The 144,179-nt window shown below is 45.3% G+C and overlaps 1 protein-coding gene and 1 long non-coding RNA gene across 4 annotated transcripts; one reads left to right on the top strand and one right to left on the bottom strand.

The window, feature by feature from the left end:
- Positions 1-23,999: 23,999 nt before the first annotated feature.
- On the top strand, positions 24,000-137,852 carry ipo11 (importin 11). Of its 3 annotated transcripts, none has more exons than XM_060931026.1 (30): positions 24,000-24,070; positions 30,268-30,399; positions 37,058-37,158; positions 37,310-37,382; positions 37,611-37,814; positions 40,955-41,087; positions 41,320-41,378; positions 41,482-41,530; positions 49,281-49,351; positions 49,937-50,129; positions 50,304-50,456; positions 50,761-50,804; positions 78,657-78,747; positions 78,881-78,928; positions 81,526-81,631; positions 81,830-81,956; positions 87,599-87,632; positions 92,666-92,706; positions 92,874-92,990; positions 93,355-93,468; positions 93,912-94,027; positions 94,202-94,278; positions 94,736-94,815; positions 97,479-97,559; positions 107,590-107,685; positions 107,866-107,979; positions 108,076-108,197; positions 117,794-117,889; positions 118,112-118,196; positions 136,569-137,852. In XM_060931026.1, the coding sequence occupies exons 1-30, from the start codon at positions 24,008-24,010 to the stop codon at positions 136,731-136,733; spliced, it is 2,985 nt and encodes a 994-aa protein (XP_060787009.1). In that variant the 5' UTR covers positions 24,000-24,007; the 3' UTR covers positions 136,734-137,852. The 3 variants fall into 3 exon arrangements, with proteins under 3 accessions (XP_060787009.1, XP_060787011.1, XP_060787012.1); XM_060931028.1 differs by having other exon boundaries at positions 24,058-24,120; XM_060931029.1 differs by lacking the exon at positions 24,000-24,070 and adding an exon at positions 24,166-24,213.
- LOC132892706 (uncharacterized) lies at positions 90,318-90,827 on the bottom strand. Its single transcript, XR_009655477.1, has 2 exons — positions 90,764-90,827; positions 90,318-90,409 (listed from the first exon to the last, which is right to left on the bottom strand). It is a non-coding gene; the product is annotated as an uncharacterized LOC132892706 (long non-coding RNA).
- Positions 137,853-144,179: the final 6,327 nt, after the last annotated feature.

The following is a 144,179-nucleotide window of genomic DNA, read 5'->3' as shown; positions in this document are numbered from 1 at the left end:
GAATTTCACTGTGCTTGAAGTGTGCATGTGACAAATAAGTGCGCCTGTGAACGCATGGACTCATATATTGGGGAAACAAAACAACCGCTTCACAGGCACATGGCTCAACACAGGAGAGCCAGTTCCTCAGGCCAGAACTCTGCTGTCTATCTTCATCTTAACAACAAAGGACACTCATGTCAGGATTGCAACGTACGCATTTTAGCCAGAGAGGATCTTTAGTATGAGCGAGGAGTTAAAGAAGCCATTTTTGTCAACCTAGAACGGCCATCACTGAACAGAGGTGGGGGTCTAAGACATCATTTACTGCTTCTAGTAAACAAGATTGCAAGATGGCGCCAGTGTGTCTGCCGGCCTGCCGTCTGCTCCATGAGCTCTTACCTGTCCGATCGTTGTTTTGTCTGTACCTGCTCCTCTCCCTGCTGCACTGGAAATATTTCACTGCTTTTCAGATTTACGATCGCCAGACACTGCTACATATTAAAGGCTCCCTAGAACTTTTCACCAGTGGTAGTCCTGCCGCTCACAGTTGGCATCATCATACGTTTGCTCACCTTCCCACAGAGTGCATTCGCTGGCTTCCCTGTTGCACCATCCACCACAAGAGGTGTCGCAAGCGCCGGGGCAAACGCGGAGGTTTTTGGGTGAAGATCAGGAGCCGGGCAAGTTCCGCCCTCTCACAACCAGGGCACATGGGGTAGGATTAGATTAGATTAGATTAGATTAGATTAGATTAGATTAGATTAGATTAGATTAGATTAGATTAGATTAGATTAGATTAGATTAGATAAAACTTTATTGATCCCTTTGGGGGGGTTCCCTCAGGGAAATTAAGATTCCAGCAGCATCATTACAGATAAACAGAGAAAATAATTAGAGAAAACTTCTAGATAAATTAAAATTAATTATTTACATATACAAATATAGAAAAAAAAGATCTCTTCCTGACCTGGTGTTCGTGGGACCGGAATTACTCTTGCCATGTCTCCATTGCTCCACTGACTACCTCGACGCCTGACAGCTCTGCTCGACCGAGGCCACGCATCCGCAGTGGTGGGGTAAATCCCTGGAACATTCATAAGTTGGAATACTCTCGTTGTCTTCAGGACGTGGCTCATTCTGTGGCTAGGATCGCGCTAGTCAACAGCAGGTCGGTGGTGAACAAAACTTTTATACTGAATGACTTTTTCTCCTGTCAAGATCTGGACTTATTGTTCCTAACTGAGACCTGGATCGCTGCTGGAGTTGGTGAGTCTTCTGCCTTTGGTGAACTGTGCCCTACAAACTGTTCCTTCATTAGCACTCCAAGGCGCATTGGAAGAGGAGGCGGAGTAGCTCTTGTTTACGAAAATGTCTTCAAAATACAGTCGCTTCCTGTAGAGACATTTTCTACTTTTGAACTTCAGTGCATAACAGTGGAATCTAAAACCAACCCATTGGTGTGTGTATTGATATACAGACCCCCAAAGCCAGATAAAGATTTTATTGCTGAATTCTCAGGCTTTCTTTCTTATTATGTGTCAGTGCATGACCGGTTATTAATCTCATCTCATATCATTATCTGTAGCCACTTTATCTTGTTCTACAGGGTCACAGGCAAGCTGGAGCCTATCCCAGCTGACTACGGGCGAAAGGCAGGGTACACCCTGGACAAGTCGCCAGGTCATCACAGGGCTGACACATAGACACAGACAACCATTCACACTCACATTCACACCTACGGTCAATTTAGAGTCACCAGTTAACCTAACCTGCATGTCTTTGGACTGTGGGGGAAACCGGAGCACCCGGAGGAAACCCACGCGGACATGGGGAGAACATGCAAACTCCTCACAGAAAGGCCCTCGCTGGCCACGGGGCTCGAACCCGGACCTTCTTGCTGTGAGGCGACAGCACTAACCACTACACCACCGTGCTGCCCCGGTTATTAAAATTGGGTGATTTTAATATTCATGTTTGCTGCCCAGACAAACCATTAGTAAGGGAATTCTGTGATGTATTGGACTCTTTTGGCTGCACTTAACACATAGATCAACCCACCCATACACTGGGTCACACCCTTGACCTCATTTTGTCATATGGTTTCACTGTAGATAACATCATTACTGAGGAGGCTACTTTCTCTGACCACATACCTATCCTATTCAACACAATCCTTCCCAATCCTGTGCAGACCGTCAGAGCTCTTGGTCACTACTCTAGACGCATAAACTCACTCACTACAGCTCAGTTCTCAGACTGTTTTCTCAGTAAGGCTGTTGCTACTACTTTGTCTACAGCTGCATCTGCCTCATCTTGCCCAGATGAACTGATTGCTTTATTCCATTCCTCCTGCACATCTATTCTTGATTTAGTGGCTCCTCTCAGTTACAGACTACCACATTTCAAATCTCAGGTCAGATTAGATAAAGCTACCTGGTCTCTTAGGCAGGCCTGCCGGAGAGCTGAAAGAAAATGGAGGAAAGATGGTCTCACTATTTCCTTTGAAATCTTTAAATCTTCACTAAAATCCTTTCAGGCAGCTGCCAAAGCTGCCAGAGCTAAGTATTTCTCTGATATTATTAATCAGCACTCCAACAGACCTAAAATTCTGTTTAACACTATAAACTCAATCATAAACCCAGCACAGGCAGCATGGTGGTGTAGTGGTTAGCGCTGTCGCCTCACAGCAAGAAGGTCCGGGTTCGAGCCCCGTGGCCGGCGAGGGCCTTTCTGTGCAGAGTTTGCATGTTCTCCCCGTGTCCGCGTGGGTTTCCTCCGGGTGCTCCGGTTTCCCCCACAGTCCAAAGACATGCAGGTTAGGTTAACTGGTGACTCTAAATTGACTGTAGGTGTGAATGTGAGTGTGAATGGTTGTCTGTGTCTATGTGTCAGCCCTGTGATGACCTAGCGACTTGTCCAGGGTGTACCCCGCCTTTCGCCCGTAGTCAGCTGGGATAGGCTCCAGCTTGCCTGCGACCCTGTAGAAGGATAAAGCGGCTACAGATAATGAGATGAGATAAACCCAGAACTCTCACCAGTTTCTATCACCAATACTGATGCTTGTGAGAAATTCTTGGAATTTTTCATTGACAAGATTGAGAATATCAGAGCTCAGTTCCCCCTCACACCGCCAACCCCCCTTTATGTCTCCCCTGGCCCTATACCTAGTTTCAGTCAATTTCATAATATTCCCCCTGCAGATTTAAAGGACCTAGTCCTATGCATGAAACCAACCTCCTCTCCTGGTGATGCTGTCCCCTCTCATATTATTAAAGAAGCTTTTGATGTAGTTGGTCCCTCCATACAGGTAATTATTAATTCATGTCTGTCATCTGGTGTTGTTCCTGCATGTTTTAAGCATGCGGTTGTCCAACCCCTGCTTAAAAAGCATAACCTGGATGGTAAATGCTTGAGTAATTACCGCCCTATCTCTAAGCTCCCTTTCATTTCCAAGGTGCTGGAGAAAGTCGTGTTGTCCCAGCCGCTTCCCTTCCTGTCTGAGCACAACATTCTAGAGCCGTTCCAGTCAGGTTTTAGAGCACTCCACAGTACTGAAACGGCTCTGCTCAAAGTGACTAATGATCTACTGCTCACTCTAGACTCAGGCAAGAATGCAATCTTGGTCCTATTGGACCTTAGTGCGGCCTTTGATACTGTGGACCATGACATCCTCCTCTCTCGTCTTGAGGAGTGGGTAGGCATTAATGGGACAGCACTGCATTGGTTCAGATCCTATTTAAAACACAGAACCTTTTCTGTATCTCTTGGTCATTTCTCCTCTTCCTCAGCCCCAGTCTCCTATGGGGTCCCGCAGGGCTCTATTTTGGGTCCAGTACTGTTCTGTTTGCATATGCTCCCCCTAAGTAACATTATTAGAAAGTACCATATCTCCTTTCACTTCTATGCAGACGATACACAACTGTACCTCCCCTTCATATCTAGGGATTCCATACAGCCACTACTGGATTGTCTTGAGGACATTAAGTGCTGGATGACCAACAACTTCCTCCAGCTAAATAACGACAAAACTGAGGTTATCATTTTTGGTCCTCCCAAATCTAGATCCTCAGCGGCTGACAAGCTTGCTCATCTCTCTCCATATGTTAAGTCATATGCTAAAAACCTAGGCGTCACTCTTGATTCAGAACTCTGCTTTAAAAAGCAGATTAGTACTTTTATTAAGAATAGCTTCTTCCACCTGAGAATGATCTCCCATCTCAAACCTTCTTTATCCTTTGAAGACCTAGAAAAAGTCATCCATGCCTTCATTACATCCTGGCTAGATGACTGCAATTCCCTCTATCTTGGTCTCCCCCAGTCTCAATTAATGTGTTTACAGTTGGTGCAAAATGCAGCTGCTAGACTGCTGACAGGTACCAAGAAGAGAGAGCACATTACCCCTGTCCTGGCTTCTTTACACTGGCTCCCCATGAGTTTTAGGATCCAATTTAAAGTCCTACTAATAGTCTACAAGGCGCTGCATGATCAAGCCCCCACTCACATCTCAGATCTTCTGAAACCACCCCCTGCACCTAGGTCCCTCAGATCTGCTGATAAAGGTCTCCTCCATGTGGCCTGGACTCACCTCAAACAAAAAGGTGATAGGGCATTTGCAGTAGCAGCTCCAAGTCTGTGGAACTGTTTGCCCCCAGACATTAGATTCGCCCCCTCTATCTCCTCTTTTAAATCCAGGCTCAAAACTCACCTCTACTCACTGGCTTTTGCAACCTCTTAGCTGCCCATTCCCTAGTTCTTTTTGTAGTGGGTGTTTGTAGTATGAGAGCGGGTGGGTGGAGCACAGAAGTACGGCAGGCCAGAACTGAGTTCCAAAAACTCTTTATTTTCCACTTTTCAGTGTAAACTTATTCTCCCAGGCACACACACACACACACACACACACACACACACACACACACACACACACACACACGTCACCTGGTTGGGGAGACAGCTCCCTTCCTCTGCTCTCTCTCTCCTTATATATGGTGCGGTCACTGGGGAAGACACACAAATACAGATTAACAGACATCAGGTGCAGTGATTCTGCCACTTACCTTCCCTGACTCCGCCCTCCGGTCACAGACTGACACTTGACCATGCCCCCACTGCCACATACCCCCACCGCCTGACTCAGGCCGGGCAGCCATCCGGCCTGCAGCCGACTCCCCCCCCCGACGGGAGAGGAAGTCCGCCATGACCATCTGCGCCCCCAGCCTGTGGATCACCTTGAAATTAAAGGGCTGGAGTACCAGATACCAACAGGTGATCTGCGCATTGGCATCCTTCATGTGGTGGAGCCACTGGAGGGGTGCGTGGTCCGAACAGAGGGTGAAAGGGCGCCCCAGGAGGTAGTAGCGGAGGGCGAGGACCGCCCACTTGATTGCCAGGCACTTCTTCTCTATGGTGCTGTAGCGCCCTCATGCACTGACAGCTTCCTGCTGATGTAGAGCACGGGGCGGTCCTCCTCCTGGGACAGAACAGCCCCCAGCCCTCTGTCTGAGGCATCCCTCTGCAACATAAAGGGGAGAGAAAAGTCAGGGGAGTGTAACAGTGGCCCCCCGCACAGTGCAGCCTTCACCTCAGAGAAAGCCCGCTGGCATTGCTCCATCCACTGGACCGGATCTGGTGCCCCCTTTTTAGTGAGATTAGTCAGTGGGCTGGTGACATCCGAATAATTAGGTATAAACCTACAATAGTAGCCAGCCAGCCCCAGGAACTGTCTCACCCCCTTTTTGGTCTTGGGCCTCGGGCAGGCCGCAATCGCTGCTGTCTTATTAATTTGGGGACACACCTGCCCATTGCCCAAGTGGAAGGCCAGATACCATATGTGGCAGTGGGGGTGTGGTCAAGCGTCAGTCTGTGACTGGAGGGCGGAGTCTGGGAAGGTAAGTGGCAGAATCACTGCACCTGATGTTAATTAATGTGTTTGTGTGTCTTCCCCAGTGAGCGCGCCCTATTTAAGGAGAGAGAGCGAGAGCAGAGGGAGCTCTCTCCCCAACCAGACGACTTGAGTGTGTGTGTGCGTGTGTGGCTGAGAGAGTAAAATTTGCACTGAAAAGTGAAAATAAAAGAGTTTTGTGAACTCAGTTCTGGCCTGCCATCCTTCTGTGCTCCACCCACCCATACAAACTGCTACAGTGGTGCCAAAACCCGGGACTTGGAGCACAGAAGCAGAACAGCCCCATGGAGTCCTCCCCTTTCGCTGACCTGGTCCATGCCCTCGCCACGGCCCAGCAAAGCCAGCAGCAGGTGCTAGTCGCCCTCCAGAAGGAGCAGGAACAGCGGTTCGAGGCCCTGGTGTTGGCTCAGCAGGAAGATCGACAGGCATTCAGGTACCTCCTCGCATCGGTGGGGTCCACCAACTCCACCGCCGTGGGCCCTTCCCCCCTCACTCTAACGAAGATGGGCCTGCAGGACAACCCCAAGGCCTTCCTCACGCTCTTTGAGCAGGTAGCAGAGACCTCGGGGTGGCCAGTGGAACAGCACGTGGCGCGCCTCCTCCCCCTGCTAACGGGGCGCAGCTGGCTGCGCTACAGCTCCCCGCCGACCGCCGGCTGGCCTACGCAGACCTTCGCCGGGCCGTCCTCCAGTGTGTGGGGCGCACCCCCGAGCAACAATGGCAGCGCTTCCGCGCTTTGCGCTTGGAGGAAGTCAGCCGGCCATTCGCGTTTGGCCAGCAACTCCCGGACGCCTACCGGCGGTGGTTGAGGGCCGACAACCACGACGCCGAGGGAATCATCGACCAGGTGGTACTGGAGCAGTTCATCGCGCGCTTACCAGCCGGAACTGCAGAGTGGGTCCAGTGCCACCACCCAGCATCGCTGGATCAGGCAATCGAGCTAGCGGATGACCATTTGGCAGCTGTCCCGACGGCAGGACAGCAGACAACCTCTTCTCTCCTCTCCTCTCTCTCTCTCTCTCTCTCTCCCTCTCCTCCTGTGTCTCATCCTTGCCCCGTTCCCCCACCGTGGAGGCAGGGGCCGGCGCCACCCCAGCCGGCCTGCCACACCCACGGTGCCCTCCCGTTTCTCCCTTCTGTGTCTGTCTCTCCCCCCCCTCAGGTGAGTGAGCCCCAGAGCACCAGTGTGGAGAGGAAGCCCGGGCCGGTTTGCTGGCGCTGCGGGTAGCCAGGGCACCTCCAACAGCAGTGCTCGGTAATGGAGGTGGGCGCGGTGGTTCGGATCCCCGACGCGCCAGGAGCCGCCCTCAATCGGGCCGGAGCGTATCGCATACCGGTGAGTATCCAAGGGGATACATATCAGGCATTGGTGGATTCTGGTTGTAATCAGACCTCAATCCACCAAAACCTGGTGCAAGACAAGGCATTGCAGGGAGCAAAATTGGTGAAGGTGTTGTGTGTGCACAGGGATGTTCACAACTACCTTTTAGTGTCGGTCCACATTTTTTTTCGAGGGGAAAAATTGATAGTGAAGGCAGCGGTTAATCCTCGCCTTACCCACTCAATAATTTTGGGGACGGATTGGCTGGGATTTGGGGAATTAATGAGTCATCTAGTGAAGAGTGGGTCCTGCCGTAGTTTAATAAGGAGAGGTCCCGGTGTTGCTTTGGCGGGAGCAGCTGTCAGAGCTGTCTACGTCATCTCCGTGTCAGAATGAGGAGCCGCCGGCTCCTCCTCTCTCTATTGGGAATCCCTCGCGGATTTTCCATTAGAGCAGTCGCGAGATGAGACTCTGCGGCATGCATTTGACCAAGTGAGAGTAATCGATGGTCAAATGATCCAGCCAAACACCACCCTGTCCTTCCCCTACTTCGCAATTATGAAGGATAGATTATACCGAGTGATGCAGGACACTCAGACTAAAGAGCAAGTCACGCAGCTTTTGATTCCGAAGAGCCGCCGGGAATTGGTATTCCAGGCGGCTCACTTTAATCCCATGGCTGGACACTTAGGGCAGGATAAAATACTAGCCCGAATAATGGCCCGGTTCTATTGGCCAGGGATTCGTGGCGATGTCCTTAGGTGGTGTACGGTGTGCCGCCAATGCCAGTTAGTAAATCCAGCGGCCATTCCAAAAGCGCCTTTGCACCCTCTCCCATTAATCGAGACCCCGTTCGAAAGAATTGGGATGGATCTCGTCGGGCCATTAGATCGATCAACATGAGGGTACCACTTTATATTAGTTCTGGTGGACTATGCAACGCGATACCCGGAAGCGGTGCCTCTTCTCAATATCTCAGCACGCAGTATTGCGGAAGCACTCTTCCGCGTTATCTCCCGAGTTGGAATCCCGAAAGAGATTCTGAAAGACCAAGGCACCTCTTTTATGTCACGTACACTGAATGAACTGTATGGGTTGTTGGGTATTAAGCCGATCTGCACCAGCGTGTATCACCCACAAATGGACAGTTTAGTTGAACAGTTCAATCGCACCCTTAAGAATATAATTAAAAAATTCATAAGTGAGGACGCACGTAATTGGGATAAGTAGCTCGAACCCTTGTTGTTTGCAGTGCGAGAGGTCCCCCAAGCCTCCACGGGGTTCTCCCCATTTGCATTGTTATATGGGCGTAAGCCGTGCGGCATTCTAGATGTGCTGCAGGAAAATTGGGAGGAGGGACCTTCACCAAGTAAAAATGAAATCCAATACATTATTGACCTGCGCACAAAACTCCACACACTCACCCACCTAACCCAGGAGAATTTGCGGCAGGCCCAAGAATGATAAACCCGTCTGTATGACAAGGGTTCGCACCGGGAGATAAAGTACTCATACTGTTGCCCACATCGAGCTCCAAATTAGTTGCCAAGTGGCAAGGACCCTTTGAGGTCACACGGCGAGTCAGGGACGTTGACTATGAGGTGAGGCAAACGGATGGGGGGGCGCTACAGATTTACCACCTCAATCTGCTCAAACTCTGGAACGAGGAGGTCCCCGTGGTGTTGGTGTCGGTCATTCCGTACAAGGCGGAGCTGGGGCCGGAGGTTCAAAAGGAAACATTGGCACGTACCTCTCCGGTCCCCTGTGGAGACCACCTCTCCCTGACCCAACTCGCGGAGGTTGCCCAGTTGCAGACCGAGTTTTCGGATGTGTTCTCGCCCCTGCCCGGCCGCACCAACCTCATAGAGCACCACATTGAGACACCCCCGGGGGTGGTAGTGCGTAGCCGCCCTTACAGGCTACCCGAACACAAGAAAAAAGTGGTTCAGGAAGAACTCGAGGCCATGCTCGAAATGGGCATCATCAAGGAGTCCCACAGTGACTGGAGCAGCCCGGTGGTCTTGGTACCCAAGGCTGACGGGTCGGTCCAGTTCTGTGTGGACTATAGAAAAGTCAACGCGGTGTCTAAATTCGACGTGTACCCAATGCCTTGTATTGATGAATTGCTCGATCGACTAGGCACGGCTCGCTTTTACTTGACACTGGATTTAACAAAGGGTTATTGGCAGATCCCCTTGACTCCATTATCCTGAGAAAAAACAGCCTTTTCCACACCGTTCAGCTTACAACAGTTCGTCACACTTCCTTTTGGGCTGTTTGGGGCACCCACTACGTTTCAGCGGCTGATGGATAGGGTCCTCCACCCCCACGCCACCTATGCGGCCGCCTACCTGGACGACATCATTATCTATAGTAATGACTGGCCGAGGCACCTCCAACATCTGAGGGCCGTCCTTAGGTCGCTGAGGCGAGCTGGTCTCACAGCCAACCCAAAGAAGTGTGCGATTGGGAGGGTGGAAGTATGGTATCTGGGCTTACACTTGGGCAATGGGCAGGTGCGTCCCCAAATTAACAAGACAGCAGCAATTGCGGCCTGCCCGAGGCCCAAGACCAAAAAGGGGGTGAGACAGTTCCTGGGGCTGGCTGGTTATTATTGTAGGTTTATACCTAATTATTCAGACGTCACCAGCCTGCTGACTGATCTGACTAAAAAGGGGGCACCAGATCCAGTCCAGTGGACGGAGCAATCCAGCGGGCTTTTTCTGAGATAAAGGCTGCGCTGTGTGGGGGGCCACTTTTACACTCCCCTGACTTTTCTCTCCCCTTTATGTTACAGACGGATGCATCGGACAGAGGGCTGGGGGCTGTTTTGTCCCAGGAGGTGGAGGGGGAGGACCGCCCAGTGTTGTATATCAGTAGGAAGCTGTCGGTGCGTGAGGGGCGCTACAGCACCATTGAAAAGGAGTGCCTAGCAATCAAGTGGGCGGTCCTCGCCCTCTGTTACTACCTGCTGGGACGCCCTTTCACCTTCTGTTCGGACCATGCGCCCCTCCAGTGGCTCCACCACATGAAGGATGCCAACGCGCGGATCACCCGTTGGTATCTGGCACTCCAACCCTTTAACTTCAAGATGATCCACAGGCCGGGGGCGCAGATGGTCATGGCGGACTTCCTCTCCCGTCAAGGGGGGGGTCGGCTGCAGGCCGGACAGCCGCCCGGCCTGAGTCAGGCGGTGGGGGTATGTGGCAGTTGGGGCGTGGTCAAGCGTCGGTCTGTGACTGGAGGGCGGAGTCAGGGAAGGTAAGTGGCAGAATCACTGCACCTGATGTTAATTAATGTGTTTATGTGTCTTCCCCAGTGAGCACGCCCTGTTTAAGGAGAGAGAGCGAGAGCAGAGGGAGCTCTCTCCCCAACCAGATGACTTGAGTGTGTGTGCATGCATGTGTGGCTGAGAAAGTAAAATTTGCACTGAAAAGTGAAAATAAAAGAGTTTTGTGAACTCAGTTCTGGCCTGCCGTCCTTCTGTGCTCCACCCACCCATACGAACTGCTACACCATACTTCCACCCACCCAATCGCACACTTCTTGGGGTTGGCTGTGAGACCTGCTCGCCTCAGCAACCCAAGGACGGCCCTCAGGTGTTGCAGGTGCCGCGGCCAGTCGTTACTATAGATTATGATGTCGTCTAAGTACGCTGTCGCATAGGTGGCGTGGGGCAGAGGACCCTGTCCATAAGCCACTGTAACATAGCGGGCGCCCCAAACAACCCAAAAGGAAGTGTGACAAATTGGTGTAAGCCAAACGGTGTGGAAAAGGCCATTTTTTCTCAGGATAGTGGAGTCAAGGGGATCTGCCAATAACCCTTTGTCAAATCCAGTGTTGAATAAAAGCGAGCCATGCCTAGTCGATCCAGCAACTCATCAATATGAGGCATTGGGTACACATCGAATTTAGACACCAGGTTGACTTTTCTATAGTCCACACAGAACTGGACCGACCCGTCGGCCTTGAGAACCAAGACCACTAGGCTGCTCCAGTCACTGTGGGACTCCTCGACGATGCCCATTTCGAGCATGGCCTTGAGTTCTTCCCGAACCACCTTTTTCTTGTGTTCGGGCAGCCTGTAAGGGCAGCTATGCACTACCACCCCCAGGGGCATCTCAATGTGGTGTTCTATGAGGTGGGTGTGGCTGGGCAGGGGCGAGAACACATCCGAAAACTCGGTCTGCAACTGGGCAACCTCCGTGAGTTGGGTCGGGGACAGGTGGTCTCCACAGGGGACCGGAGAGGTACATGATGTCAATGTTCCCTTTTGAACCTCCGGCCCCAGCTCCGCCTTCTCCGGAACCAACGACACCAATGCCACGGGGACCTCCTTGTTCCAGAGTTTGAGCAGATTGAGGTGGTAAATCTGTAGCGCCCCACCCCTGTCCGTCCGCCTTACCTCATAGTCAACGTCCATGACTCGCCGTGTGACCTCAAAGGGTCCTTGCCACTTGGCGATCAATTTGGAGCTCGACGTAGGCAACAGTATGAGTACTTTATCTCCCGGTGCGAACTCCCTAAGGTGCGTACCCTTGTCATACAGGCAGATTTGACGTTCTTGGGCCTGCCGCAAATTTTCCTGGTTTAGGTGTGTGAGCGTGTGGAGTTTTGCGCACAGGTCAATAATGTATTGGGTTTCATTTTTGCTCGATGAAGATCCCTCCTCCCAATTTTCCCACAGTACATCTAAGATGCCACATGGCTTACGCCCATATAACAATTAGAACGGGGATAACCCCGTGGAGGCTTGTGAGACCTCTCGCACTGCGAATAACAGGAGTTCGAACCACTTATCCCAATTACATGCGTCCTCACGTACAAACTTTTTAATTATGTTCTTGAGGGTGCGATTGAACCGTTTGACTAAACTGTCCATTTGTGGGTGATAAACGCTGGTGCGGATCGGCTTAATTCCCAATAGCCCATACAGTTCGCGCAGGGTGCGTGACATAAATGAAGTGCCTTGATCAGTCAGAATCTCTTTGGGGATTCCGACTTGGGAGATGACATGGAAGAGCACTTCCGCAATACTGCATGCTGAGATATTGCAAAGAGGCACTGCTTCCGGGTATCGCATTGCATAGTCCACCAGAACTAAAATAAAGCGGTACCCTCGTGTTGACCAATCTAATGGCCCGACGAGATCCATCCCAATTCTTTCGAACGGGGTCTCAATTAATAGCAGAGGGCACAAAGGCGCTTTTGGAATGGCCGCTAGATTTACTAACTGGCATTCGCGGCACACCGTACACTACCTACGGACATCACCGCGAATCCCTGGCCAATAGAACTGGGCCATTATTCGGGCTAGTGTCTTATCCTATATAAGTGTCCAGCCATGGGATTAAAGTGAGCCACCTGAAATACCAATTCCCGGCGGCTCTTTGGGATTAAAAGTTGCGTAATCGGCTCCTTAGTCTGAGTGTCCTGCGTCACTCGGTATAACCTATCCTTCATAATGGAGAAATAGGGGAAGGACGGGGTGGTGTTTGGCTGGAGCGTTTGACCATCGATTACTCTCACTTGGTCAAACGCATGCTGCAGAGTCTCGTCTTGCGACTGCTCTAACGGGAAATCCATGAGGGATTCCCTGAGAGAGGGAGGAGGACCCAGCGGCTCCTCACTCTGATGCGGAGATGACGTAGATGGCTCTGTGACAGCTGCTCCCACCAATGCCACACTGGGACCTCCCCCTGTTAAACTACAGCAGGACCCACTCTTCACTAAATGAGTCATTAATTCCCGAAATCCTGGCCAATCAGTCCTTAAAATTATCGAGTGGGTAAGGCGAGGATTAACCGCCACCTTTACACTAGATTTCTCCCCTCGAAATAGAATGTGGACCAACACTAAAGGGTAGTTGTGAACATCCCCATGCACACACAACACTTTCACCAATTGTGCTCCCCCCAATGCCTCGTCTTGCACCAGGTTTTGGTGGATTGAGGTCTGATTACAGCCGGAGTCCACTAAAGCCTGATACGTATCCCCTTGGACACCCACCGGTATGCAATACACTCCGGCCTGATCAAGGGCGGTTCCTGGCGCGTCGGGGATCCGGACCACCGCACCCACCTCCATTGCCAAGCACTGATGCTAGAGGTGCCTCGGCTCCCCGCAGCGCCAGCAAACCGGCCCGGGCTCTCTCTCTGCACCGGTGCTCTGGGGCTCGCTCACCTGAGGGGGGGAGAGACAGACATGGAAGCGGGAAACGATAGGGCACCGCGGGTGCAGCGGGCCGGCTGGGGTGGAGCCAGCCCCCGCCTCCGCGGTAGGGGCATGGGGCAAGGATGAGGAACAGAAGGGGAGGGGGAGAGAGAGGGAGAGAGGAGAGAGGAGAAGAGGAAACATGCTGTCCTGCCGTTGGAACAGCCGCCAAATGGTCCTCCGCCAGCTCGATGGCCTGATCCAGCAATGCCGGGCGATGGCACTGGACCCACTCCACAGTCCCCTCGGGCAGCCGGGCGATGAACTGCTCCAGTACCACCAGATCGCCGATTCCCTCGGCGTCGCGGTTGTCAGCCCTCAGCCACCGCCAGCAGGCGTCCCGGAGTTGCTGGCCAAACACGAATGGCTGGCCGACCTCCTCTAGGCGGAGAGTGCGGACGCGCTGGCGTTGTTGTTCAGGGGTGCACCCCACACACTGGAGGACGGCCCGGCGCAGGTCTGTGTAGACCAGCCGGCTGTCAGCGGGGAGCTGTAGCGCAGCCAGCTGCGCCTCGCCCGTTAGCAGGGGGAGGAGGTGTGCCGCGTGCTGTTCCACCGGCCAGCCCCAGGCCTCTGCTGCTTGCTCAAAGAGCGCTAGGAAGGCCTCGGGGTCGTCATGCAGGCCCATCTTCTTTAGGGTGAGGTGGGGAGGCCCCGTGGCGGTGGAGGTGGTGGACCCCGCTGATGCGAGGAGGTGCCGGAACGCCTGATGATCTTCCTGTTGTGCTAGCACCAGGGCCTCGAACCTTTGCTCTTGCTCCTTTCGGAGGGCGATCAGCGCCTGGTGCTGGCTCTGTTGGGCTGTGGCGAGGGCGTGGATCAGGTCCACGAAGGGGGAGGACTCCATGGGGCTGTTCTCCTCTGTGCTCCAAGTCCCGTGTTTCAGCACCACTGTAGTATGAGAGCGGGTGGGTGGAGCACAGAAGTACGGCAGGCCAGAACTGAGTTCCAAAAACTCTTTATTTTCCACTTTTCAGTGTAAACTTATTCTCCCAGGCACACACACACACAAGTCACCTGGTTGGGGAGAGAGCTCCCTTTCTCTGCTCTCTCTCTCTCCTTATATAGGGCACGGTCACTGGGGAAGACACACAAACACAGATTAACAGACATCAGGTGCAGTGATTCTGCCACTTACCTTCCCTGACTCCGCCCTCCGGTTACAGATCGATGCTTGACCACGCCCCCGCTGCCACAGTGTTATTCATTGTTGTTGTTCATTTGTTGTTTGTGTAATTCTGGCCTCTTTGTCTATCTGTCAATCTCTGTGTTTGTAATGTGTACTTTTGTTGCAGCTATTAATGCATCTTTTCTTTTGTGTTGTGTTTACAACCCCGATTCCAAAAAAGTTGGGACAAAGTACAAATTGTAAATAAAAACAGAATGCAATGATGTGGAAGTTTCAAAATTCCATATTTTATTCAGAATAGAACATAGATGACATATCAAATGTTTAAACTGAGAAAATGTATCATTTAAAGAGAAAAATTAGGTGATTTTAAATTTCATGACAACAACACATCTCAAAAAAGTTGGGACAAGGCCATGTTTCCCACTGTGAGACATCCCCTTTTCTCTTTACAACAGTCTGTAAATGTCTGGGGACTGAGGAGACAAATTGCTCAAGTTTAGGGATAGGAATGTTAACCCGTTCTTGTCTAATGTAGGATTCTAGTTGCTCAACTGTCTTAGGTCTTTTTTGTCGTATCTTCCATTTTATGATGTGCCAAATGTTTTCTATGGGTGAAAGATCTGGGCTGCAGGCTGGCCAGTTCAGTACCCGGACCCTTCTTCCATGCAGCCATGATGCTGTAATTGATGCAGTATGTGGTTTGGCATTGTCATGTTGGAAAATGCAAGGTCTTCCCTGAAAGAGACGTCGTCTGGATGGGAGCATATGTTGCTCTAGAACCTGGATATACCTTTCAGCATTGATGGTGTCTTTCCAGATGTGTAAGCTGCCCATGCCACACGCACTAATGCAACCCCATACCATCAGAGATGCAGGCTTCTGACCTGAGCGCTGATAACAACTTGGTTCGTCCTTCTCCTCTTTAGTCCAAATGACACGGCGTCCCTGATTTCCATAAAGAACTTCAAATTTTGATTCGTCTGACCACAGAACAGTTTTCCACTTTGCCACAGTCCATTTTAAATGAGCCTTGGCCCAGAGAAGACGTCTGCGCTTCTGGATCATGTTTAGATACGGCTTCTTCTTTGAACTATAGAGTTTTAGCTGGCAATGGCGGATGGGACGGTGAATTGTGTTCACAGATAATGTTCTCTGGAAATATTCCTGAGCCCATTTTGTGATTTCCAATACAGAAGCGTGCCTGTATGTGATGCAGTGCCGTCTAAGGGCCCAAAGATCACGGGCATCCAGTATGGTTATCCGGCCTTGACCCTTACGCACAGAGATTCTTCCAGATTCTCTGAATCTTTTGATGATATTATGCACTGTTGATAATGATATGTTCAAACTCTTTGCAGTTTTTTTTTTAAAGATATTTTTTGGGCTTTTTTCACCTTTATTGGATAGGACAGTGTAAAGACAGGAAATGAGCGGGAGAGAGAGACGGGGAGGGATCGGGAAATGACCTCAGGTCGGAATCGAACCCAGGTCCCCGGATTTATGGTATGGCGCCTTATCCACCTGAGCCACGACGCCCCCTACTCTTTGCAGTTTTACACTGTTGAACTCCTTTCTGATATTGCTCCACTATTTGTCGGCGCAGAATTAGGGGGATTGGTGATCCTCTTCCCATCTTTACTTCTGAGAGCCGCTGCCACTCCAAGATGCTCTTTTTATACCCAGTCATGTTAATGACCTATTGCCAATTGACCTAATGAGTTGCAATTTGGTCCTCCAGCTGTTCCTTTTTTGTACCTTTAACTTTTCCAGCCTCTTATTGCCCCTGTCCCAACTTTTTTGAGATGTGTTGCTGTCATGAAATTTCAAAATGTTTCACTTTTGACATTTGATATGTTGTCTATGTTCTATTGTGAATACAATATCAGTTTTTGAGATTTGTAAATTATTGCATTCCGTTTTTATTTATAATTTGTACTTTGTCCCAACTTTTTTGGAATCGGGGTTGTATGTTTGTGTATTTTACCTCTGATTTCTTAGCTACCCTATGTACAGCACTTTGGTCAGTGAAAACTATTGTAAATGTACTTTATAAATTAAACTTACTTACTTACTTTACTTACTATTTATCAGCCACCTACAATGCAGTCCTTGGCATACTTCCCAGACAACTGAATGCACACCAAAACCCAGCTGTTTTCAATTACTCACAGGAGGACAGAGAGAATCAGCAATCCATTGATCACCCTAACGACTCTCGAGGCCGTTCACACCCAGCCCCCAGTGACCCACACCAACAGGATGTCTCAACGACACCTTAGGATTTCTTTTCATTCATGAGAGGATAAATACCTGATACTCCCTATTAGCCCATGTTTACATTAGACCGTATCAGCGGATCATCAGATTAACGTTTTTAAAACGATTAGTGTGCACACAGCAACACCAATACACGATTTGCGTGCACACAGCAATACCAATACACGGATATGCTCAGCTCCGCAGGCATCCTGTGCTCCAAATCACTCTGCCCTGAACAGCGAGTGCCCTCTGGAGGGTGCGCACTCCGGCCCTGCGCAGCTCCCAGAGCACGCGAGTGAAGTGAACAAGCTGTGATTCGGGACTGAGCCGCTGTGTGTGTGATCCCAGTGCATATCACTTACCACTTGCAAGTGGAAGGATGGCAAGCCTAAAGACAATCATAACTACACAATGGGCAGTATTTGCATCAGTATTTGCAGTATTTTCATACTTTTATACTCTTTAATGAAAGGTGATACAAGGCAGAAGTCCGTGACGTTTTTCAGCAGTCGCGTCACATGACCAACGCCAGCGAATCAGGAAGGTGGATGTCACAGTGACGTTGTCCAATGAGATGCCAGCTAGAGCTCAGCACAGCGTATTCGCGTATTCTGAATGTTTACACAGCACCGGAGCTGACACAATCTGGATTGAATACGTGGACGCTGGCGGATTCCCGTTTCCCGGCGTTTCCAGGAGGTTTAATGTAAACGGACAGTGCATCCGCGAAGAAAACGAGACAGATACGGTCTAATGTAAACGTAGCCTCAGTCAGACAGAACTGAAAAAGCCTTTCAGATGAGAGGTGAAACATCTTCAAGAATCTTCAAGCAAGTCCAGTTGCTCTCTTTTACCACCCACAGTTTATTATTATACGTGAAACGCTGTGTGAGGGAAGCTAAGGACAGCTACAGGAGAAAGGTGGAGCAGAAGCTGAAGGAGAACAGCCTTGTTCCCTACAACCCTTTTCATGTGATGGGCGGTTGCCATAGTCACTGTGGACTTGTCTTCGGTCCTTCCTGGCCTTACCTTGCCGATTTCTCAGCTCATGCTGGTGATGACTCGGCAAGAGGCGGTTCGGACCAGGATTTCTCCAGGGAGGTCCCCCTTTTGGAGCTTCGCCTCCTTCTAAAGCTAGCGGGGGTTCGTCTGTATCCTGGAGCCTAAGGACTCTGGGTTCATCATCATTTCCGTTTGCAGTTTTGACAATGGTCTCCCAGGTCATTTGGGCTAGTTGCCTAATTTCCCTCATCGAGTGGAAACCCTGTCGACACGTCAGTGCGACTTGAGTCCGCATGCTTGGGTGGAGGTTATGTAAGAAGAGGGATTTGAAGCCTCTATCTTCTTCCAAGCCTGGTGCGCTACTACCCTGGAAATAGGCAGTACGTAGCCGTCTATAATATTCACGAGGCGCCTCAGACCGTTTTTGTTTGATTTGTATAGCACACAATGTCGCGGAGGTTTCGTCCGTGTACGACGCATATTCTTCCCTCATGTAGTTGCGAAGTTTCGAATAACTATCGCGAATGTTTGGGGGTAGTGTCTCTAAAAAGGCACGAACGCTGCTACCGGAGGTCTTCCAGATTAGTTTAAGTTTCTCTCGCATTGTGGCTTTCGGTAGGTCCATCAGGCATTGGTCAATTTCTCGCAAATAATCATTCACATTGGTTCTTTTATTGTCGGGATTGAATCGCTCGACATCATTGGCAAGTAGGTCAATTTGCCGTAAGCGAAGAGTTTGGTGCACGTCCTTGTGCAACCTTCTTGGCTCTCCTGAGTACTTATTATCTAAGCTACTCTGGTGTTGTTCCCATTTCGCACTAGATTCATAGCCTGATTCATCCAAAGATTGATCAGGGGTACTGTAGCACACTGACCTGGGTGTGCTAGGGTTCTGGGCTCGGGATGAGCACAGTTCGGCTCCACCCTGGCTAAACGACGAAGTCGTGTCATGAGTCGATGGAGTTTGGTGGGGTGTCTGGTCCTCGACCAGGTAATCTACGGTGTCCGGTTCGGACGCCTCTTCCCGCTCTGAACTTTGGCGCATTGTTGGGGGTCTTTCACGCCCCTCGCACCCTTCTTGGGGGTCTGCTCCTCGGCAGCCCTCTTGGCAGCCTTATCGGCTTTCTCTAGCCTTTTGGTGCAATCAAGGGAGTTCTTCAAGAGCTCACACTCCCTCTGTAAATCATTATTATCGGCTGCCAGCTCGGCGTTGCTGGTGGTCAGCCTTTCAACCTCTCCGCGGAGGCGTCTGATTTCTGAATCAGTATCTCGGAAATATGATAGGAATAGCTTACCCAGTGCCTCTTGGACACCAATGGTTCTTTTTGGATCTCTCATATGTTTTATTGAGTTGTCTATGTTGTTTTGGCATTCACTCTTACTCATGTACTTAATGTTTGCCTTTTCGGAGGCAGAGCAGTGAATGAGGTCTGCGATGACCTCAAGGAGAGACACATCTTGAGCATTGTCTTCAATTTCTGAGACACGAGGGGATGCCATTTTACTTAGTTTGGATATTAGGTAATTAATTAATCAATGAGTTAATTTATTAATTAATCGTTATTAATTAACATTAACTATGTAATTAATTAATCAATAAAAGTTTGTTTTGGTTTGGAGATGCTATCTCTTATCCTAAGTTATGGATAGGTTATTAGTATTTGTGATATGGTTATCACGCTACTGTTAACTGTTTAACACACCTGGGGATATACCTTAGCAATTGCTTAAACAAACTGATGGTTTATCTGTTGTTGCAACAATATTCAAGAAGTCAACAAACCAATCCCCTCACACGAGGCACCAATTTAAATGTAGGTGCATTTAGGAATTATTAAGTGATCAATCTCATTAAATCAGTCTCATTAAATTTGAAGGTTAATAATTAAATTAAATCAGTCTCATTTGAATCGTTTTCAGTGAATCATTTTCATTGAATCAGTCTCATGTTATCATTAAATCACTCATGGAATCAGTCTCATTAATCAGTCTCATTAATTAATACCATTAATTTTGGTGCTTAATAATAAATTACCAAACAGCTAAATTATGGTATATTCCAAATTATTATGATCACTTACCATATTACATAACTTATATGCACCTTTCTGAATTCTTTGGGAGATTGTGTGACTTCAGAAATATTGGAACACAAATAAATACAGACAGTTTCAATAATAATGGAATTGATTATAACAAAGATAAAAATTGATAATGGCAGTTGAAATATATACAAACAGTGAGATATACTTGATGAGCATGTGTGTGTGTGTGAGTGTGGGTGTGAGTGTGTTGTGGTGAAAACAAAAGATTAGCTTTGTGTGCTAATTAAGATGTGTTTGTGTGTGTAGTTTCTTAAAGAGACAGACTGAATGTACTGTACCTACACGAGTGGACCCCTGCCTGGTCACTTGGATCTCCAGCTACCTCACCGACAGGCCGCAGTACGTCAGGCTGAAGGACATCACGTCTGACACTGTGATTAGCAGCATCAGAGCACCCCAGGGCATGGTGCTGGCCCCTCTTCTCTTCACCCTGTACACCACGGACTTCTGCTACAACTCAGAGCTGTGTCACATTCAGAAGTTTGCCGATGACACAGCCATCGTGGGGTGTATCAGGGACGACAGAGAGGAGGAGTATAGGAGCCTGGTGAGGGACTTTGCCATTTGGTGCAACAGGAACCATCTGCAGCTCAACACCTTGAAGATCAAGGAGCTGGTCATTGACTTTGGGAGGTCCAGACCAAGGTCACGACCAGTTCTGATCGAGGGAGTAGAGGTGGAGGCTGTGGATTCCTACAAGTACCTCAGGCTGTGGCTGGACAGCAAGCTGGACTGGACTTGCAACACCAATCACTTGTACAGGAAGGGACAGAGAAGGCTGTACTTCCTGAGGAGGCTGCAGTCCTTTAACATCTGCAGGAAACTCCTGTGGATGTTCTATCAGTCTGTGGTCACCAGTGTCCTGTTTTACACTGTGGTGTGCTGGGGGGCAGCACATCCAAGAAGGACACATCTGGGCTGGACAAACTGATCAGGCGGGCTGGCTCTGTGGTTGGCATGAAGCTGGACTCTCTGGTGACGGTGGCAGAGAAGAGGACTATGGACAGACTATTGAACATCATAGACGACGCCAGTCACCCTCTGCACACCGTCATCAGCAACCAGAGGAGCCTGTTCAGTGACAGAATGCTCCTTCCCAAGTGCAGGACTAACAGACTCAAAAACTCCTTTGTCCCTCACACCATCAGACTGTACAACTCCTCTCTGGGGGGGAGGGGTAACAGGAGGACAGAGGACGGGAAGGAGCAGTAGCTGAGCCTGACAATAAGCAATACCGGACAATGTGCAATATAAAGTGCAATACATCTCCTGCTGGACTTTTTCCCCCCCTCTTCCCCATATCTTATTCTTTTTTAAATTTGTATATGTAAATATTTAACTTAATTTATCTACAACCCCGATTCCAAAAAAGTTGGGACAAAGTACAAATTGTAAATAAAAACAGAATGCAATAATTTACAAATCTCAAAAACTGATATTGTATTCACAATAGAACATAGACAACATATCAAATGTCAAAAGTGAGACATTTTGAAATTTCATGCCAAATATTGGCTCATTTGAAATTTCATGACAGCAACACATCTCAAAAAAGTTGGGACAGGGGCAATAAGAGGCTGGAAAAGTTAAAGGTACAAAAAAGGAACAGCTGGAGGACCAAATTGCAACTCATTAGGTCAATTGGCAATAGGTCATTAACATGACTGGGGATAAAAAGAGCATCTTGGAGTGGCGGGAAGAGGATCACCAATCCCCCTAATTCTGCGCCAACAAATAGTAGAGCAATAACATAAAGGAGTTTGACAGTGTAAAATTGCAAAGAGTTTGAACATAACATCATCTACAGTGCATAATATCATCAAAAGATTCAGAGAATCTGGAAGAATCTCTGTGCGTAAGGGTCAAGGCTGGAAAACCATACCGGGTGCCCGTGATCTTCGGGCCCTTAGACGGCACTGCATCACATACAGGCATGCTTCTGTATTGGAAATCACAAAATGGGCTCAGGAATATTTCCAGAGAACATTATCTGTGAACACAATTCACCGTTCCATCTGCCATTGCCAGCTAAAACTCTATAGTTCAAAGAAGAAGCCGTATCTAAACATGATCCAGAAGCGCAGACGTCTTCTCTGGGCCAAGGCTCATTTAAAATGGACTGTGGCAAAGTGGAAAACTGTTCTGTGGTCAGACGAATCAAAATTTGAAGCTCTTTATGGAAATCAGGGACGCCGTGTCATTCGGACTAAAGAGGAGAAGGACGACCCGAGTTGTTATCAGCGCTCAGTTCAGAAGCCTGCATCTCTGATGGTATGGGGTTGCATTAGTGTGTGTGGCATGGGCAGCTTACACATCTGGAAAGACACCATCAATGCTGAAAGGTATATCCAGGTTCTAGAGCAACATATGCTCCCATCCAGACGACGTCTCTTTCAGGGAAGACCTTGCATTTTCCAACATGACAATGCCAAACCACATACTGCATCAATTACAGCATCATGGCTGCATAGAAGAAGGGTCCAGGTACTGAACTGGCCAGCCTGCAGTCCAGATCTTTCACCCATAGAAAACATTTGGTGCATCATAAAACGGAAGATACGACAAAAAAGACCTAAGACAGTTGAGCAACTCGAATCCTACATTAGACAAGAATGGGTTAACATTCCTATCCCTAAACTTGAGCAACTTGTCTCCTCAGTCCCCAGACGTTTGCAGACTGTTGTAAAGAGAAAAGGGGATGTCTCACAGTGGGAAACATGGCCTTGTCCCAACTTTTTTGAGATGTGTTGTTGTCATGAAATTTAAAATCACCTAATTTTTCTCTTTAAATGATACATTTTCTCAGTTTAAACATTTGATATGTCATCTATGTTCTATTCTGAATAAAATATGGAATTTTGAAACTTCCACATCATTGCATTCCGTTTTTATTTACAATTTGTACTTTGTCCCAACTTTTATGGAATCGGGGTTGTAGAAGTTTTTCTCTATTTCTATTCTCTGTTTATCTGTAATGATGCTGCTGGAATTTTAATTTCCCTGAGGGAACCCTCCCAAAGAGATCAATAAAGTTCTAATCTAATCTAATCTAATCTAATCTAATCTAATCTAATCTAATCTAATCTAATCTAATCTAATCTAATCTAATCTAATCTAATCTAATCTAATCTCTTATTATTATCTAAAGTAATACAGTATGTGAGGTAAGAGCACACTAGAGCTACGTGCTATCCAGTAGAGAGACAGACGGACAGGGAGACAGACAGGTAGTAAACATTAAGCACATGTTTAGCCCCTTTTCCACCAAAGCAGTTCCAGGGCTGGTTCGGGGCCAGTGCTTAGTTTGGAACCGGGTTTTCTGTTTCCACTGACAAAGAACTGGCTCTGGGGCCAGAAAAACCGGTTCCAGGCTCGCACCAACTCTTTGCTGGGCCAGAGGAAAGAACCGCTTACGTCAGCAGGGCGGAGTTGTTAAGACCAACAACAATAGCAAGACCGCGAAAGGTCGCCATTTTTAAGCGACGAGAAGCAGCAGCTGTACAAACGTGAAGTCATCCATTATTGTTGTTGTTGCTGCTTCTTCTTCTCCGTGTTGTTGTTGCTTCAATGTTCGCGCCAAGGTTTATGCAAACGCAGTGACGTAACTGACGTATACAGCGACGTAATGACGTGGCTCCCCTTAGCACCCCGAGTTATGGAAAAGCAAACTGGTTCTCAGCTGGCTCGCAAGTTGAACGAGTTGTGAACCAGCACCAGCACTGGAACTGATTTGGTGGAAAAGGGGTACTACTTATTTCTTGAGAATATTTCCTGTGTTTATTAATGTTCAGTTTCTAAAAGCATTTTTGTTTATGATAAAAGCTCCACAGTCTCTCTGTAACACCCATCATGTAGCTGTTGAATGAAAATGTAAAAGTGATGTTTATGAAAACAATAAATCTGAATTAAATTTATAATAAAATAAAACTGAGAACTGAGTGATTTGTGACTGAATCTCTGATAAACCCTGAGGTTTCACTGTGCTGCGTTTGATATTCATTATTTATTAAAATGGGACAAAAATCACCTGAAGATTAAAAAAAATCAAAGAAAATGTTAAATTAAATAATCGCGGTTTGTTTTCAGCGTTAACGATGACGCTATCAACAGGAGCGGGTGACGTCATCTTTGAGCGACGGGCTGCTGTAGCGTGTGCGGTGAGTGTTTACAGAGGGACAGGATTGAGCTGCGAGTGTCGTTAAGAGAGGTAGGGTTTTCTCTCTCTCTCTCTGTTTATTGTTGACTCTGTACAGTGGAGCCTGGAGCGCCCACTGGGTTTCAGAATGGACTCTATTGCCAGGTTTGTTTGTGGCACATTTTAAACCAACAGATAATTATTCTGTAAGGTGAGTGAGTGAGTGAGTGAGAGAGAGAGAGATGTTAGCGTTTAGATTTAACAGAATTAAGGTAGAAATTGTTTCATGTTTTAGTTTAATATTTATTTTGAATTATATTTAGTTTGTCTGTTATTTCATCCTTTAATTTATTCATGGTTTGTGTTTTTATGCTTACTGTCACTGCACTTTTATCTCTCTCAGTAAAGTTGTGTAAATATTTTTGTAAACAAAACCAAACTCTGTGGCAGAAGTTCTTCCTTTGAATCACACTAATAAAATATTATTTATCAGAGTCACAGGAGTGAGAACAAAACAAATTACAGAAAAGAGGAACAGGGCTGAAAGGTTTACACTACACACAGGAGCACAGAGCCAGAGATCACTCAGGAAAACTCGCTCATCCTCACTAACGGCTTTATCCCAGTCCTGCTGCTGGGGCGCACTCACCGTCACACCAACAGCCTCCCCGCTGAGCCTCCTCCCCGCTGAGCCTCCTCCCCGCAGAGCCTCCTCCCCGCAGAGCCTCCTCCCCGCTGAGCCTCCTCCCTGCAGAACCTCCCCGCTGAGCCTCCTCCCTGCTGAGCCTCCCCGCTGAGCCTCCTCCCTGCAGAACCTCCCCGCAGAGCCTCCTCCCTGCAGAACCTCCCCGCAGAGCCTCCTCCCTGCAGAACCTCCCCGCTGAGCCTCCTCCCTGCAGAACCTCCCCGCTGAGCCTCCTCCCTGCAGAACCTCCCCGCTGAGCCTCCTCCCTGCAGAACCTCCCCGCTGAGCCTCCTCCCTGCAGAACCTCCCCGCAGAGCCTCCTCCCTGCAGAACCTCCCCGCTGAGCCTCCTCCCTGCAGAACCTCCCCGCTGAGCCTCCTCCCTGCAGACCCTCCCCGCTGAGCCTCCTCCCTGCAGAACCTCCTCACTGAACATCTCAGACTTGCTTCATACGTTCTGTAGATACAGTGAGCATGGTGTTGGGCCTGTACAAAAAGGGATGTGGCCATAATTTTACTGTAAAAATGAGTTCTACACAATTTTTAAAAAACTTTTGCCCAGTTCATGCCAAATGCAGGGTCCAGTACAGTTCAGCAGGGTCCATCATGGTTCACCTTGGTCCAGTAGGGAATATGGCTACATCTTTAACACTGAGCTCTTTTGGAGAAAAGCTCAGTTGTACCAGTCGTCTGCCATCAACACGAGACACTCACTGAGTCACTCAGTCATGCCAAACATTCTGCAGCGTGTTAGCTGGTCCTCATGCTTCAGCAGTGCTCCCTCCCTGAAGCTGGGAAGGCAGGAGGGAGTGTGGTGAGGAAATCTCATGTGTTTGGGATGAAGCCCGATGGTGACACGTGGCACATTAGTTCAAGTTCAAGTCAACCTTGTCAATAATGCCATATGTGCAGGACATACAGAGAACTGAAATTGCGTTTCCCTCTTATCCGCGGTGCAAACAGTAATAGACATGAAATATAAAGTATGGTTACAAGATATAAACTTTTTAAAAAACTTTAGAAAAACAAACAACAAAAAAAGGGGGGTATATTTACACACACAAGCTAAAGCTATCTAAGAAAAGACAGTGGCAATCCAGAAAGTATAAATATGGCAAATGTGGCAGTGTGAACAGAATTAATGGTATAAATTTAAATGTGACAAATGACAATATAAACAGAATGAACAATGTAAACGGGAACAGCAGTCTGACAGTATAGTAGGGCAAAATAGCACGATATAAACAGAATTATCAGCATAAATATAAATAAATATGGCAGTATGAGCAGAATTTAGTGTAAGTATAAATATGGCAGATATGACAGTATAAACAGTGTAGCAATGAAGTCTATCAAAGAAAAGATGTATAAAGTGTAAACAGTGTTGTAAACAGTTTTTATATAGTGGAATTAACTTAAAAAAACCCATGTAGACAGTATTGTGAACAGTTTTTCATAGTGCAATTGAATTTCATTACAGTTCGTTAAAGTGGCTGGTGACATTTGGTTTGTGTATTAAGGGAAGGGGGTACTGGCCTGGGAGGGAGTTCAGCATCCTGACGGCTTGGTGGATGAAGCTGTCTCTCAGTCTGCTGGTTCTCGCCCGGAGGCTTCTCATTCTCCTCCCAGAAGGCAGGAGGCTGAAGAAGTGGTGGTTGGGATGGGTGGAGTCTCCCGCAATACTGAGTGCTCTGCGGGCCAGGCGTGTGTTGTAAATATCCTGAAGGGAGGGTAGGGGGACACCGATGATCTTCTCAGCTGCTCTCACTATGCACTGTAGGGTCTTCCGGCAGGATGCAGTACAACCGCCGTACCACACAGTGATGCAGCTGGTCAGGATGCTCTCGATGGTTCCACGGTAGAAGGTCTGCATGATAGGGACTGGTGCTCTAGCTCTTTTCAGTCTGCGGAGGAAGTAGAGGCGCTGCTGAGCTTTCCTGGCCAGCGATGTGGTGTTGTTGCTCCAGGAGAGATCCTCGGTGAGGTACACACCCAGGAACTTGGTGCTGCTCACTCTCTCCACAGCGGCACCGTTGATGGTCAGTGGAGGATGCTGGGTGGAGGCTCTCCGGAAGTCGACAACCATCTCCTTCATCTTCTCCACATTAAGAGAGAGATTGTTGTCTCTGCACCATGCGGCCAGTTGGCTCACCTCGTCCCTGTAGTATGACTCATTGTTGTTAATGAGTCCCACCACAGTCGTGTCATCTGCAAACTTGAAGAGGTTGCTGTTGTGTGTTGGTGTGCAGTCGTGGGTCAGCAGGGTGAAGAGAAGGGGGCTGAGCACACATCCTTGGGGGGCCCCTGTGTTCCGTATGATGGTGCTGGATGTGTTGCTGCTGACCCGGACTGCCTCTGGTCTTCTGGTCAGGAAGTCCAGCAACCAGTTGCAGAGGGAGGTGTTTAGTCCTAGACAGTCCAGTTTCTGTATCAGCTGCTGGGGGATGATTGTGTTAAATGCTGAACTAAAGTCTAAGAACAGCATCCGCATGTAAGAGTCTTTAGTGTCCAGGTGAGTGAGAGCTTAGTGGAGAGCGGTGGAGATTGCATCATCAGTGTACCGATTGGCCCGATATGCAAATTCGTACGGGTCCATGGAGGGAGGGAGGATGGATTTGATGTGCTGCATGACTAACTGCTCAAAGCACTTCATAATGATGGGGGTCAGTGCCACAGGGCGGTAGTCATTGAAGCAGGATGGAGAGGCCTTCTTTGGAACAGGGATGATGGTGGTGCTCTTGAAGCAGGTGGGGACAACAGCTTGGCTCAGGGAGGTATTTGAAGATGTCTGTGAGCACTTCTGTGAGCTCCTCTGCACAGTCCTTTAGCACACGACCTGGAATGTTGTCAGGTGCTACAGCTTTGCAGGTGTTGATCCTGGAGAGGGCTCTCCTCACACTGGCTGGAGACAGGGACAGCACCTGGTCATCTGGAAGGGGTGGTGTCTTCTGTACAGGCATGCTGTTGTCGGCTTCAAACCGTCCAAAGAAGTTGTTTAGACTGTTCAGCGGAGTGATTTCCTTGTCACAGGTCTGTGGTTGAGGTTTATAGTCTGTGATGGTCTGTATCCCCTGCCACAGGCTCCTTGTGTCTCTGCTGTCCGTGAAATGATGGGCTATCCTGCTGCTGTACTGCTTCTTTGCTAGTCTGATGCCACGGGACAAGTTGGCTCTTGCTGATCTCAGACCAGCCTCATCACCTGCTCTGAAAGCAGCGTTCTGGGCTTTGAGTAACCGATAGACGCCCAACCCCCCCGTCAGCCATGGTTTCTGGTTGGCCCGTACTGTGATGGTCTTAATGTCCGTGACATCATTAGTGCATTTACTAATGTAGGCTGTAACAGTGTCTGAATACTCCTGGATATTGATCTGGTGGTTGTAAGTGGTTGTCTGCTTAAACATGTCCCAGTCTGTGATGTTAAAGCAGTCCTGAAGTGCTGAGGAAGCACCCTCTGGCCACACCCGTACCTGCTTCTGGACTGATCTGGTGACTTTGACCTTCGGCCTGTGTGCTGGCGTTAGCATAACAGTGATGTGGTCTGAAGCACCAAGATGGGGGAGGGGTGAGGCCTTGTATGCTCTTCAGTGTAGTGTAAATCTGGTCTAGTGTGTTGTTTCCCCGTGTTGCAAAGTCAATGTGTTGATGTAACTGAGGAAACACTGTTTTGAGATTTGCGTGGTTGAAATCTCCAGCTACGATGAGAAGTCCCTCTGGATTGGCTGTCTGTTGGTCGCTGATGGCGCAGTACAGTTCACTCAGTGCCTTGTCCCTATCGTTGTTGTTGCCGCTGGGAGGAATGTAAACTGCAACAAGCAGGATGGCAGAAAACTCCCTCGGTAGATAGAAGGGCTGGCACTTGATGATCATAAACTCCACGAGGGGTGAACAGTGTCTGCAAACTACCACAGCGTCCTGACACCAAGCATCCCTGATGTAAACACAGACCCCGCCGTGGGTCTTACCTCCTTCAATGAGGGCTCTGTCTGCTCGATAGCATGTTAGCCGGTCGAGCTGGATGGCAGAGTCCGGTATGCTGTCTTTGAGCCATGTTTCCGTGAACACAAAAACACAGCACTCTCTCACACCCTGCTGGGTCGTTCTCAGAAGGTGAATATAGTCCAGTTTGTTATCCAAGGAGCGTACATTGGTGAATACGATGGACGGTATAGCCGGCTTGTGTGGATTAGCCATTAGCCTGGCCCGGATACCCCTGCGCTTTCCCTGCTTCTGCCTCCTCTCGCACCGCCTACGGTGCTTCCTCTGCGGGTGTGCAGCAGTAGTGGGGGTCAATGTCAAAGCGGGCCGCCGGAGTAGGCCGAGGTCCTGTAACTCCTTAGCGTGTGCCGGGTTTAACTTACAGAAAAGAGTGTTGTCAATGTCAAAAAGAGTCCCACGGCTGTATGTGTGCCTCGGGACGGACAAACGCGACGAAAACATACAATCACTCGAGCACACTGACGAAGACAAACATGTAAACACCATATTATCGGGACAGAGAGGGGCCGCTGCGTCCGCACGCGCTGCCATCTTAACTAAATAACTAAATTACACACTCTGTCCCAGCGCTAACATGGTTCCCATTGTTAAAAGATGCTGATGACAAACAGAACCCCTGAGACACCTCCTGACCCACTGCAGCGTGACCCTAATCTTATACAGCAGCTTTTAGTTTCTAATAATAGTATCATCTAATTTGTCTAAATTATGGATTTGTGTTGGCTCTTTCTTTAATTTAATTAAAATAGATTTTTTCCAAATGTAATGTCCCTTTCATGAATGTCATTTAATATGAAGTGACTGAGTTTCACAAAATGATCATTAAATTGGTGTGTAACTGAAATGAGAGATTTAAACTTGAAAGCGTAATCCATAGATAAAACCACTCGATCAGTGGAGGTTCACGTGAGCGAGTCTCTTTACAGGCATTAACACAAACTCGGGAGTGAAACACAGGATGTCAGAAATTTCCCAACGAAGCAGATTTTCATCAACACAGTTCTTGAGTAAAAGCTCCTGTGAATGATTTGTTCGTATCCACAGTGAGAATTAAGGCACAACAACAGGGAGTAAAGACGGTCAGTGTAGTTCAGAGGTTTATATATTTATCTACTGCAGGTTTATAAACACAGTGTAATAAAATCCGTCTCGTTAAAGGGCATCACATGTTGAATTAGGCCCAGATTCAGGTTTCTTTTTTTTTGTATTTTTTTTTTTTTCCTGGTGCTCCTTACTAGCTGGTGGTGCTCTCATTGTTTAATAAAATACTTATGAATTCCACTAATTACGTCATCACTACAGAGAGAGATAGAATTCTGGGTAATCAGTGCTCCTGATGCTGAACTCATTCCATGTGTAAACTTCCCTCGAGCTGAGAAGTGTAATAGCCCTTTAAATATTCTAGTGGACTTCATCAAGGGGAAGTGTTTAACTCAGGAAAGGAGCACAGCCCATTTGCACTTCACCGCTAGGGGGCAGAATTACACTGAAAACCCTCTGTGTGTGTGTGTGTGTGTGTGTGTGTGTGTGTGTGTGTAGATGGATCTGCAGGTGTCTGTGGTTCTGCAGGTTCTGTCTCAAGCAAGCAGTCAGGATTCGGCTCTACTCAAACCTGCAGAGGAACAACTGAGACACTGGGAAAACCAACCAGGGTTCTACTCTATATTACAGGTACACACTCACCGAGACTGATGCGGGGAGGCCGCGGCCTCAGTGGTAAGCAGTGAGTGAAGGAGTTAATTGGAATGTAATTTAAAGGCCATTACACATAGAACAGTTCCACTTACTCATTTTGTGTGTGAGATATACGAATGATTACACTAAGGGTACTTCATAATATCCCCCTTATCCAGTGAATGATACACAGCCCACCTGCACTACTTCATAACCCACTTCCATCAAGAGCCGAGGACGGTCCTGTTTAATAACAAAACTGGCTCTAATCGCCTCGGCCATCTGGAACACACACACATCCATGTGAAGTGTATTTTAAAAACTTTCTTTTCTGCTCGTAAACAGTGTTAACCTTCACACAGTGTTAAGGCAGTTAAATAGCAGGAGAACCACAAGAACCAAAACTTATTTTAGCAAGTGTTGCCAGGCAAAATGAGCCTCACCCGGTAGCACTTATGATGAATATGAAGGAAGATGTTGCCAAAAAAATAGGCACCCTATGGGTCCATGTGGCTACTGCTTATAAATTAAATTGAATTGTTTATTAAATTTCTTATCTCATCTTCATCCGCTTATCCGGAGCCAGGTCGCAGAGGCAGCAGTCTGAGCATGGAAGCCCAAACTTCCCTCTCCCCAGACACCTCGGCCAGCTCCTCGGGAAGAACACCGAGGCGTTCCCAGGCCAGCCGAGAGACATAGTCCCTCCAGCGTGTCCTGGGTCTTCCCCGGGGCCTCCTCCCAGGGGGACATGCCTGGAACACCTCCCCAGGGAGGCGTCCAGGAAGCATCCGAAAGAGATGTTCGAGCCACCTCAGCTGATTCCTCTCGATGTGGAGGAGCAGCGGCTCTACTCTGAGCTCCTCCCGAGTGATTGTGCTTCTCACCCTATCTCTAAGGGAGCGTCCAGCCACCCTGCGAAGGAAACTCATTTCGGCTGCTTGTATCCGCGATCTTGTTCTTTCGGTCATGACCATAGGTGAGAGTCGGAATGTAGATTGACCGGTAAATCGAGAGCTTCGCCTTTTGGCTCAGCTCCTTCTTCACGACGATGGACCGATAAAGCAACCGCATCACTACGGAGGCTGCACCGATCCGCCTGTCGATCTCACGCTCCATCCTTCCCTCACTCGTGAACAAGATCCCAAGATACTTAAACTCCTCCACTTGAGGCAGGACTTCTCCAACAACCTGGAGAGGGCAAGCCACCCTTTTCCGGTCGAGAACCATGACCTCGGACTTGGAGGTGCTGATTCTCATCCCAGCCGCTTCACACTCGACTGCAAACCGCCCCAGTGCATGCTGAAGGTCCTGGTTTGAAGAAGCCAGCAGGACAATATCATCCGCAAAAAGCAGAGATGAAATCCTGTGGTTCCCAAACAAGACTCCCTCTGGCTGCGCCTAGAAATTCTGTCCATAAAAATTATGAACAGAACCGGTGACAAAGGGCAGCCCTGCCGGAGTCCAACATGCACTGGGAACAGGTCTGACTTACTGCCGGCAATGCGAACCAGACTCCTGCTCCGTTCGTACAGGGACTGGACAGCCCTTAGCAAAGAGCCCCGAACCCCATACTCCCGAAGCACCCCCCACAGAATACCACGAGGGACACGGTCGAATGCCTTCTCCAGATCCACAAAGCACATGTGGACTGGTTGGGCAAACTCCCATGAACCCTCGAGCACCCTATGAAGGGTGTAGAGCTGGTCCAGTGTTCCGCGACCAGGACGAAAACCGCGTTGTTCCTCCTGGATCCGAGGTTCGACTATCGGCCGAATTCTCCTCTTTAGTACCCTGGAGTAAACCTTCCCGGGGAGGCTGAGAAGTGTGATTTTCCCCTATAATTAGTGCACACTCTCCAGTAGGGCTGCACAATATATCGAAAAAGTATCGATATCGCGATATCATAGTTTGCGATACACATACCATAAAAATTACTTAAATTTCGATAAAAGGCACATTTTTCTGTGCCGTCCAATCACATTTGAATGTCAACAAGCGCCGCGGGATAACTCCGCCCCCTATTGCAAAACAAGTAAAAGCCTCGTGGTGATGGCGGAAGGCGGGAGCAAGTGTGGTGAGACAAACTTGTGTGAGGAGGGACTGGTTTCCAAAAAAAAAATAATGCACGTCTGCTATTTGGAAGTACTTTGGATTCAGGAGGGGTGACGTACTGCAAACTCAGGTACTTTGCAAGACATGTACCTGTAAAACAGTGGTGGGGCGGCTCACTGGGACAAACACTGCTGTACAGAAGCATAAAAACATAAAACCGCGCTCTCTCTCTCTCACACACACACACACACTACCTCTCACTCTCACACACTCGCACACACTACCGCTCTCACACTCTCTCTCTCACTCTCACACACACACACACTACCTCTCACACTCTCTCTCACACACACACACACACACACACACACACACTACCTCTCCCTCTCTCTCTCTCTCTCACACACACACACACGCTACCGCTCTCTCTCTCTCACACACACACGACTGCTCTCTCACCCGCATGTGTTATTAACAGATTGTGTTTGAGTTTATGGTGAATCTGTGTCGCTCACCTTCATCTCCCGGGAGCCGCTGAAATTGCCATTTTGAATGCTTTATGTTAATGTAATGTAGTTTTCAGTTTTTTGTTTACTTCAACTTAAGACATTTTCTGCTGCACTCACAAAAATTAAGAGATTTAAAGATGATTGATGGACACCATTGCAGGTGTAGCCATGTTTTTCCAATAAAAAATAATGTTGGAATGGAAGCGATGCATTGCATTGGGTGTTTTTTTTTTTTTTTAAATGCTAGATACAGGGCAGAACGGCGAGTAGAGGTAAGAAAAACATATATTTAATTATCATGATACATATCGATATCGAGAGATTCAGTCATGTTATCGAATATCGCATATTTTTCTGATATCGTGCAGCCCTACTCTCCAGTCCCCTTTCTTGAAAAGAGGGACCACCACCCCGGTCTGCCACTCCAGAGGCACTGTCCCCAACCGCCACACGATGTTGCAGAGGCGTGTCAGCCAAGACAGCCCCACAACATCCAGAGACTTGAGATACTCAGGGTGGATCTCATCCACCCCCGGTGCCTTGCCACCGAGGAGCTTGCAAACCACCTCAGTGACTTCGGCTTGGGTAATGGACGAGTCCACCTCTGAGTCATCAGCTTCTGCTTCCTCAGTGGAAAATGTGACGGTGGGATTGAGGAGATCCTCGAAGTATTCCTTCCACCGCCCTACAATATCTCCAGTCAAGGTCAACAGCTCCCCACCCGCACTGTAAACAGTGTTGGCAGAGTACTGCTTCCCCCTCCTGAGGCGCTGGGCAGTTTGCCAGAATTTCTTTGAGGCCGACCGATAGTTCTCGTCCATGGCCTCACCGAACTTCTCCCAGTTCCGAGTTTTTGCCTCTGCAACTGCCCGATCTGCGGCACGCCTGGCCTGCCGATACCCGTCAGCTGCCTCAGGAGTCCTGGAGGCCAACATGGCCCGATAGGACTCCTCCTTCAGCTTGACAGCATCCCTTACTTCCGGTGTCCACCATGAGAACATGGTCCACTCAGACTCAGTGTCCCCCGCCTCCCTCGGGAGCTGGGAGAAGCTCTCCCGGAGGTGGGAGTTAAAGACCTCCCCGACAGAGTGCTCGGCCAGACGTTCCCAGCAGATCCTCACCATACGTTTGGGCCTGCCAGGCCTGTCCAGCTTCCTCCTCCGCCAGCGGATCCAACTCACCACCAGGTGGTGATCAGTTGACAGCTCAGCTCCTCTCTTCACCTGAGTGTCCAAGACATAGGGTCAGAGATCCGATGAAACGACAACAAAGTCGATCATCGACCTCCGACCTAGGGTGTCCTGGTGCCACGTACACTTATTGACACCCCTATGCTCGAACATGGTGTTTGTTATGGACAAACCGTGACTAGCACAGAAGTCCAGTAACAAAACACCACTCGGGTTCAGATTGGGGAAGCCGTTCCTCCCAATCACGCCCCTCCACGTGTCACTGTCGTCGCCCACGTGAGCGTTGAAGTCCCCCAGTAGAACAATGGAGTCCCCAGTCTGAGCACCTCTCCCAGGGACTCCAAGGAGGCTGAATACTCTATACTGCTATTCGGCCTGTAGGCACAAACAACAGCAAGAGCCCTCTCCCCGACCCGAAGGCGCAGAGAGGCGACCCTCTCGTTCACTGGGGTAAACTCCAACACATGGCAGCTGAGCTGTGGAGCTATAAGCAAGCCCACACCAGCCTGCCGCCACTCATCGTGGGCAACTCCAGAGAAGTGGAGAGTCCAGCCCCTCTTGAGGAGCTGGGTTCCGGAGCCCAAGCTGTGCGTGGAGGTGGGCCTGACTATCTCTAGCTGGTACCTCTCAATCTCCTGCACAAGCTCAGCCCCCCCAAGCAAAGTGACATTCCATGTCCCAATAGCTAGCCGCTGTGTTCCGGGATCAGGTTGTCGAGGCTCCTGCCTTCGACTGCCACCCAATCCACACTGCACCGGCCCCGTACTACTACCTCTGTGGGTGGTGAATCCACAGGAGGTCGGACCCACGTCACTGCTTCGGGCTCGCATACGAGCCCCAACCCCGGGCCTGGCTCCAGGGTGGTGCCCCGGCTGCGCCATACCGGACGACGTCACGGTCCTTGTTTTGTTAATTTCCATAAGGGGTTTGGTGAACTGCTCTTGGTCTGGCCTGTCACCTTGGACCTGTTTGCCTTGGGAGACCCTAATAGGGGCGTAATGCCCCGACAACATAGCTCCTAGGATCATTCAAGCACACAAACCCCTCCACCACAATAAGGTGGCAGTTCTAGGAGGGGTTTATTTATTAAACGCAACTTAATTAAAAGTTAAGGTAAATTTTCTTAAAATAAACACCACTTACTTGATATCCAATCAGTAGCCTTGGCGAACCACAAGGTGAATTTTTAGTTTATCTTTTTATCTGCTGATTATCTTCCGATACTATGAAGTTGTAACGAGGTTTCTGTTATTTCATTTCTGGTTCTGATTAGTTCCGAAGTTTATCAAGAAATAGAACGGGTAATTGAACTTGATCAGGATAAGTGCTGATTGGTTACAAACGCTATGTCCTAAATCAGTCACTTGTTCACTACGCCCTACTCACTATATAGGGAATTACTATATAGAAGACTTGTATAGTGAGCTCATTGATTAAATGATAAAATTACTTCTTTGCCGCGGCCTTTTTTTTCTTCTTTGCCGTGGCACTACTTTTCGTGATGCATTGTGAGATACTTTGAGTGCACTATATAGGGTGTAATAATGCTCACACTACATTTGGACAGCACTACAAAATGGTGACCTGACTGTATAGTCCACTATGTAGTGAGTAGGGAGTGATTTGGGATGCAGGGGAACTTTTGCTATTATTACACTCTTATATTCTTCTACTCATTCTTGTGTATTATTGTAATACTTGGGCGGCACGGTGGTGTAGTGGTTAGCACGGTCGCCTCACAGCAAGAAGGTCCGGGTTCGAGCCCCGTGGCCGGCGAGGGCCTTTCTGTGTGGAGTTTGCATGTGCTCCCCGTGTCTGCGTGGGTTTCCTCTGGGTGCTCCCGTTTCCCCCACAGTCCAAAGACATGCAGGTTAGGTTGATATGGGATGGCTTTGGGCTGAGGTGCCCTTGAGCGAGGCACCTAACTCCCAACTGCTCCCCGGGCACTGTTAGCATGGCTGCCCACTGCTCTGGGTGTGTGTGTGTGTTCACTGCTTTAGATGGGTTAAATGCAGAGAGGAATTTCACAAGTGTGTGATGAATGAATAAAGTTGTGCTTTCTTTATGTAATAATTGTAATTCTTATGTGCAGTGTGCTATTTTTACACTCATTCTTACATTTTTACAACACGATGATAACATGGGATCAGCTGTTCATATCTCAAGATCACGATTCACCATTGTGGTGATGTGCATGTGCAATGCGTGATTGTTACACTCTCACATTCTTACAGCACGATGACACTGTATATGAAGCAGTAGCCATAAAAACCTTGACCGGATGACCCTCAAAATGTTGGCGGTTCTATTTGAGACCGTTTCCCATCTATCCTGAAAATTTCATGAAGATTGGTCCAGCCGTTTTCCCATAACATCATTTACAAAAAAAACAAAGAAACCTGACCGAAAACAATACTTCGGCCCTTGCTGGACTCCGTCCCGGGGCGAGGTAATAAAACAGGACCCAGAACTTATTTTAATAAAACAGGAACCAGAACTTATTCAAATAACACTGTTACACACAGCATACTCAGAAATTACCACATATCAGCCAATACAAACTTTGTGGGCGGGGCTTAATAGTGGCCTGGTTAATCAAAGCTTTCTGTTAAAATCCAGTAAAATCTCTAAGAATCTGCTCGAACAGTTTGTAGATGGTTTCCATGGTAACTGCCTTAAATGTTATTACAGCGAGTTAAAGCGCAGTAGCACGTCTGCCTGTATGTCTAACTCCACCCTCTGTATGACTCTTCCCTCTCATTGTGTGTCCTCTCACTGTGTATGACTCCTCTCTCTCATTATGTGGCTCCTCCCACTCTGTATATGACTCCTCCATCTCATTGTGTAGCTCCTCCCACTCTGTGTATGACTCCTCCCTCTCATTATGTGGCTCCTCCCCTGCAGAGTATCTTTAATAATCATGTGTTGGATGTGAATGTACGCTGGCTCGCTGTGCTCTACTTCAAAAATGGCATCGACCGCTACTGGAGGAGGGGCGCCCCAAAGTAAGACACCTGTCTAACTTTCTCACCTGTCTCACTCTACACTGTACACACTCCATCTCTTTATTGATATTGTCCTTTCTCTTATTCTCTCTCTCTCTCTCTCTCTCTCTCTCTCTCTCTTCCCCATCTCTCTCTCTCGCTCTCTCTTCAGTGCTATCTCGGAGGAGGAGAAATCATCTCTGCGTGCAGGACTCATCACCAACTTCAATGAGCCTGTCCATCAGGTCTCTCTCTCTCTCACACACACACACACACACACACACACACACACACACACACACACACAGAGTCTTTCTTAATCAGCCATGTTGTGTGTGTGACTTCAGTGTAAATCGATATGCAAGTGTGTGTGTGTGAGAGAGAGATCAGTACATCAGCTACCAGTGTTCTTGAGGAAGATGATGTGAAGTTCAGCCTGTAAGACTGCGTCGTGTGTGTGTGGGGGTGTGTAGATCGCGACTCAGATCGCAGTGCTGATAGCGAAGGTGGCGAGGTTGGACTGTCCCCGTCAGTGGCCTGAACTCATCCCTGTGCTGCTGGAGGCCATTAAACACCCAGACGAGCTCCATCAGCACCGAGCGCTGCTCACACTCTCACACGTCATCAAAACACTCTCCTCCAAATGCCTCAGCGCCGACCGAGCACTGTTCCAACACGTGAGTGTATCTCTCTCTCGCTCGCTCGCTCACACACACACACACACACACACTTCTCTCTCTGAGGTTCTTTATTGTAGTGTGTAGAATTCAGTCATTGTGAACGAAAGTGTTGGTGCTAAAGCAGGTGGGATAACCAATCAGCTTCATCCTTCATTCTGACTGTACTGAGTGGGTGGGGCATTTGAGGGGCGGGGCCTTAGAGCTTTTAATAGAGAAAGTAATTAAGGTTCTTTAGTGGAAATGAACAGGAAGTGGCCCTCTGTAGCGACCCTCTGTGTAGTGACTGGGAAGGGGCTCCCTGTACTGGCCCTCTGTAGTGACTGGGAAGTGGCCCTCTGTAGTGGCCCTCTGTAGTGGCCCTCTGCAGTGACCCTCTGTGTAGTGACTGGGAAGGGGCCCTCTGCAGTGGCCCTCGGTAGCGACCCTCTGTGTAGTGACTGGGAAGGGGCCCTCTGTAGTGGCCCTCTGTAGTGACTGGGAAGGGGCCCTCTGTCGTGACTGGGAAGGGGCCCTCTGTCGTGACTGGGAAGGGGCCCTCTGTCGTGATTGGGAAGGGGCCCTCTGTCGTGACTGGGAAGGGGCCCTCTGTAGTGGCCCTGTGTAGTGAACGGGAAGCAGTGTGTGAAATATCTTGAAAATCAGAAATGGCCAACAGGGCTCTTAACTTTTCAACGTTCATGGCCAGCATTAAAAGTTGATGGCCAGTGTGAATGTATGACCCCCGGATGCCTGATGCACATCTAGTGTGTGATTTTTGAAGTTCTGTGAACTCAACACAAGAGGAGCATTCGCATACTTGTGATATTTGTCAGTTTTCAGTCCGGGTTTTCTAACAGCGTACGGACCATAAATTGAACGACAAGGTCGGCAAAACATGTGTTTTTGTGTATTTGAGTACAACCCCGATTCCAAAAAAGTTGGGACAAATTGTAAATAAAAACGGAATGCAATGATGTGGAAGTTTCAGAATTCCATATTTTATTCAGAATAGAACATAGATGACATATCAAATGTTTAAACTGAGAAAATGTATCATTTAAAGAGAAAAATTAGGTGATTTTAAATTTCATGACAACAACACATCTCAAAAAAGTTGGGACAAGGCCATGTTTCCCACTGTGAGACATCCCCTTTTCTCTTTACAACAGTCTGTAAACGTCTGGGGACTGAGGAGACAAGCTGCTCAAGTTTAGGGAGAGGAATGTTAACCCATTCTTGTCTAATGTAGGATTCTAGTTGCTCAACTGTCTTAGGTCTTTTTTGTCGTATCTTCCGTTTTATGATGCGCCAAATGTTTTCTATGGGTGAAAGATCTGGACTGCAGGCTGGCCAGTTCAGTACCCGGACCCTTCTTCTACACAGCCATGATGCTGTAATTGATGCAGTATGTGGTTTGGCATTGTCATGTTGGAAAATGCAAGGTCTTCCCTGAAAGAGACGTCGTCTGGATGGGAGCATATGTTGCTCTAGAACCTGGATATACCTTTCAGCATTGATGGTGTCTTTCCAGATGTGTAAGCTGCCCATGCCACATGCACTAATGCAACCCCATACCATCAGAGATGCAGGCTTCTGAACTGAGTGCTGATAACAACTCGGGTCGTCCTTCTCCTCTTTAGTCCGAATGACACGGCGTCCCTGATTTCCATAAAGAACTTCAAATTTTGATTCGTCTGACCACAGAACAGTTTTCCACTTTGCCACAGTCCATTTTAAATGAGTCTTGGCCCAGAGAAGACGTCTGCGCTTCTGGATCGTGTTTAGATACGGCTTCTTCTTTGAACTATAGAGTTTTAGCTGGCAACGGCGGATAGCACGGTGAATTGTGTTCACAGATAATGTTCTCTGGAAATATTCCTGAGCCCATTTTGTGATTTCCAATACAGAAGCATGCCTGTATGTGATGCAGTGCCGTCTAAGGGCCCGAAGATCACGGGCACCCAGTATGGTTTTCTGGCCTTGACCCTTACGCACAGAGATTCTTCCAGATTCTCTGAATCTTTTGATGATATTATGCACTGTAGATGATGATATGTTCAAACTCTTTGCAATTTTACACTGTCGAACTCCTTTCTGATATTGCTCCACTATTTGTCGGCGCAGAATTAGGGGGATTGGTGATCCTCTTCCCATCTTTACTTCTGAGAGCCGCTGACACTCCAAGATGCTCTTTTTATCCCCAGTCATGTTAATGACCTATTGCCAATTGACCTAATGAGTTGCAGTTTGGTCCTCCAGCTGTTCCTTTTTTGTACCTTTAACTTTTCCAGCCTCTTATTGCCCCTGTCCCAACTTTTTTGAGATGTGTTGCTGTCATGAAATTTCAAAATGTCTCACTTTCGACATTTGATATGTTGTCTATGTTCTATTGTGAATACAATATCAGTTTTTGAGATTTGTAAATTATTGCATTCCGTTTTTATTTACAATTTGTACTTTGTCCCAACTTTTTTGGAATCGGGGTTGTACAACAACCAATTGTATGTCTGCAGCCAACCTGGTTTAAATGTCCTCTCCCGCTTTTCTTCCTCATATCGCTTCATAGTAGCTTTGATTTCTTCTTCTGTTCTGCTTCACTTTTTTCTCAGGCAAACCCAGAAACTTCCACATGATTGTCACGAAAAGCCGAAAAAGCGCACTCCTGTAGAATCTCGCGCCACAATGTCGGCAAAATGTAATGTGATCAGCTGCCATCTCTTAAATGAGCAGTTTATTTGCTTTTGTTTTACAGATTTGTGACGTGTCTGACAAAATAACCAATGAAAACAATCCTTGCAAAAGGTGGACGTGTCGTGTCAGGGACATGGTAATACAACCATGAAACTGTCAAAATGTACGTTCACGGGCGGGCCAATGTTTGTGGCATGATGGACTCGCTACTTTTTATAGTTTATGGCCCGATGGAAAAAGTTGATAGCGTCGGACTACCGGGCACACGGTAATTTCGCACACTGACGGGAAGTGCTCTGCTGATTTACAGTCTGTGTCTCTCCTTAGGATTTGTCTCCATGCTGTAATTTATGGAGCTCCTCATGTGTGTCCCACCTCCTGTCTCAGATCAATGTCCTGCTGAAACACACATACTCTCTCTGTCTCAGTCATGGTGTGTGTGTGTGGTTTTTTTTTTTTTTTTTCAGTTGGCCTCCAGCATCTACAGCTTCGCCTGCTTTCTGTGGAACCATCACGCAGACACATTTCTGCTGAAAATACAGACTGGGGAATCACACACAGCACTCAGTGCCCTCGAACACACACTGTTGTCCCTCAAGGGTATATATTCTCTCTCTCACACACACATTATTTATTTTTATATATATATATATATATATATATATATATATATATATATATATATATATATATATATATAATCACACACACACGTTATCTCAGTGTTGCACCTGTGGTGGTCTGTTTATGGTGAAGAGCAGAGGGGTGCTAATACTTTTTGCAGCTACTGGGTCTTAGGATTACGTCTGTAATATTGTCTGTTTCCACACAGTACTGCGTAAGTTAACGGTTCATGGATTTGTGGAACCTCATCAGAACATGGAGGTGATGGTGAGTGCGTGCCTACACACACACACACACACACACACACACACACACACTCACTCACTCACTCACTCACTCTCTGATATTAAAGTGTTTGTGTGTGTTTTAGGGTTTTCTCGGTGCGGTGTTTGACAGGTTAAGGCAGTTTCTAGAGTGCTGTAAGTAAAACTGTTTTTATTTCTTTGAAAAATGCAGTTTTTTAATTCTGCTTTAAGGGTTTTTTTTTTTTGTCCTAAATAAGAAAATAATCTCACTTACAGTTTAATTGAAATTTATTTGTTTTAATAATTGGATCGGTGAGTCAGAACCTCCCCACCTCTGTCCCTTTAATCACTTTAAACCAGGGTTTCTCAAACATTTGCGATCCCCCCCCCCAAAAAAAGATAGATAAGCTATAATGATGATTATTATTATTATTAGGCTTTTTTATTATTGTATTATTACAATGTTAGATAGCACAGTCTGAGACTGAAAATGTTCAGTTTTGCCCTATATCCTTTTAAAAATTTCTGGATCCAGATGCGCTTCCGGATCACCTCCAGAATTTAAGTTCTTCATTGGGCCAAGACTCGTATCTCGTAAAATTTTCATCAGAATCCGTCTGTAAATTTTTTTCTGCAAAGTTGCTAACAAACAAACACATGAACGAACAAACAAACTCTACCAGAGTACTGGAGATCGTGTTAATGAATGTCTCAGTGTGACGCATGAGCCTGCTTTGTTTGGCAGAGTTCTCAAATTCTCGGCTCAATTTTAGTTAAACACAGCCTCAGGTCATCTTCAATCTGTGTGATTGTGGTACTTAGTTTTGAGCGCAGTCAGTTTTGAAAAGCCTGCATCACACAAGTATGTTGATGCGAAAGGTAGGAGAATTAAGGCAGCGTCACGGGGTGGGGGGTACTCCTGCATCAGTGTTCCCCAGAAGGATGGAAGAGAACAGGTGCTAAAAAGGTGCTTCAGCCTGCTGTCACTCTTCAGCTCAATAAGCTGCTCTTGCATTTGCAGTGACAAATCGTTTGCGGTGCAAACAAATGGGTCCCGAACCCATGAAAATGACCGGCAGTCCTCCTTGAAATAAGAAACTAACTGCTGCTTAAAGCAGATACGCAGAGCCTTTATTTTTAAATAAATTTCTGAGTGGATAGTATCTCCATCCTTGACTCTTGTATGCTGCATAAATGGAAGTAAAAATATATATTTTTGAGAGTTAAAATTGACCACAAAGTTGTGATTGGAGCCGCCCCGCTGAGCCAGCCAGCCCTGAGCGCGTGACGTCACAGCGGGAACCGGTTTTAAGGCCGAGGCCTTTTACAGCTATAGACCAAAGTCATATAAATAAAAATTTATGGTGAAAGTAAGAAATAGCGTTACCGACTCGCTCAGCTAAGACTGATTTGACTTCACTGATTGTGGGTTGACTCATTAAAACAGGATGGGTGTTATAACTTATGCAACATACACGTACATGCATGCATTTTCACTGATAAAACATAAAAGGCTCATTAAATAATCAGATGAACTGAGACAATCACATTCTGAAGCAAATTAAATAATCTTATACCGCTAACTTCAACACACAATACAAGTTACATGGATTAATCTAAATGCAAGGAAACAGCGAGTTTTTTGTTTTGTATCTGTGAGGGAAATTTAGTGGATGAACATTATTATTCTCTGTGTTTCTGTATGTTGAGCTCAAGTGACTTAGTGAACTGAGAGAGATGTTTTTCCACATGCTGTAATCGCCTTTCTGTGGCCTTGGTGATAAGCAGGGTGCCTGAGTTCTCCATAACTACGCATCTGCCTGCCAGAGCACGCCAGGTGCACGCTTTAACAAAGCTTCATAGAAAATCTTGAGCCAATCACGTTGTAGGTGCAATTGGTCTTGAGTGATCAGTCTCATTAAATCACTCATTTAAATAATACCTTTAAATTTGTTGTTTAATAATAAACAGCTAAATTATGGTATATTCCAAATTATTATGATCACTACCAATGCAACAATAATGTATTACTTACCGTACAACATAGACAGCCAATAGCACTCATATACACCTTGGATAAAGGCAATTTGGAGGTCTTTTAGATTGTGTGACTTCCAGTATATAGTAGCAAACAGACTCGCAGTTTAACAGAAATTGAATTTATTATAACAATGATAAAATTGGGTAATAGCAATTGAATACATTCAGCATGGTCAAGCAATATATATGTGTGTGTAAGCATAAACAGTGGTGTGTGTGTGTGTGTGTGTGTGTGTGTGTGTGTGTGTGTGTGTATCTGAGATATGGGGGAGGGGAGAACCTCGTGGTTTAAGCAGACAAAGGAATATGTCGTGATTGCTAACCCACTAGCTTATACAGGGATGTGATTTTTCCGCAAATTCGCGGAATTCCGCTTTTTTCACCTCAAAATTTGAAAAAAATTTTTCCGATTTTTCGCTCAAATATCCGCATTCATATCCTATTCGTTCCGACTTTCAGTAATTCCGTCATTGAGATGAAACGAGGTACGTGATTGGCCCATCGCTCTGTAACAACCAATGAACGCGCTTGTTAGATAGCTGTACGTAAGCTCGCTTCAAACAGAGTTGAAAGATGGCAGCCTCCGTGATCGAGTGTAAAGATGCAAATCGAGTTAAAGAAAGCGACAGAATAATGAAAAACAAGTTCCGCTGGGAATGGTTGGAGAAAGAGGTTGCTACAGACGTTGGACATAATACTCTGAGACATTTGTTCAGGTCGGGGCGGATCGTCTCTCGCTCAGGGGCAGAGAGAGATGGCGTGCTTGCTGGAGGCCCCTCTACGCATCAGCGTGTTATGTGAGTGTGTGGCGTTTGGTCACAAACAAACTCAGCTTTTTATGTGTGCGTTTTGTCCGACGTGGCAGAGCCGAGTGTGTTTGACAGGACACGGTTGTCTGGGTCGAGCTAGTGGGCTTTGTGTGTGTGTTTAGGGAGGCGAGAGGTTGGCTGACGGTCACCCGGAATGAGTTCACGTACCGGCGCGCTGGGCGGAGAGGAAAGGAAAGAGAGGAGGAGATGCTGTTCGTCATTTAGTCCGCGGAAATATTTCCACTTTGGGTGTAAAATGACTGGAACATTTGCTCAGGGAACAGAGCCGACACCAGAGCTAGCTCCTGAGTTAGCACGGCTTGCTAGTAGCAGTGAAGTTCTGTTACTTTACACTCAGGCTTGTTGCTACTTAGCCATGTAGCTAGCAAGAGCTTTAACGCACCGCTTAAACACAAGTCTGTCAAGGCCATTTATTTATAATTTAATCCTATTTTGGAGCATGTATAGGTTCTTCTGGCTACATAGAAAGTCAAAATATGTGTTGCAGCTGCCTGCTCTGGCTAACAGGCTAAGTGAAAGTGAGCGCTGTGCAGCTGGAAACGCCCCCTGTCCTGTTGCTCCACCGCGCTGATGAAGAGGAAATCTGTTGCGCTGAAGACCAAACCGCTCCATAAGGCATATAGAGTGCACTAGAGAGACTACAGGGGCCCCCTGTGTAGGGCACTTGTATAAGAAGGAGGAAGTGATTTGGGATTGAGCCTTCAGTGTGTGTGTGTGTTATCAGCCAGGTTGTTAAATTTATTTATTTATTTTTTAAATTATTTTTTAAAAAAGTATGATAATTATGAATGAATGAAATGAACTTAATTAAATTTACAACCAATGTAGATACATTACATTATTTACACATTACCGTGATATCTAAGGCATAATTAACAAAATTTACAGCAATAAAAAAAAATTAAGGGTGGCCCGGTGGTGTAGCAGTCAGCACTGTCGCCTCACAGCAAGAAGGTCCAGGTTCGAGCCCAGTGGCCGGCGAGGGCCTTTCTGTGTGGAGTTTGCATGTTCTCCCCGTGTCCGCGTGGGTTTCCTCCGGGTGCTCCGGTTTCCCCCACAGTCCAAAGACATGCAGGTTAGGTTAACTGGTGACTCTAAATTGAGCGTAGGTGTGAATGTGAGTGTGAATGGTTGTCTGTGTCTATGTGTCAGCCCTGTGATGACCTGGCGACTTGTCCAGGGTGTACCCCGCCTTTCAGAAATATGAGTAGAAATATTAGAGATATTGCCTTCTTCGCAGACTTCTGATTGGATTGAATGGATTCAGCAAACACATTTTTTGTGAATGTTGTTTAGTGAAAAAGTGATTTTTATTCTTGCATATGAAAATCCTCAAGTGAGTGAACACTGTACAGTTCTGTATATGAGTCAATTTCACAGAAAACGTTTTTTTTTTTTTTTGTCCGGACGTGTTTTGTTTACATTGAGATTTCTAAAACCTTTTTATCGTCTCATATGATAAAACATATGAGTTCTACCTTGCATTATCAGTTCTACCTTGCATTTCAAAATTTGACTACTTTGGTTCATTGACTACTTTGTCCCCCCACCAGGGCGCTGCCCTGGACCAGCTGGGGGCCTGCGGCCCCCAGACCCCCGGCTAAAATTTTCAGATAATTTCACCAGCCCCAAATCACATCCCTGCTTATAACATTACTAAATCTACTGAAATCTTGAGGTCAAAATATGTGTAATAATGAAATTAAAAGTGTTAGAAAGGATAGAGAGAAAGCATGCAACAACCTATCTATTAAAACAACTGAGAGAAAACAATTGTAGAACACAATGGTCAGTGTGCACAATTAAACAGTTCCTGAGTTTAAATTCACACTACTTCATAAAGCTAATTCCTAAGACTAGTTTGCCCAAAATGCCAGACTTACTTCCAGTATCTTGCTTCTATGCAAGATTATGCAGAGATGTCCTGAAATTTCTGGAGTTCACAGAGCTCGTGGAGGCTTCTGTAGAAAGCAGAGAATTCTTGGTCTGACGCTTCGTCGTTCGTGAGAAAGAGTCTCTGCTCAATCAGTGTGCACAGTGATTACGTCAGAAGGAATCCGGTTGCTTCTAACTTTTAATTAACTGCTTTGGGCTGCAGTCGTAACGTTACTTATAATGAACAAATAACTGGTTGTAACTCAATCTGAGTGAGATGGTGCGATATTTAAGTAGTTTTACCGTGGCCAGTGGTAAACAAAAGCGCGCTGAATCTTCTTTCTTGTCAGGCAGAAGTTGTGGTTTCGGATGGTCCGGTGGGAGAGTGCCTCTTTATGTCTGTGTGACCCTCAAGCTTTACAGCGCCAAAGAGGAAGACGGAAGTGTGGTTGAGTCACTTATGGGCTCAGGGAGGATGTGACGTAGGTAATCCCGCCCAGGCGTGACGGAGGTCATCGCAGAAGTTGGTTGATGGGATCTGTAGTTCTAGACGAATGTGGCTGTACCTACAACGTGAAGATGCAAGCAGTAAGCGAATGCCTTTAGAGTATAATAGATAACAGCCACTAAAACACAACTCGGAGTGCGTGTACTCTCGGCATCATCAGAAGTGGTGTCGTCTTCTATTCTTCTCTTTCCTTTCCTATTTTATATATCTGTTATATGATCTACTATAATAAATGACCGAAAAGATGACTGCTAAGCGTTTTGAAGTGTTTATTAGAAGTTTCCATTACAGTATCCAAATGAGAGTCGGAGCTTACCCGTCTGTGTTCTCATTTCTTGAAGGCCAATCTTGTGGCTGATTGTTTTGAAACAATCTGACTTTCAGTTGTTCGTTCAGTTCTCTGTTCATTCACTTCTTCCACATAAAGGCGAGATATTGCTGCTGAGGCGAGCATATCCAGCGGAGAAATCAGACAGCTGCTCCACTTATTCTCCATTTTCTCCATACTGAGTACTCCGCCATTACTGCTGGGCTCAGGCAATTACTAAAACCCGGGATGGGACGTCACCGGTTTTAGCAACAACCACGGGGAGGTCACTGCCCGAGAGATATGTCCCGTCCCGGGTTTTAGCAACAACTCTCAGCTCACACTCTGGGAGAACTGGTGCAACTGAACTTACTTTTCTTTAATTGTTGGTACTGCACCCTCTTTCAATCCGGGCTTATAGCCAACGCTCCTCAACAGATCAGAGGTTTCATACGAGTCTTCAGTAAAATGTGCAGAGCAGAGGAAAGACCACTTCGTAGGCGCCCAATGTGCCTGTGAACTTCTCGCAAAACGCATCCAAATCTTTGCAGTTTGAACATTCTTGGGCCATGAATGCAACGTAAATCCACCTTCTGTCATGTTGCTGCACCAGCCAGCAACACATTTATGTGGCATGGCGATAAATTAGCTCATAATAATAATAATAATAAAGTTTTATATAGCGCCTTTCATGGAACCCAAGGTCGCTTTACAAAAGAGGAGATAGGTCAAGGAATTGGGTATGGGGGGAGAGGGAAGGGTTAAGGACCATAGGCCTCAGTGAAGAGATGTGACTTGAGATGCTTTTTGAACATAGCCAGAGTGGGGGCTTGGCGGATGTGGAGAGGTAGATTGTTCCAGAGGGTGGGAGCAGCAACACAAAAGGCTCTGTCACCAAAGGTCTGTAGCCTGGAGCGTGGGATGACAAGTTGGTCCTTGCCAGAGGACCTCAGGGACCTTGATTGGGAGTAGGGCTGGAGGAGGTCAGAGAGGTACAGAGGAGCAAGATTATGGAGTGACTTGTTTGTGAGGAGTAGAATCTTGTATGTGATGCGAGACTTCACTGGGAGCCAGTGGAGCTGCTTGAGTGTTGGGGTAATGTGTTGCCACCGCTTCGTGTGTGTAAGAACCCTGGCAGCTGAGTTTTGTATGCGCTGTAGTCGGTCCAGGGCTTTAGTGGGCAGGCCATAAAGGACACCATTACAGTAGTCCAGACGTAATGTAAAGTAAAGTAGTCCAGATAATGAAGGATCAGAGTTGCAGTCAGCTCTGTTTTAGTATGGTGGAAATGGCAATGAGACCAATAGACTTCCTGCTGTGACGTTATGGATGTCAAGGTCATTCACTCAGACCGCTACCTATATAAATCACTTTAATCGTAAAAATTATGATATTAGATTTCTTGTTAACGCTTAAAACTATTCCTGTGCCATTCTTGAGGTCTCAAGGCATTTTAAACAAAAAGTGAGGCCATGGCTCTGCGTATATGCTTTAAGCCTAGACAGGTGATCTGCAGCTGATTGAAAAATAGAGAAATCACTGCTGTGTGCCTCAGTGATGAAGTCTGTGAGGCTGGGGAACATCACAATTTCCGACAATCATGTGGTCGTGCCTGAGGACAAGTTTTTGGATGAAAGCATCCACTCTGTCAGCAAGGACCAACACAATGGAATCTCGGCCTTGCAAAGACAGATTCAGACTATTCAGTCTGTCAAATATGTCGACTGAATACGACAAGGAAGCTAGCCACAGGGAATCATGGAGGTGTTTGGCCAGTTCCGAATCGCTTTTGGTCAAAAACAACTTCACCTCTTCTTGCAGCTCATACAAGCGCTGTAACCCTCTCCCTCTGGAAAGCCAGCAAACCTCTGTGTGCAAGAGCAGCTGTTCATGTCCAGAACCTATTTCCTGACAGAGGACCCCGAATAAACGTGAGTTCAATGGACGCGACTTTTAATGTGTTTTTTTTTTTTTTTTTCTTCCATCTGAACTGCCTGCTGAAGCACAGACGGGAAGAGCATTGGCATTTTTTTTTTTTAGCTGCAAGTGCTTCGCGATGGATCATGTAATGAGTCCATCTTGCTAACGGAGCTACCTGTTGAAGGTGTGTCACTAGGCCACTCTCACGCCCTGTCATTGATCGCGCCCCATCGGTACAAATACCAACACACTTCTCCCATACCAAGTCTACATTTTTGACAAACTAGTCAATAAGATGAAAGATTGCTTCCCCAGTTGTACGGGATTGAAGAGGAAGACAAAACAGAACATCCTCTTCAATCCCCTGGTCTTTCACAAACCTTATGTAGATACTGTGTAACTAATTTGTTTGTTTATCTTGTGATTATTGTGTGTGTGTTTGAGGTGGCCATGTGGGTGAAGCTCACGCCTGCAGAGAGAAACTGGAAAAGATCATCATCCTCTACACTAAAGTTGTACGCTCCACCACACATTCCTGCACACGTTTACACTCGATTCATAATAGTCATTAACAGAATGTAATAAAGGTCGTGTGAAGGTCATTAGGTGTAAATAGTTTATAACTCTCAAAACGGAGATGCAGTTGAATTGAAAATGAAAATCAAATAAGTGATTCTGAAATTTGAGCAAAAAACAAAGTAAAAAATAATTTACAGAATAAAATGAACTAAATTTGAGTTGAATTTGGTGTGAAAATTATTTAATTTTTTGTGGACTTTAATTTTTAACTGAATTAACTTAATCATTTCAGTTTAAATAATTAAAAATTAAACAAAACATTAAGCAGTTTTACTCAGTTGTGCTAAAATAATAATTTAACTTGGCTGAAAGTTTAATCCATAGTTCATTTTCTTTTCATTGTTGATAAATGTGTCTGAAAATGAAAAAAATCTGAAATTAAAGACTTGTTTGTCTCTCAGCAGTGCATTCTGGGACAGTGGGCGGGTTGAAAAGGTTTCATTAGCTCCCTGAAGCTGAGGGAGGGAGGGTGTGTTACTGATGTGTTCTGTGCCCTGATGATGATGTGTGATTGTTTTTAGTTCCTGGACTTCCTGCAGAGCCACCCGCACTCGTTTATCCCCCTGATCCAGCGCTCGCTCGAGTTCTCCGTCTCCTTCGTGTTCACTGAGCAGGGCGATGGCCTCGTCTTCGAGCGCTTCATCGTCCAGTGCATGAACCTCATCAAGATGATCATCAAGAACGACGCCTACAGACCGGCGAAGAACGTGGAGGGTACACGCAGCACTCACACCGCAAATGTCACGCTTTTAACACCAATAACACGGGTTTATGATAAAGATTACAAGTTTATCACATTCAGAGCTTTATTTATAACCTGACTACATTTAGTAACAGGCTCATTAATGTGTGTACAGTGTTAATTGTGTGTGTGTGTGTGTGTTACAGACAGTAAAGCGGAGAATCTGGAGGCATACACGATTACATCAGCTTTCTTCACACATGTGACTCTGACTGAGATCTGTAAAAGACTCGTCTCCAAATACTTCCTGTTAACACAGGAAGAGCTCACCATGTGGGAAGAGGATCCCGAGAGCTTCGGTGTGTACAGCAAATCTGCTCAACCTTAATCATCAGCACTTCTGCACAGTCACCATGGTGCTGTAACCCCGCCCCATTTCACACTGTGATTGGCTATTCCTCATCTCCCCACTCTGCTCATCTTACACTCACACCATGCACTTAACACTGATCATTTCAACCTCCGGCCTGATCTGATAACGCCTAACAGGCCTCTCTGAGCCAGTCGTGCCTAAAGGGCCTCTCAGGCCTGATGACGCCCAACTCGGACCTGATGATGCCTAACTAAGTTTCTCACACACTTTTTTTTTTTTCCTTTCATCAGCTGTTGAGGAGACAGGAGGTGATTCATGGAAATACAGTTTGCGGGTGAGTGTACACACACACTATCTTTTATATATATATATATATATATATATATATATATAAATAAAAATAAAAAAAAAGCACACCTTCTATATGTATTGTGATATCACGAGAGGTTGACTGGCTCTCAGCGGGACCCTTCAATTAGTGCAAGGACACAAAGGTTAAAATAAATCAAGATTTTTAATGTTATGCCAGGAGGTTAAACAGAAAAGGTATCTCAAAGTCCAATGTTCAAACAAAGATGGATTCCCAAAAGTCAAACTCAATGTCTCTGGCTTTAGAATAACAAAATTATAGGCAGGTTTCCTTCAGTCCAATATCCTTTTCACAGAACAAACAAAATCTTCTGCCTTACTTTGAGTCCAGTCAACAATCCCTGTAGTCTTCAGCCCGGTGGCAGTCCAGTAGCAGGCATTCATAACACAGGTAAGTGCTTCAGTGCAAAATCCCTCAGGTAAGACTTCCAGATAAGCATTTCCATGAATACTCCGCCCAGCAGGATCCACTCAGCAAAAAGAGTCCATGAACCTCTTTCCTCCTCCTCCACACAGAGTTTTTGAGCTCTCACAAAGCCCTCTTGCTCATTAAGCCCTCATTGGCCACAGGTGTGTTGCAGTGCTGTGCTGAGGGGTGAAGTTCCCAACCCCACCACCAGACGGGGTTATAGCTGCTTGTTGTTGGAGCCATCCACATGGAACATGGCGCCCCTCCAAGACGCAGCCTCTCGGGATGTCACACATCCCCCCCCCGGGGCCGACGTCCTAGTCAGGCTGAAGGTCATGAAGAGGGCATCTCGCCAGGACAGGGCGTCCGCATTGCCATGGCGCCTGCCAGCCCTGTGGACAACAGAGAAGTTAAACGCTTGCAAGCTTAAAAACCATCTGGTAACCCTACTGTTTGTCTCCTTGTTCTTGGCCATCCACTGCAGAGGGGCGTGGTCAGAGATCACCGTGAAACGCCGGCCCAGGAGGTAATATCATAGGGACTCCAGGGCCCAGGTAATGGCGAGACACTCCTTTTCAACCGTTGAATAGTTCTTCTCTCTTGGGAGTAGTTTTCTGCTTAGATATAGGATGGGGTGTTCCTCACCTTCATGCACTTGAGCGAGTACAGCCCCCAGCCCCACCTCTGAAGCGTCTGTCTGAACCACGAACTCCCTCTTGAAGTCTGGTGCCACCAGAACCAGACTGGAACAGAGGGCCTGCTTCAGGTTGATGAAGGCTGCCTCTGCTGCGGGATTCCACTTCACCATTCTTGAGTGCCGTTTGGTTGTCAGATCTGTCAGGGGTGCAGCAATGGAGGCAAAATTGGCAATAAAACGCCGGTAGTAGCCGGCTAGGCCCAAAAATGACCTCACCTGCTTCTTTGTGAGGGGTTGCGGCCAGTCCTGTATGGCCCGCAGCTTCGCTTCCTGAGGCTTGACTAGTCCCCGGCCAACCGTGTACCCCAGGTAATTGGTTTCACTGAAGGCCAGCCTGCATTTTTTCGGGTTTGCCATGAGCCCTGCATCTCTGAGGGAATCAAGCACAGCTTGGACATGGGGTAAATGACTTTCCCAATCCAGACTTTGAATGACAACATCTAAAAATGCAGCTGCATACCTCTTGTGGGGAGCAAGGACCCGATCCATTAAGCACTGGAACGTGGCCGGTGCTCCATGCAGCCCAAATGGGAGACGTGTGTACTGGTAGAGACCTTCTGGTGTGGCAAAGGCCATCTTCTCCTTTGACGCTGGGGTCAGGGGCACCTGCCAGTAGCCTTTTGTAAGGTCCAGAGTGGTGAGGAAGCGGGCATGTCCTAAGGAGTCTACGAAGTCATCCACACGGGGCATAGGGTAGGAATCAAACTCTGACACCTCATTCAATTTGCGATAATCATTGCAGAATCTTACCGACCCGTCTGGTTTGGGAACCAGGACGATGGGGCTTGCCCAGGCACTTTTGGACTCTTCAATGACTCCCAGCTCTAGCATCTTTCTCACCTCCTCCTGGATAGCCACCTTGCAAGCCTCCGGCACATGATAGGGACGCTGGGTCACCGTTCGGCCAGGGACGGTGCGGATCTCATGTTGGACCACCTCTGTGTGCCCGGGGAGTGAGGAGAAGACGTCTCGGTTGCGGTCCACCAGCTCTAGGGTCATCTGCCACTGATGTGGGGATAGGCCTGGCCCCACCTGAACCTCCTCTCTGGCGGGTTCTTTGGACTCTGTCGGGGGCAAACAGCTGAACAACGCCTCCCTGGCGTGCCATTTTTTCAAGTGGTTAGCATGATATATCTGCTCAGGTTTTCTTTTATCAGGCTGTCTCACCTTATAATTCACCTCTCCTACCCGCTCGATGGCCTTGCCAGGTTGCCAGGAACTTACACTCCACAGTCGGCACCAGGACCAGCACTCTGTCCCCCGGCTTAAACTCTCTCGGCTGGGCCGGTCAGTTGTAGGAGGCCTGCTGTTGCCGTTGAGCAGTCTCCATGTGTTCACGCACTATCGGGTAGACGGCCCTCATTCTCTCCTTCATGGCCCCGACATGCTCGATCAGGGTCCGCTGTCTGCAAGGTTGCTCCTCCCAAGCCTCCTTGGCAATGTCCAGCAGCCCTCTGGGTCTGTAAGAAAGCAAAAGTTCAAAAGGTGAAAAGCCAGTAGAAGATTGGGGTACCTCTCTCACTGCAAACAGCAGGTATGGCAGCAGCTGGTTCCAGTTCCGCCCATCCTCTTCAACCACCTTCCTCAGCATTGACTTCAGAGTCCTGTTAAAACGGTCGACCAATCCATCTGTCTGGGGGTGGTAGACAGATCTTTGCAACTGTTTGATCTTCAACAGGGCACACAGTTCTTTCATCACCCTGGACATGAACGGGCTGCCTTGGTCTGTCAATATCTCCTTTGGAATTCCTAGACTGGTGGAGAGGAGGAACAGCTCCTTGGCTATTTGTTTGGAGGTCGCCTTCCTCAGGGGGATGGCCTCAGGGTACCGGGTCGCATAGTCCAGGATGTACTGATGCCCCCTGGAGCTTTTTGGCAAAGGACCAACTATATCCAGTCCAATCCTCTCAAAAGGAGTTTCGATAATTGGTAAGGGGATGAGCGGGTTACGGTATGGGGGCTTAGGTGCCGCCACCTGGCATTTTGGGCAACTAGGACAGTAATTCTCTATTTCCTTGTGCACTCCCAGCCAGAAGAAACGCTGTAAGATCCTCTCTTTTGTCTTCTCTACACCTAGGTGGGCCCCCAGTGGATGTGTGTGTGCCAGATTGAGCACAGTCGCCCGGTGGGGCTGTGGTACAAGGAGCTGTTCATGCACTTCGTCATTTTACTTTACCACCTGATACAGTAGGCCACGTATAATTGCGAAATGGGGGTATGTAGGGCTTGCTCTACCCCCTAACAGTACTTCCTCTAGCACCTGCACATTTCTTAAGGCATTTGCAAGCGTGGGGTCCTGCAATTGGGCAGTACCATACTGGCCTGGGGCAGCTCCTCGGTGCCTGGGGTGTCTTCCTTGTTGGAGCTTGGAGAGCTTTCCGGGGCCACATTCTCTTCTCCAGTGTCCGGGCCAGTCTCTGTGTCGGCCTGGGTGCCTGTCATCCCTGCGAGGGCAAACGCAGGGATGAGTGGTTGTGCGGGTTGCACTTGTGTGTTTGCAGGACGAGTCTTACCCCTCTGACTGCGGGGTACCCAGGCAAGGTGACCCGACTACCCGAATCTAACAATGCTTCGACATCACGGCAATTCACCGTCACTGGGCAGGTGGTTGGGGGGGGGGGGTCGATCTGGGGGCCCGTCTGCAGCCCCGACGAGTGATGCGAACAGCTGGGCGGATGGTGAGCTGGCGGACCCTGCAGTGGGCATAGGCTCGTCCACCGGTTTCCCATACTGCTAAGACATGTGTCCCATACCCCCACACCGGAAGCATTGTCAGGTGTCACTATCACGGGGAATTCTAACCGGACCCGGCCGGCTTCTGGCTCCCCCTGGAGCATAGCCAGGTCCTGCTGTGGCTGGGCTGGTCACCTTGGGGTTTTTGGGGCGGCCTCCCCCTGTCGGCAGCGGGGGCGCAGTCCTGGGGTCCTTCCTGGAAGCACGGAGCATTTCTGTTGTGGCCTGGTACTTTTCCACAGCTTCAACAGTCAGTTCAGCTGTGGTTAAGGCTTGTTGGCTGATGAAGTGCTTCGCCTCATATGGCAGGGCTCGAATGTAGTGATCCACGACCATGGCCTCCACTACTGCAGCCGCTGTGGTTTTTTCAGTTTCCAGCTATCTCCTCGCGATTCTGGAAAGTTCGTGCATCTGCGCACAGGGAGCCTGGTTTGCTTGAAAGGTCCAGCTGTGGAAGCGTTGAGCTATCCCGAACTTGGTGAGCTCATGTCTGCTGAGGATCTCAGTCTTCAGAGCATCATAGTTCGTAGTCTTGTCAGGGGGTAGGTCTCGGACAGCGTTCGATGATTCTCCCGTTAAGAATGGGGCTAACAGTCCAACCCACTGTGCCTTGGGCCATCCTTCCCTCGTGGCCGTGGCTTCAAAGGTGTGCAAGTATGCCTCAACATCAACTGTGGCCCCCATTTTGGAGATAAAGTTACTTGCCTTTTTTGGGCCAACACTCCGAACAGCCATCCTCTTCTGTAGCTGCAACTCCTCTGCTTTCAGTTGGTTGGCCTTCCTTTGTTCCTCCAGGAGGGCCGCACTCGCCTGAATTTGGGCTTGCTGGCCTGCAACAAGGGCCTTCAAAATTTCCTCCATCTTGTTATGGGGAGGGGCTATGGCTAACTGTGAGAATTGTGTAATCGAATGTTCAGTGTCCTCCCCGTACCTGCACTATTATTGATGATTGAAGTGCCCGCATCCTCCACCATATGTGATATCACGAGAGGTTGACTGGCTCTCAGCGGGACCCTTCAATTAGTGCAAGGACACAAAGGTTAAAATAAATCAAGATTTTTAATGTTATACCAGGAGATTAAACAGAAAAGGTATCTCAAAGTCCAGTGTTCAAACGAGGATGGATTCCCAAGTCAAACTCAAAAAATGTCTCTGGCTTTAGAATAACAAAATTATAGGCAGGTTTCCTTCAGTCCAATATCCTTTTCACAGAACAAACAAAATCTTCTGCCTTACTTTGAGTCCAGTCAACAATCCCTGTAGTCTTCAGCCCGGTGGCAGTCCAGTAGCAGGCATTCATAACACAGGTAAATGCTTCAGTGCAAAATCCCTCAGGTAAGACTTCCAGATAAGCATTTCCATGAATACTCCGCCCAGCAGGATCCACTCAGCAAAAAGAGTCCATGAACCTCTTTCCTCCTCCTCCACATTCACACAGAGATTTTGAGCTCTCATTAAGCCCTCATTGGCCACAGGTGTGCTGAGGGGTGAAGTTCCCAACCCCACCACCAGATGGGGTTATAGCTGCTTGTTGTTGGAGCCATCTACGTGGAACATAACGCCCCTCCAAGACGCAGCCTCTCGGGATGTCACCGTATATACACACAGAAGAATATTTGTAGTTTTGTGTGTTCTGTATAAATGATCTGTGCTTTTTGAAGTTTGACACGCAGTTAATTACGAAGCCGTCTGTCACTTTATTCAGTTTTTAAATGCATTTGTCTTGTTACCATGGTGACAGCCACACTAATCATTAGATTTTTTGTTTTTTTTATTGTCTTGCATTTCTGCCAAAGCTAAATGTAGGTGTGTGTGTGTGTGTTAGTAATCACTCATCCCCACCCCTTGCCCCATACACGTGTGAGCGCGCGCGCACACAGATTGTGTTATCGATTATGTCAGGTTTCCTTAACACACACAGGCACGTGTGTGTGTTCTGGCTAATGTTAAAGTACTACTCTACTCTAACATGTTTAGCCATCATATTTACATTAACGGACAGCGTGGTCATCTTCTAGTTGTGTGTTCATCATGACATGTTTGTGCTCTATCAGCGCATTGCGACATGTTAAACGGAGGCAGAAACACGAGTCTGTGAACAATGGAGTATACACGCTAGACAGCGTTTATGTAGAGAGCATGCGCACTAGACAGCGTTTATGTAGAGAGCGTGCGCACTAGACAGCGTTTATGTAGAGAGCGTGCGCGCTAGACAGCATTTATGTAGAGAGCATGTTATGCACAACCTGTCAACCTCTATTACAATTTCCTATCTCTGTATTGGCCTAATTTAATGTTTTAAAGTAATTATTTTTCGACTAAAATGAATGGCTGATTAAAATTGGACTAAAACCCTTTGTTTTCATCAACTAAAACTAGACCAAAACTATCAAGGATAGAATTGACTAAAATGTGACTAAAACTAATAAGCATTTCGTCCATAAGACTAAAACTAAATCAAAAATGGCTGCCAAAAACAACAGTTTTAAACTTGTAATAAGACTCGTGTCTATTTTCTGTCACTCGTACATTTATTACTTAATATATATTAAAACAACAAAAAAAGTTATCTTGAACGCTGCTTGTAAATGGAAAAGCATATGATCTTATTGCTTCTGTCGCTGAGTTATTTTTCGGATGCGATTGTACTAGTGCATCTCAAAAAATTAGAATATTGTGAAAAAGTTCAATATTTTCCATCAGTTATTTAAGAAAGTGAAAGTTATATATTATAGACTCATTACACATAAACTAAAATGTTTCAAGCATTTTTCTATTTTAATTTTAATCAGTATGGCATACAGTACAAAAACATTAAAAAAACCCATCTCAAAATATTAGAATATTTCATTTCGAGTTTGAGTAAAACAGTATGAACACAGTGTATCTCTCGGTCTAGTTCAGTACACACAACCACAATCATGGGGAAGACTGCTGACTCGACTGTTGTCCAGAAGATGATCACTGATGCCCTCCACAAGGAGGGTAAGCCACAAAAGGTCATTGCTGAAAAGGGTGGCTGGAAAAGGTGCACAAGCGACAGGGATGGCCACAGTCTTGAGAGGATTGTCAAGAAAAGTTGATTCAAGAACTTGGGAGAGCTTCACAAGGAGTGGACTGAGGCTGGTGTCAGTGTATCAAGACCCATCACGAACAGACATCTTCAAGAAAGGGGATACAACTTTCGCATTCCTAATATCAAGCTACTCCTGAGCCAGAGACAATGTCAGAAGTGTCTTATCTGGGCTAAGGAGAGAAAGAAATGGACTGTTGCTCAGTGGTCCAAAGTCCTCTTTTCAGATGAAAGTACATTTTGCATTTAATTTGGAAATCACGGTTCTAGAGTCTGGAGGAAGAGTGGAGAGGCACAGAATCCAAGGTGTTTGAAGCCCAGTGTGAAGTTTCCACGGTCTGTGATGATTTGGGGTGCCATGTCATCTGCTGGTGTTGGTCCACTGTATTTTATCAAGTCCAAAGTCAACACAGCCATCTACCAGGAGATTTCAGAGCACTTCATGCTTCTATCTGCTGACGAGCTTTTTGGAGATGCTGATTTCTTTTTCCAGCAGGACTTTGCACCTACCCACAGTGCCAAAACTACTACCAAATGGTTTGCTGACCATGATATTACTGTGTTTGATTGGCCAGCCAACTTGCCTGACCTGAACCCCATAGAGAATCTATGGGGTATTGTCAAGAGGAAGATGAGAAACACCCGACCCAAAAATACAGATACGCTGAAGGCCACTATAAAAGCAACCTGGGCTTCAATAACACCTCAGCAGTGCCACAGACTGATCACCTCCATGCCACACCGCATTGATACAGTAATTCATGGTAAAGGAGCCCCAACCAAGTATTGAGTGTATAAATGAATATACTTTTCAGAAGTTGGACATTTCTGTATTGTAAATCCTTTTTTTGATTGATCTTAGGGAATATTCTAATAATTTGAGATACTGGATTTCTGATTTTCATGAGCTATAAGCCATAATCATCAAAATTAAAACAAAGGCTTTAAATATTTCACTTTACATGTAATGAATATAGAATATATGAAAGTTTACCTTTTTGAATTAAATTATAAAAAAAAGGAACTTTTTCATGGTATTCTAATTTTTTGAGATGCACTAGTATATTTTGAGCGAAAATTCATGACAAATCGGACTTGACGCAAACAAGGATGGGCGACTTCAGGTTTCTTGCCAAAATGGATTTCTAAGTGCAAAAAAAAAAAACTTGATGTAGGGGCCAGTCTCGTTGATTCTGCATGTAAAACTAGGATTTTGGATGTGATGGATATTTTGAACGAAAATAATGACGAAACCAACCGCTGCAAACGAGGATTGATAACCCTACAGTTTCTTTCCATTTCGGATTTCTAACGCGATCAAAACCTAGCATGCGGGCGAAACTCGATAATAGTACATCTAAAATCAGTGGTTAACATTTCGGAATGTAGATGAAGTAATACGTTTTAGTAGCAGGAGTTGAGCGACAATAGGAGTTTTTCCCGAACTCGTCCCCTGAATGAAGGTGTGCTATGTGCAAGTACTGTCCTTGCAAATTATTTCTTTGTTCATAGTTTGATTTCAAGTTTGAATGCATCCCACTATGTCACTGATGGAGAAATATTCTCACACCCTAAGAGACTGCATGTACATCATGCCCTATTCTTATGATTTTATACAGTATAAATCTTGAGATTAGGGCATGATGTATATGCAGTCTCTCTGGATGTGAGAATATTTATCTGTGATGCTGGTGACTATTTGAATATCAGTTTATTGACAAACATTGACATGAGAAATTGATATTAATGCCAGTTTATTCGGGATGTGTACTCTGATGCTAAAAGATGACAGGGCTTAATGATGCTATGAAGAACTTATTTGCAAGTTGTGGTTTGTATACATTGCACATTTAGATTGTATTCGGTAGTTCTTGACTTAGTGTTAGCCAGAAATTTAAAAATAGGGTGTCCATAGGCTTTACCTGGCCGTCCAAATTGAGTATATTTTATCAATAGGAAACTGAGTGAGTCTGAAAGACAATCGGACCTGTCTGGCTAACACTATGATTCTTGCACACATGATGGTAGAGAGAGGGAATGCATTGCATACATTTTGGGGACAATACTCTCCCCCTCTTTGTGCTGATGTAGTCTGGTATTGTTTATTCTAAGCAGACAGAATTCCATTTTGATTGAAACATTAGTGTCTTGCAAAAGTATTCACCCCGCCCCCTTTTGGTGTTTGTTCTGTTTTGTCGCATTACAAGCTGGAATTAAAATGGATTTTTGGAGGGTTAGCACCATTTTGATTTACATAACATGCCGACCACTTTAAAGGTGCACATTTTTTAAAAATGTTATTTCTTTTTTTTAATTGTGACACAAACAATAAGATAAACAGAAATCTGGAGTGTGCATAAGTATTCACCCCCCTTCGTATGAAACCCCTAAATAAGAGCTGGTCCAACCAATTCACTTCATAAGTCACATAATTAGTTGATTAAGATCCAACTGTGTGCAATCAAAGTGTCGCATGAGCGGTCACATGATGTCTGTATAAATCAACCTGTTCTAGAAGGACCCTGACTCTGCAACACAACAAAGCAAGCAACATGAGAACCAAGGAGCCTCCAAACAGGTCAGAGACAAAGTTGTGGAGAAGTATAGATCAGGGTTGGGTTATAAAAAAAATATCCCAAACTTTGAATATCCCACAGAGCTCCATTAAATCCAGTATAGCAAAATGGAAAGAATATGGCACCACTACAAACCTGACAAGAGAAGGCCCCACCAACCAAAACTCACAGACCAGGCAAGGAGGGCATTAATCATGCCCCTTTTCCACCAAAGCAGTTCCAGGGCTGGTTCGGGGCCAGTGCTTAGTTTGGAACCGGCTTTTCTGTTTCCACTGACAAAGAACTGGCTCTGGGGCCAGAAAAACCGGTTCCAGGCTAGCACCAACTCTTTGCTAGGCCAGAGGAAAGAACCGCTTATGTCAGCGGGGAGGTGTTAAGACCAACAACAATAGCAAGACCACGAAAGGTCGCCATTTTTAAGCGATGAGAAGTAGCAGCTGTACAAATGTGAAGCCATCCATTGTTGTTGCTGCTGCTTCTCCGTGTTGTTGTTGCTTCGATGTTCGTGCCAAGGTTTATGCAAACGCAGCAACGTAACTGACGTATACAGCGACGTAACTGACATGGCTCCCCTTAGCACCCCGAGCTATGGAAAAGCAAACTGGTTCTCAGCTGGCTCGCAAGTTGAACGAGTTGTGAACCAGCCCTGGAACTGATTTGGTGGAAAAGGGGTATCAGAGATGCAACAAAGACACCAAAGATAACACTGAAGGAGCTGCAAAGATCTACAGTGGAGATGGGAGTATCTGTCCATAGGACCACTTGAAGCCATACACTCCACAGAGTGGGCGGGGCTTTATGGAAGAGTGGCCAGAAAAAAGCCGTTGCTTAAGAAACCCCGTTTGGACTTTGCCCAACAGCATGTGGCAAACTCCCCAAACACATGGAAGAAAATTCTCTGGTCAAATGAGGCAAAAATTAATCTTTTTGGCCATCATGGGAAATGCCATGTGTGATGCAAACCGAACACCATCCCTACAGTGAGGCATGGTGGTGGCAGCATCATGCTGTGGGGACGTTTTCCATCTGCAGGGACAGGAAAGCTGGTCAGGACTGAAGGAATGATGGATGGCACTAAATACAGGGCAATTCTGGAGGAAAACCTGTTTGAGTCGGCCAGAGGTTTGAGACTGGGATGAAGGTTCACATTCCAGCAGGACAAAGACCCTAAACATACTGCTAAAGCTACACTGGAGTGGTTTAAAGGGAAACATTTAAATGTCTTGGAATGGCCTAATCAAAGCCCAGACCTCAATCCAATTGAGAATCTGTGGCATAACTTGAAGATTGCTGTACACCAACGCAACCCATCTAACTTGAAGGAGTTGGAGCAGTTTTGTCTTGAGGAACGGGCAAAAATCCCAGTGGCTAGATATGCTGAGCTAATAGAGAGACACCCCAAGAGACTTGCAGCTGTAATTGTAGCAAAAGGTGGTTCTATAAAGTATTGACTGACTTTAAAGGGGGAGGGGATACTTATGCACACTCCAGATTCCTGTTTTTTTTTTCATTTTAATTATTGTTTGTGTCACAATAAAAAAAAAAAAAAAATTTCACCTTTAAAGTGGTAGGCATGTTGTGTAAATCAAATGGTGCTAACTCTCCAAAAATCCATTTTAATTCCAGCTTGTAATGCGACAAAACAGGACAAACACCAAGGGCGATGAATACTTTTGCAAGACACTGTATAACCAAATGGTATACTCCTGGGTGCTAGGGAACCAAATTCCAGCTCAGATGTTGTTGACCTGTAGATAGATTGCATAGTTGAAAGTTGGTGAGGCACAAGAGGTCTGGTGCTGATGTACTCTTATGTACACACTAAACAGACAGGATTACTGACAGGATTTGGGGGTATCTAATGAGGTAAATTCACCATGCCAGATGCCAAAAAAAAAAATCAATTTTCAGTCCTTGAAAATGCAAAATTTTCTCAATTGAAACCCCCCCCCCCCCCCCCCCCCCCACTGGCCCTTTGGGCCCGGTAATCACCTTTCTTTTTTGTTGGTCAGCTGCTGTTCTCAGCTATACATCTGGGGTTGGTTTAGTCGGTCAGGTCGAGACTCAGCAGCGTTACGGGGCAATAAAATGAAGTCAGCTGACGACCTGAATGTACCGAACGACCAGGTTCACATCAGTGGGGTTTTTCTTCCCTGATGGAATAAAATTAGGGCTTAGAGAGTGAAAAAGTGGCTCAGGGAGCATGAGGAATCATTTACACATTAATTAACCCTCAGAGTCCATACCTGAACCCCCACTGAGAGTCTCTGGGATGCTGGAGAAGATTTGACAGAGAGGTTCCAGTCTCCTGAAGTCGAGACACGATCTTAGCGACACGATCACTAATGCAGCTCTGGATGGGAATAGATGTTGAGACTGTGAGTGAGGTATATTGTGCATTGTGACGTAAATGAGGTATACTGTGTGGTGTTGTGACGGTGAATGGAGTACATTGTGTGTTGTTGTGACGGTGAATGAGGTATATTGTGTGTCGTTGTGACAGAGAATGGGGTATATTGTGCATTGTTGTGACAGTGAATGAGGTATATTCTGCGTTGTTGAGACGGTGAATGGGGTATATTGTGCGTTGTGACTGTGAATGAGGTATATTGTGCGTTGTGACTGTGAATGGGGTATATTGTGCATTGCTGTGACTGTGAATGAGGTATATTGTGCGTTGCTGTGACTGTGAATGGGGTATATTGTGTGTTGCTGTGAATGTGAATGAGAGAAATTTGTGCGTTGTGACTGAATGGGGTATATTGTGTGTTGTGACTGTGAATGAGGTATATTGTGCGTTGTGACTGTGAATGGGGTATATTGTGCGTTGTTGTGAAGGTGAATGGGGTATATTGTGCGTTGTTGTGAAGGTGAATGGGGTATATTGTGCGTTGTTGTGACAGTGAATGAGGTATATTATGTGTTGTGACTGAATGGGGTACATTGTGCGTTGTTGTGACGGTGAATGGGGTATATTGTGCGTTGTGACAGTGAATGAGGTATATTGTGTGTTGTGACTGTGAATGGGGTATATTGTGCGTTGTTGTGACAGTGAATGAGGTATATTGTGTGTTGTGACTGTGAATGGGGTATATTGTGCGTTGTTGTGACGGTGAAGGGGGTATATTGTGCATTGTGACAGTGAATGAGGTATATTGTGTGTTGTGACTGTGAATGGGGTATATTGTGCGTTGTGACAGTGAATGGGGTATATTGTGCGTTGTTGTGACTGAATGAGGTATATTGTGTGTTGTGACTGTGAATGGGGTATATTGTGCGTTGTTGTGACGGTGAAGGGGGTATATTGTGCATTGTGACAGTGAATGAGGTATATTGTGTGTTGTGACTGTGAATGAGGTATATTGTGTGTTGTGACTGGGGTATATTGTGCCTTGTTGTGATGGTGAATGGGGTATATTGTGCGTTGTTGTGATGGTGAATGGGGTATATTGTGCGTTGTGACGGTGAATGGGGTATCTTGTGTGTTGTTGAGACGGTGAATGGGGTATCTTGTGTGTTGTTGAGACGGTGAATGGGGTATCTTGTGTGTTGTTGAGACGGTGAATAGGGTATCTTGTGCGTTTTGATGGTGAATGAGGTATATTGTGCGTTGTTGTGACAGTGAATGAGGTATATTGTGCGTTGTTGAGACAGTGAATGGGGTATATTGTGTATTGACAGTGAAATGAGGTATATTGTGCGTTGTTGTGACAGTGAATGAGGTATATTGTGTAGTGTTGTGACTGTGAATGAGGTATATTGTGCGTTGTTGAGACGGTGAATGGGGTATCTTGTGTGTTGTTGAGACGGTGAATGGGGTATCTTGTGCGTTTTGATGGTGAATGAGGTATATTGTGCGTTGTTGTGACAGTGAATGAGGTATATTGTGCGTTGTTGAGACGGTGAATGGGGTATATTGTGTATTGACAGTGAAATGAGGTATATTGTGCGTTGTTGTGACAGTGAATGAGGTATATTGTGTGTTGTTGTGACAGTGAATGGGGTATATTGTGCGTTGTTGTGACTGTGAATGAGGTATATTGTGTGTTACTGTGAATGGGGTATATTGTGCGTTGTTGTGGCAGTGAAGAAGGTATATTGTGTGTTACTATGAATGGGGTATATTGTGCGTTGTTCTGGCAGTGAATGGGGTATATTGTGCGTTGTTCTGGCAGTGAATGGGGTATATTGTGCGTTGTGACTGTGAATGGGGTATATTGTGCGTTGTTGTGACTGTGAATGGGGTATATTGTGCGTTGAGACGGTGAATGGGGTATATTGTGCATTGTTGTGACGGTGAATGGGGTATATTGTGCGTTGTTGAGACGGTGAATGCCTAAAAAACCTAACCTAACACCCCCACCCCAACACCCCCACACTACCTACTATTGAGTAATTTAATAGACCAAGGAACCATTGACAATTTACACCTATTTGTCCTGCAGTTTGGCAGCCTATATCTTCTTCCTGATGGTAAGAGTTCATATTCTCCATGCAAAATATGTTCATCATCCTCTACGATTTTCAGTCCCTGCCTCCTCACTGCCTCATCAAATAAAACCTGAAGCGATGTGGGAGGGGGCATGCCCATTATCTTCCCCGCTCTCTTAATAAGGGTTTGTAATTGGGCTTTCAATTTCACAGACAGGTTCCCTAACCAAACTGTGATGCCGTATCTGATGATAGACTCAATGGAGGCCCTGTAAAATGCCATCATTATGTCTTTGTCAATGCCAAAAACTCTCAGCCTTCTCAAAAAATGCAGCCTCTGGCTAATCCTTGAGCATAAAAACTCAACATGCGGTCCCCATTTAAGTTCAAAGTCGAATACAACACCAAGGTATTTGTACATTGCTACCTGTTCCACTGCCTCCCCATTTAACGTCACCAAAGCATGGTTGCCTATGGATCTGGGGTCAAAAATCATCTCTTTTGTTTTACTCACATTTAAAACCAGTTTGTTTGATTCACACCACCTCACCACCCTGTCTATTTCTGACTGATAGACAGAGGCATCTGAGTCCTGCATTAACAGACTAAGAATTACTGTGTCATCTGAAAACTTAATAATATGATTATTTGTATAATAGTTTCTACATTCGTTGGTATATAGTGTGAACAGTAATGGAGAGCTCACGCAACCCTGTGGAACTCCTATATTAATGGTCAGTGAGTCTGAAAGTGTGGAGTTTATCTTTACTTGCTGTGTTCTATCAGTAAGGAAGGCTTCATACCATTTTATTATTACTGGGTTGACTTCCATACTTTTTAATTGATCTACTAAAAGGTTTGGTACAATAGTATTAAAAGCTGAACTAAAATCCATAAAGAGTAATCTGGCATATGCCCTGCTGTTTTCCAAGTGTTTTAGTATGAGGTGGGATGTAGTGCATAAAGCATCCCCAGTGCTTCTCCTATCTTTGTAGGCAAATTGATAGGGATCAAGGAGATGTTGAACTTGTGCTCTTAATTTGCCCAACATCAATCGCTCAAATGATTTCATTATTACAGATGTTAATGCAACAGGTCTGAAATCATTATTTTCTCTTGGGCATGGCTTTTTTGGGATAGGAATTATTATTGATTTTTTCCACCCAGTAGGTATGATGTGTGTCTCAACAGATAGCTGAAACAATGGGCACCATGCTTCTGCAATGTATATTGTGCGTTGTTGTGACTGAATGAGGTATATTGTGTGTTGCTGTTACTGTGAATGCGGTACATTGTGTGTTGTGACAGTGAATGGGGTATATTGTGCGTTGTTGTGACAGAGAATGGGGTATATTGTGCATTGTTGTGACGGTGAATGGGGTATATTGTGCATTGTTGTGACAGTGAATGAGGTATATTGTGCGTTGTTGTGACTGAATGAGGTATTTTGTGCGTTGTTGAGACGGTGAATGGGGTATCTTGTGCGTTGTGACGGTGAATGAGGTATATTGTGCGTTGTTGTGACTGAATGAGGTATTTTGTGCGTTGTTGTGACGGTGAATGGGGTATATTGTGTGTTGTGACAGTGAAATGAGGTATATTGTGCGTTGTTGTGACAGTGAATGAGGTATTGTTGTGACAGTGAATGAGGTATATTGTGTGTTGTTGTGACAGTGAATGGGGTATATTGTGCGTTGTTGTGACAGTGAATGAGGTATATTGTGTGTTGTTGAGACGGTGAATGGGGTATATTGTGCGTTGTTGTGACAGTGAATGAGGTATATTGTGCGTTGTTGTGACAGTGAATGAGGTATTGTTGTTGTGACAGTGAATGAGGTATTGTTGTTGTGACAGTGAATGGGGTATATTGTGCGTTGTTGTGACAGTGAATGAGGTATATTGTGTGTTGTTGAGACGGTGAATGGGGTATATTGTGCGTTGTGACAGTGAATGAGGTATATTGTGCGTTGTGACTGTGAATTAGATATATTGTGCATTGTTGTGACAGTGAAAGAGGTATATTGTGCATTGTGACTGTGAATGAGGTATATTGTGTGTTGCTGTGACTGTGAATGGGGTATATTGTGCGTTGTTGACAGTGAATGGGGTATATTGTGTGTTGCTGTGACTGTGAATGAGGTATATTGTGCGTTGTTGAGACGGTGAATGGGGTACATTGTGCGTTGACAGTGAATGAGGTATATTGTGCGTTGTCGTTGACGGTGAATGAGGTATATTGTGCGTTGTGACTGTGAATTAGATATATTGTGCATTGTTGTGACTGTGAATGAGGTATATTGTGCATTGTGACTGTGAATGAGGTATATTGTGTGTTGCTGTGACTGTGAATGGGGTATATTGTGCGTTGTGATGGTGAATGGGGTATATTGTGCGTTGTGATGGTGAATGGGGTATATTGTGCGTTGTGATGGTGAATGGGGTATATTGTGCGTTGTTGTGACAGTGAATGAGGTATATTTTGTGTTGTTGTAATGGTGAATGGGGTATATTGTGCGTTGTGATGGTGAATGGGGTATATTGTGCCTTGTGATGGTGAATGGGGTATATTGTGCCTTGTGACTGTGAATGAGGTATATTGTGCATTGTGACTGTGAATGAGGTATATTGTGTGTTGCTGTGACTGTGAATGGGGTATATTGTGCGTTGTTGACAGTGAATGGGGTATATTGTGTGTTGCTGTGACTGTGAATGAGGTATATTGTGCTTTGTCGTTGACGGTGAATGGGGTATATTGTGCGTTGTTGTTGACGTTGAATGGGGTATATTGTGCGTTGTTGTTGACGGTGAATGGGGTATATTGTGCGTTGTTGTTGACGGTGAATGGGGTATATTGTGCGTTGTTGTTGAAGGTGAATGGGGTATATTGTGCGTTGTTGTGACGGTGAATGGGGTGTATTGTGCGTTGTTGTGACGGTGAATGGGGTGTATTGTGCGTTGTTGTGACGGTGAATGGGGTGTATTGTGCGTTGTTGTGACTGTGAATGGGGTGTATTGTGCGTTGTTGTGACGGTGAATGGGGTATATTGTGCGTTGTTGTGACGGTGAATGGGGTATATTGTGCGTTGTTGTGATGGTGAATGGGGTATATTGTGCGTTGTTGTGACAGTGAATGGGGTATATTGTGCGTTGTTGTGACGGTGAATGAGGTATATTTTGTGTTGTAATGGTGAATGGGGTATATTGTGCGTTGTAATGGTGAATGGGGTATATTGTGCGTTGTGACTGTGAATGAGGTATATTGTGCGTTGTCGTTGACGGTGAATGGGGTATATTGTGCGTTGTTGTTGACGTTGAATGGGGTATATTGTGCGTTGTTGTTGACGGTGAATGGGGTATATTGTGCGTTGTTGTTGACGGTGAATGGGGTATATTGTGCGTTGTTGTTGAAGGTGAATGGGGTATATTGTGCGTTGTTGTGACGGTGAATGGGGTGTATTGTGCGTTGTTGTGACGGTGAATGGGGTGTATTGTGCGTTGTTGTGACGGTGAATGGGGTGTATTGTGCGTTGTTGTGACTGTGAATGGGGTGTATTGTGCGTTGTTGTGACGGTGAATGGGGTATATTGTGCGTTGTTGTGACGGTGAATGGGGTATATTGTGCGTTGTTGTGATGGTGAATGGGGTATATTGTGCGTTGTTGTGACAGTGAATGGGGTATATTGTGCGTTGTTGTGACGGTGAATGAGGTATATTTTGTGTTGTAATGGTGAATGGGGTATATTGTGCGTTGTAATGGTGAATGGGGTATATTGTGCGTTGTGACTGTGAATGAGGTATATTGTGCGTTGTTGTGACGGTGAATGGGGTATATTGTTAGTTGTTGTGACGGTGAATGGGGTATATTGTGCGTTGTTGAGACGCTGAATAGTGTATATTGTGCGTTGTTGAGACGGTGAATGGGGCATATTGTGCGTTGTGATGGTGAATGAGGTATGTTGTGTGTTGTTGTGACGGTGAATGAGGTATATTGTGCTTTTGTTGTGACGGTGAATGGGGTATATTGTGCGTTGTTGAGACGGTGAATGGGGCATATTGTGCGTTGTGATGGTGAATGAGGTATATTGTGCTTTGTTGAGACGGTGAATGGGGTATATTGTGCTTTTGTTGTGACGGTGAATGGGGTATATTGTGCGTTGTTGAGACGGTGAATGGGGCATATTGTGCGTTGTGATGGTGAATGAGGTATATTGTGCTTTGTTGTGACGGTGAATGAGGTATATTGTGTGTTGTGACAGTGAGGTATATTGTGCGTTGTTGTGACAGTTAATGAGGTATATTGTGCGTTGTTGAGACGGTGAATGGGGTATATTGTGCTTTTGTTGTGACGGTGAATGGGGTATATTGTGCGTTGTTGAGACGGTGAATGGGGTATATTGTGCGTTTTGATGGTGAATGAGTTATATTGTGCGTTGTTGTGACAGTGAATGAGGTATATTTTGTGTTGTAATGGTGAATGGGGTATATTGTGCGTTGTTGTGACGGTGAATGGGGTATATTGTGCGTTGTGATGGTGAATGAGGTATATTGTGCATTGTTGTTACAGTGAATGAGGTATATTTTGTGTTGTTGTAATGGTGAATGAGGTATATTGTGCGTTGTTGTGACGGTGAATGGGGTATATTGTGCGTTGTGACGGTGAATGGGGTATATTGTGCTTTTGTTGTGACGGTGAATGGGGTATATTGTGCGTTGTTGAGACGGTGAATGGGGTATATTGTGCGTTGTGATGGTGAATGAGGTATATTGTGCGTTGTTGTGACAGTGAATGAGGTATATTTTGTGTTGTTGTAATGATGAATGGGGTATATTGTGCGTTGTTGTGATGGTGAATGGGGTATATTGTGCGTTGTAATGGTGAATGAGGTATATTGTGCGTTGTTGTGACGGTGAATGGGGTATATTGTGCGTTGTTGAGACGGTGAATGGGGTATATTGTGCATTGTGACGGTGAATGGGGTATATTGTGCTTTTGTTATGACGGTGAATGGGGTATATTGTGCGTTGTTGAGACGGTGAATGGGGTATATTGTGCCTTGTGATGGTGAATGGGGTATATTGTGCGTTGTTGTGACAGTGAATGAGGTATATTTTGTGTTGTTGTAATGGTGAATGGGGTATATTGTGCGTTGTGATGGTGAATGGGGTATATTGTGCGTTGTGATGGTGAATGGGGTATATTGTGCGTTGTGATGGTGAATGGGGTATATTGTGCGTTGTTGTGACAGTGAATGAGGTATATTTTGTGTTGTTGTAATGGTGAATGGGGTATATTGTGCGTTGTGATGGTGAATGGGGTATATTGTGCGTTGTTGTGATGGTGAATGGGGTATATTGTGCGTTGTTGTTGACGGTGAATGGGGTATATTGTGCGTTGTTGTTGAAGGTGAATGGGGTATATTGTGCGTTGTGACTGTGAATGAGGTATATTGTGCGTTGTTGTGACGGTGAATGGGGTATATTGTTAGTTGTTGTGACGGTGAATGGGGTATATTGTGCGTTGTTGAGACGCTGAATGGTGTATATTGTGCGTTGTTGAGACGGTGAATGGGGCATATTGTGCGTTGTGATGGTGAATGAGGTATGTTGTGTGTTGTTGTGACGGTGAATGAGGTATATTGTGCGTTGTTGAGACGGTGAATGGGGTATATTGTGCTTTTGTTGTGACGGTGAATGGGGTATATTGTGCGTTGTTGAGACGGTGAATGGGGCATATTGTGCGTTGTGATGGTGAATGAGGTATATTGTGCTTTGTTGTGACGGTGAATGAGGTATATTGTGTGTTGTGACAGTGAGGTATATTGTGCGTTGTTGTGACAGTTAATGAGGTATATTGTGCGTTGTTGAGACGGTGAATGGGGTATATTGTGCTTTTGTTGTGACGGTGAATGGGGTATATTGTGCGTTGTTGAGACGGTGAATGGGGTATATTGTGCGTTTTGATGGTGAATGAGTTATATTGTGCGTTGTTGTGACAGTGAATGAGGTATATTTTGTGTTGTAATGGTGAATGGGGTATATTGTGCGTTGTTGTGACGGTGAATGGGGTATATTGTGCGTTGTGATGGTGAATGAGGTATATTGTGCATTGTTGTTACAGTGAATGAGGTATATTTTGTGTTGTTGTAATGGTGAATGAGGTATATTGTGCGTTGTTGTGACGGTGAATGGGGTATATTGTGCGTTGTGACGGTGAATGGGGTATATTGTGCTTTTGTTGTGACGGTGAATGGGGTATATTGTGCGTTGTTGAGACGGTGAATGGGGTATATTGTGCGTTGTGATGGTGAATGAGGTATATTGTGCGTTGTTGTGACAGTGAATGAGGTATATTTTGTGTTGTTGTAATGATGAATGGGGTATATTGTGCGTTGTTGTGATGGTGAATGGGGTATATTGTGCGTTGTAATGGTGAATGAGGTATATTGTGCGTTGTTGTGACGGTGAATGGGGTATATTGTGCGTTGTTGAGACGGTGAATGGGGTATATTGTGCATTGTGACGGTGAATGGGGTATATTGTGCTTTTGTTATGACGGTGAATGGGGTATATTGTGCGTTGTTGAGACGGTGAATGGGGTATATTGTGCCTTGTGATGGTGAATGGGGTATATTGTGCGTTGTTGTGACAGTGAATGAGGTATATTTTGTGTTGTTGTAATGGTGAATGGGGTATATTGTGCGTTGTGATGGTGAATGGGGTATATTGTGCGTTGTGATGGTGAATGGGGTATATTGTGCGTTGTTGTGACAGTGAATGAGGTATATTTTGTGTTGTTGTAATGGTGAATGGGGTATATTGTGCGTTGTGATGGTGAATGGGGTATATTGTGCGTTGTTGTGATGGTGAATGGGGTATATTGTGCGTTGTGATGGTGAATGGGGTATATTGTGCCTTGTGATGGTGAATGGGGTATATTGTGCCTTGTTGTGACAGTGAATGGGGTATATTGTGCGTTGTTGTGACGGTGAATGGGGTATATTGTGCGTTGTTGAGACGGTGAATGGGGCACGTTGTGGGTTGCCGTGACGGTGAATGGGGCACGTTGTTGGCTGCCGTGACGGTGAATGGGGCACGTTGTGGGTTGCCGTGACGGTGAATGGGGCACGTTGTGGGTTGCCGTGACGGTGAATGGGGCACGTTGTGGGTTGCCGTGACGGTGAATGGGGCACGTTGTGGGTTGCCATGACGGTGAATCAGTCAAGTCAACTTTATTGTCAGATATGCTATACATGCTCGACATACAGCACAGATGAAATTTCAGTCCTCTCTGACCCACGGTTCAAACAGGTAATGCAATAAATAAAAATAATAGAATAATTGAAAAAAACCCAATATAAACAGTATAAACACTCTAGATAAGAACTAAACATAGACTAAACACTTATATATATATATATATATATATATATATATATATATATATATATATATATATATATATATATCTCGTAAATTAGTGCAAATAAACAAAGTCAAGGGCACTTGAGGTATAGCAGGTAAACATGAAATAAGCAGTATACAGGGTTTTTCTAGAAAAATTTAGTATGAGGGCGCTCACCATGGTGGGGAGGAGATGGTGCCGGTTGTCCCCCCCCCCCCCCCCCCCGCCGTGCAAAGGCTTTGAAAAATGCTCCAATGGGACATTCTGAGGCTATCTGAGAGGGAAATTGTAACAAATTGTTGTCTGTCAACATTTGAAAAAGAAAGAAGTTAGGCCAAAAAAAAAAAAAAATGTGTTTCCGGTAACATGAAATACTAAAATGAGGTCGGTAGGTAGGAAAGGTTTTTTTTTTCTTCTTAATTTTTTTTTTATTTTGTTCGAAAAAATTAACACAAGTAAACATCTTACAAAATAGTATTTTGGCACAGAATCCTTTTATACCACACATCATAATAAAATAAGTGTTTTAAATCTTTAAACGAATAAAAAAAATATCGCGAGAGTTCGAGTTATGATCTACGGAAGAGATATTTCATGATATTTTCATGTAATAACGTGAAAACACCTTATCAAGAAATAACGTGAAAATAACGTCCTAGGCTAGGCTACTTCCATTAAAAGCAGACGGCCTTGCCTACTGTAGAACTTGGGTCGAGCAAAAACATGGCTGAATCCTGAATGACTCCCATTTGTATAAATAGGGGACTACATAGGCGGCAAAATGTAGTGTTTTTCCCTGCCATGGAAGTGCACTTGTATACTGAAAAGGAAGCAATTTGCATTACAGCCTTGAATGAGGATTCAAAATGGCGGCTCGGCTCAGTTTATGCAGGACGGCTGATAGAAGTGGCGAAACATTTTACTTTTTATCGTTTCTTTCACAACTTGAATGCGTTGAAACAAAAAATTATGACAAACTAACGCCACTTACACTAAAATATTGAGGGAAATTTGTAATAAAAACTTTGCGGTCGGCAATTTCGACGCGGAAATTCTCAATCGGTCGGGTTACCGGAAACACACTATTTTTTTTTTTTTTTTTTTTTTTTTTTTATTTGGCCTAATCATCTTCTGCCCCGGACAGTCTTTGGCTTTCTTCCACTTCGTGCCATGGGATGACATCTTTAAATGCCCAAGTGTCAACAAAAACAACTCGCGAACTACTTCTGTCAAAAGCTCCCGCGCCGGTGGGTGAAAGGTCATTCAGTCTCGAGAAATCTCGCGCTACAAGTCAGCTGACCTTGTATGTAACCCATGTCAAATCTCATGAGAGCAGCCGCGACAAGTAAACAACTAAACAACATGGCGCCTCAGTCTGGAAAACGCCAATTCGGATTGTTTTTGCACCGTCTGGCGGTGTATCTACTATGATTGGAATATTTTTGGAGCAATTATAACGTATTTGATGATCAGACACATTGTCACGTAGTGTTGCTGGGATGTTTTCACGGAGTCGGTAAGGGGGCGCACGCCGAGAGTAAGAGGGCGCAGCACCCCTGTTCCCCCGTTTAGACGAAAGCCTGGTATAAACAAACTGTCAGCTGTTAAGGTGAGGTAGTGCGGAATAGTGCAAATGAGCGAGGTAAAGTGAGATGTGCGGTCCCTGAGTTCAGTGTGTTAATGAACGTTGAGATGTATGTGTGTGTGTGTGTGTGTGTGTTTTTTGGGGGGGGGGGGGACTGAGGATGACATGTCAGATGCTGAAGGGGGGGGCAGGGGGTGTGCAAGCAGAATCTGTGGCAGGGGGCAGAGGGGAGAGGAGGGGCAGAACAGGGAGGGAGTTGAGCCTCCTGACCGCCTGGTGAAAGAAACTGTCCTTGAGCCTGCTGGTTTTGGCCCGGAGACTCCGCAGTCTCCTCCCCAACGGCAGCAGACGGAAGAGGTTGTGAGATGGGTGGGTGGGGTCACCTGCAATTCTGATGGCTTTGCGGGTGAGGCGGGAGTTATAAATATCCATTAGAGAAGGGAGAGAGACACCAATGATCCTCTCAGCTGCTCTCACGATGCGCTGCAGAGTCTTGCAGCAGGACACGGTGCAGGCGCCGTACCACACGGTGATGCAGCTGGTCAGGATGTTCTCGATGGTGCCTCTGTCGAAAGTGTGCATGATGGGGGCCGGGGCTCTTGCTCTCCTCAGTTTGCGGAGGAAGTACAGACGCTGTTGGGCTTTTTTGGCCCGTGATGCGGTGTTGTTGCTCCAGAACAGGTCGTCAGAGATGTGCACACCCAGAAACTTGGTGCTGCTCACCCTCTCCACTGCAGCACCATCGATAAATAGTGGAGCATGCTGGGTGTGCTCTCTCCTGAAGTCCACAACAATCTCCTTCGTCTTCTCCACGTTCAGACGGAGATTGTTGTCCTTGCACCACATGGCCAGGTGGCTCACCTCACTCCTGTAGATTGTCGCATCGCCATTGTTGATGAGACCTACCACAGTCGTGTCATCCGCAAGCTTAATGAGATTAGAGTTGGATGTTGGTGTGCAGTCGTGGGTCAGCAGAGTGAAGAGGAGGGGGCTTAGCACACATCCTTGGGGGGGGGCCCCCGTGTTCAATGTGATGGTGCTGGAGGAGTTGCTGCCGACCTGTACAGCCTGTGGTCTCCCCGTCAGGAAGTCCAGCAGCCAGTTGCACAGGGAGGTGTTGAGTCCCAGCTGCTCCAGTTTCTGAATGAGCTGCTGAGGAATGATTGTGTTGAATGCTGAGCTAAAGTCTATGAACAGCATTCTGACATATGAGTCTTTTGTCTGCAGGTGGGTGAGGGTTGAGTGGAGGGCAGTGGAGATGGCGTCATTGGGCGAACGGTTGGACTGATATGCAAACTGGAAGGGGTCCAGGGCAGACTTGATATGCCGCATGACTAACTGCTCGAAGCACTTCATGAGGATGGGAGTGAGTGCGACAGGGTGGTAGTCATTGAAGCAGGAGGGAGATGGCTTCTTCGGGACCGGGATGATGGTGGTGGTGGTTTTGAGGCACGTGGGGACAACAGCCTGGCTCAACGAGATGTTGATGTCTGTAAAGACATCTGTGAGCTCCTTGGCACAGTCTCTCAGGACATGACCAGGAATGTTATCAGGACCCGGTGCTTTTCGTGAATTTGTCATCCTGAGAGCTCTCCTCACGCTGTCTGGGGACAGGGTCAACACCTGGTCACCGGGAGGTGGTGGGGTCTTCTGTGCCGTGGTGCTGTTGTCTGCCTCAAAGCGAGTGAAGAAGTCGTTCAACTGATTCAGCAGAGACGTGGAGTTGTCACAGGTCTGCGGCGAGGGCTTGTAGTCTGTGATGGTCTGAATCCCCCGCCACAGGTTCCTGGTGTCTCTGCTGTCATTTAAATGGTCAGCAATGTACCTGGAATACTGTCTCTTGGCCACCCTGATGCCTCGTGACAGATTGGCCCTAGCTGTCCTCAGGCCCACCTCCTCCCCAGCTCTGAAGGCGGCGTTCCGAGCCCACAGGAGCCTGTGGACTTCCCGTGTCAGCCATGGCTTCTGATTGGCCCGAATGGAGATGGTTCTGCTGACCGTAACGTCATCCATGCACTTCCTCATGTAGGTAGTGACAGTCTCCGTGTACTCCTGGAGATTTGTGATGTTGCTGTAGGTGGCCGCCTGTCTGAACATGCTCCAGTCAGTGGTAGAAAAACAGTCCTGGAGTGCCTCTGAGGACCCCTCTGGCCACACACGTATCTGTTTTGTAGCTGGTTTGGTGACTCTTTAACCAGTGGCCTGTATGCTGGCATTAGCATAACAGTGGAGTGATCTGAGGCCCCAAGGTGGGGGAGGAGTAGGGCTTTGTAGGCATCTTTATGCATGGTGTAAACATTGTCCAGAGTATTGTTTCCACGTGTGGGAAAGTTGATATGTCCATAGAGTTTTGGAAGCACGCTCTTGGGGTTTGCATGATTTGAAATCCCCAGCTAGGATGAGGAAAGCATCTGGGTGGGCTGTCTGCTGCTCACTGATGTGCTGATAGAGTTCATTCAGTGCTTCACTCCTGTTGTTATTGGAGCCGGGAGGGATGTATAATGCTGCCAGCCATATGGCTGTAAATTCCCTTGGCAGGTAGAATGGCCGGCACTTAATAATTATAAACTCCACCAGTCGTGAGCAATGTTTGCAGACCACAACAGCATCACGGCACCAGGCATCACTGATTGTAAACACAGAGTCCTCCACTGTGATTCCCCCCCCCGACTAGCGCTCTGTCTGACCGGTAGCATGTTAGCCGAGCTAGCTGAATGGCACAGTCCGGGACGCTGTCGTTAAACCATGTTTCCACAAAAACAAGGACACAGCACTCACTCACAGACTTAAAAGATGAGCGGAGCAGGTGGACATAATCCAGCTTGTTGTCCAGCGAGCGTGCGTTGGCCAGAGTGATGGTAGGGATAGCCGGCCGGTGAGGGCTACCCGCTAGTCTAGCCCAGATACCTCCGTGCTTGCCCCTCTTCTGCTTCCGCATGTTCCACCTGTGGCGCTTCCACTGTGGGCTGGATGCAGGAGTGGGGATTGGTGGTTGAGCAGGCCTCCGGAGCAAACCGTAGTCGCATAGCACTTCCGTGTCCGCTGGATTTATATCCATGAATATAGTTCTGCGGATGTCGAGCAGAAAATCATGGGAGTATGTGCGCCTTGAGACTGATGGACGCGACAAAGACGAACAGATACACACTGTTTTAAAACACAAACACGACAACACCGTTCTGTCGGGACAGAGAGGCGCTGCTGCGTGTGTGCGCGCCGCCATGTTTCTTTTTTAATGGGGCATGTTGTGCGTTGCCATGACGGTGAATGGGGCACGTTGTGCGTTGTTGTGACAATGAATGGGGCACATTTTGCGTTGCCGTGATGGTGAATGGGGCACGTTGTGAATGAATGAATGAACCCTTTGTCACTTTGTCGCAAGTACCAGCGAAATTGGCCGTCAACCCGTCCGTACATACACATGCATACAATTGATGCAGGGGGAGTAGACAGGGCAGGAAGACAGGGATGAAAAATACAGAGTAACGGGAGGGGAGGAGAAAAAAGTAATCCCCACACTATGCTCCTGTGGGGAGTACAGTGTGGGAACATTAAAAAAAAACATCTCAGCACATAAGCACAAAATAACACAGTACTTTACAACATGAAAACTCGGGACTCGAGGGGGAAGGGGGTGAGGGAGGGGGCGATCATGGGAGGGGCAGAGGTATAGGTAACCCAGCGCAAACAAGCACTCCGGTCCTGCAGCCGATGACTGCGCTTACCCACTTGTCACACTGGGGGTAAAAGTGGTGACCGTGGGAAGTGGGGGAAGGAATACAAGAGCATCTCACTGCAGTGATCTTCGGGGGGGGGAGCTGTCCCAGCAACGGCCTTGGCCAAGGCCAGTGCTGTCTGAGGGAGCCGAAAGCAGATAAGATTGGGATTGTTTGGTCTTGGGGCAAGTAGATGCATTCTTTTACACAACTACTGTTTGTCCATTCTGGTCTCCAAATCGATCCATTTTCCTTTGCAAAGCCAAAAGCTTCTCCATGATGTTATCCATGTTGTGGTTCAAGTTCTGAATAGCCACAGTCTGAGTGCCGACAGCTCTGCCCACCGCTTCAATCATGTCAGGCAGCTTAATGGGGCTTTGGACAGCCGTCACCGTTTTCTGATTTCCCTGATAACCAGGGCGATGCCTAATCCAGTCAGCAAAAGTCCTGTAATCATGGTTCCGAATAGGTAGATGTCTTCAATGTCCTCCACAGAAAGAACCGCCAGGCACACGACCCGCCACCTCTCCCACACGTCCATCGTGTAGCCAGCTGCAAACGTTCCAGCAGGACAGGCCGGTTCCCCCGAACCCAGGCTTCTCGTCGAGAAATTGTCAATTGCGTGAAGAGACCAGTTTATTAATTCCATGATTTTTTAGTTTGGAGAGCAGTGCGGAGAGAATCTCTCAAAAGTATAGACAATAGACAGACACGAGACAGAGAAGCAGAAGCAGGGAAGATGAGGGAAGGAGAGGCAGAGAAATGCGACCGCCTTCCGTGAGAGCACAGAGAAGAATGAGGTTAATGAGGTTGTTGAAACAGTGCCACGGTGAATGTATGTCGTAATTAAAGCTAAAGGCGGAGCAGCGAAATATTAGTGTGATTATTTATTTATTTATTTATTTTTGGGTGGGGCTGAGAACCTTTAAAAGAGGAAAAAATAAGAGTAAGGCAAGAAAACAAAACTGTCTCACAGGGAGGACTAAATGGAGGGATTGAGTGGTGAACACAGGGATGGATGTGGGGTGGATGATGTGCTGCTGGTATTAAACTGGTGGAAATGGTGTTAAAGTGGAATGAAGTGGAAACTGAAACACAAAGTTTTACACCTTTTTTTTTTTTTGTCTTCCTTCCTTCTGTGTGTGTGTGTGTGTGTGTGTGTGTGTGTGTGTGTGTGTGTGTGTGTGTAAAACAGCCATGTACAGAGGTTTTATTCCTGGACCTTTTCCACAACTACAGTCAGACTCTGACTCCAGTGCTGCTGGACATGGTACACTCACTACAGGGTGAGGACCCCCCCCCCCCCCCCCCCCCACACACACACACACACACACCATGCCACCACTTCTGTGTCTTAATTTGACATCTCTCTCTCTCTCTCTCTCTCTCTCTCTCTCTCTCTCTCTCTCTCTCTCTCAGGTCTCAGTAATGTTGATGATCCAGTGCAGATGCTGATGAAGGATTCGGGTAGAGTTTTCTCCTCTTTCTCAAATTCTCTCTCGCTCTCTGTTTCTCTCAGTAATGCGACTCTCTTGCTGTGTCTCTCTCTCTCTCTCTCTCTCTCTCTCTCTCTCTCTCTCACACTGTGTTGTGTTCATGGCACACAGATCACAGCGACACTCATCAACAATCTCAACACACCAGTAATGACATCACAGCAATATCATTGCCGTTCTCTGATTTTTTTTTTTTTATACTTATATTTATTTAATTTTAACACATCATTCTCTCACAGCACCATCCTCTACTAACTGCAGGTTTTCCTATTTTGTGGAACCAACTCTGATTCTGAGTTAATTTTAATTCTGTCTCCTGATTATGAAGCTGTTTATAAACCTAAATATCTGATTCAGATATCCAATCTTAATCTAATTCTGACTCTGAAAATGTGACATTTATTCCTCTGTATTAGGCTTCAGGGATAAATTTACAGCCCCAACTCCAAAAACGGGATGCAGTATAAAATGTAAATAAGAACAGAATGCAGTGATTTGCAAATCCTTTTCAACCAAAGACAATCTTGATTCCGAGTTAGTTTTTGATTTGGACTCCTGATTTATCATTACTGATAAACTTTGTGGAAAACTGCAGGGGCAAATAGTCCAACAGTTTAAGACCAGTGTTTCTCAATGTACAATTACAAGGAATTTAGTGATTTCGCCATCAACAATCCATATCATCATCAAAAGATTCAGAGAATCCAGAGAAATTTCTGGATGTAAGGGGCAGGGCCAAAAACCAACACTGAACACCTGTGACCTTCGACCCCTGAGGCAGCACTGCATTAAAACCCAACATGACTGGATGAAAGACATTACTACATGTGCTCAGGAACACTTCGGAAAACCGTTATCAATAAACACAGTTCAACGCTGCATCTACCATGTGAAGTTAAAACCAAATATCAACAACATCCAGAAACACTGGTGAATTCTCCGGTCCTGAGCTCATCTGAGACAGACTGAGACAAAGTGGAAAAATGTGCTGGGGTCTGACAAGTCCACATTTTGAGTTATTTCTGGAAATCGTGGACGCTGAGTCCTATGGGTTAAAGAGGAAAAGGACCATCCAGATTATTACCAGCACAAAGTTCAAAAGCCAGCACCTGTGATGGTATGGGGGCGTGTTAGTGCAATGTTGCTCCAAATCCTATATGTACCTTTCAACATTATTGGAGCCTTCCCAGATGTGCCAGCTACCCGTGCCATGTGCACTTCATAGTGGGCTACACATTTTCAATAGGAGGCAGACTAGCCAGTTTAGCACCCTCACTCTTTTACTATGAAGCCACACTGCTGTAACGTGCAGAATGTGGCTTGGCACTAACACACACGCCATACCATCACAGATGCTGGATTTTGAGCTGTGCACTGATAACAAGCCGGATGGTCCCGCTCCTCTTTAGCCTGGAGGACGTGGCTAAAGATTTCTAAAAATAATTTCTACTTTTGATTCGTCAGACCTCAGGACGGTTTTCCACTTCGCATCAGTCCATCGTAAAAGAGCTTGGGCCCAGAGAAGGGGGCGGTGTTTCTGGATATTGTTTATATCTGGTTTTAACTTGCGTTTGTGGATGCAGTAATGAAGTGTTTTCACAGACGATGGTTTTCTGAAGTGTTCCTGAGCCCATACAGTGATTTCCACTACAGACACGTGTCTGCTTTTAATGCAGTGTCTCCTGAGGGCCTGAAGATCACAGGCATCCAGTGTCAGTTTTCAGCCTTGTTTCTTGCTTACAGAGATTTCTCCAGATTCTCTGAATATTTTAATGATATTATGGACCATAGATGATGTGATCCACAAATACTTTGCAGTTTTACATTGAAGAACGTTATTCTTAAATTGTTGCACTGTTTGCCCACGCAGTCTTTCATAGAGCAGTGCCCTGTCCCATCTTTACTTCTGAGAGACTCCGCCTCTCTGAGATGCTCTTTTTATACCCAATCATCTTACTGACCTGTGGACAATTAACCAAATTAGTTTTTTTTTAACCATTACACAACTTTTCCAGCCTTTTGTTGCCCCTGTCCCAACATTTCTGAAATGTGTTGCTGACATCAAATTCAAAATGAGCAAATATTTTTCAAAACACAAAATTTCTCAGTTTCAGCATTTGATGTATTGTATTTCTACCATTTTCGATGAAATATAGGGTTTCTATCATTTGGAAATTATAGCATTGTTTTATTCCAGTTTACATGGCATCCCAACATTTTTGGAATTGAGGTTGTAATTTATTGCCCTAAACCTGCCCCTATCCCAAATTTTTTGGAGTGTAAATTAAAAAAATTCTATCTAAAGTTTATATATTTGTGTAAAGCTGCTTTGACAGTGTCCCTTGTTAACAGCATGATACAAATAAAACGGAACTGAATTGAATTCTGATTTCAAATCCCCATTTTGTGTGATTCAGATTGATTTGAATTCTGATTCACCAGTGAATCTGACTCGGAATTTAATTTCTGATTGTGATTCTCCTTCAGTCTCCAGTTTTCTCTCTGTACTGTGTAACATTGCTATGCCTGTCTGTGGTGTGTAACACTGATCTGTCTGTCTCTCTGCAGTGTATAATGCGGTAGGATTGGCAGCGTACGAACTGTTTGACAGCGTGGATTTTGATCAGTGGTTTGAGAATCAGCTGCTGATGGAGCTTCAGTTTAACCACAACAGGTAGAGTCGTGTCCAAGTGTGTGTGTGTGGGGGGTCCGAGTGTGCGGGGTGTGGTTTGGGACTGGTCCATCATGATCCACGTGGAAGCAGCAGTGTGTGAAAGTCTGACTGCTCAGCATAACACACATGTAATTCTTTTGATATCTGAGAGCAGGAAGTGAGATTATCATCGTCTGTGTGTGTGTGTGTGTGTGTTAGGTATAAGATGATCAGGAGGCGTGTGATCTGGTTGGTTGGACAGTGGATCTCGGTGAAGTTTAAGCCTGAGCTACGTCCCCTGCTATATGAAATCATCCTCAACCTCCTTCAGGACCCAGATCTCGTGGTGAGAACAAAACACACACAGAGCACGTGGTCCATTTATCTCTCTTATCACAGCTGGTCTTCTTTGTTTCAGTTCCTCATTCTCCTGCTTCCTTTTTCCTCTTTACGTTCCTTTCTTCCTGCACTTTCCTGCCTGGCTGATGTTCTCATTCCCCGGCTTTGTCTCTTTAGCTGTATGTGATGTCACATCCCCAACTGCAGAAAAGCTGTGATGGTGTGTAAAACTTCAATAAAAATGGAATGCAGTGGTTTGCAAATCCTTTTCTACCTATATTCAGTTGAATACAGTAAAATGACAAGATATTTAATGTTAAATCCGACAAACTGTAATGTTTTTTGAAATCAGAAAAAGTTGGAACGGTATGGGAAATGCAAATGAAAAAGAAATTAGTGATTTTTTTAAAATGTACTTGTATTTCACTGCAGACAGAACAAACTCGGGATATTTCATGTTTTTCTGGTCAATTTCATTTCATTTATTAATCTACATCCATTCCTGCATTTCAGGCTTGCAACATTTTTTTTTTTCATTCTCTTGACCTCAGTACGTTATTTTATTTTATTTTGACCTTAGTACTTTATTTTATTTAATTGTATTTTTTATTGTGTTCAAATTTACCAGACTGCTATGACAATTTAATTTCCCTTTGGGGATGAATAAAGTCATCCATCAATCAATCCATCAATCAGTCAATCCATCAGTCAATCCATCAATCAATTTATCCATCCATCAGTCAATTCATCCATCAATCAATCAATAAATAAATAAGTTGGGATGGGGAAAATTTAGGGCGAGTAATGAGGTAAAACAATTAAATAATGATTTGGTACAAAATCAGTCTCCAGGAAAGGCTGAGTCTTTAAGGAGTAAAGACGGGCCGAGGATCTCCAGTTTGCCAACAAATACGTGAGAAAATTATTGAAATGTTTAAAACCGATGTTCCTCAATGAAAGATAGGAAGGGATTTGGATATTTCACCCTCTACAGTGCATAATATCATTAAACCATTCAAGGAATCTGGAGGAATTTTGGTGTGTAAAGGGCTCAAGCTTAATCTGAAACCCCGTGATCTCCGATCCCTCAGATGGCATCAAGAACCGTCATTCATCTACAGCTGATAGAACCACATGGGCTCGGGATTACTTTGGAAAACTTTTATCAAGCTACAATGCGGAGTTACATCCACAAACACCATTTAAAACTTTACTGTGCAAAAAGGAAGCCTTATGTTAACTGTATCCAGAAGCGCTATCAACTTCTCTGGGCTTGGAGGTGTCTGGGACGGACCATTACACAGGGGGAACCTGTATTGTGGTCAGACGAATCAGTATTCCAGGTCTTTTTTAGAAGAAATGGATGCTGTGTGTTCCGGACCAAAGAGGAAAAGAACCATCCAGACTGTTAGCAGGAACAAGTCCAAAAGCCAGGGTGTATTATGGTATGGGATTGTGTCAGTGCCCTTGGCAAAGGTAACTTACACTTCTGTGATGGAGCATTAATACAGAAAAGTACACTGAGATTTTGGAGCAGCATCTGCTGCCACATTTTTTCCAGGGAGATTTTGACAAAATACAAATACAAGAAAATACAAAGGCGTAGCTGTGGAAGAAGAGGGCATGTCCCCTCTGTCCCCAATAGAGAATGTGTGGAGAATTTGAAATGTGTTGCAAGAAGCAGAATTGATGTGTTGATTTTGAAAAAAACATAAAATTCTTCCAAAAATGTTGGGCCTGTTTACCACTGTGTTGCATCACTTTTTCTTTGAATAACACTCAGTAAGCATTTGGAAACTCAGCACACTAATTGAAATTTTGAAATTCTTTCCCATTCTTGACATACGACTTCAGTTACTCAACACTCTGGGGTCTCCGTTGTTGTATTTTGCACTTCATGATGGGCCACACATTTTCAGTAGGAGGCAGGAAGGCCAGTTTAGCACCTGCACTCTTTTTTTTTTTTTCTACGAAGCCACACTGTTGTAATGTGCAGAATGTGGCTTGGCAGTAACACGCTCCCATGCCATCACAGGTGCTGGCTTTTGTATTTTGTGCTGGTAAAAATCTGGATGGTCCTTTTCCTCTTTAACCTGGAGGACAACGTCCATGATTTCCAGAAATAACTCAAAATGTGTGGATTGGGCGGCAGTTAAAGGCAGGGGCCTCGACGACCTGATCCCCGAACACAGCGGCTAGCTGTTGGGACATGGAATGTCACTTCGCTGGGGGGGGGAAGAGCCTGAGCTTGTGCGGGAGGTTGAGAGGTACTGGCTAGAGATAGTCGGGCTCACCTCCACGCACAGCTTGGGCTCCGGAATCCAGCTCCTCGAGAAGGGCTGGACTCTCCACTTCTCTGGAGTCTCCCATGGTGAGCGGCAGCGGGCTGGTGTGGGCTTGCTTATAGCTCCCCAGCTCAGCCACCATGTGTTGGAGTTTACCCCAGTGAACAAGAGGGTCGCCTCTCTGCACCTTCGGATCGGGGAGAGGGCTCTTGCTGTTGTTTGTGCCTACTGGCCAAATAGCAGTATAGAGTATCCGGCCTTCTTGGGGTCCCTGGGAGAGGTACTGAGAGGTGCTCAGACTGGGGACTTCAGCGTTCTACTGGGGGACTTCAGTGCTCACGTGGGCGACGACAGTGACACCTGGAGGGGCGTGATTGGGAGGAACGGCCTCCCTGATCTGAACCCGAGTGGTGTTTTGTTATTGGACTTCTGTGCTAGTCACGGTTTGTCCATAACGAATACCATGTTCGAGCATAGGGGTGTGTCCATAAGCGCACGTGGCACCAGGACACCTTAGGTCAGAGGTCGATGATCGACTTTGTTGTTGTTTCATCGGATCTCCGGCCCTATGTCTTGGACACTCGGGTGAAGAGAGGAGCTGAGCTGTCAACTGATCACCACCTGGTGGTGAGTTGGATCTGCTGGCGGAGGAGGAAGCCAGACAGACCTGGCAGGCCCAAACGTATGGTGAGGGTCTGCTGGGAACGTCTGGCCGAGCACTCTGTCGGGGAGGTCTTTAACTCCCACCTCCGGGAGAGCTTCTCCCAGCTTCCAAGGGAGGCGGGGGACGTTGAGTCTGAGTGGACCATGTTCTCTACCTCCATTGTAGACGTGGCTGTTTGGAGCTGTGGCCGCAAGGTCTCCAGTGCCTGTCGTGGCGGCAATCCCCGAACCCGGTGGTGGACACCGGAAGTAAGGGATGCTGTCAAGCTGAAGAAGGAGTCCTATCGGGCCATGTTGGCCTCCGGGACCCCTGAGGCAGCTGACGGGTATCAGCAGGCCAGGCGTGCCGCAGCTTGCAAAAACTCGGAACTGGGAGGAGTTCGGTGAGGCCATGGAGGAGGACTATCGGTCGGCCTCGAAGAAATTCTGGCAAACCGTCTGGCGCCTCAGGAGGGGGAAACAGTACTCTGCCAACACCGTTTACAGTGCGGGTGGGGAGCTGTTGCAGTGGAAGGAATACTTCGAGGAGCTCCTCAATCCCACCGTCATGTCTTCCATTGAGGAAGCGGAGGCTGATGACTCAGAGGTGGACTCGTCCATTACCCAAGCCGAAGTCACTGAGGTGGTTTGCAAGCTCCTCGGTGGCAAGGCACCGGGGGTGGATGAGATCCGCCCTGAGTATCTCAAGTCTCTGGATGTTGTGGGGCTGTCTTGGCTGACACGCCTCTGCAACATCGCGTGGCGGTTGGAGACAGTGCCTCTGGAGTGGCAGACTGGGGTGGTGGTCCCTCTTTTCAAGAAAGGGGACCGGAGAATGTGCACTAATTATAGGGGAATCACACTTCTCAGCTTCCCCGGGAAGGTTTACTCCAGGGTACTGGAGAGGAGAATTTGGCCAATCGTCGAACCTCAGATCCAGGAGGAACAATGCGGTTTTCGTCCTGGTCGCGGAACACTGGACCAGCTCTATACCCTTCATAGGGTGATCGAGGGTTCATGGGAGTTTGCCCTACTAGTCCACATGTGCTTGTGGATCTGGAGAAGGCATTCGACCGTGTCCCTCGTGGTATTCTGTGGAGGGTGCTTCAGGAGTATGGGGTTCGGGGCTCTTTGCTAAGGGCTGTCCGGTCCCTGTACGAACGGAGCAGGAGTCTGGTTCGCATTGCTGGCAGTAAGTCAGACCTATTCCCAGTGCATGTTAGACTCCGGCAGGGCTGCCCTTTGTCACCAGTTCTGTTCATAATTTTTATGGACAGAATTTCTAGGTGCAGCCAGGGGCCGGAAGAAATCCTGTTTGGGAACCACAGGATTTCATCTCTGCTTTTTGCGGATGATGTCCTGTTGGCTTCTTCAAACCAGGATCTTCAGCATGCACTGGGGCAGTTTGCAGTCGAGTGTGAAGCGGCTGAGATGAGAATCAGCACCTACAAGTCTGAGGCCATGGTTCTCGACCGGAAAAGGGTGGCTTGCCCTCTCCAGGTTGGTGGAGGAGTTTAAGTATCTTGGGATCTTGTTCACGAGTGAGGGAAGGATAGAGCGTGAGATCGACAGGCAGATCGGTGCAGCTTCCGCAGTGATGCGGTTGCTTTACTCGTCTATCGTGGTGAAGAAGGAGCTGAGCCAAAAGGCGAAGCTCTTGATTTACCGGTCGATCTACGTTCCGACTCTCACCTATGGTCATGAGCTTTGGGTAATGACCGAAAGAACAAGATTGCGGATACAAGCGGCCGAAATGAGTTTCCTTCGCAGGGTGGCTGGGCGCTCCCTTAGGGTGAGAAGCACAGTCACTCGGGAGGAGCTCGGAGTAGAGCCTCTGCTCCTCCACATCAAGAGGAATCGGCTGAGGTGGCTCGGGCGTCTCTTTCGGATGCTTCCTGGATGCCTCCCTGGAGAGGTGTTCCAGACATGTCCCTTCCTGGGAGGAGGCTCTGGGGAAGACCCAGGACACGCTGGAGGGACTATGTCTCTCGGCTGGCCTGGGAACGCCTCGGTGTTCTTCCCGAGGAGCTGGCCAAGGTGTCTGGGGAAAGGGAAGTTTGGGCTTCCATGCTCAGACTGCTGCCTCCGCGACCCAGCCCCGGATAAGCGGATGAAGACGAGAGACGAGAAACTCAAAATGTGGACTTGTCAGACCCCAGCACACTTTTCCACTTTGCCTCAGCCTGTCTCAGATAAGCTCAGGACCAGAGAATTCACCGGTGTTTCTGGATGTTGTTGATATTTGGCTTTCACTTCGCATGGTCGATGAAGTGATGAACTGTGTTTAAAGGCAGTGGTTTTCCGAAGTGTTCCTGAGCCCATGTAGTAATGTCCTTCATACAGTCATGTTGGGTTTTACTGCAGATGATCTGTGAATCTGTAGAATTTTCTAATCAGGTGTTTTTGAGCTTTCACAACTTTCCCAGTCTTTCGTTGCCCCATCCCAACATTTTTGGAACGAGTTGCAGGCATCAAATTCAGAATGGGTGAATATTTTCAAAAAACAATAGAGTTTATCAGTTCAAACATTAAACGTCTCATCATTGTATTGAATTGAAGATAGGTTGAAAAAGATTTGCAAATCACTGCATTCTGTTTTTATTTACTTTTGACACAGCATCCCAACTTTTTTGGAATCAGGGTTCTACTATATTAGGACATACTGTAACCATGTGTATGTTTATGATTTTTACTGATAATGTATTGTGTGTTTGTTTATCAGGTCCGTATTGAGACAGCGACAACACTGAAGCTCAATATCCTTCACTTTTTCAGGGCTAATATCTGGAACTCAAAATTAAACATACCTTCATGTTTGCATTAGCTCATTTTGTTGATGTTTTTATCCAAACTGTCACTCAGGTGGGTGTAGATGGGCGTGTTTCGGGATGTGTGGGTGGGTCAAGTGAATTTTACTTGTACAGTGCGTTTACATTATGTCTACACAGTAGACACTGACACAAAGCAGTTTAACAGAAAAATTTAAATTACAGATATAAATTAAGCATATGAATTAATAAACTTATTCCTAATGATCAACCCTGAGGTGATTGTGTTGAGGAAAAACTCCCTCAGGTGACATGAGGAAGAAACCCTGAGAGGAACCAGACTCTAAAGGGAACCCATCCCAGGGCTTGAAATTCATATATTTTTTTTTCCACCAGCCAGCCGGACTAATTAGCTTCCAAAGTAACTCGCCAAACAGAAAATCAACTCGCCAAAATGTGTTCATGTATGAATTTTACTTCTGTCAAAAATAACACAAAAGAGAGTAGTTACCATTGTTCATGACTAATGTGCATTTATTTCAAGACCCGAGTATTTTGATCCTGTTGTTAAATACATAAATGAGAACAACACAGAGCACCATAATATAATATCAACAAATAATAATATATTGGAAAACTTGGCAACTTGGTGTATGAGTATTGAAAACAAATATACTTACTATCATGACTATAGCACCCAAAATATGTCCAACATGCTTTCTGTATTTAACCATTTATGAGAGAGAAAGCATTAGGAGCTTCATATTGACTAGGAATCAACTTGAAAAAAATTAATTATTCCATAAAAATCGTATCGCAGCCAAGGCCTACCCTGCTCCCACGCTTGCTTAGAAGTCCTTTGTCATTTCTCCTCTTCAGACCGAGGTCGCTTTGTCCCCGTCTCTGGCGGTTTCTGTAAACCTTTCAGAAAATTCCACATCGCAACATAGCTTTGGCAGATGTAGATGTAAACAACAACAAAAGCACGTGTTTAAATGGGCGATAATGTGGCCACATCTATTGAATTTGCTAACGTGATGTGGCAGCGGGGGCGTGGCCAAGCGTCGGTCTGCGAATGGAGGGCGGAGTCAGGGAAGGTAAGTGGTGGAATCATTGCACCTGATGGGGATTAACCTGTGTTTGTGTGTCTTCCCCAGTGACCGCGCCCTTTAAAAGGAGAGGAGAGCAGAAAAAGGGAGCTCTCTCTCCCCAACCAGAACACCTGTGTGCGCGCGCGCAGCTGGGAAGTGATAAAAGGCTGAAAAGCTAGCAATAAATAGTTCATTGAGAACTCAGTTCCGGCCTGCCGTGCTTCTGTGCTCCACCCACCTGGTCCGGTACTACACGTGATTACCGCGATATTCAACAAGATGCGTTATATGCATGCGCAGTAGTGAAAAAAACGACAGCCTGACTCGTACATGATATGATTCGGAATTCTTCGGTATTTTCCATCCTGCCGATAAACACATCAATTAACACAGACACGGCACACACTTAATATGTGGCGGCTTTAGTTGACGGTGTGTCTGAATCTTCGCTTCATATATATTTTTTATTTTCAACTAGCCAGCTGGGCTGCCTAGTGACAGGAATTACCCACCAAATTACAAATTAAGTCGCCTCAGGCGACCGGACCACCACGAATTTCGAGCCCTGCATCCTCATCTGGGTGATAACATGGCATGATTATAAATAACTCGCTTCTATAACTGTGTCCTATAGAGTCACAAAGTACAACTGTGTAACCAGGAAATTCATTATAGTTGAACAGGAAGTCTGTTTTGTTGAAGTTATCAACTGTTCAGTGATGGAGACTTGAGTGTTCATGACAACTGCAGTCCTAAAGTTATCCTGGTGATTGGAGTCCGAAACCATCGCAGCAAAACTGTAAGAGTCCAGAGCATCTTCCAGGTGCAACTTTTGACTGTCCATCTGGGGCCGTCCTCCACAGGATGGGAACCTCAGATAGAAGTAGGGCATCAGGATGGATCAGGCAGGTCTGAGGAGCAGGAGAGATCAGTGGATCTGTTTTCAGAGGTTCTTCTGGGTTATTGAAGTGAATATTAAAGTTTCTGAAAACTAAAGCTTTGTCTAAGGAAATAACCAGCAGCCGGTTTCACTAAAGTAGTTTAGGCTGGTCTATGGGTTAAGATTGGTCTTAAGTTTCTTTATAGACCAGTCTAATGCAAGTAAGACAGTTTCACAAAAGTTAAGACTAATTTTTTAAGTCTAATTTTAGGCTTAAAAAGTAAGACACCCTCCCCCCAGTCTAATATGGATCTAAGAAAGCTTGAAATGTTAAGGCAGTGAAGTACATTGCAAGTATGTAATACACAAATTTAGGCCATTATAATCTAACTATAAAGTATTCAATAAAGAACAAACAGTGTAATACCAGCTTATTCATTTTATTACTTATAAATAATATAAATATATATAAATAATATAAATATATCAGTTCATTTATGCATATAATTACATCACCACTCATCACTTATCTCTCTCTCTCTCACTCACACACACACACACACACACACACACACACATATTACTACATCACTCCTCCATCTGCGCGAGTCTCTTCAATTTAAGTTGCAGTCTTTCCTTTTGGAGCTGCAAGACCTCAATCTCCAGAAGGAGTTTTTTCTCCTCCAGATGAAGGTTGTTGTATTGCTTGTCAAGCACCATGGCCATGGTGGTGGTTCTGGTGGTGGTGGCAGATGTCTGGGAGTCCTCCACAACCGGTTCAGGGATCAAGGAAACTTAAAAAAAAAAAAAAATCAGACCAAGGTTTTCATTATTAGAAACTGTAGTCACACCACAACATAGTATTTAGGTCAGCTTGTTCCAAACATCTTTCTTTACGTGTACTACCTACTGTAGCAGAATTTAAATCTATGTTGGTCAAACCAACGACTGTATAGTCTATGGGTCAAACCTATGTTCCATCGTTTAGTAACAGACCTTGGTATCAACCGAGTGGAATAGCTATTTCGCCATCGCAAGGTAACTGTAGCTTAGCTCAGTGCTGTGGGAACATAATCTCCCCTACTGTTTATGCTGAAATGACAATAAAACCCCACTTGACAATGTTTAAAACTTAAACAAGACTCTACCTGTAATTTCCTCCTGATCGGTAGGCTCTTCGTGTAGTGTCACATCCGCGCAGGTACTGGGTGATGACAACTCTGAGGGTGAAGGAGCCTCAGCTTCAACGTTGCTAAGGGAGTTGCTGCTGGGTCTGGCGAAGCCGGTTACTCTGCTCTCCTTTCCTCCTTTCACTCCCCAGAATAAGGGCAACTCGTCGCCATAAATGTTGATGACCATTTCGGTGGTTACTTTTAGTTTCCGTTTCTGCACGGCAGCAACATCTCTTCTCGCAGATGGATTAACGCTATTTACAGACGATGTTATTTTTTTTCCCACACTTCATGTTTTTTCTTATTGCTACATTCTTCGCTGAATTTGCCTAATAAAATGTCTTTGTAGGAATTAAATTCCTCTAATATAGCCAGATTTTCCGAGTGGCTAAACGGCACTGAACGACCACTGTCCACCATTTTTTTTGTTTTGAAAAGAGTCTTAAAATACCCACAATCCTTTGCAGCATAGTACGACTTAAGATAGTCGGAGTCTTAACTGCTTTGTGCAACAATATTTGTTAGACGTCTATGCTAAGCCCGACTACACCCGCTGTCTAAGTTAAAGTCATAGTCTAACTTGGTGAAACCGGCTGCAGGTCTGAGATGAAATTCAGAAACTCAGAATATGGCCCCGGGAGCCTGTAAATAATAAGTAATGGAATTAACTGGCTAGACTTATTTTTTGAGGCTACATATGTTATATTAGTATGAGGAACTTAAAGCGTATTGAATTTATAACCAGGTTTTTGTTACGTCTAGATAATCATTATAAATAACCGCGATGCCTCCTCCTCTGCCAGTGAGACGAGGCTGGTGTATATAACTGTATCTAGGAGGACTAGCTTCATTTAATGCAACATACTCATCCACATTTCTGTTAAACAAAGTACATTAAACTCCTGCCACAGCATTTTACAGCCTCGGACATCGCCTTCGCTAGTTTAAACCCCTCTGCAAAGTTACTCTTAGTAACCTCAGACTGATGAAGATGTATATCATTAGCTCTTACATGGATAACTATCTTTGAGAACCTGTGCTTGCCTAGGACCCTAAGATTACCTGCTATGTCCGGCGCCCTGGCTCCTGGTATACACCTGACTAAAGCTGCTGGTGCCCCTAAAGGTTGAGCTAATTTCATGTGCTGTATGATAGAGTCCCCTATAACCAGAGCTCTTTCAGGTTTCTCAGTGGGTGCATCACTGAGGAGAGCAAACCTGTTCGACACATGAAGCTGAGAGGAGTGGTGCTCCCGTGGGCGAGCCTCAGCGGTAGCTTTGGCTCTACGCTTATGCCGCGAAGTCTTCACCCATTCGCCCTGCTGTAAGGGCTCTAATGCTGGAGTTGGGAGATTACTAACTCCACCTAGGGCATCCAGACTTTCCCCTACAGAAGCTACACTGTTCTCATTCTCACTGGCCTTCTCTAGAGTCTGAATGCAGACCTCTAATGCTACAATCTTCTCTGTCAGAGAGCTAACTAATCTGCACTTATCACAAATAAAGCTATCGCTAGTGATGGGGAAAGAATAACTAAACATCCTGCACTCAGCACACTGAACAAGCTGAAGGTGTGCCATGATGAAAAGATTCATGTACCTTTAGTCAAAGAATTGTTGATATTTAAAACGGATCTGATGTCGCTTCCACTTGCTGTCTTTGCATGGGAAGAAAAGTGTTCTTTGAGAAGATGAAAATGTGGCAGAAGGGAAAGTGAAAAATACAATAAAAATAAAACAATTGTGGAAAATTGATGGAAAACAGAAAAAAATGGTGTAGTTTAAAATGCCCACAAGAAACTCTCAGCAAACGATCACAGGAACTGCGTCAGCACCGTGGGGGTGGGTGTATTAAAACTTTTTCTTTAACTCCTTCTCACCTGTTGATGATTTTGAGTTTAGAACAGAGCAGTTCCTACCAGTAAGAATACACACACACACACACACACACACACACACACACACTTCATTCTTTACAATTGGCTCTTCAGCCTTACACTTATACACACTTTACACATGTTGTCTCTGTTTGTGTCTCTCTCTCTGCGTTTGTGTGTCTGTCTGTCTCTCTCTCCCCCCTCCCCCCAGTATGTGGAGTCGATCTTCACTCTGTTGTTCCAGTTGTTACAGCAGGTCACAGAGTGTGACAGTAAAATGCAGATCCTCCACGTCATCTCCTGTGTGATAGAGAGAGTGGGCATGCAGGTGAGTATACTGTGGGCGCGTCCCAAACCACACACACTATACACTGTGTGGTGCACTAAACCCTGGTGTCAGATCATTGTGGGCGTGTCCCTAACCACTCTCCCTAGTTACTGTACAGAACACCATCATAAAGCAAATCACACATGAACGAAAGGTTTATATTAACATACTCATTTTGATGCGTTGTTTCTATGGTAACGGCTCGTTCACAGGGGCGTGTCCAGTAGACGCTCCACTGATAATAAACAGAACAAAAACGTGGAATCATTTATATAGTGAGGTTTTCTGTAAGGAGAAATGTTTGTTTAACATTACTTTGTTATACTGCTCATTAACACTGTGTGCGTGCGTGTGCATGGTTTAGATCCGTCCCTACATAGGTTGCCTGGTTCAGTACCTCCCTCTCCTGTGGAAACAATCTGAAGAACACAACATGCTGCGTTGTGCTATCCTCACAACACTCATCCACCTCGTAAAGGTATACACACACACATTTTTACAAGGTCGGGGTGTGTGTGTGTGTGTGTGTGTGTGTGTGTGTGTGTTCGGGGGTAGTGGGACTACTAGGTTCTCCTTCGGATGGTGTATTTCTAGGATCCTCAGCAGGGTTCTCTGGTCCTTAGGAGAGCTTCTTGGGTTCTCCTCATGGTTCCCAGGTTCTTTTTTAGAGTTGTGTGGTTTTTAGGGTCTTCAGTGTGGTCTTGGTGACTGTTTAATCATTAGTGGAATTAAATTTTTGGAATCCCTGCTGTGGTTTAGAAACTTTACTTCAGTTCCAGAATGCTCTGTGGGATCCTCAGTGGTCCTTTGTGGGGTTTTGTTCTCAATGGTATTGCAGATTTTTGTTTGGGTTGTGGGCTGTAATTGTGTGTGTGTGTGTGTGTGTGTGTGTGTGTGTGTGTGTGTGTGTGTATGTTTCAGGGCCTGGGGGCAGAGAGCAGCAACCTATATCCATTTCTACTTCCTGTCATTCAGCTGAGCACCGACGTGTCTCAGCCACCGCATGTCTACCTGCTGGAGGATGGCCTGGAGTTGTGGTACACACACACACACACACACACACACACACACACACACACACAAACGTGGGTGCATACGGGAGTGTATTGTACAGTATGGGTGTGTGAGCCCCTGTCTTCCCCTCAGACATGTTGGTATTAATGTGCTGTTACCATGGCTACTGAAATTCATGTTAGTGTGTGTGCGTGCAGGTTGGTGACATTAGAGAACAGTCCCGCTTTAACTCCTGAACTGCTCAGAATTTTCCAGAACATGTCGGCCCTGCTCGGTGAGTTTCCACAGGACAGCGTCCTCCTATCCTTTTATTCTCCTTTTCCACACGGACAATCAAACCCTGAGTATCTGATCTACAGCTATCCCCCCCCCCCCCCCCCCCCCCCCCCCGTGGTGTGTGTGTGAGAGAAGAGATGAATATTTATAAGCAGAGCTTTAAATTAACTCCTGTTGTGCTAACAGATCTCATTATCATCATCATTACCTCAGTGTTTGGTTCAGATGGTCAGTAAGAGCACAGCTGGGACGATACATCAGTGTGACACGATACCGCACTATCACAATCTCTAACTGCTACACACACACACACACACACACACAGAGTAGGTGTATGACCGAACAGTGCCATAAAGAGGAATTACAGAACTGTTACTGTAATACAAATTCAATGTGCTTGTACACAGATATCATGACGAATGTTACCATTGTGTGTGCGTCTGTGTGTGTTACAGAGATGAGTACAGAGAATGTACGGACGTGTTTTCAGATCATCAACTCCTACATCTACCTCTCAGCTCTCGACTTCCTGCAGGTCTCACACACACACACACACACACACACACACACACACACACACACACACACACACACACACACACACAGTAATGATAATGTAATAATGTGGGTTTATCCCAAAGACTTTTTAACCCAGGAATTTTAGACCAAAACTCTGAGGGGAGTGATTGTAGTCCAAAGACTGTAGAATTAAGTCTGTTCTGTGTGCCGGGGCTGTAGAGCAGGCATCGTTTCCCAGGGTTCTGTAGCATGGGGATTTTAGCACAGGGTCTGTAGTCGGGGACTGTATCATGGGGGATTGTGACTGTATCGTGGGGGCTGTAGAGCAGAGACTGTAGTGTGGTGACTGGAGCCCGAGGATTGTAGCACCTAGCAACTTGGAGGACCAAGTAACTATAGTCCTGGGACTTTAATCCAGGAACCTTGGACTAGCTCAGGTACTTGGACACAGTAACTTTTTGCAGAAGATTTTTATGCCTCCGCCACTGTAAGGTGCAGGAGGCATTATGTTTTCGGGTTGTCCGTCCGTGCGTGCGTCCGTCCCACAACCTTGTGAACACAATATCTCAAAGGCTAATGAAAGGAATTTCAGCAAACTTTCACCGTTTGTGCGCTTTGGGACAAACATGAACTGATTAGATTTTGAGATCAAAAGGTCTAAGGTCAAGGTCACTGAGAGGTCAAATGTCTGTCCAAAAACCTTGTGAACACAATATCTCCAAGGCTAATACAAGTAATTTCACCAGGTCAAGATTACTGTGAGGTCAAATGTCCATCCCCAAATCACAACTTAATAAGGCGTGTAGTCTACCGGGCGGAGGCGTCCCCATCGACGCTGTTGGTGCCGAGTTCTATCTAGTTGGTTCTAGGATGAGAGTTCCTGAATAAGCTTGATTTAACCTGAGCCACGCCCAGTGGGAACAGACCAAAAACTAAAAAGCAAACAGTTAATTAGTAGTGTGATGATGTGTGAGGATCTTCTGACAGTATTAAGAATCTGCATAGTCTTGATCATGTGTTTACAGTGCCTTGCAAAAGTATTCATACCCCTTGAACTTTTTCACATTTTTCTACCTTACAACCACAAACTTGAAAGTTTTTTATTGAGATTTTATGTGATAGACCAACACAGAGTAGCACAGAATTGTGAAATGAAATGAAAATGATAAATGGTCTTCAAAATTTTAAGCAAATAAAAATCTGAAAAATGTGGTGTGCATTAGTATTCAGCCCCCTGTACTCTGATACCTCTAAATACAATCCAGTGCAATCAATTGCCTTCAGAAGTCATCTAATTAGTTAATAGAGTCCTACTGTGTGTAATTTACTCTCAGCATAAATACACTTGTTCTCTGAAGGCCTCAGTGGTTTGTTAGAGAACACTGAAGAACAAACAGCATCATGAAGACCAAAGAACTCACCAGACAGGTCAGGGATAAAGTTCTGGAGAAGTTTAAAGCAGAGTTAGGTTATTAAAAAAATATCCCAAGCTCTGAACATCTCAAGAAGCACTGTTCAATCCATCATTCAAAAATGGAAAAAGTATGGCACAACTGCAAACCTACCAAGACATGGCCGTCCACCTAAACTGACAGAGCGAGCAAGGAGAGCACTGGTCAGAGAAGCAGCCAAGAGGCCCATGATCACTCTGGAGGAGCTGCAGAAATCCACAGCTCAGGTGGGAGAATCTGTGCACAGGACAGCTATAAGTCGTACACTCCACAAATCTGGCCTTTTTGGAAGAGTGGCAAGAAGAAAGCCATTGTTGAAAGACAGGCATAAGAAGCCATGTAGGGGACACAGCAAACATGTGGAAGAAGGTGCTTTGGTCAGATGAGACCAAAGTTGAACTTTTTGGCCTAAATGCAAAGCGCTATGTGTGGCGGAAAACTAACACTGCTCATCACCCTGCACACACCATCCCCACTGTGAAACATGGTGGTGGCAGCATCATGCTATGGGGATGCTTTTCTTCAGCAGGGACAGGGAAGCTGGTCAGAGTTGATGGGAAGATGGATGGAGCTAAATACAGGGCAATCCTGGAAGAAAACCTGTTGGAGGCTGCAAAAGACTCGAGACTGGGAAGGAGATTCACCTTCCAGCAAGACAATGACCCTAAACATACAGCCAGAGCTACAATGGAACGGTTTAGATCAAAGAATATTCATGTGTTAGAATGGCCCAGTCAAAGTCCAGACCTAAATCCCATTGAGCATCTGTGGCAAGACTTGAAAATTGCTGTTCACAGACGCTCTCCATCCGATCTGGCTGAGCTTGAGCTATTTTGCAAAGAAGAATGGGCAAAAATGTCAGTGTCTAGATGTGCAAAGCTGGTAGAGACATACCACAAAAGACTTGCAGCTGTAATTGCAGCAAAAGGTGGCTCTACAAAGTATTGACGCAGGGGGGCTGAATACTAATGCACACCACATTTTTCAGATTTTTATTTGTTTAAAATTTTGAAGACCATTTATCATTTTCGTTTCACTTCACAATTCTGTGCTACTCTGTGTTGGTCTATCACATAAAATCTCAATAAAAAATCTTTAAGTTCGTGGTTGTAAGGTGGAAAAATGTGAAAAAGTTCAAGGGGTATGAATACTTTTTCAAGGCACTGTATCACAGAGGAGCCTGTGTGCTGAAGCAGTGATGTAACCTTCTCCTGATTCTGTGTTTCAGAGTTATGGTGAAGCTCTGTGCAGGTCTTTCTGTGAATTCCTAAAGGACGTTACTGCTGATGGACAAGTGCAAGTGCTCAAGGTATGAACACGCGTGCGCACACATACACACGCACGCGCACACATACATACACACGCACACGCACACATAAATACTCACTCACTCTGCGTGGGATGGCTGACGGTCATCATGAAGACTTTTCACCATATATCACTGTGCACAATTAACTGAGATTATTTGATGAATCATTTTGTAAAAGATGAACAGCATCTTTAAAAGAAAAAACAAAAAAACTGACTGACATGTTGTATATTAACATATGTAAATTTTGTTTAAATAGATTTTATATGTAAATGCAATGTTAAATGCATCTGGGACAAAAAAGTGTACAACCCCAAAACAGGGAAAGCTATTGTTTGTTAAAGTTTACATTTCTTACCTGTATTTTGTTATTTTTATTTAAAACATCACAGCTGCAGTTTGAGTGATATTCCTTGGAATACACAGTAAAAGAACATGATTGATGAAAATTAATAGCCTGGAAATGGAGATATCTTTGTTTTTGCCAATGAATTCTTCATTTCAGGTTTAGGAAAAATGAGATGACTTAAATGACTTAAGAGTCAGTGTGCTGGGGTTCACTGCTCTTATCTGTGTTCAGCAGATGCTTATGGATGTTTAAAGGAAAAGTTCATGCATTTCCATATATATATAAAATGTGTGTGTGCGTGTGTGTGTGTACGGTATATAAGAAGTGTGACATTATTCCATGGCCATTCTTACACTTGAGTCTCTACAGGGCCTGAAAACTTTTTAGTGATTTTATGTATTTTATTCCTGGGACACCAGGTAGGGGTGTGTGTGTGTGTGTGTGTGTGTGTCCCTCTTGTGCTAGTGAGAGTAGCTTCAATTCGGCTCAGCGTTATCTCAGTGAACCAGATACACACACGCGCGCGCACACACACACCGAGTCAGTTGCAGGAGTGTAAATGCAGTGCTGAATGGTGTTTGTAATTCATTGTTTAACATGTGTACGATTCTCACTCAGTGTTTATAATCATGACTTGGAGAGCGTACTGTTCATTACACTTTCACACCGAGAAGCCTTTACCTTTATTTATTGTTGAAAGTGCTTTTATGAAAGACTCTTTAGTTGCATGTGTGAGGATAAAATCAGAGTTTGTTATTTGAAAATGTGACATTTATTTATTGAGGAGACGCATCTTCAGTGTTAAATAAGATACGAAGGAACACCAGGTTGGTCAGAGCGCAAAGATAATGCTAATTAACATGAACCCAGAATGGTAGGAGAATTAGAGATGAAACATCACTGAGCAGCGCATTGTTCTTATTTTCTCTAAAACTAATTAGAATGATTTGCATTATTATATTTAAATCTGTGAGAATCGGGCTGTGAAATTTTCCAGACATGCCCTGGTGACGAGGCGGCACGGTGGTGTAGTGGTTAGCGCTGTCGCCTCACAGCAAGAAGGTCCGGGTTCGAGCCCCGTGGCCGGCGAGGGCCTTTCTGTGCGGAGTTGGCATGTTCTCCCCCGTATCCGCGTGGGTTTCCTCTGGGTGCTCCGGTTTCCCCCACAGTCCAAAGACATGCAGGTTAGGTTAACTGGTGACTCTAAATTGAGCGTAGGTGTGAATGTGAGTGTGAATGGTTGTCTGTGTCTATGTGTCAGCCCTGTGATGACCTGGCGACTTGTCCAGGGTGAACCCCGCCTTTCGCCCGTAGTCAGCTGGGATAGGATCCAGCTCGCCTGCGACCCTGTAGAACAGGATAAAGCGGCTACAGATAATGAGATGAGATGAGATGTCCTGGTGACCTCCAGCATTTTGGTGAAGGAACAGATAAATGAAATCAAGTGCTCAAGGCGATGTTGGTAGTGTGGATGCTGATGGCGATGTTTGTTGTGTGGATAGTGTTGGTACTGATGGCGCTGTTGGTAGTGTCGATGCTGGTGGTGTGGATGCTGTTGGCGATGCTGGTGGTGTGGATGCTGATGGCGATGCTGGTGGTGTGGATGCTGATGGCAATGCTGGTGGTGTGGATGCTGATGGCGATGTTTGTTGTGTGGATAGTGTTGGTACTGTTGGTAGTGTGGATGCTGATGGCGATGTTTGTTGTGTGGATAGTGTTGGTATTGATGGCGATGTTGGTGGTGTGGATGCTGATGGCGATGCTGGTGGTGTGGATGCTGATGGCGATGCTGGTGGTGTGGATGCTGGTGGTGTGGATGCTGATGGCGATGTTTGTTGTGTGGATGCTGATGGCGATGTTTGTTGTGTGGATGCTGATGGCGATGTTTGTTGTGTGGATAGTGTTGGTACTGATGGCGATGTTGGTAGCGTGGATGCTGGTGGCATGGATGCTGATGGCGATGCTGGTGGCGTGGATGCTGATGGCGATGCTGGTGGCGTGGATTCTGATGGCGATGCTGGTTGCGTGGATTCTGATGGCGATGCTGGTGGTGTGGATGCTAGTGGCTTGGATTCTGTTGGCGATGCTGGTGGTGTGGATGCTGGTGGTGTGGATGCTGTTGGCGATGCTGGTGATGTGGATGCTGTTGGCGATGCTGGTGGCGTGGATCAGTGGTGTTTTCGTTAACGATGACTGACAATGATTTCTTTAACGCACCTTTTTTTTCATGACTAAACCGAGACAGTGACGAGCTAAACATAAGTCTTTGATCACGAAAATATGACGAGATGTTTCTGTTGTTTTCGTTGACGAGACGAAAGTATTAGTGGGTTGGCTATAGGACTATCAAAATGCATGGCGTTTCCTCCAATGGTGCATGCAATCTGTCTGCCAAATGCTGAAAATATCAGCAATGCACCTGCAGCCTGTCCTTGTTTGGTCACGCCCACCACCAGGCATGTCCGGGCACAGTGCACACTGGGGCAGCCACACACAGTTCATGGACCATGGCGGCGGCAACGCCAGCACAAGGGCTTGGTGGGCAGAAAAGACCTGATGATTTATGGACGTGCTTTACACTAGGGCTGAACGATCTATCGTTTTCGACCGAAAATCGCGATCTCAGACAACACGATTTTGGGATCGTCAAAGCTGCGTTTTTTCTCAGTGCTCCTAAACCGTCCCATGTTTTGTTTCGTCAATAATTTCACACATGTATGCTCTGCGTATTACCCCAGCATAGTGTAAAAACACTCTGTCACAGCCTCTCTGTGTCTCTGTGCTCAGCGCGTGGGTGGGGGAGGGGATGCTCGCTCTCGCACACAAACACAGGAGGGAGGGGCTGCTCGCTCACACACACACACACACACACGAGGGAGGGGCTGCTTGCTCTCACACACACACATGAGGGAGGGGCTGCTCGCTCACCTCTCTCACACACACACACACACACACACACACACAGGAGGGAGGGGCTGCTCGCTCTCTCTCTCTCTCTCTCTCTCTCACACACACACACACAGGAGGGAGGGGCTGTTCGCTCTCTCTCTCACACACACACACACACACACACACACACACACACACACACACAGAGGAGGGAGGGGCTGTTCGCTCTCTCACACACAGGAGGGAGGGGCTGCTCTCTCTCTCTCTCTCTCACTCTCTCTCACACACACACACACACACACACAGGAGGGAGGGGCTGCTCGCTCTCTCTCACTCACACACACACACACACACACACACACACACAGGAGGGAGGGGCTGCTCGCTCACACACACACACAGGAGGAAGGGCCTGCTCGCTCTCTCACACACACACACACACACATACACATGAGGGAGGGGCTGCTCGCTCTCACACACACACACATGAGGGAGGGGCTGCTCGCTCTCACACACACACACACACACACACACACGAGGGAGGGGCTGCTCGCTCTCACACACACACACATGAGGGAGGGGCTGCTCGCTCTCACACACACACAGGAGGGAGGGGCTGCTCGCTCTCTCACACACAGGAGGGAGGGGTTGCTCTCTCTCTCTCTCTCACACTCACTCACTCACACACACACACACACACACACACACACACACACACAGGAGGGAGGGCCTGCTCGCTCTCTCACACACACACGCGCGCGCGTGCACACAGGAGGGAGGGGCTGCTCGCTCTCTCACACACACACACACACACACACACACACACACACACACACACAGGAGGGAGGGCCTGCTCGCTCTCTCACACACACACACACACACACACACACACACACACACACACACACAGGAGGGAGGGCCTGCTCGCTCTCTCACACGCGCGCGCACACACACACACACACACACACACACATGAGGGAGGGGCTGCTCGCTCTCACACACACACACACACATGAGGGAGGGGTTGCTCTCTCTCTCTCTCTCTCTCTCTCTCTCTCTCTCTCTCTCTCTCACACACACACACACACACACACACACACACACACACACACACACACACGCGCACACACAGGAGGGAGGGGCTGATCCCTCTCAGAGAGACACAGGCTTGTAGGATCATGGCAAGTCACACATTCACACAGTACAGTGCAGCTTCTGCAATAGTGACTGCTACGCGCACTGCATCACTCTCACAATTTCCCACAGGGGAATTGTTGGCTCTAGTTATAATTTATAATGCTTATGTTCATTCTTTTATAAAAGTGCAATATTTTGATGCTGCTGAGCCATTGATCAATCTTTTTTTATGTCTGATATGTTGTAGGTGGGAAAAGTAAAAGAAGCAAAAGTTTACTTAAGAAAGATGGCTCTCTCTTTATTTTCATTTTAAGTTATTATAACTTGTTCCTCAGGCACTCAATGTTACTAAACAGTCCTACATTTGAAATCTGCTGACCTCAGTTTTCATTCTTGTATTAGCTTTATGGAATTCATTGTATTAATTAATTTGCACTGAAACTCGATTTAAAGAAAAATAAATCGTGGTTAAAATCGAAATCACAATATCTGCCAGAAAAATCGCAATTCAATTTTTTCTTAAAATCGTTCAGCCCTACTTTACACGTAATCCAGCAGAAAATAAAACGGAATGCCTTGTAGTGGGAGACAGAGGTACACGCTGTGGCTATAAACTACGTGGCAAGAATACGACCAACCTCAAGAGGCATCTAAAGGTTCACCATGCTGCTATTTCTGCGACGGTAAGTTAACGTTACAAGAAGTCCTTAACGGATCATGTATACGTTTGCTAGCTTTGGTTAATGTCACTCAACAGTCGGTCTGTGATGAATTTCCTATGAAGTTTTCTAAAACACCGTGACCTGGCGAAAATGAATTGGAATGCTAGCTTCATGCTAAAGTTGGCTTGGTTAAGCTAATTTAAATTCAATTAACATGTCGTGAGTAAAACTCGTCCTGCAGGGATTTTTGGTGGGACAGCAACTGAATGCTTTGTCGTCATATATTGACCCATATTTGAGTTACTGTGAAACATACGGGGGGAAATGTAGCTTCTCAGACCTGTTGCTGTGCCTTAATATGTCTAAATGAGCAGCAGCACACCTGGCTTCTCTAACGTTAGCAGCATGTTTAGCCATCATATTTACATTAACGGACAGCGTGGTCATCTTCTAGTTGTGTGTTCATCATGACATGTTTGTGCTCTATCAGCGCATTGCGACATGTTAAACGGAGGCAGAAACACGAGTCTGTGAACAATGGAGTATACACACTAGACAGCGTTTATGTAGAGAGCGTGCACGCTAGACAGCGTTTATGTAGAGAGCGTGCACGCTAGACAGCGTTTATGTAGAGAGCGTGCACGCTAGGCAGCGTTTATGTAGAGAGCGTGCACGCTAGGCAGCGTTTATGTAGAGAGCGTGCACGCTAGGCAGCGTTTATGTAGAGAGCGTGCACGCTAGGCAGCGTTTATGTAGAGAGCGTGCACGCTAGGCAGCGTTTATGTAGAGAGCGTGCACGCTAGGCAGCGTTTATGTAGAGAGCGTGCACGCTAGGCAGCGTTTATGTAGAGAGCGTGCACGCTAGGCAGCGTTTATGTAGAGAGCGTGCACGCTAGGCAGCGTTTATGTAGAGAGCGTGCACGCTAGGCAGCGTTTATGTAGAGAGCGTGCACGCTAGGCAGCGTTTATGTAGAGAGCGTGCACGCTAGGCAGCGTTTATGTAGAGAGCGTGCACGCTAGGCAGCGTTTATGTAGAGAGCGTGCACGCTAGGCAGCGTTTATGTAGAGAGCGTGCACGCTAGGCAGCGTGTCAACCTCGATTACAATTTCCTGTCTCTGTATTGGCCTAATTTAATGTTTTAAAGTAATTATTTTTTCGACTAAAATGAATGACAAACTGGACTGAAACCTTTTTAGTTTTCGTCGACTAAAACTAGACCAAAACAATCAAGGATAGACTTGACTAAAATGTGACTAAAACTAATAAGCATTTCGTCCATAAGACTAAAACTAAATCAAAAATGGCTGCCAAAAACAACACTGGTGCGGATGCTGATGGCGATGCTGGTGGCGTGGATGCCGATGGCGATGCTGGTGGCGTGGATGCCGATGGCGATGCTGGTGGCATGGATGCTGATGGCGATGTGGATCCTGTTGATGATCCTGTTGGTGGTGTGGGTACTATTGGTGATGTGGATGCTGATGTTAGTAGTGGATGTTAATGGTTCTGGTGATGTTAATAATAATAAAATAATAATAATAAAAAAAACTTTATTTGCCAGATATGTGAACACACGAGGAATTTGACTCCGGTTTCACTTGGCTCTCTTAGTACAAACAGATAAAAAGCGTAGACAAAAACAAAAAGCTATGTACATGTAGAAGGGTAAATATATGTATAGACAGCATAGTGCAAGGATGAATTAGTAAATATAAATATACAGTGTGCACAGAATGACGGTATGAGTGTGCAGATATTTCACAGTTGATGTTGCTGATATTTGAGTCCGGTTTTAGCTGTTCATCACAGAGACAGCCTGAGGGGAAAAAAACGTTCTTGTGTCTGGTTGTTTTTGCATACAGTGATCTGTAGCGTCTCCCAGGGGGGAGAAGTTTAAACAATTTGTGACCAGGGTGTGATGGGTCTGCAGAGATGTTACCTGCCCATTTCCTGACTCTGGACAGGTACAGGTCTTGGATGGAGGGCAGGCTGACACCAATAATTTTCTCTGCAGACCTTATTGTCTGTTGCAGTCTGTTATTGTCCTGCTTGGTGACCGATCCAAACCAAACAGTGATGGAAGAGCAAAGAACAGACTGAATGATGGCAGAGTAGAATTGTGTCAGCAGCTCCTTAGACAGGTTGAGCTTCCTGAGCTGGCACAGAAAGTACAACCTCTGCTGGGCCTTTTTGATGATGGTGACTGTGTTGGTCTCCCACTTCAGGTCCCGGGAGATTGTGGAACCCAGAAACCTGAAGGTTTCAACAGCAGTCACGATGTTGATGGTGATGGGCAGCGGGGGGGGGCTCATCCTAAAGTCCACTGTCATCTCCACAGTTTTGAGCATGTTCAGCTCCAGGTTGTTCTGACCACACCAACAGACCAGCTGTTCAACCTCCCATCTGCATGCAGACTCGTCACCGTCTCGGATGAGGCCAATGACTGTTGTGTCATCTGCAAATTTCAGGAGTTTAGCAGATGGGTCTCTTGAGGTGCAGTCGTTGGTGTAAAGGGAGAAGAGCAGTGGGGAGAGCACACACCCCTGGGGGGCGCCAGTGCTGATAGTCCGGGTGCTGGATGTGAAGCTCCCCAGCCTCACCTGCTGCTTCCTGTCAGTCAGGAAGTTTATAATCCACTGACAGGTGGAGGAGGGCACAGTGAGCTGGGTGAGCTTGGTGTGAAGGATATCTGGAACGATGGTGCTGAACGCCGAACTGAAGTCCACTAACAGGATCCTGGCGTACGTCCCTGCAGAGTCAAGGTGTTGCATGATGTAGTGCAGTCCCATATTGATTGCATCATCCGCTGACCTGTTTGCCTGGTAGGCAAACTGCAGGGGGTCCAGCAGGGGGTCCAGCAGGGGGTCTGTGATGTCCTTCAGGTGTGACAACACCAGTCTCTCGAAGGACTTCATGACTACAGATGTGAGGGCTACAGGCCTGTAGTCATTCAGTCCTGTGATGGTGGTTTTCTTGGGAACTAGGATTATTGTGGCGCGTTTGAAGCATGAGAGGACTTCACACAGCTCCAGGGATCTATTGAAGATCTGGGTGATGAAGGGGGCCAGCTGATCAGCACAGACCTTCAGACAGGAGGGTGACACACCGTCTGGGCCAGGTGCTTTCCTGATCTTTTGTCTGCGAAAAAAGCTTACAAACATCCTCTTCACAGATCTTGAGTGCTGGTGTGGGGTCAGAGGCGAGAGGAGGCAGAATAGCAGGGGGTGTAAATGGGTCTTTAATGTCTGAAGGGGGGGAGAGGTGTGAATGTGTCAAATCTGCAGTAAAACACATTCAACTCGTCAGCCAGTTGATGGTTCATTGCAGTGTTGGGGGATGGTCTCCTGTAGTTGATGTTCTTCAGGCCTCTCCACACTGACACCGGATCATTGGCTGAAAGGCTGTTTTTGATCCTTTCAGCGTAGCTCCTCTTAGCTGATTTCACCTCTTTCGTCAGTGTGTTTCTGGCCTGTTTGTACAGGACTCTGTCCCCACTTCTGTAGGCCTCCTCCTTGGCCTGGCGAAGCTGCCTGAGTTTTGCAGTGAACCAGGGTTGTTTGTTGTATGTGCAGAAGGTCTTGGTGGGCACACACACATCCTCACAAAAACTGATGCAAGATGTCACGGTATCAGTCAGTTCTTGCAGGTCTGAAGCTGCAGCCTCAAAAACACTCCAATCAGTGCAGTCAAAGCAGGCTTGTAGTTCCACTTTGGCCTCATTGGACCAGCTCCTCACCGTCTTTACCACAGGCTTAGCAGATTTCAGCTTCTGCCTGTAGGTCGGGATAAGATGAACAATGCAGTGAGCAGATAGTCCCAAGGCTGCATGGGGGACAGAGTGGTACGAGTCCTTTAAAACAGTGTAACAATGGTCCAGTGTGTTTGTGTCCGTGGTGGGGCACTTAATGTGTTGTTTATATTTTGGCAGTTCATGGCTGAGGTTTGCTCTGTTAAAGTCCCCTAAACAATGAGCAAAGAGTCCGGGTGTTTTTTCTCCACGTTGTTTATCTGGTCAGCCAGGTGTTGTAACGCCTCAGTAACACAAGCCTGAGGAGGGATGTAAACTCCAACCAGAATAAACGAGGAAAACTCTCGCGGAGCATAAAACAGTTTGCAGTTTATGAATAATGTCTCCAGATGAGGACTGCATGATTTGTTTAGAACCGTGACATCAGTACACCAACCTTCGTTAATGTAAAAGCAGACTCTGCCTCCCCTCGTTTTCCACCTGAGCTCCCTTTCGTGGTCCGCTCGGTGAAGGTGAAATCCAGGCAGGTGGAGAGAAGTGTCCGGGATGTGCTCACCGAGCCAGGTTTCGGTGAAGCACAAGGCAGCAGATCTGTTAAAATCCGTGTTGACTGAGTTGAGGAGCAGCAGTTCGTCCATCTTGTTGGCCAGAGAGCGGACGTTAGCCAGGTGAATAGACGGGAGCGCAGTGCGAAACCCCCGCTGCCTCAGCCTGATGAGCGCGCCGGCTCGCTTCCCCCGGTGTCTCCGGCATCCTCGGCGGAGACCATAGAGAGCTGCTGCTCCTCCAACAAGTAGCTCTGGAAAATGTTGGTCATTATGTTCATGTTGGTGATAATGTATATATTGTTGATGTCGCTGGTGATTTTGGTGATGTTTACCATCATGTTGATGTTTGTTGGTGATGCTAATGTTGGTGATGAAGTTGCTGGTGATGTAGGTGATTATCTTGTTGATGTTGGTTATGTTCGTCATGGTGTTAATGGTTTTGGTGATGGTCATTTTGTTGATGTTGGTAATGAGTAGTCATAATGAAGAACTTGGTCCTCATTAAAGTTTTTCATAAATTTGATAATATCTTTGTCTCTTGAGTGCTGCTTGGATTATTTTTGTGATGTGCAATAGAGCAAAACCAACTTCACGTATTACTTTATGGTCAAATGATCGGAAAATCAGGAATTGATGGTCCTTTAACGTGTGTGTGTGTGTGTGTGTGTGTGTGTGTGTGTGTTTAATTGGTTGTAGGTGGTGGAGACTGCACTGAAAGTGAGTCCAGTTCTAGCATCTCACATGTTCCAGCCCCTACTGCCCGCTGTGTTCAGAGGAGTGATTGAGGAAGAGGTGAGTGTGTGTACAGCTCGCTACACAGTGTTACACGTTATACATCATTAGACACTGTTACAGGTTTTATTTATTTATTTATTGTTTATTTATTTGTTTAACTTCTGTTATTTCTCACATATTTGTCTCGAAGGATTGTAACAGGCTGTATATTAAGTGTGTGTGTGTATGCACATACAGAGGTACCCTGTGGTGATGTCGACGTATCTGGGTATAGTTGGTCGCATCCTCCTGCAGAACTCGAGCTTCTTCTCTTCACTGCTCACACAGATGGCCATGGAGTTCAACCAGGAGGTGAAACAAACAAACAAACACACACACACACACACACACATGCTGTGAGATAACTGTATTAAAAATATTCTTGTGTGTGTGTGCGTGCGTGTGTAGCCGGAGCAGCTGTTGGGGAACCTGATGGAGATCTGGGTGGACAGGATGGACAACATCACGCAACCTGAGAGGAGAAAACTGTCATCTTTAGCTCTGCTCTCATTATTACCTTCAGAGAACATGTCAGTACCTCACCTGAACAACACGCTCTGTGTCGGGGGGGAGGGGGGGTCTCGGTCTTGAGCAGGCCGCAATCACTGCAGTCCTGTCAGTCTGGGGACGCACCTGCCCCGACCCGAGCGGAAGCTGAGATACCATGCTTCCACCTGCCCAAGTGCACACTTCTTTGGATTTGCAGGAGACTTGCAGGAGCTCTTTAAATGCAAATAAGATGGTTTCCAGCCATCTACCATAGTTCCTAATGTTTTCAAGTGCAAATTTACAAATGATGTTTTTAAGCGTTTTATTAAGTCATTCGACCAGCCCATCTGTTTACGGATGGTACATGCCGGTATGAATCAGTTTAATACACAATAATTTGTACAATTTATGAAGTGTGCATGACATGAACATTTGTGCCTTGATCAGTCAGGATCTCGACTTGGGAGATGATGCAGAAGAGTGCATTCCCAACGCTGCATGCAGAAATGTTACACACAGGCACTGCTTCCAGGTATCGTGTTGCATGATCTGCTAGCACGAGTATAAAGCAATGCCCTCATGCAGTCCCATCTAATGGCCTGATGAGGTCCATGCCAATTCTTTTGAAGGGGCTCTCAATCAGTGGTAAAGGACGCAGTGGCACTTTTGGAGTGCCCAGCAGATTCATTAGATGCCGCACATCACTTGCAAACATCGCTGTGAATTCCCCGCCAACAGAAAGGGGCCATGAGATGGTTCAGTGTTTTTATCCTGTCATAAACCTCCCGCCATGGGATTACGATGAGCCCCATGGAATAAAAGCTCTCTGTGGCTCTTTGGGACTCTCAACTGTGACATTTTCTCTTTAATTTGAATGTTCTGCATCACCCGATATGACCCGTCTTTATATGGGCAGGAGTATGGGGAGTGCAGCATTAGGCTGGAGGTTTTGATCATCGACTACTCTCACATGATCAAAAGCGTGTCTCATGGTATGACTGCTCCACAGGGAAATCCCTGCAGTGAATGTAGGGTTGGAACCCTCCCCACCCTCCGTGTCCTTCTGATGAGGAGCTGACACACACTCCTATAAAATAACAGGGGGCCTAGGACTGAGGCCTGAGGTACAGTGGTGCTTGAAAGTTTGTGAACCCTTTAGAATTTTCTGTATTTCTGCATAAATATGACCTAAAATATCATCAGATTTTCACACAAGTCCTAAAAGTAGCTAAAGAGAACCCTGTTAAACAAATGAGACAAAAATATTATACTTGGTCATTTATTTATTGAGGAAAATGATCCAATATTACAGATCTATGAGTGGCAAAAGTATGTGAACCTCTAGGATTAGCAGTTAATTTGAAGGTGAAATTAGTGTCAGGTGTTTTCAATCAATGGGATGACAATCAGGTGTGAGTGGGCACCCTGTTTTATTGAAAGAACAGGGATCTATCAAAGTCTGATCTTCACAATACATGTTTGTGGAAGTGTATCCTGGCACGAACAAAGGAGATTTCTGAGGACCTCAGAAAAAGCGTTGTTGATGCTCATCAGGCTTGAAAAGGTTACAAAACCATCTCTAAAGAGTTTGGACTCCACCAATCCACAGTCAGACAGATTGTGTACAAATGGAGGAAATTCAAGACCATTGTTACCCTCCCCAGGAGTGGTCGACCAACAAATGACTCCAAGAGCAAGGCGTGTAACAAGGCGAGGTCACAAAGGACCCCAGGGTAACTTCTAAGCAACTGAAGGCCTCTCTCCCATTGGCTAATGTTAATATCCATGAGTCCACCATCAGGAAACACTGAACAACAATGGTGTGTATGGCAAGGTTGCGAGGAGAAAGCCACTGTTCTCCAAAAAGAACATTGCTGCTCGTCTGCAGTTTGCTAAAAATCACGTGGACAAGCCAGAAGGCTATTGGAAAAATGTTTTGTGGACTGATGAGATCACAAAACTTTTTGGTTTAAATGAGAAGCGTTATGTTTGGAGAAAGGAAAACACTGCATTCCAGCATAAGAACCTTATCCCATCTGTGAAACATGGTGGTGGTAGTATCATGGTTTGGGCCTGTTTTGCTGCATCTGGGCCAGGACGGCTTGCCATCACTGATGGAACAATGAATTCTGAATTATACCAGCGAATTCTAAAGGAAAATGTCAGGACATCTGTCCATGAACTGAATCTCAGGAAAAGGTGGGTCATGCAGCAAGACAACGACCCTAAGCACACAAGTCGTTCTACCAAAGAATGGTTAAAGAAGAATAAAGTTAATGTTTTGGAATGGCCAAGTCAAAGTCCTGACCTTAATCCAATCAAAATGTTGTGGAAGGACCTGAAGCGAGCAGTTCATGTGAGGAAACCCACCAACATCCCAGAGTTGAAGCTGTTCTGTACGGAGGAACGGGCTAAAATTCCTCCAAGCCGGTGTGCAGGACTGATCAACAGTTACCGCAAACGTTTAGTTGCAGTTATTACTGCACAAGGGGGTCACACCAGATACTGAAAGCAAAGGTCCGCATACTTTTGCCACTCAGAGATGTGTAATATTGGGTCATTTTCCTCAATAAATAAATGACCAAGTATAATATTTTTGTCTCATGTGTTTAACTGGGTTCTCTTTATCTACTTTTAGGACTTGTGTGAAAATCTGATGTTGTTTTAGGTCATATTTATGCAGAAATATAGAAAATTCTAAAGGGTTCACAAACTTTCAAGCACCACTGTATACCCTTGGTGACACAAGAGGGATGAAAATTTGTTCTGATTTAATGCATTGCAGTCTGTCTGTGAGGTCGTCTGAGAACCATGCCAATGATCAACATGTAGCATGATCAACAGTGTCAAAAGTTAAATCAATAAAGATTCCTGCACAGCACTGTTTAGAGTCTAGAGCAGAAGTGATGTCATTAAGAACTTGAGGGTGGCAGTGACGTGGCCATAACCAGATCAGAAACCAGACTGAACACCAGACAGGATATTAGAAACATCCAGATAATTTGTAAGTTGTTTATTTACAAGTTTTTCCAATATCTTTGATAAACAAGGAAAAATAGAAATTGGCCTATAGCTGTTGGGATTGGCCCAATCTCCTCCCTTAGAGAAGGGATGCACTACAGCTGCTTTCCACACAGGAGGGAATTCAGGTTAAATGATCTGCAATGGCAGTGATAGGGGGTGCAATCTTAAAGAAAGGGTCCAACTCCTCAGACCCAGCTGGTGTTTTAGTTTCCAGCCTTAAGAGCTCATCCAAGACCTCACCCTCTGGAACAGGCTGGAGGGTGGAGCTGTATAAGAGGGCAGGAGGCCTGGTGGAGAAGTTCTAGTGAGAAGGTGCAGGGGAGTTGTGTAATGGGGCTAAATGGGGGGGGGGGGGAGCGTTGGGCAGCAGGGGTTGGCAGAATCAAAAATAAAACCAGACTTTATAAAATTCTGGTTAAAAATGTCTGCCATGTGCACTTTATTAGTGATTATTAGGCTGGTCCACGTTATGTGACAAAGGCAGCTGAGCAGGTTTATTTTTTCAACAACTTCCAGAATCTTTTTGGGTCAGACCCACTGGGAGAGAACTGTTCTTTAAAATAACCAACTTTGGCCTTTGGAACAGCTTCCATGGCCTTACTTCTAATTTGTTTAAACACCAGGTAACCTGCAGGGGATCTGGATAGCCACGCCTTGCACCAGGCAGTGTTCCCTTGTTGAAGGAGCTCTGCAAGCTTGCGGTCAAACTACAGACTAAGTTGATTGTTTATTCTCATTTTCTTGGCTGGAGCATGCTCATGAACAATGGCACTAAACATATCACAAAACAAATTCCATGCATTAGTTACACAGAGGATCAGGCTAACTGTAGACTGTTGCACATTGGGCAGATCTTATAAAAAGCTTCAGTGTTGAAATGGTTTAAATTTTGTTTATGATTGATCCGAACAGGCAGTTTAACAGAACAAATTGCTCGAACATAGGCAATAAAAAAGCGATCACTATCACTGCAGAACACCAGAGTGATGCACATGGGGAGAATTAATGAGAATAGCATCACTCAGCATGGCCTTTTCAGGGGTTCTGAGATCTTTCCTCATAGGAAGGCATGTGATTTGATGGAGGTTTAAGGAGTGAAATTGCTGCTGGGCTGTTAGCTGGGCTTTCCCCATTGGTAGCGGCAAGAAGCAGACCGTCCACTGCGTGGTCAGCCAAGTGCAGACTTCCATGGCATGCTCAGAGAACTCTGTGAAGGCCTGGGGATGGTCATGTTAACTTATCTTCACGAGTGTGAGATGGTGTAGTCCAACTTCGGCCCCTGGGGCTGCTGCTGGAGTACCCATTAACTGTACCAGGCTCTGGAGCACCTGCCGTCTTCTGCCTGTGCTTGGATTAGAATCTGGAAACACAGCTCCTGCTCCACACACAGCTCAACAAGGGTCTTATATTGTCATCAGTGGCTGCTGGTGAGGGTCTGGATGATCTCGGCAATGGGCTCCATGATGGCACTTCCTCACAATCTTGAGTTTCCGCACCAGTGTACCACTCTTGTGGTTTGTGGGAAAATGAGGAACCAGGAGACAGGCTTGTGACAACTTGGGCTGAGTTTACAAATATAATATGAGCTTTTTAAGCTATCTTTAATGCTACACACACACAGGTGAGAAAGTATACTAGCTGTGCTCCAGGTTTAGCTCTCTTTAGTTCATTTTATTTTATTTTCAGGTGCAATAAAGTGTGTGTGTGAGAGAGAAAGAAAGATACACATCTTTAATATAAGCAGTTAGCATAGCTATGGTGCTAACACTCATATCAACACATCATTATAAGACTCCTATAATAGTTCATAAAGGGGTGTGTGTGTCCTTATGTTCTATTGCTTTAACTTCCCATACTTATTTGCTCATGACGAGTGTAGTTGAATGTCCCTTGTATATCATGTCGGGCATGTATAGTGTGTAGGGTGTGTGATGTGTAAGGCATGTATGGTGGGTGTGTGAGGCGTGTACAGTGTAGAGGATGTGTATGTGTGGGGCGTGTACAGTGTAGTGTGTGTGAGGGGCATGTACAGTGTAGAAGATGTGTATGGTTCGTTCGGGCGGCGTGTATAGTGTACAGGGTGTGTGTGTGGGGTGTGTACAGTGTAAAGGATGTGTATGGTGTTTGTGTGTGTGGGGCATGTATAGTGTAGAGCAGGGCTTTTCAAAGTGTGGGGTGCACCCCCCCTGGGGGGCGCCAGAGTTCTTCGGGGGGGCGCAACGTGAGAGACAAAATGGATCGATTTTTAGTACCTAAAGCTACAGGGAGTGAGGAGACGGCCAAGCAAAAAAACAGATCCTCCAGGATGTTGCGATTTGCAACTTGAGCGCAAATTCAACCAATCCCCACGAATTCAGGGCGGTGTTGCAATTATATCCAATCACCGCAACTTTCCCGCAAATTTGACCAACCGTTGGCGTCGTCTTGAGGTGACATCGACAAACTACCTTCCGCCTTACTTCCGGATGTCTATGTTCAAGAGAAGCCGCATGCGCGCAGTGTTGCCAGATTGGCGGTTTCAAGTGCATTTTGGCGGGTTTTGAATATATTTTGGACTGGAAAACGTCAGCAGTATCTGGCAACATTGCATGATGTGCGAGTCAGTGTTTATATAGGCTTAAATTCTGTTACTGAAAGTGTGTTATGTTTACAGTGAAGGACTGTGTGCACTTTATTTTTTTTTACTTAATACAAGAAATTAATGGATGCCAACATTTTTGCCAAAATGGTATTTTATTTTCCATTGTTTAGGCAGCTTCAGCATCATACTGTGAGATTCTGTTCAAATTGTTTTTTTCTTCTATGAAGCCTGAGCCATTTATTTTATTAGTTTATAATTATTGTTTAATTTAGTCTTCAGGAGAGACTGCCTGCACACAGTACTAGTATTAATAGTTTTTTTTTTTCTTACATGAAAGCTGAGGCATTTATATTATATTTTAAGGTAACTTCATGTTGTGCTGTGAGGTTCTCTGCACTTTAACTTTTGAACCAACAGGTGCATTTGGATAAGTAAAGCCTATTTTTCTGCATTTTTGTAGTCCTGGTAATCTTTTATATTGGTAAAGTTGTTTATAGGACCATTTCTCAGTGTCTTTGTTTTTTTTAATCAATAGTTTTTCAGTAATAACTTAATATTTAACATATCACTCAATTTTAATCACAAAAAGAGAAAATCGCAACAATTTCTCGCAACTTTCACTTCCTCCCGCAATGTAATCACAACAAAAACCTAAACACCGCAACTTTCATCGCAATTTTTTTGGAAACCCCCGCAACATCAGACATTTTAGCCCGCAACAATCACAAAAAAGGCCCGCGGAATCCTGGGGGACTGGAAAAAGAAGGAAGTATGACCACGATTATTTAAAGTTTGGATTTTCATGGACTGGATCTGAAGATGCTCCACTGCCACAGTGTGTTGTCTGCAAAGAGGTGCTAGCTAACGATGCTATGAGATGTTTAAAATGTGTAAAACAAGATGTTTTAAAAAGCACAGATGTTTAAAATGTGAAAAAGAAAAAAATAATGTGTACAACAACCATTTTTTTAAAATACGAATGGAACATTAAGTATAGCAACAACAAAAATTGTAAGGGGGGGCGCTGTTGTTTATTTGCTCTTCGAGGGGGGGCTGACTCTCCCACACTTTGAAAATCCCTGGTGTAGAGGATGTGTATGGTGTGTGTGTGGGGGGGTGTATAGTGTCGAGGGTGTGTGTGTGTGTGTGTGTGTTTGGGTGTGTACAGTGTAGAGGGTGTGTGTGTTTGGGAGGTGGTATGGTGTGTAGATACACATCTTTGCATGTCTCAGTATTTGCTCCCTGAAATGGCTATGATGGAGCAATTTTTTGGTCAAGTCAAGTTTATTTGTACAGCGCTTTTAACAATAAACATTGGTGCAAAGCAGCTTTACAGAATTTGAACGACTTAAAACATGAGCTAATTTTATCCCTAATCTATCCCCAATGATGAAGCCTGTGGCGACGGTGGCAAGGAAAAACTCCCTCAGACGACATGAGGAAGAAACCTCGAGAGGAACCAGACTCAAAAGGGAACCCATCCTCATTTGGGCAACAACAGACAGCCTGACTATAACATTAACAGTTTTAACATGAAGTCAGTTTCGTTGATGTTATAAACTCTTCATTGATGGAAACTTGAGTGTAAAACTGTTCATGACAACTGCAGTCCTCAGCCATAAAAGCATGACTGTAAGAATCCAGAGCGTCCTCTAGGTGTGACTTTCAACTCTCCACATGGGGCCGTCCTCCACAGGGGCGATGTGATGAGACTCCAACCAGACACAGGGCACCAGGATGGACCAAGCAGGTCCGAGGAGCAGAAGAGGTTCAGCATCTCGATCCCAGGACCGACATGTAACTCAAAGGGGCAGATTTGTGGGGGGGGGGGAGACACAGGTTGTTAGGTATGCCCAATGTCACCTGAATAAGTAGGAACAGTATACATATTGCACTGAGTACAAGCAGGGACTTCGGCAACTACCTATGACAGCATAACTAAAAGGAGAGAGCAAGAAGGTAACACAGGCATGAGGGGCCCCGGGACATAAAGCAGCAGCCACTACACCGTCAACAAACTCGAGTGAGCAAGCGAGTGGGGACTGACAGCATCCATACATCCCAGTTTACCAAAACACTCTGTCTGAGGATCCTCCAGATCTACACCTTTACCTCATAAACACCATTAACACAAGGCTTGACTAAATAGATCTGTTTTCAGCCGAGACTTCAACACTGAGACTGTATCTGATTCCCGAACACTACTTGGAAGGCTGTTCCTTAACTGTGGGGCTCTGTAAGAAAAGGCTCCGCCCCCTGATGTAGCCTTCACTATACGAGGTACCAGCAGATAGCCTGCACCTTTTGATCTAAGTAGGCGTGGCAGGTCATAAAGGACCAAAAGTTCACTCAGGTACTGTGGTGCGAGACCATTCAGTGCTTTAAAGGTCAATAGTAGTATTTTATAATCAATACGAAATGTGATTGGGAGCCAATGCAGTGTGGATAAGACAGGGGTGATGGGGTCATATTTTCTAGTTCTAGTAAGGACTCTTGCTGCTGCATTTTGAACTAACTGGAGCTTGTTTATGCACTTATTGGAACATCCAGACAGTAAGGCATTACAATAATCCAACCTGGAGGTAATCAAAGCATGAACTAGTTTTTCCGTGTCACGTAGTGACATTAAATTTCTTATCTTAGCAATATTTCTAAGATGAAAGAAAGCTATCCGGGTAATGTTATCAATGTGAGTTTCAAATGAAAGACTGGGGTCAATAATCACTCCGAGGTCTTTTACTGCTGCACGTGAAGAAACAGAAAGGCCATCCAGAGTCACTGTGGAATCAGAAAACTTACTTCTAGCTGCATGTGGTCCGAGTACAAGTACTTCAGTCTTGTCAGAGTTAAGCAGAAGGAAGTTAATCAGCATCCAGTGTCTAATGTCCTTTACACATTCCTCAATTCTATTAAGCTGGTGTCTCTCATCAGGTTTTGCAGAGACATACAACTGTGTGTCATCAGCATAACAGTGGAAACTAATACAATGTTTATGAATAATATCGCCCAGAGGGAACATATATAGAGAAAAAAGCAGTGGACCCAAGACAGAACCTTGTGGAACACCAAACTTTACCTCAGTACGTCTAGAAATATCACCATTTATATCAGCATACTGATAGCGATCAGTTAAATAAGAGCTGAGCCAGGAGAGGGCCGTTCCCTTAACTCCCACAACATTTTCTAGTCTATCCAGAAGAATGGAATGATCAATGGTATCAAATGCTGCACTAAGGTCAAGCAACACAAGTAGCGAGACACAGCCCTGATCAGACGCCAACAGTAGGTCGTTTACTACTTTAACCAGTGCTGTCTCTGTGCTATGATGAGGTCTAAATCCTGACTGATACATTTCATGGATGTTATTCCTATGTAAATATGAGCATAACTGCTGTGCCACAGCTTTTTCAAGGATCTTGGAGATAAAGGGGAGGTTTGATATTGGCCGATAATTGGACAGCTGACAGGGATCAAGGTCAGGTTTTTTAATCAGGGGTTTGGTAACTGCTAGTTTAAAGGATTTGGGTACATAGCCAATCATGAGAGAAAAATTTATTGTTTTTAGAAGCGGTTTAATTACTTCAGGTATTATCTGTTTGAATAGACGTGTAGGTAAGGGATCTAGTACACAAGTCGAGGCTTTTGATGTAGAGATTAATGAAAGTAATTCAGTTTCTCTAAGGGGAGTAAAACATTCTAATTGCTGATCTGATACAGTTATATCGTTAACTACAGGGTCCACTTACATTGTCTGACCTTAAATTAGTAGTTTGAATTTTTTTTCGGATATTCTCAATTTTATCATTAAAAAAATTCATGAAATCATTGTTCATCTCTTTGCCTCTTTTATACACCCCCCCACCCCCCATCTGCAGTCCTCTGCTTACATTTTAGTGAACCTGCCCCAAACATCTCTCACGCTCACACACACACACACACACACACACACACACACACACACACACACACACAAGAATAAGAGTATAGTTTAAGTGAAATAGAATATAACAATCCCCCCCGTCTGTCTCTCAGTGTTGTACAGGAGAAGTTCTGTGGGATTGTTAATATCTGTGTCGAGTCTCTACACGACGTGATGACTGAAGATCCAGAGACAGGGACCTTCAAAGAGTAAGTGTGTGCACGCGCGTGCTTGTGTTTCCAAGCAATCTGTGTGACCAATGGTGTGTAAAATGGAAGAGTAATCTCACAGCAAAGTGGAGAAATGTGCATCACACTGACCATACATCATCTTAGAGAGAGAGAGAGGTGTCTCCCTGCTTTGGCTTACTGAAGGTATAGATTTAAACCAATAATCCCTGTCTGTCTGCACCTGTCTGACTCTTTACGAAGCTGTATGTTGGTGAGTGGATTGGAGGAGCCGAAGTTCTCTGATGATGAAGAACCTCCCACTGAACAGGACAAGAGGAGGAAACTGGTGAGTAATGATACTGGGGTCAAAGGTGACTGGGGTTACATGATTATAATGATTCAATTCAGTTCCATTTTATTTGTATCGAGCTTTTAACAATGAACATTGTCAAAAAGCAGCTTTATAAAAATATATAAATTACAGATGTAAATTTTAAACATTAATTTATAAGCTTATTCCTAATGATGAAGCCTAAGGTGATGGTGGTGAGGAAAAAAACTCCCTCAGATGACATCATGAAACCCTGAGAGGAACCAGACTCTTAAGGGAACCAGTCCTCATCTGGGTGATAACAGATATCGTGATTATAAATAACTCACTTCTATAACTGTGTCCTATAGAGTCACAAAGTACAACTGTGTAACCAGGAAATTCATTATAGTTTAACAGAAGTCTGTTTTGTTGAAGTTATCAACTGTTCATTGATGGAGACTTGAGTGTAAAACTGTTCATGACAACTGCAGTCCTAAAGTTATTATGGGGACTGGAGTCCGAAACCATCGCAGCAAAACTGTAAGAATCCAGAGCGTCTTCCAGGTGCAACTTTTGACTGTCCATCTGGGTCCGTCCTCCACAGGAGCGATGGGATGAGACTCCAGCCAGAAGTAGGGCATCAGGATGGATCAGGCAGGTCCGAGGAGCAGAAGAGGTTCAGCACCACTGGGGTCTCAGGAGCAGCATGTAACGAGAGAGAGACACACAGGTTGGCCAGTGTCACTTAGAGTAAGAACAGAATACATTTTGCACTGAGTACAAGCAGGGACTCCGGCAAAACTAACTGACATCATTAACTAAAAGGGGAGAGCCAGAAGGTAACCCAGTCCTGAGGGAGCCCCGGGACATAAAGCAGTAGCCACTACACTGTCGTCAAACCTCAGTGAGCAAGCGAGTGGGGGCTGACAGCATCCATACATCCCAGTTTACCAAAACACTCTGTCTGAGGATCCTCCAGATCTACACCTTTACCTCATAAACACCATTAACACAAGGCTTGACTAAACAGATCTGTTTTCAGCCGAGACTTCAACACTGAGACTGTGTCTGATTCCTGAACACTACTTGGAAGGCTGTTCCATAACTGTGTGGCTTTGTAAGAAAAGGCTCCGCCCCCTGATGTAGCCTTCACTATTCAAGGTACCAATAAATAACCTACATCTTTTGATCTAAGTAGGCATGGCGGCTCAGGATCAGGACACTTCATCCAATGCCATTTTGTCCAATAGTTGAGACATTTTGTCCAAAGCCTTTTTCATACGCACTATCAATTATTTTATATGTGCGACAAGATCAATTGATATACCTAATAACCTATATGTACCTCCCACTGTCAGAGAGCGATAGGAGATGGATGCAAGTGCAGAAGTAGTTTATTAACAATTGTGAAAAAACACAGGCAAACAATCCAAATCGGCAGGCAATCTCGTAAACGTGAAACTAGCAAAAGGTCGGGCGATGCACAAACAGGCTAAATCGAGCAAAGACAAAAACAGAAACTAAGACCAGGAGACAGGCTTGGAAACCCAAGGAATCTACACGGGAGAATAAGGCTCTGTAATGCGTGCTGACGTGGTGTAATACTTCGCAATGAATGTGCGTTTTCTCAGTCTTTATATAGGCATGCTGATGCCTCTTAATCATGTGCAGATGAGCCTCATTAATAGCACGCTTGCGAGAGTCCGCTTGGCAGTCTGGAGCACACCCGCATGGACTCATGCTTGCACTGTTAATGAGGCTCACATGATCAAGAGGCATCAGCGTGCCTATATAAAGACTGAGAAAATGCACGTTTTCTCATCTCTGGATATCATATCTCGTATCTCGCACTTGCCAAGGATATCTGACAAGTGCGAGTATAGATTTTCTATGTAATTTGGTCTAATAAAAATGATCTCTCCCCACAAGCGGCCCCAGCCAAATGCATCTGTATTTGATTTCCCGTAATTTCCGGTTTCGTTTTCATTTTTCAAAAATGTGTTTTGCTTCGGTCAAATTCCATTGAGAATTCCTCTTTTTTTCGAACAAATACCTGAAATATAAAATAATTGATAGTGCATGTGAAAAAGGATTTGGATGAAATGTTTTAAGTACTGGATGAAATGGTCGTTGGACGAAATGACCTGTATCCGGTGGGTCATAAAAGACTAGAAGTTCGCTCAGGTACTGTGGCGTGAGACCATTCAGGGGTGGGTTTCCCAAAAGCCTCTTAACACTAAGAGCATCTTAACTAGGAGAGAGAGTGTTCATTGTGCTGCTCACTCTACCATTTAACGATGATCTTTGTGTTACAATGTTTTTGGGAAACTTGGCACAGTGCTTTAAAGGTCAATAGTAGTATTTTATAATCAATACAAAATTTGATTGGGAGCCAGTGCAGTGTGGATAAGACAGGCGTGATGTGGTCATATCTTCTGGTTCTAGTGAGGACTGTAGATGCTATGCATGCTCTTTTGGCCGATAATTGGACAGCTGACAGGGATCAAGGTCAGGTTTTTTAATCAGGAGTTTGATAACTGCTAGTTTAAAGGATTTGGGTACATAGCTGATCCTAAAGGAAGAATTTATTATTTTTTTGAAGCGGTTCAATTTCTCCAGGTATTATCTGTTTGAATAGACGTGCAGGTAAGGGATCAAGTCCACAAGTTGAAGATTTTGATGTTGATGTGGAGATTAATGAAATTAGTTTGATTTCTCTAAGGGGAGTAAAACATTCGAATTGCTGATCTGATACAGTTCTATTGTTAACTACAGGGTTAATTATCAAATTATCAGGTTTTAAATTAGTAATTTGAATTTTTTGTCAGATATTTTCAATTTTATTATTAAAAAAATTCATGAAGTCGTTGCTACTCCATACTGCAGGTGTGCATGTGTCTATAGTGGACTTATTCCTGGTTAATTTTGCTACAGTATTAAATAGGAATCTAGGATTATTTTTGTTATCTTCTATTAGGGAGGAGAGATATGTTGATCTAACAGCACTAAGAGCTTTTCTATACTTCAGGAAGCTCTCCTTCCACGCTAATTTGAACACTACCAATTTTATTTATGTGCTAATTTTTGAGTGGTCTGTTTTAAAGTGCGACTGTCATCGTTATACCAGGGTGTGAATTTTTCTCAAGCTTTTTTCACATCCTGTAGATTAACGGAACTAATCAGTGAATTAGCATGAGGACACGCGCGCGCAAATTTAACAGCAAATCTCTGCCTGATTCAAAGTGTGTGTGAGAGAGGGAGAGAGAGAATTGTATGTAAATCTAGAAATAAACAAACGTGTGATCTCTCTCACAAAAACCTTGACCCTCTTAGCCCTCCGGTAAATGAAGTGCCCTCAGAAGTGAGCATGCTTCATCCTCAGCTCCTACAGCTCAGTCACGCTCTGAAATATCTCCAACACACACACATACATGAGTACACTCCATAGCTGCCAGTCATGCAGTGTCATAAATGCACCATAAAATTGACTTTTTTATGCACACATACCCACACCATATATCCATCTTTTCAGATTTACCTTTTTGCAAGTTCTTGGTACCGAGAGTCTCCGTTGTGTTTCAGTACTCAGCTCTACTCCGTGCCTTTGGCCACATTAGTGTTGTGTGTTCAGCTTCGATTGTTTCTTTTGTATTGATTATAAAATACTACTTTTGACTTTTAAAGCACTGAATGGTCTCGCACCACAGTGCCTGAGTGAACTTCTGGTCCTTTATGACCTGCCACGCCTACTTGGATCAAAAGGTGCAGGCTATCTGCTGGTACCTTGTATAGTGAAGGCTACATCAGGGGGCGGAGCCTTTTCTTACAAAGCCCCACAGTTATGGAACAGCCTTCCAAGTAGTGTTCGGGAATCAGACACAGTCTCAGTGTTGAAGTCTCGGCTGAAAACATATCTGTTTAGTCAAGCCTTGTGTTAATGGTGTTTATGAGGTAAAGGAGTAGATCTGGAGGATCCTCAGACAGTGTGTTTTGGTAAACTGGGATGTATGGATGCTGTCAGTCCCCACTCACTCGCTCGCTGAGGTTTGTTGACGGTGTAGTGGCTGACCTCTTCTGCTCCTCGGACCTGCCTGAGCCATCCTCATGCCCTGTGTCTGGCTGGAGTCTCATCACATCGCTCCTGTGGAGGACGGCCCCATGAGGACAGTTGAAAGTCACACCTGGAGGACGCTCTGGACTCTTACAGTAATGCTTTTATGGCTGAGGACTACAGTTGACTTGCTAACTTTAGGACTGCAGTTGTCATGAACAGTTTTACACTCAAGTTTCCATCAATGAAGAGTTTATAACATCAACGAAACTGACTTCATGTTAAAACTGTTAATGTTATAGTCATGCTGTCTGTTGTTGCCCAAATGAGGATGGGTTCCCTTTTGAGTCCGGTTCCTCTCGAGGTTTCTTCCTCATGTCGTCTGAGGGAGTTTTTCCTTGCCACCGTCGCCACAGGCTTCATCATTGGGGATAGATTAGGGATAAAATTAGCTCATGTTTAAAGTCATTTAAAATCTGTAAAGCGGCTTTGTGGCAATGTCTATTGTTAAAAGCGCTATAAAAATGACTTGACTGTTTAGGGGCATGTTCTTCTGCTTTGGGGCACGTTCTTTTTTTTTTTTTTAAACAATATTTTTTATTGAAATTTCAAATATATATCAAACTTTGTCAAATGTACACACATTTTCTTTTATACAGACATTCATTCACGCAGACAAAGAAAAGGAGTAAAATAAAATGGACAGTGACAACAGACATCAAACTGATGGAAAATAAATACCAAATTAAATAAATAAGACTAAAATGAAACAAAATAAAATAAATTGAGGTAAAATAAAAGGCAGAATCATTTCATAACCTGTTTTTCAGTCAGTGTTATCCGTTTCATTGGTCAGGAATGACATAAATGATTCCCAAATGCAGGCAAACTTCTCCTGTTTACCTTTAACAATGTATGTCAATCTCTCCAGTCCAAGACAAGTCGTCAACTCCTTCTTCCATATTGCCAGTGATGGTGGTTCTACATTTTTCCAATATAGTGCAATCACTCTCCTTGCATGGAGAAGTCCAAAGTCGATCATTTTTGATTGCTTCGTTGTTCTGATGAAGTCCTTGGGGTATATTCCAAGTATACAGACTGTTGACGTCAATGGAATGTTACATTTAACCATCTGTGATAAACATTTAACTACATTTTCCCAAAATACCAAAATCTTAGAGCATCCCCATAGGCAGTGAATCAGAGTTCCCTTTTCAGTCAGACATTTAACACAAACATCAGGAATGTTAGGGGAGATACGATGAAGTTTTGCAGGGGTTATATAAACTCTCATTAACCACTTATACTGAATCAACTTTAAGCTTGTGTTAATTGAATTTGTTTGTGCTTTTAAACATGCTCCTCCCCAATCTTCTTCGCTAATATCTTCTTGTGTGTCTGTTCTCCAGGCATTTAATTTATCTGATGCTGATTCTGTTGAGTACTCCGCTAAAAGGTTATAGAATCTAGATATGTGTTTATTACCATTCAAATTATTAATCACCGTTTCCTCAATAATCGATAGCGGGGGTGTGGCCATGAATGAATTATGTTTTGATGTTATAAAACTTCTTAATTGCAAATATTTGAAAAAATGTTTTTGGGGAATTCCGTATTTTTGACAAAGTTGATCAAATCTGAGAAGGGTACCTTCAAAATAAAGGTCCGAGATGGTCCCAATTCCTTTCTCTGCCCATAATTTGAATCCCCCATCTAATCTACCAGGCCTGAATTGTCTGTTGCCCCAGATAGGGGTAAATCGTGACAAAGTTATTGTTTCATCAACAAAGTTATGTGCTGCATACCATACTGATATTGTATTTTTAACAAAAGGGTTTCTTGTCTGTTTTTTCAGTGTCTTGACATCCGAGGAATATAAATACTGCTTTATGGGCAGATCTGACACTGATTTTTGTTCAATATTTACCCAAGCAGGTGGTGTGGATGGAGAAAAATAATACATTGCAGAACTTAATTGGGCAGCCCAATAATACCATTTCAGGTTTGGGACCCATAGTCCCCCCCCTTTCATAGGGTAAAAATAATAACTTGAGCCGGAGTCTACCTTTTCTATTGTTCCAAATGAACTGGGTAAATATACTATCAATTTTTTTATGGAAATTACTTGGTAATGGAAGCGGGAGTGCTTGGAAAAGATATATAAATTTGGGTATAATAGACATTTTAATAAGGTTTATACGACCAATCATTGATATCGGCAATTTCGACTACCGGTCCAGCTTCTCTGTGACTTCATCTACCAGGGGGTTATAGTTTGTAGGGACAATGTCGCCAAGTTCCGGGGCAATCTTAATACCCAGATATTTAAATCCCTCTTGTGTGGCCATAAATGGTGTATTTATTTTGGGATTACGTCTTTCTTCTTCATTTAGAAATAACAGTACTGACTTAGATTTGTTTATTCTGTAGCCAGAAAACTCGCCAAAGTTTTCAAGTAAATTAATCAAATTCGGAATACTGCTCTTCAGGTTTGTTAAGAAAAAAATTATATCATCCGCATATAATGCTATATGGTGCTCTATGTCCCAAATTCTGATACCGAATATATTCCTACGTGTTCTTACTGCGATCGTGAGAGGTTCTATTGCTAAAGTGAAAAGCAAAGGAGATAAAGGGCAACCTTGCCTGGTTGAGCGTTGTAAACTGAAAGGTTTAGAAATTGTATTATTAGTCAATATTTCTGCTGTTGGGTTTGTGTACAGTAATTTAATCCATTTAAGAAATGTTTCTCCTAGACCATATCTCGGCAGCAGATCGAAAAGGTATTTCCATTCTATTCTGTCGAATGCTTGACTAGCATCAACTGATAACATTGCAGTGTCTTTGGCATTATTTTTCTCAAACAGTACATTTAAAACTCTCCTGATGTTATGGAAGCCTTGTCGTTGTAATACAAAACCATTCTGATCATTACTGATCAATTGAGGAAGATATTTTTCTAATCTTTTAGAGAGAGCTTTGCATAATATTTTTGTATCGCATCCCATTAAACTAATGGGCCTGAAAGATGAACAACTGGTTGGCGATTTGTCAGGTTTTAATATCACAGTTATCATAGCTAATCTTAATGATGGTGGAAGAGTTCCTGTTTTATATGATTCGTTAAACATATCTAATAGAGGTTGCGCAAGTTTCTGTTTAAACTTCTTATAAAATTCTATAGGTATCCCATCGGGGCCAGGTGCTTTCCCACTATTCATACTGCTCATGGCATCATAAAGATCCTCAGCTGTTAATGCCCTGTCCAGTACTTCCATTTCATCTCCAGACAGGCTCTGGAACTGTAGCTGATCGAGAAATGTTTGTTGTTGTGTAGCTCCTGCATATTCTGATTTGTATAATAGTTCATAAAAGTCTCTGAAGGTAGCATTAATTTCAATTGGGTCTGTTGTTAAATCGCCTGACATTGTCGTTATACTGTTAATTGTTCTTTCGGCTTGCATTTTCTTAACCCGCCAAGCCAGTAATTTGCTTGGTTTTTCGCCCTGATCATAGTATGCTTGCTTGGTCCATGAGAGAGTTTTAGCAACTTTGTCGGTTGTTAGTTTATTGTATTGAGCTCTCATTACTGCTAGTTGTTGCTGTTTGTCCTCATCAGTATTCTCGTAAAGATCTAATTCTAGTGTTTTAATCTGTCTTTCCAATGTTTGTATTTCCTTTTTGTGCTGTTTAGTCTTTGAGCTTGTATATTTAATTATTTCTCCCCTTATATATGCCTTAAATGCTTCCCATCTTACACTGGCGGTTGTTTCATCCGTATTTAGCAGGAAATAGCTATCTATGCAGGCCCCCATGAATCTAAGAAAGGATGAATCTTGTAACCAATATATCTGGAACCTCCATCTCTGAGAGTGTTGAGCAAATATGCCTAAGCTTATTTCCATTGAGGCAGCTGCATGATCACTAATCACTATGCTGTCATACCAGCAGTTTGCGACATTGATAAGCAGTTCAACAGAAATTAGGAAATAATCAATACGTGAATGTTTTATAAGTAGAAGAGTGACAGGAAAATTCTTTTTTGTTTGGATTTTTTTCCCTCCATACATCGACTAGTCTTAGATCTTTTATGAATTCAGTCAGCTTCCTCCTTGTCTGTACGTGCGAGATATCAGTTCCAGTAAGTCGATCCATTACTGGGTCTAGCGTACAGTTAAAGTCACCCCCAAAAATGTAGAGACCTTCTAAGGTGGACACAGTCAACAGTAGTCCTTCGAAAAAAGACGGCCTGTCTTCATTAGGACCATAAATATTGATTAGGTTAACTTTATATGACATAATGTTTCCTTGTGCAATCACATATCTACCAGTTGGATCTTGAATAGTTTGAGTAATTTGGAATGGAACTGACTTGTGTACAAGGATAGCAACACCTCGAGCATAATTATTATAAGAAGAATAAATCACTTGGCCTGGCCATCTTTTTTCCAGACAAGGTATGTCAGAGGCCATCAAATGGGTTTCTTGTAAGAAAACAATTTTAGATCTGAGATGTTTCAACCTATTTATAACTTGTTTCAGTTTAGTCAATTTTCTAAGCCCCCTAACGTTCCAACTGGTGATCTTAATTTCAGAATTATTCACAAGCATAGTTTTTTGCCACCAATAACATCTTCTGACACCTTGATGGGGTTATAAATGTTGCTGATTCTACCAAAACCATACACAAAATATAACACACACTGGAGGGGAAAGAAAAACCACAAAAATGACTAGAACAGTCATAACCAAAACAAAAAAAGATCCACTCCCACCCCATCATTTCCACTGAAATGCTTTCCCACACCCCCTTTAATATATCAGCTCTGGAGGATGCTGATCCACTATTGCTGAGGAGCAGCTAATCCGCGTGCCTTTGACCCTGGACAGAACAGCCATAAGTCCAAACAATCATAATGTCTCCTATTTTAACCTTAACCCCTTTCTCTGTTCTTAGTTAAAGCCAACTCTGTTCGTTAAAAAAAAAAAAAAGATCAAACCAGAAATAACGTTGGCGTATGTGTCGCACCACCGAAAATAATGCCAGAAAATAATTTAGTAAAATGACCCTGATTTTTTTTTTCATGTTCCCTTATTTGAAATTTTGACCCCGTCGAAAAGTTTGAACCATTCCTTATCCTTTCAGTATAGCATTTAACAACACTTTCACAAAGAAACAGTCCTTATTAGACTCTGTATATCGTTTATGATACCTGACCCAACCGCTGTTTTTCTTCTTGATGCGTTCAATGTCCGTCGTAACTTCAAGAACCGTGTATCACGTCCTGTACATTCTTTATGCAGGTCGTGTTATGCTTTGGTGGAACCTCTCTGCTTCTTTCGGTGTTGAAAAAAGATGAATTCTCCCATCGTGAAGCACTCTCAGTTTACAAGGATTGTGATGAAATCCTCGAAAGCTTCCCATGGCCACAAACTGCTTCACAACTGGGACAAACTCTCGCCGAATACGGACCGTTTCTGCGGACAGATCCTGAGAGAAAGACAGCTTGCTGTCGCCGTGCCTGATTTCTCGCTTCCTTGCTTCGCGATACACAAATTCCTTTTCCTGAAACTTCAAAAATCGAACGAGAACTGCTTGGTTCTGGTTAGGTTTGGCCGGCGCCAGTGTGCGATGAGCTCGCTCCAGAGTGAAAGTTTTATCAGGGCAGCCGAGCCATTGCGGTAGCATGTCATTTATAAAGTCGTAGAGTGGCTTACTTCCTTCAGCTCGTTCACGTAAACCAAAAAGCCGCAGGTTCGTTCTTCTACCTCGATTTTCCAAATCTTCTGTTTTTGTTTCAAGATAGGCAATTCGTTTGGTGGCCGAGGCTAGTGCCTCTTGGGTGTGCTGCAGCATGTCTTCTGTTGTTGCTATACGTGTTTCTGCCTCTCCGATACGTGTTGTATTTGCAACCACGTCTTGTTCCACGGCTGAAAGTTTGTTTTCAATCGCCACAATTGAGTTTGCCACATCCGACAAACGGTTATCAATGTTGTCCAGTTTTGATCCAAAGTCCGAGCGGAGAGACTTCAACTCTGCTAGCACGTCCGCCATATTTGCCATGATGCTAGCCTCCTTAGCCATCGTCGTTGCCTGAGAAGTTGTCCCAACGATACTTGCCTTGCGTGCTCTAGTGAAAATCTCGTAGGATTTCGATTCGGGCGGGTCCGACATATCCAGAGCCGCTCTGTTTGCTCAAAAATTATAGGTGCATTTGTGGGTTTTTTCTAAAATTTGTGTTCGGCTGTATGGAGCTTTCAGGCTATGCCGCCATCTTGATCCCCTCCCCCCAGTGGCTGGGGAGCGTTCTTGTGTTTTGGGGAGCGTTCTTGTGGTTCGGGACGTCGTCTTGTGTTTTGGGGCATGTTCTTGTGGTTAGGGACGTCGTCTTGTGTTTTGGGGCGTGTTCTTGTGGTCTAGAATAGAAGAATAGAATATCTTTATTGTCATTGTCACATGTGCAACGAAACTGGAGTGCAATCCTCATCAGTGTAAAACTAATAAAAGGATTTAAATTAAGCTAAAACTTAAACTATATATGTCTGTGAAGATTCTCAGTCATCCAGGTCATAGTAAACTGTGGATGGTAAAAGAGAGCAACTGGACTTGCTTGAAGATTCTTGAAGACGTTTCACCTCTCATCCGAAAGGCTTCTCCAGTTCTGTCTGACTAATAGGGAGTATCAGGTATTTATCCTCTCATGGATGAAAAGCAATCCTAAGGTGTCGTTGAGTCATCCTGTTGGTGTGGGTCACTGGGGGCTGGGTGTGAATGGCCTCGAGAGTCATTGGGGTGATCAATGGCTTGTTGGTTCTCTCTGTCCTCCTGTGAGTCACTGAAAACAGCTGGGTTTTGGTGTGCATTCAGTTGTCTGGGAAGTGTGCCAAGGACTGCATTGTAGGTGGCTGATAAATGATGTCTTAAGGCCTCTGCATGCTCTTGCGACAAGGCTTTCGCAGATAGCTTTTCGCAGACAGTTGTAATTTATCGTTGAGCGGGGAGTAAGGCGTGCGCGATGTTATTCACCGCCACAACGCAAGGGGACGCGAAGTCGCGAAATCGCTAGGAGTAGTTGGTGGGTGTGGTTAGTGGAGTGTTTATCCTCTGGTTACTTATAATGACTAGAACTGGAGTCGTATAGATGTACGTACTTCCTCACTTCCTCAATCATCCGCTCTTTGTGCTGCTCCATCTTCGCTCATGTTTTTAAAAATGGCGGTCGTGAAAACAAAACAAACCGGAAAAGTAGGGAAGCGGAAGTGCGTGTACAGCGGATGTAGAGTGGACCAATCGGAGCCCTCTTGTCTGCGACGCTGTCTGCGAGGCTTCTGCGGTGGTCACAATTTTTGGGAGGTGCGCGTAGAGCGTCTGCGAAGGTGGGGGGGCTACGCAGACACTATCTGCGACGCTGTCTGCGAGGACTGGGTTGTCAGCATAAATTGGCCTTTAGACCACCACCTCTGTTCAGTGATGGTCGTTCCAGGTTGACAAAAATGGCTTCTTTAACTCCTCGTTCATACCAACGATCCTCTCTGGCTAAAATGCGTACGTTGCAATCCTGAAACGAGTGTCCTTTGTTGTTAAGATGAAGATAGACAGCAGAGTCCTGGCCTGAGGAACTGGCTCTCCCGTGTTGAGCCATGCGCCTGTGAAGTGGTTGTTTTGTTTCCCCAATATACGAGGCCGTGCATTCCTCACTTCTTCAAGAGCAGAAAAAGGAACATAATGGACAAGAAGGATAACAGGAACAAACGTAAGAACATTGTCATTCCTTACATTTCTGGTCTATCTGAGAAACTCAGGAGGATCTTTTACAAACACAACATTCCAGTACATTTCAAACCCAGTAACACCCTGAAGCAGAAACTGGTCCACCCTAAGGACAGAATAGCCAGACACAAACAGGACAACGGAGTATATGCAGTTGAGTGCAGTGAGGAATGCACGGACTCGTATCTTCATCTTAACAACAAAGAACACTCATTTCAGGATTGCAACGTATGCATTTTAGCCAGAGAGGATTGTTGGTATGAGCGAGGAGTTAAAGAAGCCATTTTTGTCAACCTGGAATGGCCATCACTGAACAGAGGTGGTGGTCTAAGACACCATTTATCAGCCACCTTCAATGCGGTCCTTGGCACACTTCCCAGACAACTGAATGCACACCAAAACCCAGCTGTTTTCAGTGGCTCAGTCAATGAAATACCTGATACTCCCTATTAGTCAGACAGAACTGAAGAAGCCTTTCGGATGAGAGGTGAAACGTCTTCAAAAATCTTCAAGCAAGTCCAGTTGCTCTCTTTTACCACCCACAGCTTAAACTATATAAAAATTATAAAAACAGTCAAACTCAGACACAACAGTAAACCTAATTAACTAACAAACTAATATTTAAAAAAAACCTAAAACTTAAAAACACTAAAAATTATAAAAATGGTCAAACACACAACTATATTCAACCAGAAACATTGCACAAATCCCTTATTGCACAATATAAAAAGACATGGACACGAAGAGCAGGTTAGTGAACCCTGACCTGATGTTTGGAATTTAGAGTTCTGACAGTAGTAGCTCAAACAGAGAGTGACCAGGGTGCGATGTGTCCTTTAGGATGTTATCGGCTCTCCTGTGGCAGCGGGAACTGTGTAGCTCCTCCAGAGTGGGTAGAGGGCACCCGATGATTTTCTCGGCCATTTGGATGACCCTCTGAAGTGCCGTCTTGTTTGCTACAGTGCAGCTGGCATACCACACACAGAGGCAGTAAGTGAGGATGCTCTCTATGGTGGTGCGGTAGGAGGACACTAGCAGTCTCTGGTTGATGTTCTTTCTGAGGACCCTGATAGTAGAGTCTCTGCTGTGCCTTCTTTACCAGTACTGTGGTATTCACACCACAGGTCAGTTGCTCCTCAATGTGAACTCCCAGGAAGCGGAAGTCCATGACCCTTTTCACACAGACCCCGCCAATGATTATAGGTTGTATGTCCGTTTTGTCCTTTCTGAAGTCGATGGCCAGCTCCTTTTGTTTTAGGAGTGTTTCGGAGCAGGTTGTTGTCTCTGCACCAAACTGTCAGCCGCTCCACCTCATCCCGGTGGGTGGACTCGTCGCTCCCCACCGCTGTGGTGTTTTCGGCAAATTTGACGAATGTGTTGCTAGAGTGAACAGGAGTGCAGTCAGATGTATAGAGGGTGTAAAGCAGGGGCCTCAGCACACAGCCCTGAGGGGAGCCAATGCTGAGAGCTGTAGAGATGTGGGGGCCTACTCTGACCCTCTGTGTGCGCTCTGACAAGAAGTCCTTGATCCAGAGACATATTGAGATAGGTAGTCCCATGTTCAGCAGTTTGCACAGTAGTCTATGGGGGAGGATGATGTTAAACGCTGAGCTGTAGTCCACAAAAAGAAGTTGAACGTAGCTCCCCTGCTGCTCCAGGTGGGTCAGCGCCGTGTGGAGAGCTGTGGCTACAGTGTTCTCCATAGACCTATTGGCCTTGTATGCATATTGATGTGGATCAGAACTGGGGGGTAGAAATGTCATAATGTGACTCCTTACCAGTTTTTCAAAGCACTTCATCACCACCGGCATAAGTGCTATTGGCCGGTAGTTGTTGAGGCTTGTGATGAAGGTTTTTTTGGGTAAAGGGACTATGGTGGAGGTCTTCAGGCAGGGTGGGATGGTAGACTGGGACAAGGACCTATTGAAAATTTTAGTAAAGTTCCCAGCAAGCTGGTCTGCACAGTCTTTCAGCACGTGCCCAGAGATGCCATCAGGGCCCACTGCCTTCCTTGGGTTAACCACCCTCAGCATGCGCCTCACCTCATGCTCTTCCACTGTGAGGGTTAAGTTGCTGCCAGCTGCTGGTAGTGGCATGGCTGCTTCTGATGACTCCACCTCAAAAAGAGCAAAGAAGAGATTCAGCTCCTATGCCAGTGAGGTGTCACCTTCATCAGCCCCGAGGCCCAGCCTGTAATTGGTGAGGTATTGGACTGCCTGCCACACTTGCCTGCTGTTGTTGCTGTCCAGGTGGTTGTCGATCCTCCTCCTGTAGTCCTCCTTGGTCTTCCTAATGCCTCTCTTCAGGTTGGCTCGGGCCGTGCTGTAGAGAGCCCTGTCTCCAGACCTGAAGGTGGTGTTTCTCTCCTTTAGCAGCTGCTGTACCTCCCTGGTCATCCAGGATTTCTGATTGGGATAGACCCGGGTGCATTTGTCCACTGTGAGCATGTCTACACAGTTCTTTATATAGCACAGGACAGTGTCTGTGAACACCTCCAGGTCCTCATGCTCAAAAGTGTCCCAGTCAGTGCTATTAAAGCAGTCCTGCAGCTGCCGAGAGGCTCCATCAGGCCAGATTTTTAACAGTCTTGATGGTGGTAAGTGCAGTTTTCCGGAAGGGAGTGTATGCAGGGATTAGTAAGCAGGGACATGTGGTCTGACTGGCCCAAGTGTGGTAGTGGTCTGGCCCTGAAGCCCCATTTAATGTTTGTGTAGACCTTGTCCAGTGTATTAGCTCCTCTGGTAGCACACTCTACCTGCTGGTGGAGTTTGGGGAGCACTGTTTTTCAATCCACATGGTTAAAGTCTCCTGCTATGATGTGCACAGCATCCGGATACATACTCTGCTGTAAGCTAACGTTGCTATGTAAAAGTCCGAGAGCCGAGTTCGCATTAGCATCTGGTGGAATGTACACAGAAGTAAGCATGAACCCAGTAAACTCCCTAGGAAGGTAAAATGGCCGGCATTTAACAGTCATGTACTCCAGGTCTGGGGAGCAGTGGCTGGCTGCCGTCACCGTGTTGGTATACCAGTTGCTATGGATGTACACACACAGTCCTCCTCCTTTGTTCTTACCGGAGTCACTGGTCCTGTCATGGCGCTGTGCTGTGTGGCCTGCTAGCTTGATAGCATAGTCCAGAATGGATGAGTGTAGCCAGGTCTCAGTGAGGAGTAGCATGCAGTTGTCCTTAATTAAATTGTTTGAGGCTACCTGAAGCCTAAGGGGCTCTGCATGCTCTTGCGACAAGGCTTTCGCAGATAGCTTTTCGCAGACAGTTGTAATTTATCATTGAGCGGGGAGTAATAGGCGTGCGCGATGTTATTCACCGCCACAACGCAAGGGGGCGCGAAGTCGCGAAATCGCTAGGAGTAGTTGGTGGGTGTGGTTAGTGGAGTGTTTATCCTCCGGTTACTTATAATTATGCTTATAATGACTAGAACTGGAGTCGTATAGATGTACGTACTTCCTCACTTCCTCGATCAACCGCTCTTCGTGCTGCTCCATCTTCGCTCGTGTTTTTAAAAATGGCGGTCGTGAAAACAAAACAAACCGAGAAAGTAAGGAAGCGGAAGTGCGTGTACAGCGGATGTAGAGTGGACCAATCAGAGCCCTCTTGTCTGCGGTGGTCACAATTTTTGGGAGGTGCGCGCAGAGCGTCTGTGGGGGGGGGGGCTTCGCAGACGCTATCTGCGACGCCATCTGCGAGGACTGGGTTGTCAGCATAAATTGGCCTTAAGTTTGTCCAATTTATTAGAGAGTGACCTTACATTGCTGAGGAAAAGGCTGGGAAGCGGTGGTCTGTGTGGCTGCTTCCGTAGCCTAATTAGTGCGCCGGCTCTGCAGCCTCGTTTCTGCTTTCTCTCCCTGCGCCGCCTCTGCTTCCCTCTTGCGGGGATGGTGATCCACGGATAGCCGGGACTCCTCATTATCTCGTCCAGAATGTCGTGTGAGCGGAGAAACTCTGCTGAAACACTCCTCTTGCTCAAAACTCCTATTTTTAGGAGATCGTGCCGATTATAGATGTTGTTAGCCCAACATAATGTAGTTAAAACAAGGAACAATATGTACACAACCAACCAACCAACCAAACAAAACACTGAAAGTGAGAGCACTGAACCGCTGTGTCTATGCGCGCCGCCATCTTTGATTGTTCTTGTGTTCCGGGGCGCGTTCTTGTGGTTCGGGGCGCGTTCTTGTGGTTCAGGGCGTGTTCTTGTGGTCTTGGACGTGGTCTTGTGGCTCGGGGTGTGTTTATTGTGGCTCGGGGCGTGTTTATTGTGGCTCGGGGCGCGTTCTTGTGGTTTGGGGCATGGTTGTTCTGTGTTCTTGTGTTTCAGATGTATTATTTGGTTCTGTTTTTGAGAATATTAAATATTTCCATTTTCTCAGCAGTCATCTCCTCAGTGGTTGGATGTGATCAGTAACCATCGCGACTCCCTGTAAACATTGCTCTCAGCTTGCTGGGCTTATTGATGTCGTGTAATGAAGTGAAGGATAAAGATGAATCTGGGTTTTTGAGCTGCAGGTCACACAGGCGTCGTGTCGGAGTTTCAGCTCCGTGTGCGAGCTCACAGCTCCGTTCATAATAAGAGCACTCAAACCCTGTGTTTGGAACACAGCCGTAATCATGTTCAGCGTGTGAAATAAATTTGCTGATTAGTTTTCTGTTTTCAGTTTCACTGATGAGATGGAATCATTCAGTGAAGGATCGTTTTATCCTGTAAACACACGCTCGGATGTTGTTCATTAGTGAACGCTAATGTGACCTTTTAGGATCGGCTACTTCAGTCGTCGCTGTGAGGAGAGTGAAGTCACTGCGCAGTGACAGCGTCAGAGCCTCAGCTCACGGTGCTCCGGACCTCACTGAGCGCTTCATGAGGTTTCACTTACTGTTTATACTCGTACATGGTTTAATACACTTTCTCATGTTCACGCTGATGCTAGCTTCATGCTAATGCTACAGTATATGAATGCTATGCTAAGATCCTCAGCTCAAAATCAGAACCAATGTTGAGTTTTCACTCATGGCACAATGCGCACCATTTAGAACTGAAACTGAAAGTGATGTCACAGGACCACACCCCAAAGTACCATCAGGACACGTCAGTATTCTGATTATTCCATGAGAACAGAGAGAAATTATTTTAGAAATTATTTTCCATGGCAACGCACACATCTCAGGTTGCAGGTAAAAGTGTTTTAAATGAAGGAGGAATGCTAACATCATGCTAATGTTACTAATGGTTTAAAAAAAAAAGTGACCTACATGATAAAATCTCCCAGACTTCGTGAACACGAACCTCAGGCGAGTTCTATAAACAGCACTACACACAGAGCTGCAGCACTGCGAGGCTAATCAGCACTGAGCGCTAATGGAGGGGTAGTGGTGATGAAATACTGCCTCTTTGTCGTTGCTTCATTAGAAAGACAAAGTCATTGATGCCATTTCACTTTTATTACAGCCCTCAGAGGAAACGCACACACAGGAAAGCCCAGAGTATTGAAGATTCTCTCTGTTGGCATGGCTAGTTACTGTCTCTGTGTAGCATCTCATGAGCATCTCACACCACCATGCTGACCTTTATCTCTGCCTCCTGTACTTACTGTCTCAACATGTAGTTAGCATTAGCATTCAGAACTGTTATGCTAAATTCATGCTAATGTTAAACTAATACCTTTTCATATTAACCTTATGCTAATGTAAACCTCAAACTAACGCTAGGCTAATCCTAATCTGACCCTCTTTAACCCCTTCGGACACAGTGAAAAATGCTATGGAACTTCGTGTGTACAATTGTACACATTATGTCTGAAGGGGTTAACCTCACACTTATGCTAATGAGCTAACATCAATCCCATGCAATCGTTAGTCTCATGTTGTCGTCATGTGGATTGGGAAACAGCCCGTGGCGAAGTGAGTGATCCATTCTGATAAAGTGCAGCAGGAGAGAGAAGTTTTTGAGGAACACGAGCTCAACATCACGCTGCTGTAAATCCAGCACCAATTAATGACTTCACGGACGACCTCCAGAGAGACAGACAGGGAGAGTGAGACAGATACAGGAACGAAATGGACATATAAATCTGTTTTCCTCACCATCATCACTTCATCTTTAGGGATACATTTCTCAGTTCATCTGTTTAAAGTCTTCATTTTTCTGTAAAGTTGCTTTGTGATGGTCTCTTATTAATCACGCAATACAAATAAACTGATGGTGCTGAGGGCAGGCCGTCTAAAGCCATGACATGATTCTAAAAGTGTCAACAGTTTGGGTTCTAAAGCCATCCTGGGGGTTCGGGTTCTAAAGCAGGAACATTCTCAGAATTTAAAGGAGAAACCAGAATTAAATGTAAGGAGGAGTTTCACTGCACCGTCCAGTCTGTGATCATCAGACCCAAGAATGGGAGTGTGTATACACACACACACACACACACACACACACACACAAAAACAGTGTGTGTGCGTATTTCTGATTTATTGCCTTGTGGATGTTAAAAGGTGGATATTGAACTTCCCTCTGCTTATTTTATAGATTTACTGTTCATAATTTTAATGAGATTCATTTCTGTGTGTGTATGCAGTTGGCTCTGGAGGACCCGGTACACACAGTGTCTCTGCAGCAGTGTGTGTATGAGAAGCTGAAGCTGCAGCAGGGGATGATGGGAGATCAGGGATTCCAGTGTCTCATGGAGACGGTGGACACTGAGATCATCCACCAGCTGCAGGAGTTCCTACAGGGACTGTAACTATAGCAACAACAAACAAACGTCACACGCATGCTCACGCCATTCCCACAGGAACATCAACCAACGAACTGTCCAACCATCAAACATGGAGTAAACGACAAACAGCGTCCGAAACGACATAAAGATCAAACAACATCAAATAACATCACACTGTTACAGAACAACACAACTTCCTGTTCCCTACTTTCTGTTCCATAATCCCTACCCCCTGTTCCCTACCCCCTGTTTCCTACCCCCTGTTTCCTACCCCCAAGTCTCTTCACAGTGCGTTATTGTTATTTGGACATGGAGTTTTTTGCAGTGCATTGTGGGATTATCTGCAGCATGCTATCAGTCACATGGTGACAGTAGTGTGCTTCCTGAATAGTGCACTAGGTAGTGAACAGGGTGCAGTGGGTTAATGATTAGCTTTAATAATTGAAGAAGAAAGCTTAGAGAGTTTAGAACCAAAACTTTTCCCTTTGATATTTCTTTTTCCTGATCTGTCACAACTGAAGGAAAGTTTATTCATTGTGTTTTGTGCTTTTTTTTTTTTTTTTTTTAAACAATAATTTTTGACATATGGATAAAAAGACACAAAAATGGGAATTATTATTTTTTTGGATGTGTCGAATGTTCAGAGAGGAAAAAAAAGACATTTCAGTTTCTCTCAGTGAAGGTGAATAAAATTATGCATTAAAATGTAAAAAAAAAAATCTGTTTATTGTTTTTGTTGATGTGACGAGTTAACATTAATTAACATAAAGCAAAATCAAATTATTTTATATTAATTTGTAGTTTTTTGACCGGAATGTTCAGTGTTTAGATTTATAATCACACTTAAAAATTAAATCACTGAATTTTTGATTATTTCAGTAATTATATAATCGCAGGAATACTCAGGAAATTATGCGTTAACAAGCTGATTATTGCTCGTGTGCCATTTGTTTTGCAGATTTTCTCGCATGTTTATGATCTAGGAGTGTGAACTGTATGCTAACCTGCAAACCAGCACAGTGCACAATGTGTGTAATTAGCACAGATGCTAAGGAGTTAGCGGATGTGTGTACGTGTGTAAAACCTGCTGTGAACACGACACTTCATCACTTCACTGATCATTAAAAACCTGGTGAAAACAGAGTTAAATCGAGATTTAGATCACTGTGAGGTCTGAGTGAAAATAATTTCATTCACACTGGAGTTTATTTCTTCTGCATTTTATTCTTTTTCTTTTAAATCACTGAAATTGTATTATTATTATTATTATTATTTCAGTGTTTGAAGTGTTGTGTTTGTCTGTTTTATCGTCTGAATGTTTTTGTTTGTGGCGTGTGTTGGCTGTGATGGTTGTGGGCGGAGCTCCAGACTGGGAGTGGTGGTTTTCTCCAGGTCCTAATGCCCCCTGTGTGATATCTGTCTGCTGGCTCGCTGTGGACTGAGTGCAGCTTCTCCTCCCTCAGTGGGTCTGTCAGTTTAGTGCTGATGGCTGAGTTGTGAGCAGTCTCTTTCCTGGTTTGTGTGTGTGTGTGTGTGTGTGTGTGTGTGTGTGTGTGTGTGAGAGAGAGAGAGAGACAGTTTTGTTGCTTTGAGTGGTTTCTGATGAATTTCCTCATGCAGGATGTCACAGCTCTAATGACTTTGATTATCCTCATAAAAGTGTGTGTGTGTTTTTATAAATTGGTGTGGAATGGGGTTAGATGGGTTTGGTGTGTTAGCTGTGGTCAGGGGCGCCGCTAGAAATCTTGGGCCCTATGAAAGATTACAATTTAGGGCCCCCCCCGGTAAAATTTTCAAGCTCAAGCAACTGAATTTGAAGTCTGTTTTTGGCTGCACTTCTACTTTACTATGCACGTGATCAGCTGCCGAGCAAGTTTAGGTGATACAATTATTTGGTATATGAACATTTTAAATGCAGAACTGTCAGAATTAGACTGAATAGACTGTTGCCGGTTTAACAGCATCAATTCTTGCACTCCAGCGAGTGTCAGACAAGCTGTAGAGAGAGCAGCCGGTAGTTTCTTTGTATATGGCCCATCGTTCTGGACTGGCACTTACAAATTTGTAAAGACAATTGATGAAGCCAAAAAAAGCCGACACTTCCTCACGTGATCCTGCAGCGTGTACCCCAGCGAGATTTAACACATCAACATTTTGACTGAATGAACACCATACTAAGTTACCTAAGAATAGTTGCTCATAAAAAAAAGAAATGTCTTTTCAGTTTAATGTAAGTCTTAATAGCCTAATGCTGCTTACTGTAGCCTAGCAATTAAAATAGTTTTTAACCCTAAATCCTTTATTCATGGATTGTATTGCTCACCTCCTTCTCCTAGGATTTGGGTTGAGGGCTGGGGTCCTGTTCCTGAGGCTGAATCTGTGCATGTTGACGGCACCTCATTAGTTTTGAAACCAGTTATTAGCCCCAGTATCATGTAGGCGAGCCTAATATTTTACCTCACGTGTTAGCCCAGTAGGCTAGTTTACTGCACAAGTTTAGCTAGTTCTGTGCAGACCTTCTACATTACATTCATCTGCTCTTCCATGGCAATAAACGTGAAGTATTTAAATAAAATGACACTGCACTGCTTATTGAAAAGTGTTGTCTTGATATTCCAACTCGGTTAAAATGAAATCTGCTAGTCTATCATTAGCTAGCATGCTGTAATGGCATCGAATGTCAGTGAATAATAGGCGAGCTTTCTCTGGGAAAAACTGAGTCACCAATTGTCGACCCTTTTTCTCCCTTTCAGCTTTCTGCTGCTTCTCCTTCCGTTTTTGATATCCAGACTTCATAATTTATCTCACCACCATCACACCTGCTCCTGCTTAGCACCTTCTAGAATGTTCACCTCTGCTGTGCGCGGAGAGAAACCGACAACTGATCTAAGCTGCGCTAATAGCGGCGCTGTGCGCACACGGAGCTACACAGTTCACTGTCCCCGCCCACAATCAGACTGTACCATTACTAAAAAGGGAGGAGGGGTGAAATGACTATCATAAATAATTCAAGGAAAATGTGATAGCAAATCATAACCATGTATAATTTGCATATTGTAACAGATGAAATGAAATATTTTATTTCAAAAACTTACACAAGGCAATACTATTAAAATAATATTAATATCCCTCACAGGGCCCCCTGTCAGTGCCCAGCCCTTAGAATCGTCCTAACTCCCCCCCAGCGGCGCCCCTGGCTGTGGTCTGTAATGGTGGGTTAATAGAGTGTGTGGTTCCTGAAGGTTCCTCTTCTGATTTTATCTCCTGAGAGTCAAAGGCAAAGTCTGTTATTTGACATTTGCACAGTGAATGCGGACAAAACTGTCCATTCTTACGGTAGTTTCACTGACTAACAGTGGATATACATTAACACTGAACGTCTCTTTAAATATACAAATGGAAAGCAGTCTGGTCTGTGGGTTGCATGAAAACGACCAGCCCAATGTGGTGTGTACAGACGCGCAGCTTGTGAACAGGCAAGGCAGGCAACTGCTTAGGGTCCCCTGGCCCAGGGGCCCCCCGAGAGTCGGGGCCCGAGGGCTTATTTATTTTGTCTTTTATGGTTTTTATTGTTCTTTAACGATTGTATTTTCACATTTGGAATTTAAAAAACTTTGTCTTTCGATTACGTTCATTATGTCTTATATTGAATATTGTTAGTTTTTTCTTTTTTATCAGACATCTAGTTTTTGGGTTTGTTTACCTGACATGTTTCGACGTACGACTGTCGTCTTCCTCAGAGTGTCACCGGATGTTATTGGTGACGCATCTTTTATCAGCTGATGTTTCTGAAGGCGTGGCCTTCCTGTCTGGATTGACGGGTCGGTCACGCCTTCTACTGTCAGTTCATCCCCTGCAAGATGGCACTCCAGGTATGGGAGAGCGTGTATGCTCCCTCATCTCGGTTGATGGTCCTCAGACTTCGCTTACGGATCTCCATGGCCTCCCTGATCCAGCGCTGATGTTTATTATCTTCTGTGCGGATGACTCTGGCATTCCCCCAGTCCATAATATGATTTTCCCTTTTGCAGTGATCTGTTATGGCTGACTTATAATTTTCCTGTTGTGCCTTTTCTTTTATTGTTCGGGTTTGTCTTATAGCTGTCTCCTTTTCGCACTCTTTATGTTCATTTTTTCTTGTGTTGAAACTCCTTCCTGTCTCCCCAATGTAAGTTTTATTGCATAATTGGCACAGAAGATAATAAACATCAGCGCTGGATCAGGGAGGCCATGGAGATCCGTAAGCGAAGTCCGAGGACCATCAACCGAGATGAGGGAGCATACATGCTCTCCCATACCTGGAGTGCCATCTTGCAGGGGACGAACTGACAGTAGAAGGCGTGACCGACCTGTCAATCCAGACAGGAAGGCCACGCCTTCGGAAACATCAGCTGATAAAAGATGCGTCACCAATAACATCCGGTGACACTCTGAGGAAGACGACAGTCATACGTCGAAACATGTCAGGTAAACAAACCCAAAAACTAGATGTCTGATAAAAAAGAAAAAACTAACAATATTAAAAAACTTTGGTTTCATACATTTTTTGTTGGTGTCAGATTATTTATAACATAGTGGTGATGAACACTGGTCAGAAGGGCCCCCTGGAAATTTTTTGCTTGGGGCCACAACAGACTCTAGAATCGCCTCTGGGTGTGTAAATTACGCTGTGATGGTTGTGCTGGTGTTTTAATGGATTACAATTTGGTTTTTTTTCCAGCTTTGTGATACCTCAGAGTGTGTTCTCTCTCTCTGTAAAGTACTGTGGTATAAACGGAATAAAACACTTACAGACGTACAGTTAGAGGAAAGTAATCCAACTTCAGGGTTGTAATGGCAACCACACACGCGCGCACACTACATTGTGTGTATTTAAAAAATAACATAACTGTTTATCTCTAACCTCTGTGTGTGTGTGTGTGTGTGTGTGTGTGTGGTTGCCGTTACAGCCCTGAAGTTGGATTACTTTCCTCTAACTGCATGTCTGTAAGTGTTTTATTCTGTTTATACCACAGTAATTTACAACACTTACAAGTTTTTATTATTAAAGAACAATATGTCATCCTTATGTTTATAGTTATATTTAATGTCATTGAACTTCAGTGAAACCAGTGAGTTCCTGATGTCACTCGCACTATAGCAGTGATAAACACTCACCAACCTCTCTTTATTCAGAAATCGCAGTTTGTTCATCGTGTTCCTGAGGAACTGTAGAGAGGTGTAAACTCCTCTGTGCTGATGAGTCAAGAACTTACAGCTCCAGCTTCACCTTTGACTGATACACAGCACTCACACTGGAGACTCCTTACAGAAACAATACACACACGCACATGTCTCCTAACAGAAAACTTCACCACATCAACAATTAGACGTTTTTGTTTCTTATCAGTGGAGTATCTGCTGGACACGCCCCTCTGAATGAACTGTTACTATTGTAGGTGCATTTGGTAATTATTAAGTGATCAATCTCATTAAATCTGAAGGTTAATAATTAAATTGAATCAGTCTCATTTGAATCATACCATTGAATCATTCTCATTGAATCAGTCTCATATCATTAAATCACTCATGGAGTCAGTCTCACTAATTAATACCATTAATTTGTGCTTAATAATAAATTACCAAACAGCTAAATTATGGTATATTCCAAATTATTATGATCACTTACCATATTATATAACTTATATGCACCTTTTTGAATACTTTGGAGATTGGGCAACTTCAGAAATATTGTAACACAAATAAACATGCAGTTTCAATAATAAATGAATTTATTATAACAAAGATAAAAATGGATAATAGCAGATGGAATCATTATATACAAATATGATATGGTGTGTTTGGGTGTGTGTGTGTGTGTGTCCACGTGGTGGAGGCCTAGCTTGGTTGCTAGCTAAGACAAAAGGAATCAAATCAAGTTTATTTGTATAGCGCTTTTAACAATAAACATTGTTGCAAAGCAGCTTTACAGAATCTGAACGACTTAAAACATGAGCTAATTTTATCCCTAATCTATCCCCAATGATGAAGCCTGTGGCGACGGTGGCAAGGAAAAACTCCCTCAGACGACATGAGGAAGAAACCTCGAGAGGAACCAGACTCAAAAGGGAACCCATCCTCATTTGGGCAACAACAGACAGCCTGACTATAATATTAACAGTTTTAACAGGTATAACCCTCAACTGTCCTCATGGGGCCGTCCTTCACAGGAGTGGGGCGATAAAACTCTGACCAGACACAGGGCACCAGGATGGATCAAGCAGGTCTGAGGGGTAGATGTTATCTAAGTAGAACAAAGGATTAGCTCTGTTGCTAACTAAGGTGTGTTTGTGGGTGTGAGGCCTTGTGTAGCTAAGCTAAGACAAAGGAAAGCTAGCTAAGGTGTGTGTGTGTCCACATGGTGTAGGCCTTGTGGCTTAAGCAAAAGGTTAGCCTAGCTTGCTAACAAGACAAAGGAATTAGCCGTATGGCTAGCTAAGGCCCAAGGACCCTACCTTGTGGAGTTGAAACAAAAGGTGTGTAGGTGAGTGTGGGGGGAGGACCGCCACGTGTTCCCTTGAGACAATACCCTTAGCCCTGGAGGCTAATGGGACAAAAGAATTAGCCGTAGGCTAATTTCACTAGCTTATAACAATACTGAATCCACTGAAATCTTGATGCGGTCAAGATGTATAATAAGAGAATTAAGTATGTTAGTAAGGAATAAAGAGAAGCATGCACAGCCTATCTATTAAACAATTGAGAGATTTAAAAATATAACAATCATCAATTCAACACGCTGCGTGTCTACAGTGTAACAAAACGTTCCTGAGTTTAAGTTCACACTATTTCAATAAAAGCTAATTCCTAAGACTGGGTTTTGCCCAAATGCCAAGTCTTACTCAGTATCTTGCCTCTAGCAAGATTATGAAGAGATGTTCCGAGACTTTTGGAGTTTCGCCGTTGTGGAGCACGTGAGTCGCTTCCATGAGGCGCAGAGAATTTCTTGGTCCTACGCGTGGTCGCTCGTGATGAAAAGTCTCTGATTAAATAATGTGCACAGAGAATTAATCAGGAGGAATTCCGGTCGCTCCTACTTTAAATTAACTGCCTGGGCTGCAGTCGTACGTACTTGTAATGAACAAATGAAAAACTGGTTGTAACTCAAGCTGAGTTTAAAAATCGTGCGATTCTGGATTTTTACCGTGGCCAGTGGTAAACAAAGAAATCGCGCTAAATTGTGGATCTTGCAAGAAAGAAGAAAAGATGTCTTATCTGGTTTCCTGGTGGAGGGTATCTCTTTGTGTGTCCAGATGGCTTGAAATCTGGACGAGAGAGAGAAAGACGGAAGCGTTGTTCCGTTATTTATGCTTTCAGAGAGGAAGTAACGTTGGTGCTCCCGCCCACGCGTGACGTAGGTCAACGCGGAAGTTGGCTGATGGGAAATATAGTTTCTTAAAGAGATGGGCTGTGTACCTACACTATGGAAAC

Source organism: Neoarius graeffei, chromosome 10 (genome assembly GCF_027579695.1).
Source record: "Neoarius graeffei isolate fNeoGra1 chromosome 10, fNeoGra1.pri, whole genome shotgun sequence".
In the NCBI taxonomy this organism is placed as follows: Eukaryota; Metazoa; Chordata; class Actinopteri; order Siluriformes; family Ariidae; genus Neoarius; species Neoarius graeffei.
This window is presented reverse-complemented; position numbering and strand designations above follow the sequence as displayed.

Excerpts from the sequence above, each read along its gene's own strand:
- ipo11 (XM_060931026.1), top strand. The coding sequence starts at position 24,008 with ATGACGCTATCAACAGGAGCGGGTGACGTCATCTTTGAGCGACGGGCT. Across the intron at positions 37,159-37,309 it reads TGGAGGAGGGGCGCCCCAAA|TGCTATCTCGGAGGAGGAGA; the intron begins GTAAGACACCTG and ends CTCTCTCTTCAG. Across the intron at positions 49,352-49,936 it reads TCATCCTCTACACTAAAGTT|TTCCTGGACTTCCTGCAGAG; the intron begins GTACGCTCCACC and ends GATTGTTTTTAG.